The following is a 144179-nucleotide window of genomic DNA, read 5'->3' on the forward strand; positions in this document are numbered from 1 at the left end:
CAAAAGCTATATTAAAACACCTAAACCTGATGAACAAATTAAAGTTGAACCTAGTATTTCTATGGTTAAAGATCTCTTGGAAGAAGATACAGATGGGCATGTTATTTACTTCTGTGAAGAAGCTGCTAGAATTGCCAAACCTGATAAAAAGGATAAACATAGACATGTTGTTGGCATGCCCGTCATCTCAGTTAAAATAGGAGATCACTGTTATCATGGTTTATGTGACATAGGTGCTAGTGTGAGTGCTATTTCTTACACTTTATATCAAGAAATTATGAAAGACATAGCACCCGCAGAGATAGAAGACATAGATGTTACTGTTAAACCTGCTAATAGAGACACTATATCACCGATTGGGATTATTAGAGATGTTGAAGTCTTGTCTGGGAAAATAAAATACCCTACTGATTTTCTTGTTCTTGGTTCCCCATAAGATGACTTTTGTCCCATTATCTTTTGGTAGACCTTTCTTGAACACCGTTAATGCTAAGATAGATTGCAAGAAACAAACTATCGGTGTTAGTTTTGGTGATGAGTCTCATGAGTTTAATTTTTCCAAGTTCAGTAGAAAGCTTCATGAAAAATAATTGCCTAGTAAGGATGAATTAATTGGTCTTGCTTCTATTACAGTACCACCTATTGATCCTTTAGAACAATATTTGCTAGACCATGAAAATGATTTTCATATGCATGAAAGAAATGAAATAGATAAGATTTTCTTTGAACAACGTCCTCTACTTAAACACAATTTGCCTATTGAAACTCTAGGAGGTCCTCCTCCACCTAATGGTGATCCTGTGTTAGAATTAAAACAATTGCCAGACACTTTGAAATATGCTTATCGTGATGAAAAGAAGATATATCCTGTTACTATTAGTGCTAACCTTTCAGAACATGAAGAAGAAAGATTATTGAAAGTTCTGAGGAAGCACCGAGCTGGTATTGGATATACTCTTGATGATTTAAAGGGCATTAGTCCGACTCCATGTCAGCATAAAATTAATATGGAACCTGATGCTAAACCCGTTGTTGATCACCAACGTCGGTTAAATTCGAAGATGAAGGAAGTGGTAAGACCGGAAATATTAAAACTTATGGAAGCAGGTACAACCTATCCTATAGCTGATAGTAGATGGGTAAGTCATGTTCATTGTGTCCCTAAGAAAGGAGGTATAATTGTTGTTCCTAATGATAAGATTGAACTTATTCCACAAAGAATTTTTACAGGCTATAGGATGGTAATTGATTTTAGAAAATTAAATAAAGCAACTAGAAAAGATCATTACCCTCTGCCTTTTATTGATCAAATGCTTGAAAGATTATCTAAGCACACACACTTTTTCTTCCTTGATGGATATTCTGGCTTTTCACAAATACCTGTTTCTCAACTTGATCAAGAAAGGACCACTTTTACTTGTCCCTTTGGAACCTGTGCTTAAAGACGTATGCCTTTTGGTTTATGTAATGCACCTGCTACCTTTCAAAGATGTATGACTGCTATATTCTCTGACTTTTGTGAAAAGATTGTTGAGGTTTTCATGGATTTCTTTTCTGTTTATGGGAAGTCTTTCGATGATTGTTCAAGCAATCTTGATCGAGTTTTACAAAGATGTGAACAAACAAATCTTGTCTTGAATTGGGAGAAGTGCCACTTTATGGTCAATGAAGGCATTGTCTTGGGTCATAAAATTTCTGAAAGAGGTATTGAAGTGGACCAAGCTAAGGTTGATGCAATTGAGAAAATGCCATATCCTAAAGATATAAAAGGTATTCGTAGTTTCTTAGGTCATGCTGGTTTCTATAGGAGGTTTTATTAAAGACTTCTCTAAAATTTCTAGGCCTCTTACGAACTTTTGCAAAAGGATATCCCTTTTGTTTTTTATGATGATTGTTCAGAAGCTTTTGAAACACTGAAGAAAGCCTTAATTTCTGCACCTATTGTTCAACCACCTGATTGGAACTTGACTTTTGAAATTATGTGTGATGCTAGTGATTATGCTGTTGGTGTTGTTCTAGGACAAAGAGTTGATACGAAATTGAATGTTATTCATTATGCTAGTAAAACTCTAGACAGTGCTCAAATAAATTATGCTACTACTGAAAAGAGTTCTTAGCAATGGTGTTTGCTTGTGATAAATTTAGACCTTATATTGTTGATTCAAAAGTAACTGTTCACACAGACCATGCTGCTATTAAATATCTTATGGAAAAGAAAGATGCTAAACCTAGACTTATTCAATGGGTTCTCTTGTTACAAGAGTTTGATTTACATATCATTGATAGAAAAGGAGCTGAGAACCCAGTAGCTGATAATTTGTCTAGGCTTGAAAATTTGCCTGATGACCCACTACCTATTGATGATAGTTTTTCTGATGAGCAGTTAGCTGCAATAAATGTTGCTCATAATACTCTTTGTTATGCTGATTATGCTAATTACATTGTTGCTAAGTATTTACCACCTAGTTTCACATACCAACAAAAGAAAAAAAATTCTTCTATGATTTAATACATTACTTTTGGGATGACCCACATCTTTATAAAGAAGGAGTAGATGGCATTATTGGACGTTGTGTACCTGAGCATGAACAGGGACAAATCCTATGGAAATGTCACTCCGAAGCTTATGGGGGACATCATGCTGGAGATAGAACTGCTCACAAGGTATTGCTGGATTTTATTAGCCTACTCTCTTCAAGGATTCTCGTAAGTTCGTCTTATCTTGTGATGAATGCCAAAGAATAGGTAATATCGGTAAGCGTCAAGAAATGCCTATGAATTATTCACTTGCTGTTGAACCATTTGATGTTTGGGGACTTGATTGCATGGGACCTTTTCCTTCCTCTAATGGGTATACACATATTTTGGTTGCTGTTGATTATGTTACTAAATGGGTAGAAGCTATTCCAACCAGTAGTGCTGATCACAACACCTCTATTAAAATGCTTAAGGAAGTTATTTCCCAAGGTTTGGAGTCCCTAGATATTTAATGACTGATGGTGGTTCACACTTTATTCACGGTGCTTTCCGTAAAATGCTTGCCAAGTATGATGTTAAACATAGAATTGCATCACCTTATCATCCTCAGTCTAGTGGTCAAGTTGAACTTAGCAATAGATAAATAAAATTAATTTTGCAAATGACTGTTAATAGGTCCAGGAAGAATTGGTCTAAAAAATTAGATGATGCACTTTAGGCTTATAGAACATCATATAAAAATCCTATGGGTATGTCTCCATATAAAATGTTTTATAGAAATGCTTGTCATTTGCCTCTTGAGTTAGAACATAAAGCATATTGGGCCGTCAAAGAGCTCAATTATGATTTCAAACTTGCTGGTGAAAAGAGGTTATTTGATATTAGTTCATTAGATGAGTGGAGAACCCAAGCTTATGAAAATGCAAAATTATTCAAAGAAAAAGTAAAAAGATGGCATGACAAAAGAATCCAAAAGAGTGAGTTTAGAGTCGGAGAATATGTTCTTTTGTACAACTCTTGTTTCAGATTCTTTGCAGGAAATCTCCTCTCAAATGGGAAGACCCCTATGTTATCGAGGAAGTTTACCGGTCTAGAGCCATCAAAATAAATAATTCTGAAGGTATTAACCCGAAGGTTGTCAATGGGCAACGAATAAAGCATTATATCTCAGGTACACCCATTAATATTGAAAGTAATGTTATCCAAACTTTGACACCGGAAGAACATATAAAAGAGTCCTTCCGGAACACTCCAGAATTGTGAAAATAAGGAGGTACGTGATACGGTAAGTAAACGAACTCCGAAAAATCTGCAAAAATATTTTTTATCAGGTTTGGAATATTAAAAAAATCAAAATAAAGAAACTTCCAGGAAGCGTCCCCTGGTGGGCACAAGACACCAGGGCGCGCCAGGCGTCTTGTGCCCACCTGGGACACCTTCCGGACCCCGTTTTTCTACCTTATGCTTGTTCCCCAAAATAAAAAATCTATATATACTTCCCGAACTTGTTGATCACCGTATCACGTAGAAAGCCTCTGTTCTCTTTTCTTGCTATTTTCTGCGCAGTTCTGAAAATATGTCATCCCAAGACTCCGACGGAGAGAGCTATGTCTCACATCTAATTGCTGACCCAAAGACCTATGGGGACCTATCCCTTATGGTCGAACTACAGATGACGAAGAGGATGCTCACTTGATGAAGATCGATGATTCAAGCTCGGAGGAGGAGGATGTCCCTCTACCTCAACCTGGGGATATGCACGTGGAATTAAAGAAGTCAAGTCTTCCTAAGAGAGCTAACCGGTCTAAAAACCAATCCATTCCTTTTCGATTTAGGCAGAAAAGCAAAGGGGATCTATGTGACAAGATCTTGAAGCTGGAGTTGGAGGTCGATGATTTAAAGGAGGAAATTGATCTCCTCAAATATAATATGAAAAAGTTGAAGGCACAATTGTCATCATCACCATCATCTTCTTCACCACCAAAAGAAAACTGGGTATCAGGTATGAGCACTCCCATTGGCTTCCGCCAAGCTTGGGGGAGGTGCCCTGGTATCGTATCATCTCACTATCTTTTTGCCTTTACTTATTTTAGTTCAATCCTTTGCTTTAGATGAATAAGAGTTTAGTTTGATCCTTTCTTTTTTGAGAGTTTTCTTAGTGACCCGTCCTTGTAATCGTGTGCAAGTTAAATAATAAAGTTTAGTTTGAGTTTTTGCTTTCTTTACTTTCATATTGCAAATAAAAGAAACGAAATAAATGAAAGAAAGGAAATAAATAAAGAAAAGATCATATACTAATCCTATGGTAGGTGATGACACCACATAAGGAAAAGTATAAGTAGAAAATTTTATTAGAGATTGACAAACATAGCATTAGTCAATGATGCAACTCATGAAAGAATTAATAAGGGATGAGAAGATTCACATATAAATATACTATCCTAGAAATCTTTGGTGATTGTGAGCCCTCATCAAAATATTATATGCCAAAATTATTGACGTTGGACAAGGAAGACAACTTAATGATTTATGTTTGTTTATATTCACATAGAAGTCATATTGTCATAGATCCTTCAACATGTGGTGCTTGCCCCCTATCTTTGCTAGCCAAAAATTCTGCACTAAGTAGAGATACTACTTGTGCATCCAAAAACCCTTAAACCCAAATCTTATTTTCAAGTGTCCACCATACCCACCTAGGGATTGACCAAGATCCCTCAAGTAAGTTGTCATTGGTGCAAAAAGGTAATAAAAATTGCTTCTAAAAGTGTGAGATCATTTAGTGTAAGAGAAAATTGAGCGTTGCACGAACTTGTGATGGTGAAGAATAAAAGCGACAGACTACATAATAAAGGTCGGTATCACAAGGGGAAATGCAACGTGACGTTCTTTCGCACTAAGGGGTTGAGCATACAAACAAATAAGCGCATGGCAACCTCTGCTTCCCTCTACGAAGTGCCTATCTTTTACATTTACGTATTTACTTTTATGCAAAGAGTCAAAGTTTTCCTTCTATTCCTTTTTATTTTTCTCCTTTGGCAAGCATCATGTGGTGAGGAAAGATCTAGGCACATATGTCCAGTTGAATATAGATAGCATGAGTTATTATTGTTGACATCACCCTTGAGGTGAATACGTTGGGAGGCGAAACTATAAGCCCCTATCTTTCTATGTGTTCGGTTGAAACGTTTTGCTCATGTGTACGCGGTGAGTGTTAGCAATCATAGAAGACTATATGATGGTTGAGTATGTGGACTTGCCTAAAGGCTCCGATACGTGACCCTTCCTGAAAAGAAGATGAATTGTAGTTGCAAAGTTGACTGAGAACATAGTTTGTTGGTTTTTAATGGAGTTTTTGCTTTATACTTCGATTGTGTGATGAATTGTTAATTATTCATGAGAAGTATATGATAGAAGTTCTATGATAAAAGTCTTATGTTTAATTTTGTTGCTGTTATAATAATCAACATGATGCTTCTATGTCTGTATTTTTTTTATCGACACCTCTCTCTCAAAGCATGTGGACATGTTTTTCGATTTTGGTTTTTGCTTGAGGACAAGCGAGGTCTAAGCTTGGGGGAGTTGATACGTCCATTTTGCATCATGTTTTCTTACTGTTATTTATAATGTTTTTATCCATAATAATGCTTTTTGGAGTAATTCTAATGCCATTTCTCTCATAATATGCAAGGTATACACAAAGAGGGAGAATTCCGGCAGCTGGAATCTGGACCTGAAAAAGCTACGTCAGGCTACCTATTCTGCACAACTCCAAATGAGATGAAACTTCACAAGGATTTTTTATGGAATATATAAGAATTACTGGAGCAAATAAATACCAGAGGGGGCCCACCAGGTGGGCACAACCCACCTGGGCGTGCCAAGGAGCCCAGGCGCGCCCTGGTGGGTTGTGCTCACCCAGGCCCACCTCCGGTGCCCATCTTCTGGTATATAGGTCATTTTGACCTAGAAACATAAGGGAAGGACTTTCGGGACGGAGCGCCGCCGCCTCGAAGCGGAACTTGGGCAAGAGCACTTGTGCCCTCCGGTGGAGCGATTCCGCCGGGGGAACTTCCCTCCCGGAGGGGGAAATCATCGTCATCATCATCACCAACAAATCTCCCATCTTGGGGCGGGGGGCAATCTCCATCAACATCGTCAACAATACCATCTCATCTCAAACCCTAGTTCATCTCTTATGTTCAATCTTGTTACCAGAACTATAGATTGGTGCTTGTGGGTGAGTAGTAGTGTTGATTACTATATGGTTTATTTGGTGGAAGATTATATGTTCAGATCCAATGTGCTATTTAATATCCCTCTGATCTTGAGCATGATTATCATTTGTGAGTAGTTACTTTTGTTCTTGAAGTCACGGGAGAAATCATGTTGCAAGTAATCATGTGAACTTGATATGTGTTCGATATTTTGATAGTGTCTATGTTGTGATTCCCTTAGTGGTGTCATGTGAACGTCGACTACATGACACTTCATCATATTTGGGCCTAAGGGAATGCATTGTGGAGTAGCAATTAGATGATGGGTTGCGAGAGTGACAGATGCTTAAACCCCAGTTTATGCGCTATTCCGTAAAGGAATGATGTCGCTTGAAGCTACGTCGGTATTTCCCCAAAGAGGAAGGGATGATGCAGCACAACGGCGGTAGGTATTTCCCTCAGATATGAAACCAAAGTTATCGAACCAGTAGGAGAACCAAGCAACACAATGTAAACAGACCTGCACACAAATAACAACCACTAGCAACCCGACGTGTTAAAGGGGTTGTCAATCCCTTTCGGGGTACGACGCCTCAAACGGTGCGTGGACGGGAGAAAATTGTAATAGATTAAATAAATAGATAGCAAATAAATAAAAGTGCAACAAGGTATTTTTGTATTTTGGGTTTAATAGATCTGAAAATAAATGCAAGGAAAAATTAGATCGCAAGCAAGTATATGAGAAAGAAGATCCGGGGACCGTAGGTTTCACTAGTGGCTTCTCTCGAGAAAGATAGCAAACGGTGGGTAAACCAATTACTCTTGGGCAATTGATTGAACCTGAAATAATTATGACGATATCCAGGAAATGATCAATACATAGGCATCACGTCCAAGATTAGTAGACCGACTCCTGCCTGCATCTACTACTATTACTCCACACATCGACCGCTATCCAGCATGCATCTAGTGTATTAAGTTCATGGAAAAATGGAGTAATGCAATAAGAACAATGACATGATGTAGACAAGATCCGTTTATCTATATGGCAGTAGATATAGATCTCGTCTTTTTATTCTTAGTAGCAATGATACATACGTGTCGGTTCCCTTTTTGTCACTGGGATCGAGCACCGTAAGTTCGAAACCACTACCGGGCACCTCTTCCCATTGCAAGATAAATAGATCAAGTTGGCCAAACAAAACCCAAATATCGGAGAAGAAATATGAGGCTATAAGAGATCATGCATATAAGAGATCAAAGAAACTCAAATAAATTTCATGGATATAAAAAGATATGACTGATCATAAACTAAAAGTTCATCAGAACCCAACAAACACACCGCAAAAAGAGTTACATCATATGGATCTCCAAGAGACTATTGTATTGAGAATTCAGCGAGAGAGAGAAAGCCATCTAGCTACTAACTACGGACCCGAAGGTCTACAAAGAACTACTCACGCATCATTGGAGAAGCACCAATGGAGGTGGTGAACCCCATCCGAGATGGTGTCTAGATTGGATCTGGTGGTTCTGGACTCTGCAGCGACTGGATGAATATTTCGTTGACTCCCCGAGGGTTTCTGGAATATTGGGGTATTTATAGAGCAAAGAGGCGGTCCGGGGGGGCACCCGAGGTGGGCACAACCAACCAGGGTGCGCATGGGTCTCCTGGCGCGCCCTGGTGGGTTCTACCCTCCTCTGGACTCCACCCCAGGTGCTACCAGGGCCCAACTTCTTTCTTCTGGTCCATAAAAAATCTCCGTAAAGTTTCGTGGCATTTGGACTCCGTTTGATAAGGATTTTCGATGTAAAAAACATGGAAAAAACAGCAACTGGCACTTGGAACTATGTCAATAGGTTAGTACCAAAAAATAATATAGAATGATTCCAAAACATCCAAGATTGATAATAAAACAACATGGAACAATCAAAAATTATAGATACGTTGGAGACATATCACGGACCGATTGGATCCAAAAGTTTAATGCTATGGTTAAAATTTATTGTTAATACTTTTCTCATAGTTGCGGATGCTTGCGGGAGGGTTAATCATAAGTAGGAGGTTTGTTCAAGTAAGAACAACACCTAAGCACCGGTCCACCCAAATATCAAATTATCAAAGTAGCGAACGCAAACCGAGCCAACATGATGAAAGTGACGAGATGAAATTCCCGTGTACCCTCAAGAACACTTTGCTTATCATAAGAGACCGTTTTGGCCTGTCCTTTGCCTCAAAAGGATTGGGCTACCTTGCTGCACTTTTGTTAATACTATCGTTACTAGCTCGTTACAAATTACCTTTCTATCAAACTACTCCGCTACTTACAATTTCAGCACTTGCAGACATTACCTTACTGAAAACTACTTGTCATTTCCTTTTGCTCCTCGTTGGGTTCGACACTCTTACTTATCGAAAAGAGCTACAATTGATCCCCTATACTTGTGGGTCATCAGTCGCCTCTCCCCAGTTCCACCCGACCTGCAGCCACAAGTAGAGCGGAGGCTTCCTTGTCTTGCTGATCAGGAAAGAGCTGCCAAGGACATTGCTTAGGATCCCATCTCAGCCTTTGCCATTGACACCGAAGCGCGATTCCAAAGTCTTTCAGACTCAAAAGACCGTGAGCCCCCATTCTTTTGGTCTGCAAACCCGGGCCCAGGGTATCAGGCAGTGGCCTCTGTTGATTTCCTCCTTGCCTTTCCACACAAAGGCTCTACATCTTCTGTCGATAATCTTCAGAGCCCATGCCGACAATTGGATAATAGAAAGAAAGTGATTCGGTAGAGCCAACAAAATCGATCTCGTCAGGGTCACTCTGCCTACTGGCGCCAACAGCTTGGGTTTCCGCCCTTTCATCTTACTAGAGTACTTGTCAATCAGAGGCAGAATGTCTTGTCTCCTCAATTTGAAGATCGAGAGCGGCAGCCCCAAGTGTTTTAGTGGGAATTGTATTGCCGACAGTTGAAAAAAGCCGCAACCTCCATGGCCTGATCCTCCCCACAACGGATGCACGTGACGAAGCTTTTCTCAAAATTGATTCGTAGCCCTGAGGCCTCACCAAACAGCTCAAGAATTACTGAGACGACCTGTAGATCAGACGCAACTAGAGCGAAAAAATAACCGCATCATCCGCAAAGATAGAGGCCCTTGGAGTTTTGCCGTCCACACCAAGATTCACCAGCAGATTTTGACTCACAACCCAACTTAGCATTGCTTGCAACGCGTCGATGGCCAAGATAAAAAGAGCCGGCGATATGGGGTCGCCCTGCCTTACTCCCTTCCCCAGGTGCGAACGGCGTGCTGGTTTCCCCATTGATGAGAACCTAGGAGGAGGCTGAGATCAGAAGACTACATATCCAGGAGCACCATTTGTTTCCAAAACCTCTGACCTGCAAGATCTCCAAGAGAAATTCCCAGGTCAAAGAATCAAAAGCCTTTGATATATCTATTTTCATAAGCACAGATGGGTGCTTCCTCTGGTGCAGGGCTCTGGCCGCATTCCGAACAAACTTGAAATTCTCATGTATAGATCTCCTTGTGACAAAAGCACTCTGGGATCTGGATACAATTCCTGGAAGCAACGGGGTCAAGCAATTTGCCAAAACCTTTGAGAAGATCTTGGCCACTCCATGAATTAGATTGATAGGCCTAAAATCAGTTAGCTGCATCGATCCCTCCTTTTTTGGCAAAAGCGTGAGAATGGAAGTGTTCAGACCACTGAAGGAGGAGAAATGGCCCTGGTGAACGGCGTCCATAGCTGCCATAAAGTCATCCACGATGATCTCCCAAATATCTTGTAGAAAAGCCCAGAGAAACCATCAGGACCAGGGGCCCGGTCAGATGGCATTTCATCCAGTACCTTCTTTATCTCTTCTCTAGAGATAGGGGTGAGGGAGTCCTGGACTAAGGGGTCCTCGGGCTTCCGGCCTGTTATCCATGAGCCGGACTGATGGGCTGTGAAGACATGAAGGCCGAAGACTGTACCTGTGTCCGGATTGGACTCTCCTTGGCGTGGAAGGCAAGCTTGGCGACCAAACTATGAAGATTCCTTCTTATGTAACCGACTCTATGTAACCCTAGATCTCCCCGGTGTCTATATAAACCGGAGGGGTTAGTCCAGAAAAGATAGACTCATTACCATAGTCATACATGCTAGGCTTCTAGGGTTTAGCCATTACGATCTCGTGGTAGATCAACTCTTGTAATACTCATATTCATCAAGATCAATCAAGCAGGAAGTAGGGTATTACCTCCATAGAGAGGGCCCGAACCTGGGTAAACATCGTGTTGCCCGTCTCCTGTTACCATTGACCTTAGACGCACAGTTCGGGACCCCCTACCCGAGATCCGCCGGTTTTGACACCGACATTGGTGCTTTCATTGAGAGTTCCACTGTATCGTCGATGAAAGGTTCGATGGCCCCTTCAATCGTCGATAGTGACACTGTCCAAGGAGAAACCTTCCTCCCCGAACAGATTTTCATATTTGGCGGCTTTGTACTGCGGGCCAACTCGCTTGGCCATCTGGAGTAGATCGATAGCTACGCCCTTGGCCACCAGGTCAGATTCGGAAGCTTCAACTACGTCGCGGATATCCATGGAGACTTGATCTTTAACAGATTCGAGACTGCGGCGATCGCTCCCCCTCGATTCGACGGACATGACTTAAATCTGTCATCGGACCATATGCAGGAGATGGTTCCTATAACTGCTACGGCCTTAGATCCGGAGCAGATCACGCCATCTGAAACCGCAGAATCCACGGCGTTGGAGCCACACACGGACTTAGCACCGTACAGTGTCCGCGTCAACGGAACTCCGGACTCACCTCCGGATATAAGTTCCGAACTACGCATGCCCGCGGGCGCAGAGCTGGATCGGTTATCGATCTTCGAGTTTAGCGCCGCAGATATCTTCCAATACTCGCCCTTAGGCGAGGTTCTAAATTCACTAAAAAGCCTGTCCCCGGCGGGGGACTCACAGCCGAACTATGTCCGGTTGGAGCTAGAAGCTGGCAATGGAGAATTTCGCTTCCCACCCGCCACCCACTTCATAGCCACTGTCGAGGACTCAACCGACATGCTTGATTATGGCTCCGAAGACATCGACGGTATAGACGACGATGCCGACAAGGTGCAAGGCCAAGACCCGCCATTCACGGGACGAGAGACGGCCACCTCTTCGTACGACGTGTACATGGTTGATACACCCAAAAAAGCCAGCGATGATGACAAAGAAGATCCAATGGAGAATAAACCTCCTGAGACACAGTCTAGGTACCGGCGCCCAGAACGCCGCTCTAAGTCACATTGCAGCAACGTTGGCACCGGAGAAAACAGTACTCCAGACGACGCCGAAAACAATGAAGACCCTGTTGGAGCAAGATCCGAACAGGAGGAACAAGAAAACGGGCAAGCCAACCCCGACGAACAGGCCCTACCCAGTGACAATTCGGAGGACGACAACTACCTTACGCTCTCCGAAGATGAGGTAAGCCTCGGCGACGAAGACTTCATCGTACCCGAAGAACCCCTCGAGCAGGAGTGCTTCAAGCGCAGGCTAATAGCCACTGCAAGGAGCCTGAAAAAGAAGCAGTAGCAGCTTCAAGCTGACCAATACCTACTCAATGATAGATGGACCGAAGTCCTGGCCGCCGAAGAATACGGCCTTAGTGGCCTATGCAAGAGCTACCCGAAGCACAGATTGCTACCTCAGTTCGATGACGAGGCATTGGAGCCCGTACCATCATCACACAATGCGGCAGATCGTCGACAACTCTGTCCGAATAAAGAGGCAACTCAAGCCGAACACCAGACCGCCTCACCTCGCCGTAAAGTCAAGAATAACATAGCTCATGGTTGTACAGATGACCTTCGGCGGGACTTGGACAGTAGAGTAGGACACGCAAGATCGATCTATGGATCGCGAGGGCATGCCTCGGCACGCAACGATGGCCACCTTTTCGGACGTGACAAACCTAGCCACGCCCGAGCCGAAAACCGCAAAGGGACTCCTTCGGAGCTACGTCGCAGTGTGACCCTACGCAGAGGCGCTGCACACCCTCTATGCTTCACTGATGAAGTAATGGATCATGAATTCCCCGAAGGATTCAAACCCGTCAATATTGAATCATACGACGGAACAACCGATCCCGCGGTATGGATAGAAGATTTTATCCTCCACATCCATATGGCCCGTGGAGACGACCTCCACGCCATTAAATACCTCCCACTAAAGCTAAAAGGACCAGCTCGGCACTGGTTAGACAGCCTGCCAGAAAATTCCATAGCCAGCTGGGAAGATTTGGAAGAAGCCTTCCTTGACAACTTCCAAGGAACATATGTCCGGCCACCAGATGCCGATGACCTAAGTCACATTGTCCAGCAGCCCGGAGAGTCAGCCAGGAAGCTCTGGACTCGGTTCTTAGTAAAAAAGAACCAAATCGTCGACTGTCCGGACGCGGAAGCCCTTGCAGCCTTCAGACATAGCGTCCGGGATGAATGGCTTGCACGCCACCTCGTTCAAGAAGGACCTAAATCCATGACAGCCCTTACCGCTCTAATGACCCGCTTTTGCGCGGGAGAAGATAGCTGGCTTGCTCGTAGAAGCAACAGCGCCAGCGACCCGGGCACTTCCGAAATCCGAGACGGCAATGGCAAGCCACGACGAAGCAAACACAACAGTCGCAATGATAATGAAGGATCACGCGACACAGCGGTCAACGCCGGATTCAGCAATCCCAAGCCCGGTCAAGGAAGAAGCCATTCAAGGCGAACCGAGATGAACCATCCAACCTAGACAGGATATTGGACTGACCCTGCCAGATCCATGGACACCCCGATGAACCAGCTAATCATACTAACAGAAACTGCTGGGTCTTTAAGTAGGCCGGCAAGCTCAGCGCCGAACACAAGGGGAGGAGGCCGACAAGCGACAGGGACGACGGAGAGGTTCACCAACGACATACCGGGGGTCAGAAGCAATTTCCACCCGAGGATCGACTACTCCCGGAGCAAAAATAGCAGTCCGGCTTCCGCCTCCCACCGCACACACCTGCAAAATTTGTACCGCGCATACATCACTACGCACTCAAGATACCATGGGCATTGGTGGAAGCACACTGCGGACAAGCCTGCAAGCATTCCCGCAACACTTTTCATCTATTTTATTTTTATTTTCCTTCACTATCTCTTGAAAACAGGTGACGAACAGGGCAAACACCTAAAACTGACTCTATCGGAGTTCGGATCCGTACACTCACCTAAGGGGCTACTTCCATCAAGGATTCCCCTCGCCGAGGACAAGCGACGCAGACGTGCGACAGGAGGTCCAAAATAACTTTTTGTAGACCGCACTCTTTATTTCGAGCCTGTACTATGCGTCTTCCTCCGCCTCCAACCCCGAGCATGTCAAATGCCGGGGTTGCGGTCTTTATATATATATAAAGTATATATTGGCATATCGCTCAGGTCCTAGTAAAACATTGTCTGAATTAATCATCCATGTTGTTTCGCCAATGAATATGGCTCCCATGGTTGTTTCACAGATATACCCTGGCATAACCTGCCAGGGGCTCGGTATGAGAACAAATGAGTTGCCAACAAAAGCCCGAACAGCTCTATAGCGTACTTCGGCATCGCAAGTTTGGCCTTATATGCATCAGCTCCGAATCATTGTCTTGGGTCAATAGTTGGGTTTCCCGGCTCCTGTGCTTGCTACCCTACGTTCCGCTCCATTGGTTAGGGTAGTAAAGGGAGAACTACTATGTCGTGGTTTTGTCACGGGAGATGTCCTAGTGAAAGGACTTAGTCGTGGAGCCATCGCGACGGGTTAGCTTAAAGGGGTTAAAGCAGACAAAGGACGCAGGGAGTTTTATATTGGTTCGGCCCCTTGCGATGAAGGTAAAGGCCTAATCCAGTTGTTGTGGACTTGCTAGGTTTTCGATGACCAGGGAGCGAATCCGCAATGCCTGGCTCTCGAGTTGTTGTTTGTTGTCCCTAAACCGCCGCCGGGTCGTCCCTTTATATACACAGGTTGACGCCCGGTGGTTTACAGAATATCTAGGCCGGCTCATCAACGTGTCCGGCTCGGTTTCTACCTTCGCTTATCTTACAATACAAGTTACATATCATATGGCGGTTCATGTCTACAGGCCTTAATCCGCCTTTGGGCCTTGGGCTTCCGTGTTAGCTTTCCTCCATAAAGCGCCACACTCCTTGTCTTCATGGGCTTCAAATATGAATAACTCCTTATGGGGATAACCCGGCCTCGCCTGGCCGGTTTATACCTTGTAGTAATATCCCCAACATTAGGCCCCAGATTGATTTGAACCTGTTCATGTCAATCTTCAACACTTAGGAAAATTCATCCTTCAGCATCTTCACGTGAATCTTGTAAACCTCCATGACGTCATCTTCCAGGATTATAATAAACCGCCATGACGTCATCTGTTATTAAAAATTGTACATATCTCATGTTCATTAATGAGCCTCCGATAATCGAGGCGACAGCTCTGTCACATATCTAACTTTTGGGCTCCTCGATTTTCGCACCTGTCCCTTATCTCTTCTCCTTATAAATAAGACCGGGGGTCCTTTTCATTTTCCCCCCTTTGCCTCTTCGTCTTTCTTCTTCTTCCCTGCGCCGTCCTGACCCTCACGCGCGGCCGCCGTCGTCAAGCTCCGCCCTCGACCTCAACTCCGGCCACTGCATCAACCTGAACGGATCAGAGAAACGCGGCGCTCCTCTGCCGTTCCATCAGCATCAGTAAGTTTCCCTTCTCCTTGCTCTAGATCCACCATTAGGGTTTCGGTGTTCATAAAAAATGCAAGCTGTTCTTCCCTATTCATCGCTGTGCCATGGCTTTTAGATTCAGACCTTAACCTTTTTCCTCCGCCTAGTGGTATCCGTAGACTTTTTCCATTAGTGCATCACCTTACAACAGAAAACCCTATCTGAATCCTTCGACTGCTTAAGTACTAGAAATTTAACCCTGAATTTATCTTGATCTACTGATACGCTGCAGATCTGAAATTATCATATCAATCTGTGAAACTTGTTTTTCCCTCACTTTGGTATTTTAGATCTGTACCTTCCATACCAAAGTAGGCGGTTTTACTTTTTAGAAAATGATAATCCGGCAGGTACCATTAGTCCCCTCTTAAACTGCCGATTCATTTATCTTTGTAATTCCTCCAATGTCAAACTCCGGTTTAACAATGTCAGACTCCGGTTTAACAACGTGTATATACCTCTGTCTTCTGCTTCTGATCTTCCGTCGCTTTATGCTTGTCCGTCATAAATCTTAAACCGGCATTGACCTTTTTCCAGCTGTTCGTGGAAATGGCCAAACAATTTTATGCTTGTAACTGGGTCCCCTCCCGGGTTACGGAAGAAAAACTGAATGGGTGCGTTGCAACTGGCGCCTTAGCAAAAAAAGGACGTCATACACTGGACAGCTCCCGGTCCAGAATATCCTCCTGAGCCCAGGGATGGAGAAGTGATTGTCTTTGTTGACCACCTGGGTCGAGGGTTTAGTCCTCCCGGATCAAAAAATTTCCGCGATGTACTTGCTAGCTTCCAATTCCACCCTCAAGATATTGGTCCCAACTCGGTGTCCAATATTTGTAACTTTCAAGTATTCTGCGAAGCTTACTTGCAAGAAGAGCCCACGGTTGAACTATTCAGAGATTTCTTCTATCTGAACCGCCGTACTGAATTCACAAATGGGCCCAATACTAAACTTGGCGGGGTTTCAATTCAAAAGAGGAAAGATGTCAGCTTTCCTCACGCCAAACATCATACTCACCCTAAGGATTGGAACCAGACTTGGTTCTATTGCCGAGATACGTCTCCTATTGAAGAAAATCCTCTGCCGGGTTATCGTGCTCACCGGCTTACCAACACACATCCATTCCCTCAGAGGCTGACTGCAAAATAACGGTCCAATTATGCACCTCAACTCTCCAAGCTCAGAGCCTTTGTTGCAAACATTTTAACAGGCGTTGACTTCGTCCACTGCTGGATATCTTGGAGCATTCTGCCTTTAAGCCGTCGCCCCGGTTTAATGTGCGAATATACAGCGAACTTACAAGATCCTCAACGGCATATCAACATTCAGCTAACTGATGCTGAAATTACTGAAGCTGTTAAAAAGATATTGGATGAACCGGTGGCTGTCTGTAGCAAAACAGAGCTTAGTCCCTTCTGTGTTTTCAATAAACCGCCAGCTGTAAGAATCACATAACTCTTATTTTTAATCCGACCTTTATAATCTTCCCTTATATATTTCATCAATCTTTGACAGGACGATGACCCATTCTGGAAAATTAAGTCACATGATAAACCAGCGAAGACACCTCGTGTCAAGACTAAGGCCACCAAGAGGCCTGCCAAAAATAAAAATGCTGAACCATCTGAACCAAACGTTGATGATGATCCGGAAAATCCGGATTCAGAGGTAGATCTTGACTCTCTTGGCTCGTTTTTCATACACCTCATTGACAATGACTATTATCAGGATGATGCTGAAGGCAGCCAAGCTGACGATGTAGAGGTAATTATTCTTTCCTCCGGTTCAGATCCTCTACCAACACAGAAAATCCGTCAAGCAAACCGGAAAGTAAGATTTTCTCACCCTCTAGCCACTTGGACCCAAACTTTCTTTTGAAGAAGCAGCAACACGAAGCTCGTCACACAACCCGGCACAGCGGTCAGGTAGTTACCTCCACCGGTTTACCGAACACTCCAGTCCGGAAACGTCGATCAGAGGTCTCTTATATTCCTGACACTTCTGGCCCCAAGGCGGGTTGTTTCCGACAGCCTCTTAATCCGTCTGATTCGAATTATCAGGGAACACCTCAATCATCCTCTGGCGAGTCAACGGCCATACAACTTCCACCCCTCAAGATTGTTCCTGGGTGAGTTATGCTTTAAATTTACCTTTAATACCTTATGTTCACCTAATGTATTGACTTTTATATTTGTTCTTCTTCAGTGCCAAGCCTAGACCCAGCAAGAAGGCTCGGTTAAATAAACCGTCTGATGACAATGTGGCTACTGAACCGGAGAGAACTCCAGAGCCAGAAGGAACAAATGCTGACGCCATGCTTAATGATCCGCCACCTCAAGACCATGACTTTTTTGTTGAACTAGTAGAAGTTGATACCACAGGCCATGCTGATAAACTGACAAGCCCGGCCCAAACTGATGATAAACCGGCAAGTCGAGCTAAGGCTGCTGATAAACCGCGAACTCCAGCGAAGGCTGTTGATGATAAAGAGGATGGCATTATGATTACTGGCTTCAGTCACACCACTCCTGGCAATCATGTCGCTTTATCCAAGCATAGCGCCAAGGATGAGCTTTCTGCTATGGGCAAAGGCAAGTGGAATGCAGATTTGTCAAGCTACGCCCATCTCAACGCTCAAGACATTCACTCTGGCTTCTTGAACCATCTGTACACAAGCCGCGACTATGAAGCTGGCTTAGTAAACTTGATGAAAGAGCGATATGAGCTAACTACTGCTTAATTCTGCATAACTGTTTCTTTATGTCCAAATACCAACTCCAGTAGCCCCCAAGGGTCGGTTTACGATATCAATCGAAACCGGGACTTTGTAATATCTCAACTCTGCATGCTTAGCCTCGAAGGGCCGGTTTATCTTTTTAAGATGAACCAGTACTTTAGAATTGTAATATTGTAACTTTCGCCGGTGTAGTCCCCAAGGGCCGGTTTAACTTATGAAGATGAACCGGGACTTTAGAATAATAACCTTGTCACTTTCGCCTGTGTATTCCCCAAGGGCCGGTTTATCTTTTCAAGCTGAACCGGGACTTTAGAAGAAACACCCATAATGTTACTTTGAGCAAATATACATTAGCCCCCAAGTGCCAAGAGTAATACTTGTATTGAGCTTGGGACTTGTAAAAATTTCTAATAAAAAGCAAATAGGCATTAGCCCCCAAGTATCAAGTGTATAACTTGTTATGTGCTTGGTACTTCAAATATGTGCTGCCAACTCATGATATGTTTTTCTGTTAGGCTGAGCTGAACAAAAAGGAAGCCCAAATTGCTGACCTTCAAGAGAACATCAAATCCCAACAAGCAGAAACCTCCGAAGCCAAAGATGAACTGACCAGTACCTTAGCAGCCATGGAGAAGCTGAAGGAAAATTGCAAGAAGGAGCGGGCGGCTTGGGACATAGAAAAAACCACTTTGCAAAAGAGAGCTGAGGACGCAGAAGCGGCCCTTAAACCGGTGGCAGAAGATCTAACCGGTTTAAAGCGGCAGATAAATGCTATGACCACGGCTGTGTTTGGTAAATATCCTCGCTTTAAGTTTTCCACATATGTTATCCCATTAATTGCCGGTTTACTGATGTTCGTAATGATACAGGAACTCGCATTACCCATCTGGGCTCTGACATGCAGAAGAAATTGAAGGCTGCCTATACTCTTATAGAGCAATTATATACCGGCACACAACGGATCATCTGCACTACTTCTCATAACAAGCTGCCTCCAACCTTAATCAAGGAAACTTTAGAGAGTTGTCAATGCTGCCTGCCCGGTTTGAAGAGTTGAAAAGATCGGCTGCAAGGGCAGGAGCTCTGACCGCGCTGACCCGGGCTAAAGCATGGGTGCCTGATCTTGATCCGGTGGATGTGAGTAAAGGTTATCCAAGCTTAAGGGAGGACGGATTAGAGTTTGACAATGATGACCTCCGAGCCATAACCAGGGAAATGCGTCCATTGGCTTGCCAATTGGCTGAAGAAACTGACCTTTCATACTATCAGGCGATTTATGACGCCAACAACAAACGGGTGGCTGCACCAATTCCTGATGCTCAAAATCTTATCCCGCCAATCCCTAAGCACACTTATGCCCCTGACGTTGAACCGTCCACACTTATAAGTGATGAAGCTGTATTCCAAGCCCTAACTGGGATCGATTGGACAACCGTTGACTTCCAGCCACTGGGTAGAGAGGAGGAGGATGAACCGGTGTAGGATGATCCACAGCCTTCAAGTCGGCCTGGTGATGACGCATGAACCGGAGGCCGGGTTAGCCTTCTGCGTACTACAGTACTTGCTGAAAACAATTATTCTTTTGGGCATTAAAGCACCTTGTAATAGGCTAGTTCAAACACTTGGTCTGCTATGCCATCGTGCATATTTATTTTGCCTGACACTGTTAATCCGCCATGATAAGGATATATTATCTCTGCTTATAATCTGTAGCGGTTTATTTAAGCTGTTCCTGCATACAAGAAGCTGAGAAGTGTCCTGGCGGTTTACCGCCGGATGGGTCATGATGCCCAAAGATATAGCCAGGGTTTATAACAAAGGCTGTATTTGAAAGTAATCAACTATAAAATAGATGATACGTGTGACACCGAATCACATCGTTGGTTTACCAACTTTTGGTAGTAAGGGTGGTAACCCCAATCTTGAGTACTGATAACTCCTTCCATATTTTGCCGGTTTATGATAAAACCGTACCGGGTTGTAATAAACACCGATTATCCATATATAACACTGGCGACTTGTAGTCGAAACCAGACCGGGTCAATAAGCGCTGGATTATAACTGATTATATACTGACAACTCATAGTTGAAAGCCAAGCCGGGTCAATGAACGCCGGTTTATCATAAGATATTATAAACCTCAAACAAAGAAGAAAAAACTTGAGAAATGACAGCATAAAAAGAACATTCGAGGCTTTTCATGGGCTGCCAGGCCACTGAGTTAAACGATTTTACAAAGCCTTTTAAGATGGACCTCAATCATTAACCAATCGTCGTTTTAACTTTGACAAGTTCAGGGTCTATGAGATTGACTTGTCAAACGTTCGGCGGGTCATACCAGGTTTACCTGGACGGAGTGGCTTACTTAAAAAAGGCAGGATAACCCGGGGTTTTAGGTGAATACACCTGGCTTCCAAGCCTGGCTTGATAGCCAATCACAAGTGTAGACTCTTTGTTCTTTGAGAAGCAAAGAGCCCCCAAGCAATATTTTGAGCTGTGCTTAGTGGGTGCCTATATTTGAGTTGTGCTTTTGCAACACTCTCTTTGGCCCCTAAGTAATTTCCCTGGTGGCCTTGCGCCGATCAAGAGGTGTAGCTATGGTTCGAATACGACCAAGCCCCCAAGTGATGTCCCTGGTGGCCTTTCGCCAATCAAGAGGTGTAGCTATGGTTCGAACACGACCAAGCCCCCAAGTGATTATATATATGGCTTTATAAGCAGGATCCATGGGTAAACAGGACTCCGCTTTATAAACAGCAGCCCCCATGTAACCACACATGATGTAAGAAAAACAACAGATACCCCGCTTTAGCTGAGGCTCCGGTTTATTATATTGACCATAATATATACATTGTCATAACTATGTACATAAGCAGAGCCTGTGGCTCAAGTATTGTAAGGCCGAAGATGAGCGATATTCCATGGTCGATGGGTCTCCTCCTCTGATTTACGTGAGTCTTCATGCTCTCGAACATCTATAAGTATTTATGACCCGTTATGCAGATTCTTGCTTACAACAAAGGGTCCTTCCCAAGGCGGGGATAACTTGTGCATATCATTCTGATCCTAGATGAGTCGGAGCACCAGATCGCCTTCTTGAAAAGTTATGGTTCTAACCCAGCGGCTATGATAACGACGCAGATCTTGCTGATAAATCGCCAGACGGGCTGCTGCAATGTCATGCTCCTCATCTAACAAGTCAAGTGCTTCCTGTCGTGCCTTCTCATTGTCAGCTCGACATAAGCCGCCACACGAGGCGAGTCATGACGGATGTCACTAGGGAGAACCGCCTCTGCTCCGTAAACCATGAAAAAAGGCGTGTAACCCGTAGATCTGTTGGGTGTGGTATTGATGCTCCATAACACAGAAGGTAACTCCTCCACCCAACAACCCGGCGTCCGTTGCAAAGGAACCATGAGCAAGGGCTTGATGCCTCTCAAGATCTCTTGATTGGCTCTCTCCGCTTGACCATTAGATTGGGGGTGAGCCACTGACGATACGTCAAGCCGGATATACTCACGTTGACAAAATTCTTTCATAGCACCCTTAGACAGATTAGTGCCATTATCAGTTATGATGCTGTGTGGAAAACCAAACCGAAAAATCACCTTTTTGATGAATTGAACCGCCGTGGCTGCGTCACACATACTAACTGGCTCTTCTTCCACCCACTTAGTGAACTTATCAACCGCCACCAAAAGGTGGGTCTTCTTGTCCTTGGATCTCTTAAAGGGCCCAACCATATCCAGCCCCCAAGTTGCAAACGGCCAAGCGATTGGAATCATTCTCAATTCCTGGGCCGGAACATGAGCTCGGCGTGAAAATTTCTGACAACCATCGCACATTTTCACCAAGTCCTCCGCATCAGCATGAGCCGTCAGCCAATAGAAGCCATGACGAAAAGCCTTAGCTACCAGGGACTTTGAACCGGCGTGGTGACCACAATCCCCGTCGTGGATCTCACACAGAATCTCACGGCCTTCTTCAGGAGATACACAACGTTGAAACGCCCCTGTTACACTGCAGTGATGTAACTCTCCATTGACAATGGTCATTGACTTGGATCGCCGGATTATCTGTCTGGCCAAAGTTTCATCCTCTGGTAACTCGCCCCGGTTCATGTACGCCAAATATGGGACGGTCCAATCTGGGATAATATGAAGCGCTGCCACCAATTGAGCCTCCGGATCAGGAACAGCCAGGTCTCCTTTGTGGGGATCTTGACCGACGGATTATGCAACACATCCAGAAAGACGTTGGGTGGGACCGGTTTACGCTGGGAACCCAAACGGCTTAAAGCGTCCGCCGCTTCATTCTTCCGCCGGTCCACATGATCAACGTGATAACCTTTGAAGTGACCTGCAACAATATCCACCTCTCGACAATATGTTGCCATGAGCGGATCCTTGGAATCCCAAGTGCCAGACACTTGTTGAGCCACCAGGTCTGAGTCGCCGAAGCACTTAACCCGGCTTAAATTCATCTCCTTAGCCATTCGAAGACCATGGAGTAGAGCTTCATACTCAGTTGCATTGTTAGTACAAGGGAACATTAAACGGAGAACATAACAAAACTTATCACCTCGTGGGGAAGTTAATACGACTCCAGCCCCCGAGCCCTCCAATTGCCTGGACCCATCAAATGAATAGTCCAATAAGTATGATCCGGCTTCTCTTCTGGCGCCTGTAACTCTGTCCAGTCATTGATGAAGTCCACCAACGCTTGGGACTTGATTGCCGTCCGAGGCATATATTTAACCCATGAGGTCCAAGCTCAATGGCCCACTTGGCAACCCGGCCAGTCGCTTCCCTGTTCTGGATTATATCCCCCAAAGGAGCAGAGCTGACCATAGTTATGGGATGTCCCTGGAAATATTGCTTAAGCTTCCGGCTTGCCATAAAAACTCCATACACCAGCTTCTGCCAATGTGGGTACCTTTGCTTGGACTCAATAAGTACCTCGCTGATATAATAAACCGGCGTTGAACCGGATACTCCTTTCCGGCCTCCTTGCGCTCCACCACAATAGCCATGCTAACGGCCCGGGCATTAGCAGCCACATATAACAACAAGGGCTCTTTATCAACAGGAGCAGCAAGGACAGGCGGATCAGCTAGCTGCCGCTTTAGATCCTCAAACGCTTCATTGGCGGCCTCACTCCAAACGAAGGCATCTGTCTTTTTCAGCATCTGATATAAAGGGATGGCCTTCTCCCCAAGGCGACTGATAAACCGGCTTAAGGCTGCAATCCGGCCTGCCAAGCGTTGAACATCATTGATACACTTCGGTTTAGCCAAGGAAGTAATAGCCTTGATTTTCTCCGAATTAGCTTCAATGCCCCTGTTAGACACCAGAAAGCCCAAGAGCTTGCCTGCCGGTACAACAAAGACACACCTGGCCGGATTAAGCATCATCTTATAAACCCGGAGGTTATCAAAGGTCTCTTTCAAGTCATCTATCAATGTCTCCTCCTTTCTGGACTTTACCACGATATCATCCACATAAGCATGAACATTGCACCCGATCTGATTATGAAGATAATTCGGCACACAATGCTGATAAGTCGCCTGGGCACTCTTGAGCCCAAAGGGCATAGATACATAGCAGAAGGCTCCAAATTGGGTTATAAAAGTTGTCTTCTCCTGGTCCTTAACTGCCATTTTGATCTGATGATAACCAGAATAAGCATCCAGAAAACTCAAACGCTCACAACCCGCCGTAGCATCAATGATTTGATCAATACGAGGGAGGGCAAAAGGATCCGCTGGACAAGCTTTGTTCAAATCTGTGTAGTCCACACACATACGCCAAGTGCCGTTCTTCTTAAGTACCAGCACCAGATTAGCCAACCACTCAGGATGAAATACTTCAATGATAAACCCAGCCGCCAAGAGCCTGGCTACCTCCTCACCAATGGCCTTGCGTCTTTCTTCATTGAACCGGCAGAAAAACTGCTTGACCGGTTGAAACTTGGGATCGATATTAAGAGTGTGCTCAGCGAGTTCCCTCGGTACACCTGGCATGTCAGAAGGCTTCCACGCAAAGATGTCCCGGTTCTCACGGATGAACCCGATGAGCGCGCTTTCCTATTTCGGATCCAAGTTAGCGCTGATACTAAACTGCTTGGATGAATCGCCAGGAACAAAATCAACCAGCTTAGTCTCATCAGCCGATTTAAACTTGAAAGCCAGATCATGCTCTGTAGTTGGCTTTTTCAAAGAAGTCATATCCGCCGGATCAACATTGTCCTTGTAGAACTTCAACTCCTCTGTTGCACAGACCGACTCAGCGTAAGCCGCATTACCTTCTTCACATTCCAAAGCGATCTTATGGCTTCCATGTACTATGATGGTCCCCTTATGACCTGGCATCTTGAGCTACAGATAAACATAACAGGGCCTCGCCATGAACTTAGCATAAGCCGGCCGCCCAAACAGGGCATGATATGGGCTCTTGATTTTCACTACTTCAAAAGTCAATGTCTCTGACCTTGAATCATGCTCATCTCCAAAAGCAACCTCCAGAGCTATCTTACCAACTGGATACGCCGATTTACCAGGCACCACACCATGAAAAACGGTGTTCGCCGATTTAAGATTTTTATCTGTTAACCCCATGCGACGGAAGGTTTCATAATAAAGGATATTGATACTACTCCCCCCATCCATGAGTACCTTGGTGAACTTATATCCTCCAACCTGAGGAGCCACCACCAATGCTAGATGACCCGGATTATCAACCCGGGGTGGATGATCCTCTCGACTCCACACAATGGGCTGTTCATACTAGCGCAAGTAACGAGGCACCACCGGTTCAACGGAGTTCACTGCCCTTTTATGAAGCTTCTGATCGCGCTTGCATAGGCTAGTGGTGAAGACATGATACTGCCCACTATTCAACTGCTTTGGGTTGCTCTGGTAACCCGACTGCTGCTGCTGCTGACTCCCCTGATGATTATAACCACCTTGGTTGCCCTGACTGCCTTGATTGCCATGTCCGCTTTGGTTACCTTGAAATCCTGAACCGGAACTGCCTCCACCATAACCCGGCCCATGAGAAACGCGCCCTGAACCGCCGGACGGTCCTGGATCATATCGGAAAGAATCTGAATTTTTGAACTCCCGCATAATGAAGCAATCCTTCCAAAGGTGCGTGGCCGGCTTCTCTCGCGACCCACGCTTTGGGCAAGGCTGGTTTAACACGTAAGACAGGCGCTCAAGATTGGGACCTGATCCTCCACCACACGGGGGCGGTTTACCCTTACGACACTGACCATTATCCTGCGTGTTGGTGTTAGCAACAAAATCTAAACTATTATCCGCTTTACGCTTACCATTGTTTCCATGACCCGCTGGGTTATGCTGCTGCCCTTTGGTGCTGCTGCTCTTCTTTCCCTTCCCTGTCTTGTCATCGTCAGACTCGGGGTCCTTGGTACTATCAGAGTCGGCATACTTCACCAGAGCTGCCATAAGTGTCCCCATGTCATTGCAATGACGTTTGAGCCGTCCCAACTTCAACTTCAGAGGTGCAAACCGGCAATTGCCTTCCAACGTTAAAACTGCTGTATCAGCATTGATGCGGTCTGATGAATGTAAAATTTCTGAAACCCGGCGCACCCAATGGGTTGTTGATTCTACTTCCTCTTGGACATAGGCAGCTAAGTCCACAATTGACATGGGCTGCTTGCAAGTGTCTTTGAAATTCTGAATGAACCGGGCCCTTAACTCAGCCCATGACCCAATGGAGTTAGCTGGCAAGTTTTTTAACCAAGTGCGAGCTCTTCCCTCCAACATCATGGTGAAGTATTTAGCACATGCCGCATCATCCACATCTAGCATCTCCATCGCCATCTCATAGGTTTCAATCCATGGCTCAGGGGATAAATCGGTGGTGTAATTGGGCACCTTACGTGGACCCTTGAAATCCTTGGGTAGCCTTACATTACGTAAAGCTGGGGTGAGGCACAACACCCCCAAAGAACTGGAGGTAACTCCTGGCTCGACCGAAGTTGTTGGATGAACTGGAGTAAGCTGACGGGCCGCGTACTACGCTGCTAACTCGGCTTCTCGACGTGCTCTTCCTTGGTCCACCACGTTCTGAGCATTAGCACCATCACCTGCCAGGTTATGGCCACGAGGCGGATTACGGTTCCGCGCACTACTTGACACAGTCGGTTCATCAAGGCGCCTGTTGTAACTCCGGCTTGGGCGGGGAGTGGAATGAATCCTCTCGCGGCTGTATGAATAAGCCTGTTGCTAAGTCAAGGCTGTCTGAAGGAGCTCCTAGCCCGCCGTGTCTCAACTGCTACTGGGGACTCGCCTTCGATCGGGTGAGCTGCCAATCGTGAAGCGGTGGCAACAATGTTATCCAACGGGTTAGAGTAATGACCCGGTGGTGTTGGGACGTGCTGTGACGGGACATTGTTTTGACGAGGCGGATCCGTCGGGCGCGGTTGACCCGGCACTCCCGCTCCAGGTGTCTCCATCCGGTTTACCACTGGTTGGTTACTGGTTCCTGCTCCTGGTGTGTTAAAGAGAGTCCTCGCCTCATAAACCGGAGGCAGGTGAGACTGGTACCTTCTCCTCATGACATCATTGGACGCGCTCTGATCCAACATAAGCCGGTAAGCCTGTGCCTCCAACTCGGCCCGTTCTGCGGCCATCCTAGTTTCTTCGCCTGCCAAGTCTGCCTTGGCCTGAGTTATCTGATCCTTAAATTTCGCAATTTCCGCGTTATGCTCATCCTGATTCGTCGGATTAACCTTTGATAGCAAAGTTGCTAAAGCATCAAACAAGTCGGACAAGACCTGAGCCGGCGGTCGCACAGGGCCTCCTGCCCCGGCTGCTGTCGCCGCTACTGATCCGGAAATCATTGCCGCTGCAGTCGAAGAGTGCTGCGTATGCTGTGTACCGGACATGAAGATCGCAACCCGGCTCGGCGGATCAAAGGGGTCCGAAATACTGTCACCATCGAAATAGCGCCCAATCCGGCCATCTTGCAACTGGTACAATTATTCGGTCTCTCCAGTCGATGACTCGTCATCAGAATAAATGACGGTATCACCACCAGATGCCGATCTAGCCTCAGATTCCGCTCCATGGATGACTCCCACGAAGGCACGCTTCATGGCAGGCTGAAACCGGGCGGGTCTCACACGCTGAGCCGTTTCGACGATGTCGGTGCAGATGTCTGGCTCAGGGCCCGGTTCGCCGATCTTGCCAATAAAAACGTGAATGTCGCCGAAGGGGACCCGGTACCCATACTCGATTGAGTCGGCCTCGGGGCCCCAGCCTGCATCGTCGATGTAGAGCTTGCCGCGACGACTCTTAGTCATCCGGCCCACAGCGTATCCCTTGAGCCCTTCGAAGCTGCCCTCTAAGAACTCGAAACCATCATGCGATAGCCCCACGGTGGGCGCCAACTGTCGTGGTTTTGTCACGGCAGATGTCCTAGTGAAAGGACTTAGTCGTGGAGCCATCGCGACGGGTTAGCTTAAAGGGGTTAAAGCGGACAAAGGACGCAAGGAGTTTTATATTGGGTCGGCCCCTTGCGGTGAAGGTAAAGGGCTAATCCAATTGTTGTGGAATTGCTAGGGTTTCGATGACCAGGGAGCGAATCCGCTATGCCTGGCTCTCAAGTTTTTGTTTGTTGTCCCTAAACCGCCGCCGGGTCGTCCCTTTATATACACAGGTTGACGCCTGGCGGTTTACAGAATACCGAGGCCGGCTCATCAACGTGTCCGGCTCGGTTTCTACCTTCTCTTATCTTACAATACAAGTTACATATCATATGGTGGTTCATGTCTACAGGCCTTAATCCGCCTTTGGGCATTAGGCCTCCGTGTTAGCTTTCCTCCATAAAGCGCCACACTCCTTGTCTTCATGGGCTTCAAATATGAATAACTCCTTATGGGGATAACCCGGCCTCTCCTCGCTGGTTTATACCCAGTAGTAATATCCCCAACATACTGCGATTGTGCTTCCGGTTCATCTGGTCAAGTACCTCAGTAGAGAAAGCCGAAAACTGACTGTCATGATGCGGCGAGAGTTGGTCAACCACTTGACGGTTTCTTGGAATCTTTAGCGATTCTCCGTGTCACACGAGGGATCTTTTTCAGATCAAATATGTAAGGCCCCATATTACAATATGCCGCATACATACCAGGGGCTATGTCGTAGCCCCAGCATAAAACTCCTACGGCTAAGTGAAAGTGTTAACGCCCTATAGTCTGATTGCGTGGTTCGCCGCATTATCACCTCCTTCATGGACCAAGACATTGGATAAAGAGTGATTAAATGCTTTTCCGAACACCCTCGTACTTCCTACAAGGGGGCCGAAGCCGACGACTGGAAAACTTTCAGTTTATATTAAAACGGCCGCACAGGAGGAATACAAGCTTTCGAGCAAAACATAAAAATATATTAACTATAAAATTGTCTTTTACAATCCTCATACACCTCACTCGAACATTATGTCTTTCGAGCACTGACCCTCTATCAAGCGGGCGGCCTCTAGGACGTCTTCAAAATAATGACCCAGTTTAGGACGGTCATTGCCCTTGGGTGGACTCTTCGTCGCAACATCGATGGCCTTCATCTTCCCCCAGAATGTCTTGACTCGGGCAAAAGCCATCCGTGCACCCTCAATGCACGACGACCGCTTCACAGCATCGATACGCGGCACCGCGTCAACAAGCCTTTGCACCAAACCAAAGTAGCTATTCGAAACAGGCTCGGTTGGCCACAACCGGACTATGACGTTCTTCATGGCAGCACCGGATATCCTATGAAGCTCGGCCCATTGGGACATCTGCTCATTCAGCAACAGAGGGCGCCTTGATGCGCCAAACTGTGACCAGAAAAGCTTCTCCGTTGTGTACCCTTCTCGCGCTTGATAGTACTGCGCCGCATCGGACGAACTCTTCGGCAAGTCTAAAAACTCGTCCAGAAAGCTCCACACTCGGTCAATTTGAGCATAGTTCGGATCACCGAACTTAGTCTGTAGCAGAAAGGGCTTACCAGCCGCAATCTCCCCCGCTTGCCGGATCTCCTCATGGGCTGCTCTGGATTCCGATCGCGCTTCTCTCGCCTCTTGTAAGGCCTTGTTCAGTTCAGCCGTTTTGGCTTCATTCTCCTTCTCCAGAAATTCACAGCGGCCAGTAGCATTTTTCAGTTCAAGCGCCATCGTGGATATCTTCTCCTCGTCTTGGCGCCGTGCAGCTTGTTCGGCCTTTAACTCAGCCGATGCCTTTTCGGCAGCCGCATTGCTACAACGGGCCTGCTCCGCTCGAAGAGCTTCAACGGCGGTAGCACCATCTGCAGCCACGCATATTCCAACATATAAATCCTAGCATCATGCTTATACCACAAAAATGTATGGGAATTGCCCCGAATACATACCTTGTGACTCGTCAAGACGCATATTGATTAACGGAAGGTCATCCCCTGCTACGTCAAGCTTCCGCTGAAGTTCGGCAATATCCATAGTCCGGGAAGTAGCCAAGGGGGAAGCAGCCTGTGTTCAAGTTCATCAGATTAAGTCCTTGAGTAATTCTTTTCGATCCTCCGTTCGCTTCCCAATGGAAGCCAACCCGAGTCTCAGGGGCTACTACCTATACACAGGTGCATCGTCGCAAATAAAACATAGCTGAAAACATTATATCACAAACCTCGAAGCCTTTTAGCAGGCTCATGAAGGCTTCATTCAATCCGCTCTTCGCGGACAGAACCTTCTCAACCATTGTACCCATCAAGGTACGTTGGTCCCCCGAGACAGATGTTTTCGCAACATGTCTCGCAATATATCCAGAGCCTCCGGGTCTCCGGAAGCCGCTCCAGGAGCACAACCATCCTTTGAAGGAATCCGTTCACCCGTCTCCAGAATCACCATCGGCTGCGAGCCAGATAGTCCGGGGCCTTTGTTATCCGCCCGAGAATCTCGAACGGTCGGAGATCCACCTTCGGTTACTGCCTCTTTTACCCCCGGCGTAGCTTGTTGATCAAGAATGACCCTCTGCGACGACACCTCAGAGTCGCCCGCCTTATTAGGTGAGGAGGCTGGGGGAGGCGTCTCGCTCTCCATCATCTCTGGGAGGAGACCTCCCGAAGAAGAGGATTGCTCGGAAAAACTCTATGCCGACCTGTCAAAATGCATGGACACGTTACGTATACCTTCGACAACAGCAAAGGAGCGGGACGCTGTCAAAGTACCCCGGATTCACTTACGGTTTGGTCAAGGGCTTGTCCCCGCTTTGGAGCTATTCTACGGCGTCGCTTTCCAAGCCCAAGCCGCTCGACGGTGGCATCTTACCCCTCTTGGGAGACCGCCCCTCCCAACCTTCAGAGGCGGCCCTTTTCCTCCTGCTCGGAGAAGGGATACTGGGTCCCCTTTCGCCTCTGTCTCCAGGTGAGGAAAGGTCGATTTCTCCGGACTCAGTATCCGACTTACCTCCGGAACAGAAGTCATCTCGGGTCTTCTCACTCTCCTCTTTACCCTCCCTTGCTGGTGCCTGGTATGGTGCCGAGGCCAGCATCCTTGTTAACACAGGATTGGCTGAGTCTTCGGGAAGGAGAGCCGGGCACCTAATCTGTTCCACTTTCTTTATCCAGCCCTGAAAAAGGATGATTCGGTCAGTGTCTTACCGCTGGGTATCTGATTATGAGGTGTTCGGCGAACGGGTACTTACCGGGGTGTCCGGATGGTTACAGTCTAGGCCGATATCTTCGGTGGTGTCCGACCATTGCTTTCGTTTCCCAAAGAATAATCTCCACGTTCCTTCGTGCGTAGTACCGAAGAAGTGTTGAAGAGTCTGCGACCCTTCTGGATTGAACTCCCACGTGCGAAGAGGCTGTCGCTGGCATGGCAGGGTCCGGCGGACTAGCATTACTTGAACAACGTTGACGATATTGATGTCCCTCTCAATGAGGCTTCGGATGCGACTTTGTAAAGCCCGCACCTCGTCCGTTGATCCCCAGTCCAAACCCTTATTAATCCACGATACAAGCTGAATCGAAGGGCTGGATCGGAATGCGGGCGCAGCTGCCCACTTGGAGCCACGGGGCTCGGTGATATAAAACCACCCCTGCTGCCATAAATCAGAAGATTTGGCAAAGGATCCTTTCAACCAAACAGCGCTAGCAAGCTTGCTCACTATGGCACCACCGCACTCTCCCTGCTCCCCCTCTATCACTTGCGGCCTCACATAGAAGGTCTTGAGCCACAAGCCAAAGTGCGGAGAGGTTCGAAGGAAGGCTTCACACGTGACGATAAACGCCGAGATAAGAAGAATAGAGTCCGGGGCCAGATCGTGGAAATCTAGCCCATAATAGAACATGAGCCCTCGGACGAAGGGGTTAAGTGCAAACCCTAACCCGCGGAGGAAGTGGGACACGAACACGACCCTCTCGCCAAATCTGGGGGTGGGAATAACCCGCCCCTCGGCAGGAAGCCGATGAAGGATTTCTGCGGTCAGATACCTCGCCGCCCGAAGCTGGGCAATATCTCCCTCCATGACAGAAGAAGCCATCCACCGGCCTTGACGGGCGGATCCGGACATGATTAGAGCTTGTGGCGATTGAAACCCGAGTGTTGGAACTTGTGGGAGTGGGGGTTGAGGAAGAAGCAAGCGTGAAAGAAAAATACGGGTCTGTACCCCTATATAAAGGCCACGAATATCGAACGTCTCCTCCTGGGCCTCAAAACCTGCCTGTTTCGAAGGAGTTGTACCCAAGCGACGGTTGGGTTACCCACGTCCGGGTTGATAAGAATCCCTTAAAAAAGGGAGACACGATCTCCGCTTGGATAAGACATGCCAATAAAACCACGGCTCGAGACGTGGGATGACGGGCCAGCTAACGGTTCAAAAATAATGGCCGAGCAGGCATGATATTGTATTACCAAAAAGTTGTCAGCGGATTGGACTCGTGAAATATTATCCTCTGAAGTTCTATATACAAGTCCGGATACAATCATTACATCTGAAGACTGTCTTGGAGTTCGGAAAAGGGAGCCCGCCTTGCAATGCCGAAGACAATCTGCGCGCCGGACTCCTCGTCATTGAAGCCAGGTTCAGGGGCTACTGAGGGAGTCCTGGACTAAGGGGTCCTCCGGCGTCCGGCCTGTTATCCATGGGCCGGACTGATGGGCTGTGAAGACATGAATTCCGAAGACTGTACCCGTGTCCGGATTGGACTCTCCTTGGCGTGGAAGGCAAGCTTGGTGACCAAACTATGAAGATTCCTTCTTATGTAACCGACTCTATGTAACCCTAGATCCCCCGGTGTCTATATAAACCAAAGGGGTTAGTCTGGAAAAGATAGACTCATTACCATAGTCATACAGGCTAGGCTTCTAGGGTTTAGCTATTACGATCTCGTGGTAGATCAACTCTTGTAATACTCATATTCATCAAGATCAATCAAGCAGGAAGTAGGGTATTACCTCCATAGAGAGGGCCCGAACCTGGGTAAACATCGTGTCCCCCGTCTCCTGTTACCATCGACCTTAGACGCACAGTTCGGGACCCCCTACTCGAGATCCGCCGGTTTTGACACCGTCAAGGGGCCTCCAGGTTCCGGGAAGAGGTCGTATATATCTTGCCAAGGCCCAAACTCTCCAGGTTAATAACCTTGTGCCTAGCCGTTGGGACCCCGATCGATTCCTTGAAGAAATCGTGAGCCAAGTTTAGCTTCTCTTCCATGGAGGTAGCCATGCCCTTCCCAGACTGCAAGCAAGGAATTAGACGCTTCCTTCTGCGCCCGTTGGCTTTGAGATGAAAGTATTTCGAGTTAGCATCTCCTTCCCTCAGATCTCTGATTTTTGCTCTTTGTCTCGGCCTAACTCTCTCCAAGGATGCCAGCGCCAGGCATTTACCTTTTAAAAAGCCCTTGAGTTTTCTCTCCTTGGGAGATAGGACTCTTGTCTCTTGTGCTGTGTCCAGACGAAGAATGATCTCGTTAGCTATCTGAAACTACAAATTCATGGCACTATGCTTCCTCTATCCCCAGCTTCGAAGTGCCTTAGCAGTGCGTTGGAGCTTAGTACGTAAAACATGCATCGGATTCGTACTGGAAACCTCCTCCTCCCAAGCCTCCTTTACTACCTCATGGAATCTAGGTAGCTTGCACCAAAAGTTTTCGAATTTGAACTTGAATGCCCTAGGTATGTCTGAGGAACATGATAGAAGCATTGGACAATGGTTTAACATTAGAACTCAAGAGTAGTAGATCGCTGATTGGATACGGGTCTTCCCAGTCATTGTTAAACAGAACTCTATCGAGTCTGGCCATAATGGACCTCTCCTGCCCATTACACCATGTGAACTTCCTTCCTACCAGAGGCATGTCATGCAGACCCAGCTTGTTGATTGTGTGTCTGAACTTGTTCATCGGTCTTCTGTTTGCTCGCCCTGTGCTGCGCTCATCCTCATGCGTGACTATGTTGAAATCTCCATTAAGAATCCATGGAAGCTGCACCTGCTCCCCGTGCTGCTCAATCCCCTCCAAAAACTGCACCTTGTCACCATCCTCTTGCGGGCCATAGACCGACGTGACCAGCCAGGTTTTGCCATCAGCCAGAGAAGTTATGGTCGCCGAAATAGAGAACTCCAGCTTCTGAACATTTGTGATCTTCAGACGGTCTGATCTCCAAGCTAACAGAATTCCCCCTCTGGTGCCTTCCACTGGCAAAGACTCAAACCCATCAAACTCTGGACCAAGCGTCTGATTCATCACCATTGGATCAACTACATTCAGCTTAGATTCTTGGAAGCAAACCAACGACACATCACAGGACTACATAAATAGACAGATTGAGTTGCGCCTGGCCGGGTTATTCAGCCCCCTAACGTTCCACATAAGTACTCGAAATGACATGAGTAACAGCAGACAACACAACCACAGTGAGTACACGGCTCTACACTCTCCGGCAAGTTGAAGACCGCAAAGCCATCATGCGCCGGTTCGTCGAAGGCGGCGCCGTTAGGATCAAAGAGATCATCCACCACCTTGATGTGATGCGAAGCCAATGGCGCTTCAAAGAGCTTCAGGTAGGCGGCCATGGCTTCTGAGGACATGTGTTTCGGCCTTGATCACTCCGAGGCCATGAAGCATGACATTTTGTGCCCTCTCGACCGGCCCCATGTGAGCCCCTCCATTCATCTTGTAGAGTCGCTCGCTCTTGCGTGGAGTGAAGTCGGGCGGCAGAGTCTTCTTGCGCCAGGCTGGAGCCGATGCCGCCGGCCGTTGTCCCAGGACTGAGAGCCTGGGAGAAGCCCCGATCCTCACCAGCAATGTAACCGGCGCTGACAGGGGGCCAGCCATCCATGTGCCTCCCGTAGACGAGGTTAACAGCGGAAGGAGCTAGTGTGGTTGCAGGGGAACCGCAAATGGCATGATCACCGTGCTCCCCTGCTCTCCGGACTGCGCCCCCCGCGCATCAGGCATCTTGAGCGGCAGTAGCCTAGCACTCGAGCCAGACGAGATGACTTGTTGTGATCTCTCATCGTCGCCTGGCCCATTATCCCCTCCACCCGCTGCCGGACTGAACGAAAGGCGCCGAGGGGATGGGCCGCACCTGCCGAAGCCATACCCAAGGTCCGACGTTCGCCCCAGCGCCCCTGTTCCCACCGCCGTGGACGCGACCGAAGAGCGGCCGTAAGGGGTGTCCACCCAAGCCGCCGAGCTGACCGCGGTAGTGGCCGTAGACGTGGCCCCAGTCTTGCGCACGCCGACCGGCTCAGCCGGAGACCCCAGGGGCCTGACCGGGCCCGGCGCCATGATGGAGCCTGCCCACACCAGGCACATGAGCTCCAATCCTCACTGGTGCGCGTCGGTCCTAAACAAACGATTTTTAACCCCTTTCCGCGACGGCATTTGGAACCGTCGCCAAGTGAGTGTGGGTGATAGGGGGTCCTTCCCGCACGACCCAGGAACCGTCGGGGATATGCCCTCCTCGCACACACGCTCGGCAAAATGAGGTCGTGTGCGACCGGCGAGCGCTCAAATACGAAAATACGTACAGTAGAGCTAAAAAAATACAATTATACGGCGAAATTGTTTCCGGTCGCAAGTACATCCCACATAGTCAGTCCCCGCTAAACGTTTCCATTCGTATGTACATCCCACACAGTCGCTCCAAGGAAAACGTTTCCGTTCACAGGTACATCACACACAATTTTTCCCGTTAAATCATTTGTGATAGCGTTGCCATTGCACACGATATTAATAATTTTATCGTTTGCGTTATTGAATGCATCACACACGGTGCGTAGAAGAAACTGTGTGGCAAAGGCTGTCCATCACACACACTTTTTATGTGGTAAACGTTTGCGCATGGTGGCCTAACGCAAACAATTTTCAAGAGAAAGTCGTGTGTGCAGTGGAGATTGATCGCACACGTAGTGGATCCTAGAAACGTTTCTGATCACCACGTATATCGCAGACGTTTCGCTTTCGCAGACCGTGTGCAGTGTAATCCCTAAGTAATCCATAATTAATCCAATTAATCCCTAATTTAAAAATCACATGTTTTGAATTTGAAAGTAGGCAATCAGTTATTTCATATCCAACCATGTTTATTACAAATATAGGTTCAACCACCAATGCATAATTCGATGCACAGGTACATATACTGAAGAACTACAGAAGCACCAAGTAAAGAATGATGAACCACAGTTGTACTGAAGACTGTAAAGAGAGAGGTGAAAGACATTCTGGTTGCTGGATAAGGTGAAGTGGAATGCCCATATTGTGCCCTCCTCCATGCGTAATGCGCGCACGATTCTATGCCAACCCCTTGTGATGGATGCCCGTCCATCCTTCACTGTCTTCATTACGACTTCTTGATGCTCATTGTAGTCTGGATGAAATACTTTAAACTTCATTGCGTGTCCACCAATCATGTATTTTGCGAGGTAATCTTGAGTGAACTGCTTCGGGAACCACTACGAACGAAAAAGATTCAGACATTTTTGTCTAACAACTCATTATGGGAAGTAAAAAGAGAAGGCTGCAGAGTTTGTAGTTACCATCCTACAGCTCACTGTTGTGTTGGATAGAGCATAAACAAATAATTTTCTTACCACCATTTGTATCTTTTTGCTAATAATCCTTATCAGTTTCCTTGCTTGATGCTTGTTCGTGAATATCTCATTGCCCCATACGTAAAAAGGGTCGATGCATGGATCATTGCCAAGGGCATATGTACCTACAAGCAACAAGTCAATATTAGAAGCTAACAAGTGTCCACGTATAGATCTATATGCACTGCATTATGGAACAATAGGGGGAGTACAAGCCGAGGGATGAAGCTACCCTCGGCGGAAAATGGTGGCCACTCCCGTTGTTGTACAACAACCTTAACATCAAACAAATATAGCAAAGGTAAAAAACAACATCTCCAAATGATAGCTTGAATGTGTTGGTTTCAGCATGCTGTTAAAGCAGATATAAAATGGAAGGCAATGTTACCGACAGCAGGCTTAACAACCATCAAATATTGCAATTCAAACCGATATTGTTGAAAATGAATAGAACGCAGGTAATGCTTAAACATCACACTGGATAAATGTGTAAAACTGAAATGAAGGGCATGTGTTAACTACACTAGGAATAACTGGAACAAAATATAGCGATTCAAACTGGTATTGATGTAGTCGAGTGGCACAGTTCCGACTTGCGCATAATGAACAACACATTGTGAATGACTGAAATAAGCAAGGCATAAATGACCAGTATAACAACCAAATATAGCCATTGAAAACTGGAAAGAGTCTCACCGCAACCAACCTAACAAGCAAATACAGATAAACAGGGCATATGCTTGAAAACTGGACAAATGCTCACTACAACCAACCTAACAAGCAGATAAAGATAAACAAGGCATCTGCTTGATAACTGGACAAATGCTAAAAAAACCAACCTAACAACCAAATATAGATTAACAAGGCATCTGCTTGGTAACTGGACAAATGCTAAAAAAAGCAACCTAACAACCAAATACAGATAAACAAAGCATCTGCTTGATAACTGGACAAATACTCACTGCAACCAAACTAAGAACCAAATACAGATAAACAAGGCATATGCTCGATAACTGAAAAAATGCTCACTCCAACCAACCTAACAACCAAATACAAATAAACAAGGCATCTACTCACTATAAACTACCAAATATAGCCATTTGTGAAACTAAAGTGGACAATTCGTACTTAAACATCACATAGACCTATTGGACAATACATTTTTGCATAACTGAAATATTGAAATGGCACAGTTAAAGCACCGCACGGTAAATGCTACTACAACAAAGGGTACGGGTTGGCAAGATAGAAAAGGTAAGATTTGCTGATAGAATGTTGCCTCACATTTCATGGACGGGATCCTTCCAGTTGGAAGAGCATAGACCCATGGTGCGCTCTCTGATGTCACAGATGGGCTATTTCACCTTGGAAGAACCTTCGTGGGTGCCCTCCTCGTGGTCATGGTCGTGGTCGATGAGATCTAACTTGGCAATTGAGGATCCCAAGCCGCCACCGTAGAATGTGTCCTTCAGAAGTGACAAAATGGGCTCGATGGCGTATAAAGCTCGCAAATCCTTGACCTCTTGGCGAAGGAGATTAGCGGCAGGGCCGTCGAAGAGATCGATGGCGGTTGAACCAGAGGGGTTGGGGATGGACCACTTAACCCGTGACATGGCCCGCGTGAATCCGTCGGTGTGGAAGAGCTTATGTCGTAGCCAGCTTTCCCGAGATACAGTAATAAGCTAGCCCGCTGACATGAAGCCTTCGGCATGGCAACGTAGTCAATGTCTTCGTCGGCTTCCGCGGCGACGTGTTGCTCCGGGATCGACAGGTCGGGGCAAACGGCGGCCATCTCGCCAACGTCCGCCGGAGAGGCCATGATAAACCTCTTCTTGGCCGAACGCTCATCGGGCTCCCCGGGATACGTGGTCGAGCTTAGGCTGCGACATTCTGGAGCAGGGGATGTGGATCTGGCGGGGAGGGACACCACAGGCCTCATGTAAAAACTCAGGGGAGTGGGGCGATGGTATGGGAATCGCTGGATAACCTGAACTTTATTATCTAAGCTAGGAGGAACGGGCAGACTGACAGGGTTGGCGACGGCGGCGGCCGCGAGCTAGGGTTCGAAGGTGGGAGGGGGCGGGTGGGGGACTGTGGAGGGGGGTGTTTGAGGATACGCCGCGGCTACTGAAAATTTTAGTAATGGTGGGTGGAGATGGTGGTGGACGAGGGAGGGCGACGGTTCAACTGCCTCGGCTACTGCAATTTTACTATGAGGTCGGTGCTCGAGGAGTGTGGGCGATGGTTGAAGTACGACGGCTACTAAAATTTGGGTAAAGGAATTGATACGGGGAGGTGATACGTCTCCAACGTATCTATAATTTTTTATTGTTCCATGCTATTATATTATATGTTTTGGATGTTTAATGGGCTTTAATATGCTCTTTAAAATTATTTTTGGGACTAAGCTATTAACCGAAGGCCCAGTGCAAATTGCTGTTTTTTTTTGCCGATTTCAGTGTTTCGCAGAAAAGGAATATCAAACGGAATCCAAATGGAACGAAACCTTCGCGAGGACCTTTCTTGGAACAAACGCAATCCAGGAGACTTGGAGTGGAAGTCAGAGATGCAACAAGGCGGCCACGAGGCAGGAGAGCGTGCCCAGGGGGTAGGCTCGCCCCCCACCCTCATGGGCCCCTCGTAGCTCCACAGACCTACTTCTTTCACCTATATATACTCTTATACCCTGAAAACATCCAGGGGAGCCGCAAAACCACTTTTCCACCGTCGCAACCTTCTGTACCCGTGAGATCCCATCTTGGGGCCTTTTCCGGCGATCTGCCGGAGGGGGATTCGATCACGGAGGGCTTCTACATCAACACCATAGCCTCTCCGATGATGTGTGAGTAGTTTACCACAGACCTTCGGGTCCATAGTTATTAGCTAGATGGCTTCTTCTCTCTCTTTGGTTCTCAATACAAAGTTCTCCTCGATGTTCTTGGAGATCTATTCAATGTAATACCCTTTTGCGGTGCGTTTGCCGAGATCCGATGAATTGTGGGTTTATGAACTTGATTATCTAAAATATTATTTGGTTCTTCTATGAATTCTTATATGCATGATTTGATATCTTTGCAAGTCTCTTCGAATTATCGGTTTAGTTTGGCCTACTATATTGATCTTTCTTGCAATGGGAGAAGTGCTTAGCTTTGGGTTCAATCTTGCGGTGCTCGATCCCAGTGACAGAAAGGGAACCGACACGTATTGTATTGTTGCCATCGAGGATAAAAAGATGGGGTTTATATCATATTGCTTGAGTTTATCCCTCTACATCATGTCATCTTGTCTAATGCGTTACTCCGTTCTTATGAACTTAATACTCTAGATGCATGTTGGATAGCGGTCGATGTGTGGAGTAATAGTAGTAGATGCAGAATCGTTTCGGTCTACTTGACACGGACGTGATGCCTATATTCATGATCATTGCCTTAGATATAATCATAACTATGCGCTTTTCTATCAATTGCTCGGCAGTAATTTGTTCACCCACCATAATATATGCTATCATGAGAGAAGCCACTAGTGAAACCTATGGCCCCCGGGTCTACTTTACATCATATAAGTTTCCGATCTATAATTCTAGTTTACTATATATTTTGCGATCTTTATTTTCCAATCTATACAACAAAAATACCAAAAATATTTATTTTATTCTCTTTATCAGATCTCACTTTTGCAAGTGGCCGTGAAGGGATTGAAAACCCCTTTATCGCGTTGGTTGCAAGGTTCTTGATTGTTTGTGCAGGTACTAGGCGATTTATGTGTAGTCTCCTACTGGATTGATACCTTGGTTCTCAAAAACTGAGGGAAATACTTATGCTACTTTGCTGCATCACCCTTTCCTCTTTAAGGGAAAACCAACGCATGCTCAAGAGGTAGCAAGAAGGATTTCTGGCGCCGTTGCCAGGGAGATCTACGCTCAAGTCAAGACATACCAAGTACCCATCACAAACTCTTCTCCCTCGCATTACATTATTTGCCATTTGCCTCTCGTTTTCCTCTCCGCCACTTCACCTTTGCCATTTTATTCGCCCTTTTTCGTTCGCCTCTTTTCGCTTGCCTCTTGTTTGCTTGTGTGTTGGATTGATTGTTTGTCATGATGGCTCAAGATAATACTAAATTGTGTGACTTTTCCAATACCAACAATAATGATTTTATTAGCACTCCGATTGCTCCTACTACCGATGCTGAATCTTGTGAAATCGATACCGCTTTGTTGAATCTTGTTATGAAAGATCAGTTTTCTGGCCTTCCTAGTGAAGATGCCGCTACCCATCTAAACAACTTCGTTGATTTGTGTGATATGCAAAAGAAGAAAGATGTGGATAATGATATTGTTAAATTGAAGCTATTTCCGTTTTCGCTTAGAGAGCGTGCTAAATCTTGGTTCTCTTCTTTGCCTAAAAATAGTATTGATTCATGGAATAAGTGCAAAGATGTTTTTATCTCTAAGTATTTTCCTCCCGCTAAGATCATCTCTCTTAGAAACGATATTATGAATTTTAAGCAACTTGATCATGAGCATGTTGCACAAGCTTGGGAGAGGATGGAATTAATGATACGTAATTGCCCTACACATGGTTTGAATTGATGGATGATTATACAAAAAAAATTATGCTGGATTGAATTTTGCTTCTAGAAATCTGTTAGATTCGGCCACGGGAGGCACTTTTATGGAAATAACTTTAGGAGAAGCTACTAAACTCCTAGATAATATCATGCTTAATTATTCTCAATGGCACACCGAAAGATCCACTAGTAAAAAAGTTCATGCTATTGAAGAGATTAATGTTTTGAGTGGAAAGATGGATGAATTTATCAAATTGTTTGCTAATAAGAGTGTTTCTTCTGATCCTAATGATATGCCTTTATCCACTTTGATTGAGAATAATAATGAATCTATGGATGTCAATTTTGTTGGTAGGAACAATTTTGGTAACAACGCGTATAGAGGAAATTTTAATTCTAGGCCGTTTCCTAGTAATTCCTCTAATAATTATGGTAATCCCTACAACAATTCTTATGGAAATTTTAATAAGATGTCCTCTGATTTTGAGACTAGTGTTAAATAATTTATGAATTCACAAAAGAATTTCAATGCTTTGCTTGAAGAAAAATTGCCTAAGATTGATGAGTTGGCTAGGAACGTGGATAGAATTTCTCTTGATGTTGATTCTTTGAAACTTAGATCTATTCCACCTAAGCATGATATCAATGAGTCTCTCAAAGCCATGAGAATTTCCATTGATGAGTGCAAAGAAAGAACCGCTAGGATGCGTGCTAAAAAAGATTGCTTTGTGATAGCGTGTTCTTCTAGTTTTCATGATAATAATGATGAAGATCTAAAAGTGATTGATGTGTCTCCTATTAAATATTTGTTTTCCAATATGAATTTTGATAAATATGGGACTGGATATGAGCCAACTTTAGTTAAAAGGCGTCCCAATGCTTCGGAGTTTTTAGATCTTGATGCAAAAATTAATAAAAGTGGGATTGAAGAGGTCAAAACTTTACATAGCAATGAACCCACTATTTTGGATTTCAAGGAATTTAATTATGATAATTTTCTTTGATAGATTGTATTTCCTTGTTGCAATCCGTGTTAAATTCTCCTCATGCTTATGATCAAAATAAAGCTTTTACTAAACATATCGTTGATGCTTTAATGCAATCCTATGAAGAAAAGCTTAAATTAGAAGTTTCTATCCCTAGAAAACTTTATGATGAGTGGGAACCTACTATTAAAATTAATATTACAGATCATGAATGCTATGCTTTATGTGATTTGGGTGCTAGTGTTTCCACGATTCCAAAAACTTTGTGTGATGTGTTAGGTTTCCGTGAATTTGATGATTGTTCTTTAAATTTGCACCTTGGATTCCACCATTAAGAAACCTATGGGAAGGATTAATGATGTTATTATTGTTGCAAATAGGAATTATGTGCCCGTAGATTTCATTGTTCTTGATATAAATTGCAATCCTACATGTCCTATTATTCTTGGTAGACCTTTCCTTAGAACGATTGGTGCAATTATTGATATGAAAGAAGGAAATATTATATTCCAATTTACATTAAGGAAAGGCATGGAACAATTTCCTAGGAAGAAAGTTAAATTACCTTATGAATCTATTATGAGAACCACTTATGGATTGCATACCAAAGATGACAATACCTAGATCTATTCTTGTTTTTATGCCTAGCTAGGGGCGTTAAACGATAGCGCTTGTTGGGAGGCAACCCAATTTTATTTTTGTTCCTGTTTAGTAATAAATAATTCATCTAGCCTCTGTTTAGATGTGGTTTTATTTTTTAATTAGTGTTTGTGCCAAGTAGAACCTTTGGGAAGACTTGGGTGAAGTCTTTGCGTCCTGCTGTAAAAAACAGAAACTTTAGCGCTCAAGAGATTAGATGTCATTTTTTACTGGAGGGTGCTTTTAGGTTGATTCTTGTTGAAGATGATTAATAGACAAATTCCTCACATCCACAAATTTATTTCAGAATTTGTGGAGTTACAGAAGTATACGTTTAATACAGATTGCTACAGACTGTTCTGTTTTTGACAGATTCTGTTTTTCGTGTGTTGTTTTCTTATTTTGATGAATCTCTGGCTAGTATCGGGGGGTATGAACCATAGATAAGTTGGAATACAGTAGGTTTAACACCAATAAAAATAAATAATTATTTCATTACAGTACCTTAAAGTGGTGATTTGTTTTCTTATACTAACGGAGCTCATGAGATTTTCTGTTTAAGTTTTGTGTTGTGAAGTTTTCAAGTTTTTGGGTAAAGATTTGATGGATTTTGGAATAAGGAGTGGCAATAGACTAAGCTTGGGGATACCCAAGGCACCCCAAGATAAAATTCAAGGACAACAAAAAGCCTAAGCTTGGGGATGCCCCGGAAGGCATCCCCTCTTTCGTCTTCGTCTATCGGTAACTTTACTTGAGGCTATATTTTTATTCACCACATGATATGTGTTTTGCTTGGAGAGTCTTGTATGATTTGAGTCTTTGCTTTTTAGTTTACCATAATCATCCTTGATGTACACACCTTTTGGGAGAGACACACATGAATCGAAATTTATTAGAATACTCTATGTGCTTCACTTATATCTTTTAAGCTAGATAATTTTGCTCTAGTGCTTCACTTATATCTTTTAGAGCACGGTGGTGCTTTTATTTTATAGAAATCATTTGATCTCTTATGCTTCACTTATATTAGTTTGAGAGTCTTTTAGAACATCATGGTAATTTGCTTTGGCTATAAAATTAGTCCTAATATGATAGGCATCCAAGATGGGTATAATAAAAACTTCCATATAGAGTGCATTGAATACTATGAGAAGTTTGATACTTGATTATTGTTTTGAGATATGAAGATGGTGATATTACAGTCGTGCTAGTTGAGTAATTGTGAATTTTAGAAATACTTGTGTTGAGGTTTGCAAGTCCCGTAGCATGCACGTATGGTAACCGTTGTGTAACAAATTTGAAGCATGAGGTGTTTCTTTGATTGTCCTCCTTATGAGTGGCGGTGGGGACGAGCGGTGGTCTTTTCCTACCAATCTATCCCCCTAGGAGCATGCGCGTAGTGCTTGATTTTGATGACTTGTAGATTTTTGCAATAAGTATGTGAGTCCTTTATGACTAATGTTGAGTCCTTGGATTATACGCACTCTCACCCTTCCATCATTGCTAGCCTCTTCGGTACCGTGCATTGCCCTTTCTCACCTTGAGAGTTGGTGCAAACTTCGGCGGTGCATCCAAACCCCGTGATATGATATGCTCTATCACACATAAGCCTCCTTATATCTTCCTCAAAACAGCCACCATACCTACCTATTATGGCATTTCCATAGCCATAATGAGATATATTGCCATGCAACTTTCCACCATTCCGTTATTTATGACATGCTTCATCATTGTCATATTGCCTTGCATGATCATGTAGTTGACATCATATTTGTGGCAAGGCCACCATGCATAAATTTTCATACATGTCACTCTTGATTCATTGCCCATCCCGGTACACCGCCGGAGGCACTCATATAGAGTCATATTTTGTTTTAGTATCGAGTTGTAATCCTTGAGTTTTAAATAAATAGAAGTGTGATGATCATCATTATTAGAGCATTGTCCCGTGTGAGGAAAAAATGCCAAATAAAAATAAAAAAATTAAAAAGGCCAAATAAAAAAAGATAGAATGCCCAAGAAAATGAGAGAAAAAGAGAGAAGCGGCAATGTTACTATCCTTTTTCCACACTTGTGCTTCAAAGTAGTACCATGATCTTCATGATAGAGAGTCTCTTATTTTGTCACTTTCATATACTAGTGGGAATTTTCATTATAGAACTTGGCTTGTATATTCCAACAATGTGCCTCCTCAAATGCCCTAGGTCTTCGTGAGCAAGCAAGTTGGATGCACACCCACTTAGTTTCTTTTGTTGAGCTTTCATACATTTATAGCTCTAGTGCATCCGTTGCATGGCAATCCCTACTCCTCACATTGACATCAATTGATGGGCATCTCCATAGGCCGTTGATTAGCCGCGTCAATGTGAGACTTTCTCCTTTTTTTGTCTTCTCCACACAACCTACATCATCATATTCTATTCCACCCATAGTGCTATGTCCATGGCTCGCGCTCATGTATAGTGTGAAAGTTGAAAAAGTTTGAGAATACTAAAGTATGAAACAATTGCTTGGCTTGTCATCGGGGTTGTGCATGATGAGAGCATTTTGTGTGATGAAAATGAAGCATGGCCAAACTATATGATTTTGTAGGGATGAGCTTTCTTTGGCTATATTATTTTGAGAAGACTGAATTGCTTGGTTAGTATGCTTGAAGTATTATTATTTTTATGTCAATGTTAAACTTTTGTCTTGAATCTTTTGGATCTGAACATTCATGCCACAATAAAGGAAATTAGATTGAAAATTATGTTAGGTAGCATTCCACATCAAAAATTCTGTTTTTATTATTTACCTACTCGAGGACGAGCAGGAATTAAGCTTGGGGATGCTTGATACGTCTCCAACGTATCTATAATTTTTGATTGTTCCATGCTATTATATTATCAGTTTTGGATGTTTAATGGGCTTTAATATGCTTTTTAAAATTATTTTTGGGACTAACCTATTAACCAAAGGCCCAGTGCAAATTGCTGTTTTTTTCCTATTTCAGTGTTTCGCAGACAAGGAATATCAAACGAAATCCAAACGGAACGAAACCTCCGCGAGGATCATTCTTGGAACTAATGCAATCCAGGAGACTTGGAGTGGAAGTCAAAGACGCAACGAGGCGGCCACGAGGCAGGAGGGCACGCCGGGGGGGTAGGCGCACCCCCACCCTCGTGGGCCCCTCATAGCTCCACCCACCTACTTCTTTCGCCTATATATACTCTTTTACCCTGAAAACATCCAGGGGAGCCACGAAACAACTTTTCCACCGCCGCAACCTTCTGTACCCATGAGATCCCATCTTGGGGCCTTTTCTGGCGATATGCCGGAGGGGGATTCGATCACGAAGGGCTTCTACATCAACACCATAGCCTCTCTGATGATGTGTGAGTAGTTTATCACAGATCTTTGGGTCCATAGTTATTAGCTAGATGGCTTCTTCTCTCTCTTTGGTTCTCAATACAAAGTTCTCCTCGATGTTCTTGGAGATCTATTCGATGTAATACTCTTTTGCGGTGTGTTTGCCGAGATCCAATGAATTATGGGTTTATGAACTTGATTATCTATGAATATTATTTGGTTCTTCTCTGAATTCTCATATGCATGATTTGATATATTTGCAAGTCTCTTCGAATTATCAGTTTAGTTTGGCCTACTAGATTGATCTTTCTTGCAATGGGAGAAGTGCTTAGCTTTGGGTTCAATCTTGCGGTGCTCGATCCCAGTGACAGAAAGGGAACCGACACGTATTGTATTGTTGCCATCGAGGATAAAAAGATGGGGTTTATATCATATTGCTTGAGTTTATACCTCTACATCATGTCATCTTGCCTAATGCGTTACTCCGTTCTTATGAACTTAATACTCTAGACGCATGCTGGATAGCGGTCGATGTGTGGAGTAATAGTAGTAGATGCAGAATCGTTTCGGTCTACTTGACATGGACGTGATGCCTATACTCATGATCATTGCCTTAGATATCATCATAACTATGCGCTTTTCTATCAATTGCTTGGCAGTAATTTGTTCACCCACCGTAATATATGTTATCATGAGAGAAGCCACTAGTGAAACCTATGGCCCCCGGGTCTACTTTACATCATATAAGTTTCTGATCTATAATTCTAGTTTACTATTTATTTTCCAATCTATACAACAAAAATACCAAAAATATTTATCTTATTCTCTTTATCAGATCTCACTTTTGCAAGTGGCCGTGAAGGGATTGACAACCCCTTTATCGTGTTGGTTGCAAGGTTCTTGATTGTTTGTGCAGGTACTAGGCGATTTGCGTGTAGTCTCCTACTGGATTGATACCTTGGTTCTCAAAAACTGAGGGAAATACTTACGCTACTTTGTTGCATCGCCCTTTCCTCTTCAAGGGAAAACCAACACATGCTCAAGAGGTAGCAGGCAGGAGTGCCCAAGATCACGCACGTTCCAATAACAGTATGCGTGTATGATAATAAGGAAAAGTGGCGCGGATCTGCCGATTTTTGCAACGCTCAAGGCGGGTAGTTTGTTTTTTATATTTCTAGCTAGTTGGTCTATCGCACAGGGTTCGTCCTAATTTCCAAATCAACTTACCCGCCTTTAGCTTGCACAGGTGGTGGTTTTACAACGCACTTGCATCGCACACGGTTAAGCCAGTACCTCCACCCTTTGCTCGCGCTTGTGCGGTCGTGGTGATTTCAGCGCACTTGCATCGCACACGATTGAGCCAGTACCTCCACCCTTTGCTCGCGCGTGTGCGATCGTGGTGATTTCAGCGCACTTGCATCGCACACGGTTGAGCCAGTACCTCCACCTTAATTTGCTCGCGCTTGCGCGGTCGTGGTGATTTCAGTGCACTTGCATCACACACGGTTGAGCCAGTACCTCCACCTTAATTTGCTCGCGCTAGCGCGGTCGTGGTGATTCACATCGCACTTGTATCGCACACGGTTAAGATATTATACCCCATGTCCGTTGAGGGTCATCAGAGTCTTTGCAGCAAAAAATAACGTTAGAGAGGGTCAAAAGACATCCACACCAGCATGTGGCCCAAATATATATGAGTGAAAAAGGGTGGTATGTGATGTTCAAAATTCCAATGCACAACTTTGACCCCACGGGCCCATGGTTAGGCATGTCATTGAAGATCGATGAGAGGGGCCAGAAGTCAAGAACCACCTGGAAGTGGCCAAATATATGTACGAATAATGGGGGTGTTTAAAACTTTAAATACACAATGCATAACTTTGGTGGCACCTGCCTCGCAAACGCGTAAGCACCCTAACAACCACCTAGCTAGGATATATATAATGACATAATGTCGTACCTAGCTAGGATGCTTGGCCCACCACCTCCCACTTCGTGTCAGTGAGGCGGATGCACGTAATGATCGATACTTTGGTCATACATGCATGTCGCCATGACCTACCATAAGACGGACCAATGAATCTATTGTTTGGTCAAATGACAGTTGTTGTTGTCGATAAACCGCTTGGGCCAATAGATTGAACCATCATAAAAATCGCACGAGAGGGACCACAAAACCAGCACCTATTGCATGCGGCCCAAAATGATGTATGTTGGGAAGGGGTGATGTGTGTTTTCAATATAGAATAATGTACTATTTAGATGTGGTGCCTACCTCTCGATACAGACAACAACCTTGAAGGCAAGGTAGTTAAGGACGAGATACATACGCAGGGTTTGATGTAGGTCGAACCCAGCAATCCGAGCATCCGGGAGGGAATGCTGACAATGCATGAGCTCGAGCTTTGGTTGATCGACATTTGACGGTGACCGGCCCTAACACGAACTAGGAGTAATCCATTCATGGCCAACACATACCCCTCATTATCGGTCAAAGGGATGATATATATACACTCGGGGAGCCCACAGATATCTGTGTCCTCACAAAAAACCGCACAAGGGAGACGTGGTCAATCATAAGACCCCGTATACACTGCATGCGGCCCGAAAATATGTATGGGTATGATGGTGTATGATGTGTTTAAATCCCAAATGCACAACTTCGATGGGCCACGCCAACTACATTACAAACCCAACACCGTACCCGACTCCAAGCTTGGTTCAATACCTATGATGTCAGTTTCCCAACTTCGAGGCGGCAGCGCGGGGGGGAGGGGGTCATCCCACGCATGCGCTCAAACTTTATTTTGTCTTGCATGAGACACATCTATATATATCTATACATCTATACATCTATATCTATACACCTATATAGTGTGCGAATAACTATGAAAGTTGCTTGTTGGATGAAGCCAATCCGACGGTATAGAGATGGCAAATCCGAGCACTACTAGCCGTTGGATATTATCTACATTCCACCATATTCTGCCACATGTACAATCTAGAAGACTCCATGGTTGAACTTAAGCATAATGCACAGACCTCAAAACACAAGCACTTCTCCTTTATTCTCTAGAATCTTCCATATCTTAATTGCCCAAACCTTTTTTTCTAAATGAATTGTCACTTTTTGTTTCTACCTTTATAATGCACAATTCCATGAATCTTAAAATAGTTTTTTTATAAAACTAATTGATTTTGGATCAGATGAACTATAAGAATTAAATGAACATCTACATCATGCATATCTGGGAGAAGAGGCGGGAAACCGATGAGAGGAGTGGCGAGAAACGATAGCTTGTTTTGAATGAAAACCTAGTAGAGAAGGAAGCATGAGCTACACGACGCATGCGCACAGTGCTTACCCATGTACTGCATGTGCTGTCGAAAGGGCTTATGGTTGCCGTTCGATCTGGGAGCATCCAATGGTGTACACGTACGATCCTTCGTGTTTGGGTTCTGGCCAGTCAGAACGCAGGAATCAGATCGCGCGCGCAGCGGGGGGGGGGGATATCATACGGAAACCATCATTCGGTGCAAACCGGTGAAAACCATGAGAAAAAGATGTTTTGAAGTTTCAAAAAAAATTCAAAAAATGGGGAATATTAAGAGGATGATGTTTTATTGCCACACAAAATTTCAAGTTGAAACACATTACGAGATGTGAGCTATGAAAAAGACAAAATCAGTGTTGAATAGTGCTGAATAGTAATGTCACTATTCAGGGCGGAATTTGTCTTTTTCATAGCTCACATCTCGTAATGTTTTTCAACTTGAAATTTTGTGTCGCAATAAAACATCACCTTCTTAACATCCCACATTTTTCAGATTTTTATGAAACTTTAAAATATGGTTTCCACGAAGTTTTCATTGAATATCGGCTTTTGTGAGTGAACCGTGTGCTATTTGAAAACATTTCGTGAGACGAATCTCGGTTTTTAAATCCCCGTAAATCCAAAACTAAGCTGGAAATCGTGAAACCTGCCATGGTGTCACGACATTCACTTATATGTCGAGGAATTTTTTTCGTCCATTGTGGCGCAAGTTTTATTACAAGCCTCTTACAAGCCGGAGCTTCTCTCAAAGAAGCCTCGTGGTTCCGATAGGGAAACGTGTCCCCCTTGTGGGCAAAACATAATCACTGCCTCTTTTCACCTTGTATTTTCTTCTATGGGCAACATGGAACGACATGATATCCGTGTTGAAATTTAAACTTATTCAGGGTTCGTTTGGCCTTTTTATACACTAATTGAGTTTCCTAGGCATTTAATGTCCATAATTCAAATCTGAACTACAAATACATGCTCCAGTTCACCAAAATGGCTAGAAAACTTATACATGTGTCCTTGGGTGCATGTTTAGGTCCCATGCCAGGAATGGGAACGAATTACAACCGTACTGGTGTCATGGCTCGTCCTCAAACATTTCGAAGCTCGGTTTTTAAGTCCCCATAAATCCTAAACTCACCAGAGAGTCATCAAAGGTGGCATGGCGTCACGTCATGGCACATATATGTCGTGGTAAAAACATTGTCCAACTTGGGCCAAGCTTTATTACAAACCTCTTACAAAAACTGGAGCTTCTCTCAAAGAAGCCTCGTGGTTCTGATAATGAAACGTGTTCCCCTTGTGGGCGAAACGTAATCATTGCCTCTTTTCGCCTTGTATTTTCTTCCACGGGCAAGATGGAACGACAGGATATCCATGCTGAAATTTAAACTTATTCAGGGTTCGTTTGGCCTTTTTATACACTAATTGAGTTTCTTAGGCATTTAATGTCCATAATTCAAATCTGAACTACAAATACATGCTCCAGTTCACCAAAATGGCTAGAAAAATTATACATGTGTCCTTGGGTGCATGTTTAGGTCTCATGCCAGGAATGGGAACGAATTACAACCGTACCGGTGTCCTGGCTCGTCCTCAAACATTTTGAATCTCGGTTTTTAAGTCCCCATAAATCCTAAACTCACCAGAAAGTCATCAAAGCTGGCATGGTGTCACGTCATGGCACATATATGTCGTGATAAAAACATTGCCAATTTGGGACAAGCTTTATTACAAACCGGAGCCTGTCGCAAGAACCCTCTTGTTTTCGATAGGGAAACGTGTCCCCTTGTGGGCCAAACGATAATCACTCCCTCTTCTAGCCTCGTATTTTCTTCTACACGCGACACGGAGCAACTGGAGATTCGCGCTGAACTTTGAAATTATTTAGGGTTCGTTTGACCTTTTTTATTCATTAATTGAGTTTTCTAGGCATTTAATGTCCATCATTCAAATCCGAACTACAAATACATGCTCTAGTGCACCAAAATGGCTAGAAAAAACGTACATGTTTCCTTGGGGTGCATGTTTAGGTCCCATGGAACGAATGGGAACGAATTCAACCGTCTCGCCGTCCTGGCTTGGCCACAAACATTGCGAATCTTGGTTTTAAAATGTTTGTAAATCCAAACTCACCAGGAAATCATGAAACTTGGCATGGTGTCACTACATGGTACATATAATTGTCCAATTTGGGCGAAGCTATATTACAAGCCTTTTACAAACCGGAGCCTGTTGCAACCCTTGTGGTTCCGGTTGGGAAACATGCCCCTCTTGTGGGCGAAACGATAATCGATGCCTCTTCTCGCCTTGAACATTGTTTTCTACATGCAACATAGAATAATAGGAGTGTCGGGCTGAAATTTAAAACTGTTCAGGGTTCATTTGGCCATTGTATATATATTACTAATTATTAAGTTTTCTATGCATTTAATGTAGTCCATAATTCAAATTTGAACTACAACCACATGCTCCAGTGAAGCAAAATGGGTGGAAAATCATACATGTGTCATTGGGTGCATGTTTAGGTCTCGTTTAAGGAATGAGAATGAATTACAAACTTGTCGTCGTCCTGAAACAATGAGAATCTCGGTTTTTAAATCCCAGTAAATCAAAAAGTCACCCAAAAAACATGAAACTTGGCATGGTTTCATGACATGGCACATATATGCCGTGGTAAAAAAAATCGTCCAGTTTGAGAAGAGGCGCACACATTAGTAGCCAGCGAAGTCCTTTTTGAAACAAAAAGCTGACACGTTAATATCGCAAACGGTTGTATTATATTTACCGTGTCAAAATTTAACCATACTTGATGGCGTGCATGCAGCTGTTTGATTAGAGGGGACGAGCGCGAGAAGTCCGTTGTGCAGGTTCGACGGGACGCGTGTGAGCGGTCCGCCGCGCAGGCTCGACAGGACGCGTGCATCCTGCCCACCTCGCAGGCTCGATGGGACACGTGCGAGCAGCAAGGCCGCCCATGCTCACCGGGAAGCGAGCTCTTTGACCTCCATGCACCAGCCGCCGCCCGCCTCGCTCACAACTTCTCCATTAATGGGTTAATTAAAGCACCTGGACGGAGGGTGTTTGCTTGTGATCCCATGGCACCATTTGCTTTGTTCGTGTTTTCAACTCGTATTCCACCCTAATTTAAATTGCCACATAGGGCAACGGATAATACGACCACAAATAAAATGGCAATGGATAATACGATGACAAATTTACAATGGCGCAGATAATAATTGTCTTACATATTCCAGATAATTTAAAATGCCACATGCGGCAAAGCCCGGAAGACACGGGGGCAAGAGAAGAAGGAAATTGCAGACAACGATCTGGGTCGCTACTGTCTCTACTCGTAGATGGATCGCCGGGCGGCGAAATCCTCCAGCTCCTTCTTCAATTCCTCACGACTTTGCTTGATAGCAGCCACGGATTCCTCCACCTCCTGCTCGTGCTCGATCCGGAGCTTCCTCAAGCCACCCATCAGTTCCTCGACGACCGCTTTCAGCGTCATCTCCGAGGCACTGCTCTGCTCATGCAGCATCTTCCAGCCGGCGGCCTCCTCCTCCTTCTCAGCAACCAACTTGAGGAGCTTCGCATTGTCATCGATGAGTTGCTCGACGAGGCCGGTCGCCTTGTCAACCGAGGCATCACTAATCTTGAGCAGCTTCATCAAGCCGTTGACTAGCTCCTGCTGCGTAGTGACGCCAACGAGAATGTCGTCGTCGCCGGCGAAGGACTTCAGGAACGCCGGCTCGTCGCAATGGCCGACGCCGTGAATGCGCTTGTGACAGCCCTCACGTGCCCGTGAGAGCTCATTCGAGGGCTCCGCGGCATGCCGGGACATCTCTGCTGCGGCTGCGGCTTCACGGCGGGACCTCTCTAGTGCTTCCTCGGCCTTGGTCTTTGCTGCCTGGTTATATGTCCACCCTAAAATCCTCCTACCGGTCATGGCGGAACGACTTGACAGAAAAAACCAGTTTTGTGGGTGATGAGGAGAGGAACTATGAAGTAATTTTTGAGTGGGTAGTTTTTATATCCCGGTGCTAAGTGTGAACACATATTAGTTTGATAGGTGTGAACAAATTTGCAATTACTTATTGTGTTGTAATCAGCAATGTGACGAGAAACAAGGTCAAAATTTATTGATGGCAGAAGGTTGACCACGTGGTTGCTCGCTGTTGAGGCGGCCGCGGCGCGCTCCGCTCTGGCGTCCATGCGCGCGCTCTGCTCGCCATTGAGGCAAAGTTACAATGGCAACGGTTAATAATTCTTAATAATTGTCTTACATATTCAGGATAATTTAAAATTCCAAATGCGGCAAGGCCCAGAACACTCACGACCTACATATGCACACAATTATAATAAAATATAAGCTAAAAGGCTGAGCTGGCGGCCTTCTGATGATGGTATTCTCGGACTCCATGATCAGCATAGCACCCTTGCGGCCGTTCACTCCGAGTGTCCCGACCCGCCTCCGCCTACAGAGCTGCTGGGGCTGGGAGGCTCTTGGGGCTGCTGGGCCTCTTCTAGAAGAGCTTGACAGCATGCAATCGCGCGCATGACAACTCCGCGGAACCGCTCCATTTCCATGTCTCTGGCCTGGTAGAAAATTCCGTCGATCACCAGCATCCTCAAGATATCACGTTGGCGATGTTCTACTTCGTCGGGGACGTCAACTCTACCAAGGATGCGCTCGAGCTTGGCCACCACATCATCGGGATCGAGGTTGACACAGCCGCCATGGGCAATGATGAAGCCGCATGCTGCCTTTGTCTTGACTGAATCGCAGAGGTCCTCTGCCCATTCCTTGCGGGGCATCAAGCTCTCGATGAGCACTGGTGACGGCGGTTCTTCGGGTGGATCATGCCGCCGAGCAGCTCTGGATCTTTTGCACGGTGGATGGCAAACTGCTCATCACACCTCCTCTGCAATATGTTGATTGTGCTCCCAAGGACTGTGATGCTGATATCACTGCTGATGGGCCATTGTGCCTGCACCGGCCGATGTAGCTATTGCTCCCCGACCTGCTCCACCTCGTTCTCCTCACCGAAGATGTAACACAGGTAGGCGTCGACGTCGAAGCTTTGGTCGTTGCCTGGCATGCTTGGAATAACTAATGGTAGATGGGTGAGGACTAGATCTTCGCAGAGTGTCGCGGCGGTGCGTTGCCGCCTGGGTTATACGCAGCAAGCCGTTAGCTGGTGGCGGGAAACCGGTGAGGGAATAGGCATGGAATTTACAATTCACCCATGTGGAGCGCGGGAAGACTAAGTGGAGCACACACACAACCCGAATACCGTATCCGGTGCCACGTGTTATTTATCACACAAGTGTTAACATAAGGAAATGCATGTGTAACTTACTAATCATCGCACACGAGTACTCGCGGATGCATCGTGTGTGATACTCCTAGCCACCGCAAGCAACTAGTTTGCATTTTTCAAAGTTTTTTGTACACACAGAATCACACACAAACTAACTGTATTAATTGTCTGTGTTGTAAATTCTCATTGCAAACAGTTCATCCGAGTCGGCTGTTTGCCACGTATCACACACATCTTGTTAAGTTGAATCGTTTCTGTTGCGTTCACTAATCGAAAACAGTTCGTTCGAGTGAACCGTATGCCCTATATCACACGCTAACCGTTTATGTTGCACTCCCTAATAGCAAGCGGTTCATCAGATCGAACTGTATGCCGTATGATGTCTACTATGCAACCTTCTTCTTGTAGACGTTGTTGGGCCTCCAAGTGCAGAGGTTTGTAGGACAGTAGCAAATTTCCCTCAAGTGGATGACCTAAGGTTTATCAATCCGTGGGAGGCGTAGGTTGAAGATGGTCTCTCTCAAACAACCCTGCAACCAAATAACAAAGAGTCTCTTGTGTCCCCAACACACCCAATACAATGGTAAGTTGTATAGGTGCACTAGTTCGGCGAAGAGATGGTGATACAAGTGCAATATGGATGGTAGATATAGGTTTTTGTAATCTGAAAATATGAAAACAGCAAGGTAACTAATAATAAAAGTGAGCGTAAACGGTATTGCAATGCTAGGAAACAAGGCCTAGGGTTAATACTTTCACTAGTGCAAGTTCTCTCAACAATAATAACATAATTGGATCATATAACTATCCCTCAACATGCAACAAAGAGTCACTCCAAAGTCACTAATAGCGGAGAGCAAACGAAGAGATTATTGTAGGGTACGAAACCGCCTCAAAGTTATTCTTTCGGATCGATCTATTCAAGAGTTCATACTAGAATAACACCTTAAGACACATATCAACCAAAACCCTAATGTCACCTAGATACTCCAATGTCACCTCAAGTATCCGTGGGTATGATTATACGATATGCATCACACAATCTCAGATTCATCTATTCAACCAACACAAAGAACTTCAAAGAGTGCCCCAAAGTTTCTACCGGAGAGTCAAGACGAAAACGTGTGCCAACCCCTATGCATAGGTTCATGGGCAGAACCCGCAAGTTGATCACCAAAACATACATCAAGTGGATCACATGATATCCCATTGTCACCACAAATAAGCACATGCAAGACATACATAAAGTGTTCTCAAATCCTTAAAGACTCAATCCGATAAGATCACTTCAAAGGGAAAACTCAATCCATTACAAGAGAGTAGAGGGGGAGATACATCATAAGATCCAACTACAATAGCAAAGCTCGCGATACATCAAGATCGTATCACCTCAAGAACACGAGAGAGAGAGAGAGGGAGATCAAACACATAGCTACTGGTACATACCCTCAGCCCCGAGGGTGAACTACTCCCTCCTCGTCATGGAGAGCCCCGGGATGATGAAGATGGCCACCGGTGAGGGATCCCCCCTCCGGCAGGGTGCCGGAACAGGGTCTCGATTGGTTTTTGGTGGCTACAGAGGCTTGCGGTGGCAGAACTCCCGATCTATTCTGTTCCCCGATGGTTTTAGGGTATATGGATATATATAGGCGAAAGAAGTCGGTCAGGGGAGCCACGAGGGGCCCACGAGGGTGGAGTGCGCGCCCAGGGGGTGGGCGCGCCCCTTGCCTCGTGCCTTCCTCGTTGCTTCCCTTACGTACACTCCAAGTCTTCTGGATTGCTTCCGTTCCAAAAATAACTCTCCCGAAGGTTTCATTCCGTTTGGACTCCGTTTGATATTCCTTTTCTGCGAAACACTGAAACAAGGAGGAAAACAGAAACTAGCACTGGGCTCTGGGTTAATAAGTTAGTCCCAAAAATAATATAAAATTGCATAGTAAAGCCCATTAAACATCCAAGATGGATAATATAATAGCATGAATACTTCATAAATTATAGATACGTTGGAGACGTATCACCGTATATCGCACACATATTGATATGGCTGCCCGTTTCTGTTGTTCTGGCTCATCGCAAACAGTTCGAACGGGTTAACCGTGTGCCCCACATCGCACACGCAACTAAAATCAGAACCGTGTTTGATGCGTCCTCCGTCGCAAACGTTTTGCACCTTTTTTGACAGTTTTTTTACATCCCCGTATGTGATTAATGCATCGCACAGAGTTTCTTGAAAGGGTCTCTGATCATAGTGCCGCGTTAGCAGCATCCTGCAGTAGTGCCTCCTGCCGGTGCGAGGAGGCCATTAACCCAGCGGCCGCCCCAGTCACCAGCGATGCCCAGGCCACCCGGTCCACCAAAGGGGTGGCCTCCAGAGTGAATACGTTACCCGGGCCCTCGCTGTTGATCCATCCCCTGAAGCAGCTTCGAGAGTAGTCATGCCTCCTCGTCAGGTCTTCATCATCTTCTGGCTCATAGTTTGGGCGAAGCTCCATGAATGGCACCATACGATCCACCACATCCAACACATGGATGGTGAGGGGGTGGATCAGAGTGTAGCTTTCGGTGGGCAGCGCCAGTGGTGGGGGCGCGAACGGCCAGTACTCGTCCACCATGTTGGGCAGACCCACCGGCTCTGGGATCTTCAGGTCATACACCTTGGGGATGCCGGAGGGGTTGCGCATCCAAGCAGTGACATCGACCTGCTAGCGATCTTCTTGCGGAAGCACCTCCGCCAGTTGGCCTTGAAGGTTGTTGACGAGCTGGCTGGTAAACCCTCGATTCCCAGATTGCACAAGAACTCGAGCTTGCCACTTGATGTTTGAGCGCATCGATGCCAGCGCTGGAACGCAATGGGCGTGTCCACACACCGGATCTGACCGGTTTGGCTGAAAACCCGGTCGCAATCTTCCATAGATGCAAACGAGATGAAGAAATCCACCGGGTGCGTCACTTCCACCCGGACATGCCTCCTCTCCACCCTGCACACATGCCCTAGGGCCTGTACCAGCGCCTCCGGCGACACCGCAGGCCACCGACCTTGCACCAAAGCAAGCAGCGTGCAGCTGCAGAAATCCGTGATACGTCTCCAACGTATCTATAATTTTTATTGTTTCATGCTATTATATTATCTATTTTGGATGTTTTATATGCATTAATATGCCATTTTATATGATTTTTGGGACTAACCTATTAACCTAGAGCCCAGTGTCAGTTCCTATTTTTTCCTTGTTTTAGAGTTTGGCAAAAAAGGAATACCAAACGGTGTCCAAACGGAATGAAACTTTCGCGATGATTTTTCTTGGACCAGAAGACATCCAGAGGGCTCGGAGTGCACGTCAGGAAAGCCATGACGCGGCCACAAGGTCGGGAGGCGCGCCCAGGGGGTAGGGTGCGCCCCCACCCTTGTGGGCCCCTCGTGACTCCACCGACCTATTTCTTCCACCTATATATTCTCAAATATCCCAAAACCTTCCAGGGGAGCCATGAAACCAGTTTTCCACCGCCGCAACCTTCTGTACCCGTGAGATCCCATCTAGGGGCCTTTTCCGGCGTCCTGCCGGGAGGGGATTCGATCACGGAGGGCTTCTACATCATCAACATTGCCTCTCTGATGAAGCGTGAGTAGTTTACCACAGACCTACGGGTCCATAGCTAGTATCTAGATGGATTCTTCTCTCTCTCTTTGTTTCTCAATACAAAGTTATCCTCGATGTTCTTGGAGATCTATTCGATGTAATACTCTTTTGCGTGTGTTTGCCGAGATCCGATGAATTTTGGATTTATGATTACCTTATCTATGAATATTATTTGAGTCTCCTCTTAATTCTTTTATGCATGATTTGATATCTTTGCAAGTCTCTTCAAACTATCGATTTGGTTTGGCCAACTAGATTGGGTTTTCTTGCAATGGGAGTGTTGGGGAACGTGGTAATTTCAAAAAAATTCCTACGCACACGCAAGATCATGGTAATGCATAGCAACGAGAGGGGAGAGTGTGTCCACGTACCCTCGTAGACTGAAAGCGGAAGCGTTGGCACAACGCGGTTGATGTAGTCGTACGTCTTCACGATCCGACCGATCAAGTACCGAACGCACGGCACCTCCGAGTTCTGCACACGTTCAACTCGATGACGTCCCTCGAACTCCGATCCAGCCAAGCTTTGAGGGAGAGTTCCATCAGCACGACGGCGTGGTGACGATGATGATGTTCTACCGACGCAGGGCTTCGCCTAAGCACCGCTACGATATTATCGAGGTGGATTATGGTGGAGGGGGCACCGCACACGGCTAAGAGATCAAGAGATCAATTGTTGTGTCTATGGGGTGCCCCCCTGCCCCCGTATATAAAGGAGCAAGGGGGAGGCGGCCAGCCAAGGAGGAGGGCGCGCCAAGGGGGAGTCCTACTCCGGGAGTAGGACTCCTCCTTTCCTTGTTGGAGTAGGAGAGAAGGAAAGAGGGGGAGAGGGAGAAGGAAAAGGGGGCTGCACCCCTTGTCCAATTCGGACCAGAGGGGGGTGCACGCCTCCTTCCTTTTGGCCTCTCTCCCCTATTCCCGTATGGCCCAATAAGGCCCAATACTTCTCCCCGGCGAATTCCCGTAACTCTGCGGTACTCCGATAAATACCCGAATCACTCGGAACCTTTCCGAAGTCCGAATATAGTCGTCCAATATATCAATCTTTACGTCTCAGCCATTTCGAGACTCCTCGTCATGTCCCTGATCTCATCCGGGACTCCGAACTACCTTCGGTACATCAAAACACATAAACTCATAATATAACCGTCATCGAACTTTAAGCGTGCGGGCCCTACGGGTTCGAGAACTATGTAGACATGACCAAGACACGTCTCCGGTCAATAACCAATAGCGGAACCTGGATGCTCATATTGGCTCCCACATATTCTACGAAGATCTTTATCGGTCAGACCGCATAACAACATACGTTGTTCCCTTTGTCATCGGTATGTTACTTGCCCGAGATTCGATCGTAGGTATCTCAATACCTAGTTCAATCTCGTTACCGGCAAGTCTCTTTACTCGTTCCGTAATACATCATCCTGCAACAAACTCATTAGTTGCAATGCTTGCAAGGCTTAAGTGATGTGCATTACCGAGAGGGCCTGTAGCGACCAGACCTCAAATGGTCTGTGCTGCTGTGCACCAGTGTCATCCCTGGATCAGTAATGCTGACACGCACAGTACAAATGGAGGATTTATAACAGAGTAGCAATCACACACTTATTACATCGAATAACTCCGAAGAGTTTAAGTATGATAAACATGGCTTAAGGCCATCTAACAACGATAACAGCGGAAGACTTGGAAGATAAGTGAGTCCATCAACTCCAGCGGCATCACTGAGTATAAGACCACGACCTAAGGCACCTTACTCGTCGTCTGAAAAGTCTGCAACATGAAACGTTGCAGCCCGAAAACGGGTCAGCACATAGAATATGCTGGCAAAGTAATACATAGAGAGTAATGAACAACAATAATGCTATACTACATGCATATATGGCTGGTGGAAAGCTCTATGGTTACAGTTTTGCGAAAAGCCAATTTTATCCTACTTCAAAGGAATAAATTTTATTTAACTATCATGGTGGTTGAAACATTGAGAAGGCACCTCCAACTCAATCCCAATTAAGTGTCATCATTAACCCAACAAAATTAATTATAAGTATCACGGTGATGAGATTCAAATGATAATCCAGGTACTAGATACTCAAGTGTCCATAACCGGGGACACGGCTAATCATGATTAGTTTGTACACTCTGCAGAGGTTTGCGCACTTTTCCCCACAAGACTCGATCGCCTCCGCTTGATTCTCGCACTGCATGATGTTTGAGAAACGGATGACCGAGACACAGTCTTTCAGAAACAATCACTCTTTACTCTGGATGGACCGGTACACCTACTTTCCCCTACATCTGCTAGTCCACCTCTTCAAGAGATCCTGTAACCTACTCAGCTATGCTAGAGCCCATAATAGCTTGTGGCTGCACACGGAAGTTTCTAGCATGAATAATCTTATGATCCCTTTGAGCCTGGGTGGCGGACCTTATACATACAGGCAACACTGGGTTCTCCAGGTGCCTCAATCCACCCAGATGTGAGTTTTAGTTGCCACCTTAAGTTGAACCATTAATAAACATCTCACGTCTGTCATGAATATCACTCAAACCCAATCCACGTCTACGAGCATAGCATGGCAATAATAAAAGCAACGTAGGAGTAACTCCCAAGGGTTTGAATAGAAAACAGGTAATAGGTACTACCTCAACTACTTCCCAATACCCACAGTTTAATTAGATCCTAATCATGCAATGTGTTTGAGGAAATAGATCTAATGCAATAAAAACTGGGTATGAACGGGGTATGATCAAAGTGTTACTTGCCTTGCTGATGATCCGCAAAACCTAGCGAGTCGAAGTAACAAGCGGCACACTCCGGGTACTCTATCGCAAACAAACCAGCATACAATCAGTACTCATCTAATGCACAGGTAAAACTCGAATAAAGGATCCAACCAGAAAGTTCAACTTAAGAACTCCGGTTTGCAAAAAGAATCAACTCGAAAGAAGCAACGAAAGTCAAACGGCGAAAGAAAGGAACTTCGTTTGCTAATCTGGATCTAGGTCAAATTTTACTGTAGCAAAAACTTGTTTGAGTAGGTTAAACGGAAAGAGAATTTCGAGAGGAAACTCTAGGCGCTTGAATCGCCTGATTCCGATAAACGAGCGAGAAGTTAAACAGAATCGAAGATTTGATGAGAGATCGAATCTGAGAAAATAACGAGAAAATCCGACGAAAAGAAAAACGGACGAACGGTTAAATAACGGACGTTCGTTAACAGAGAAAAACTGACGAACGTGTTCGTTAAAACGAACGATTCGGTGAACGCTCGCAAAATAATAAAACCGAAAAAAACCGATCTAGGGTTTTTTTAAAAACGAAGGTTTTTTTTTTAAAACGAAAACCGGCAAGGTCACTGGGCATCGGGCAGTACCTCGTCGGGCTACTCCGGCGAGGGCTCCGGCGGGGCTCCGGGCTCGGGCGCGGGGCTCGGGGGTGCGGCGAGGCGAGGGGCGGCGGCTCCGGCGACGAACGGGCGGCGGCGGCTACGGCGGCGGCGGCGCGGCGAGATGCGGGCAGCGGCGGCGGCGGTGAGTGCGGCGGCGGCGGCTCGGGTTGTGGGAGAGAGAGAGGGGGGCTATTTAAGGAGGGGGGTCCGAAGCTTGGGGAAGGGGGCGGCCGGGGCGGCGTGGCCGGGGCGGACTCCGGCGGCGGCTCGGCATCGTGCGGGAAGAGGAGAGGCGCGAGGCGGGCCGGTGCTCGGCTGGGCTTCGGCCCGGTCGGGCGTCGCGCAGTTTTTTTTTAATAAGTTCCGCGGAAAATAATACGTAGAAAAATAAATAAAAATCAGAAAAATATGAAATAAATTTTCCCCGTCTAGTTAGAAAATCTAGAATAGGGTGAACATTGTTTTTTAAATCAAAAAAAATATTTTGAAAACATGCGATATTTTTAATGCAATAAAAATTGCAAATAAAATCCAAACAAATTCCAAATAATGATTTTAACATTTTTCCTCCAGTATTTCAATTGTTTTGGAGAAGTCATGTTTTCTCCTCTCGTTTTATTTTAAAGTGAAATATTTTTCCGCAGAGAAAAATAATTAAAACCAAAATCCTCGTCTTATTATTGATGAAAATCAAATATGAAAATTTGAGATAATCCCCAACTCTCTCCGAGGGTCCTTGAGTTGCTTAGGATTTATCGAGGATTTGTCAAAATGCAATAAAACATGATATGCAATGATGATCTATGTATAACATACCAAATTGAAAATTTGGGATGTTACAGGGCCCAGAGATACCTCTCCGACAATGGGAGTGACAAATCCTAATCTCAAAATACGCCAACCGAACAAGTACCTTTGGAGACACCTGTAGAGCACCTTTATAATCACCCAGTTACGTTGTGACGTTTGGTAGCACACAAAGTGTTCCTCCGGTAAACGGGAGTTGCATAATCTCATAGTCATAGGAACATGTATAAGTCATGAAGAAAGCAATAGCAACATACTAAACAATCGAGTACTAAGCTAACGGAATGGGTCAAGTCAATCATATCATTCTCCTAATGATGTGATCCCGTTAATCAAATGACAACTCATGTCTATGGCTAGGAAACTCAACCATCTTTGATTAACGAGCTAGTCAAGTAGAGGCATACTAGTGACACTATGTTTGTCTATGTATTCACACATGTATCAACTTTCCGGTTAATACAATTCTAGCATGAATAATAAACATTTATCATGAAATAAGGAAATAAATAATAACTTTATTATTGCCTCTAGGGCATATTTCCTTCAGTCTCCCACTTGCACTAGAGTCAATAATCTAGTTCACATCGCTATGTGATTAACACCCAAAGAGTACTAAGGTGTGATCATGTTTTGCTTGTGAGATAATTTTAGTCAACGGGTCTGTGACATTCAGATCCGTAAGTATTTTGCAAATTTCTATGTCTACAATGCTCTGCACGGAGCTACTCTAGCTAATTGCTCCCACTTTCAATATGTATCTAGATCGAGACTTAGAGTCATCCAGATCTATGTCAAAACTTGCATGGACGTAACTCTTTACGACGAACCTTTTGTCACCTCCATAACCGAGAAATATTTCCTTATTCCACTAAGGATAATTTTGACCGCTGTCCAGTGATCTACTCCTAGATCACTATTGTACCCTCTTGCCAAAATCATGGTGAGGTACACAATAGGTCCGGTACACAGCATAGCATACTTTATAGAACCTATGACTGAGACATAGGAAATGACTTTCATTCTCTTTTCTATTTTCTGCTATGGTCCGGTTTTGAGTCTTTACTCAACTTTATACTTTGCAATACAGGAAAGAACTCTTTCTTTGACTGTTCCATTTTGAACTACTTCAAAATCTTGTCAAGGTATGTACTCATTGAAAAAACTTATCAAGCGTCTTGATTTATCTCTATAAATCTTGATGCTCAATATGTAAGCAACTTCACCGAGGTCTTTCTTTGAAAAACTCCTTTCAAACACTCCTTTATGCTTTGCAGAATAATTCTACATTATTTCCGATCAACAATATGTCATTCACATATACTTATCAGAAATGCTGTAGTGCTCCCACTCACTTTCTTGTAAATACAGGCTTCACCGCAAGTCTGTATAAAACTATATGCTTTGATCAACTTATCAAAGCGTATATTCCAACTCCGAGATGCTTGCACCAGTCCATAGATGGATCGCTGGAGCTTGCATATTTTGTTAGCACTTTTAGGATTGACAAAACCTTCTGGTTGCATCATATACAACTCTTCTTTAATAAAGCCATTAAAGAATGCAGTTTTGTTTATCCATTTGCCAGATTTCATAAAATGCGGCAATTGCTAACATGATTCGGACAGACTTAAGCATAGATACGAGTGAGAAACTCTCATCATAGTCAACACCTTGAACTTGTCGAAAACCTTTTGCGACAATTCTAGCTTTGTAGATAGTAACACTACTATCAACGTCCGTCTTCCTCTTGAAGATCCATTTAATCTCAATGGCTCGCCGATCATTGGGCAAGTCAATCAAAGTCCACACTTTGTTCTCATACATGGATCCCATCTCAGATTTCATGGCCTCAAGCCATTTTGCGGAATCTGGGCTCACCATCGCTTCTTCATAGTTCGTAGGTTCGTCATGGTCTAGTAACATAACCTCCAGAACCGTACCACTCTGGTGCGGATCTTACTCTGGTTGACCTACGAGGTTCAGTAACAACTTGACCTGAAGTTCCATGATCATCATCATTAACTTCCTCACTAATTGGTGTAGGCATTGCAGAAACCGGTTTCTGCGATGAACTACTTTCCAATAAGAGAGCAGGTACAATTACCTCATCAAGTTCTACTTTCCTCCCACTCACTTCTTTCGACAGAAACTCCTTCTCCGGAAAGATTCCGAATTTAGCAACAAAAGTCTTGCCTTCGGATATGTGATAGAAGGTGTACCCAACAGTCTGCTTTGGGTATCCTATGAAGACACATTTCTCCGATTTGGGTTCGAGCTTATCAGGTTGAAGCTTTTTCACATAAGCATCGCAGCCCCAAACTTTAAGAAACGACAACTTTGGTTTCTTGCCAAACCACAGTTCATAAGGTGTCGTCTCAACGGATTTTGATGGTGCCCTATTTAACGTGAATGCGACCGTCTCTAAAGCATAAACCCAAAACGATAGCGGTAAATCAGTAAGAGACATCATAGATTGCACCATATCTAGTAGAGTACGATTACGACGTTCGGACACACCATTACGATGTGGTGTTCCGGGTGGCATGAGTTGCGAAACTATTCCGCATTGTTTCAAATGAAGACCAAACTCATAACTCAAATATTCTCCTCCACGATCAGATCGTAGAAACTTTATTTTCCTGTTATGATGGTTCTCAACTTCACTCTAAATTCTTTGAACTTTTCAAATGTTTTATACCCATATCTGCTTAAATCATCTGTGAAGGTGAGAAAATAACGATATCCGCCACGAGCCTCAACATTCATCGGACCACATACATCTGTATGTATGATTTCCAACAAATCTGTTGCTTGCTCCATTGTTCCGGAGAACGGTGTTTTAGTCATCTTGCCCAAGAGGCATGGTTCGCAAGCATCAAGTGATTCATAATCAAGTGATTTCGAAATCCCATCAGCATGGAGTTTCTTCATGCGCTTTACACCAATATGACCTAAACGGCAGTGCCACAAATAAGTTGCACTATCATTATTAACTTTGCATCTTTTGGCTTCAATGTTATGAATATGTGTATCACTACGATCGTGATCCAACAAACCATTTTCATTGGGTGTATGACCATAGAAGGTTTTATTCATGTAAATAGAACAACAATTATTCTCTAACTTAAATGAATAACCATATTGCAATAAACATGATCAAATCATATTCATGCTCAACGCAAACACCAAATAACACTTATTTAGGTTCAACACTAATCCCGAAAGTGGAGGGAGCGTGCGATGATGATTATATCAATCTTGGAACCACTTCCAACACACATCGTCACTTCACACTTAACTAGTCTTTGTTCATTCCGCAACTCCTGTTTCGAGTTACTACTCTTAGCAACTGAACCAGTATCAAATGCCGAGAGGTTGCTATAAACACTAGTAAAGTACACATCAATAACATGTATATCCAATATACCTTTGTTCACTTTGCCATCCTTCTTATCCACCAAATACTTGGGGTAGTTCCGCTTCCAGTGACCAGTCCCTTTTGCAGTAGAAGCACTTAGTCTCAGGCTTAGGACCAGATTTGGGCTTCTTCACTTGAGCATCAACTTGCTTGTCGTTCTTCTTGAAGTTCCCCTTCTTCCCTTTGCCCCTTTTTCTTGAATCTAGTGGTCTCGTCAACCATCAACACTTGATGTTTTTCTTGATTTCTACCTTTGTCGATTTCAGCATCACGAACAGCTCGGGAATTACTTTCGTCATCCCTTGCATACTATAGTTCATCACGAAGTTCTACTAACTTGGTGATGGTGACTAGAGAATTCTGTCAATCACTATTTTATCTGGAAGATTAACTCCCACTTGATTCAAGCGATTGTAGTACCCAGACAATCTGAGCACATGCTCACTGCTTGAGCTATTCTCCTCCATCTTTTAGCTATAGAACTTGTTAGAGACTTCATATGTCTCAACTCGGGTATTTGCTTGAAATATTAACTTCAACTCCTGGAACATCTCATATGGTCCATGACGTTCAAAACATCTTTGAAGTCCCGATTCTAAGCCGTTAAGCATGGTGCACTAAACTATCAAGTAGTCATCATATTGAGCTAGCCAAACGTTCATAACGTCTGCATCTGCTCCTGCAATAGGTCTGTCACCTAGCGGTGCATCAAGGACATAATTCTTCTGTGCAGCAATGAGTATAAACCTCAGATCACGGATCCAATCCGCATCTTTGCTACTAACATCTTTCAACATAATTTTTCTCTAGGAACATATCAAAAATAAACACAGGGAAGCAACAACGCGAGCTATTGATCTACAACATAATTTGCAAAATACTATCAGGACTAAGTTCATGATAAATTTAAGTTCAATTAATCATATTACTTAAGAACTCCCACTTAGATAGACATCCCTCTAATCCTCTAAGTGATCACGTGATCCATATCAACTAAACCATGTCTAATCATCACGTGAGATGCAGTAGTTTCAACGATGAACATCACTATGTTGATCAGATCTACTATATGATTCACGCTCGACCTTTCGGTCTCCGTGTTCCGAGGCCATATCTGTTATATGCTAGGCTCGTCAAGCTTAACCTAAGTATTCCGCGTGTGCAACTGTTTTGCACCCGTTGTATTTGAACGTAGAGCCTATCACACCCGATCATCACGTGGTGTCTCAGCACGAAGAACTTTCGCAACGGTGCATACTTAGGGAGAACACTTATACTTTGATAATTTAGTGAGGGATCATCTTATAATGCTACCGTCAATCAAAGCAAGATAAGATGCATAAAAGATAAACATCACATACAATCAATATAAGTGATATGATATGGCCATCATCATCTTGTGCTTGTGATCTCCATCTCCGAAGCACTGTCATGATCACCATCGTCACCGGCGCGACACCTTGATCTCCATCGTAGTATCGTTGTCGTCTCGCCAACTATTGCTTCTACGACTATCGCTACCGCTTAGTGATAAAGTAAAGCAATTATAGGGCGATTGCATTGCATACAATAAAGCGACAACCATATGGCTCCTGCCAGTTGCCGATAACTCGGTTACAAAACATGATCATCTCATACAATAAAATTTAGCATCATGTCTAGACCATATCACATCACAACATGCCCTGCAAAAACAAGTTAGACGTCCTCTACTTTGTTGTTGCAAGTTTTACGTGACTGCTATGGGCTGAGCAAGAACCGTTCTTACCTACGCATCAAAACCACAACGATAGTTTGTCAAGTTGGTGCTGTTTTAACCTTCGCAAGGACCGGGCGTAGCCACACTCGGTTTAACTAAAGTTGGAGAAACTGACACCCGCCAGCCACCTGTGTGCAAAGCACGTCGGTAGAACCAGTCTCGCATAAGCGTACGCGTAATGTCGGTCCGGGCCGCTTCATCCAACAATACCGCCGAACCAAAGTATGACATGCTGGTAAGCAGTATGACTTATATCGCCGACAACTCACTTGTGTTCTACTCGTGCATATAACATCAACGCATAAAACCAGGCTCGGATGCCACTGTTGGGGAACGTAGTAATTTCAAAAAAATTCCCACGCACACGCAAGATCATGGTGATGCATAGCAACGAGAGGGGAGAGTGTGTCCACGTACCCTCGTAGACCGAAAGCGGAAGCGTTAGCACAACGCGGTTGATGTAGTCGTACGTCTTCACGATCTGACCGATCAAGTACCGAACGCACGACACCTCCGAGTTCTGCACACGTTCAACTCGATGACGTCCCTCGAACTCCAATCCAGCCAAGCTTTGAGGGAGAGTTCCGTCAGCACGACGGCGTGCTGACGATGATGATGTTCTACCGACGCAGGGCTTCGCCTAAGCACCGCTACGATATTATCGAGGTGGATTATGGTGGAGGGGAGCACCGCAGACGGCTAAGAGATCAAGAGATCAATTGTTGTGTCTATGGGGTGCCCCCTGCCCCCGTATATAAAGGAGCAAGGGGGAAGCGGCCAGCCAAGGAGGAGGGCGCGCCAAGGGGGGAGTCCTACTCCCACCGGGAGTAGGACTCCTCCTTTCCTTGTTGGAGTAGGAGAGAAGGAAAGAGGGGGAGAGGGAGAAGGAAAAGGGGGCTGCACCCCTTGTCCAATTCGGACCAGAGGGGGGGTGCGTGCCTCCTTCCTTTTGGCCTCTCTCCTCTATTCCCGTATGGCCCAATAAGGCCCAATACTTCTCCCCGGCGAATTCCCGTAACTCTCCGGTACTCCGATAAATACCCGAATCACTCGGAACCTTTCCGAAGTCCGAATATAGTCGTCCAATATATTCATCTTTACGTCTCGGCCATTTAGAGACTCCTCGTCATGTCCCCGATCTCATCCGGGACTCCGAACTACCTTCGGTACATCAAAACACATAAACTCATAATATAACCGTCATCGAACTTTAAGCGTGCGGACCCTACGGGTTCGAGAACTATGTAGACATGACCGAGACACGTCTCCGGTCAATAACCAATAGCGAAACCTGGATGCTCATATTGGCTCCCACATCTTCTATGAAGATCTTTATCGGTCAAACCGCATAACAACATACGTTGTTCCCTTTGTCATCGATATGTTACTTGCCCGAGATTCGATCGTCGTTATCTCAATACCTAGTTCAATCTCGTTACCGGCAAGTCTCTTTACTCGTTCCGTAATACATCACCCCGCAACAAACTCATTAGTTGCAATGCTTGCAAGGCTTAAGTGATGTGCATTACCGAGAGGGCCCAGAGATACCTCTCCGACAATCGGAGTGACAAATCCTAATCTCGAAATACGCCAACCCAACAAGTACCTTTGGAGACACCTGTAGAGCACCTTAATAATCACCCAGTTACATTGTGACGTTTGGTAGCACACAAAGTGTTCCTCCGGTAAATGGGAGTTGCATAATCTCATAGTCATAGGAACATGTATAAGTCATGAAGAAAGCAATCGCAACATACTAAAGAATCGAGTGCTAAGCTAACGGAATGGGTCATGTCAATCATATCATTCTCCTAAGCTAACGGAATGGGTCAAGTCAATCATATCATTCTCCTAATGATATGACCCCGTTAATCAAATGACAACTCATGTCTATGGCTAGGAAACTCAACCATCTTTGATTAACGAGCTAGTCAAGTAGAGGCATACTAGTGACACTATGTTTGTCTACGTATTCACACATGTATCAAGTTTCCGGTCAATACAATTCTAGCATGAATAATAAACATTTATCATGAAATAAGGAAATAAATAATAACTTTATTATTGCCTCTAGGGCATATTTCCTTCAGGGAGAAGTGCTTAGCTTTGGGTTCAATCTTGCGGTGGTCGGTCCTAGTGACAGAAGGGGAACCGACACGTATTGTATTGTTGCCATCGAGGATAACAAGATGGGGTTTTCATCATATTGCTTGAGTTTATCCCGCTACATCATGTCATCTTACTTAATGCGTTACTCTGTTCTATGAACTTAATAGTCTAGATGCAGGCAGGAGTCGGTCGAAGTTTGGAGTAATAATAGTAGATGCAGGCAGGAGTCGGTCTTTTTGATTCGGACGTGATGCCTATATTCATGATCATTGCCTTAGATATCGTCATAACTTTGCGCTTTTTCTATCAATTGCTCGGCAGTAATTTGTTCACCCACCATAATATTTTCTATCTTGAGAGAAGCCTCTAGTGAAACCTATGGCCCCCGGGTCTATTTTCCATCATATAAGTTTCTGATCTACAATTTTAGTTTCCTATTTACTTTCTTTGGAATCTTTTACTTTCCGTTCCATAAAACATAAATACCAAAAATATTAGTTTATTGTTTATCCATCTATATCAGATCTCACTTTGCAAATAACCGTGAGGGGATTGACAACCCCTTTATCACGTTGGGTGCAAGTTGGTGTTTGTTTGTACAGATATTCGGTGGCTTGTGCGTTGTCTCCTACTGGATTGATACCTTGGTTCTCAAAAGCTGAGGGAAATACTTACTCTACTTTGATGCATCACCCTTTCCTCTTCAAGGGAAAAACCAACGCAAGCTCAAGAGGTAGCAGGAAGAATTTCTGGCGCCGTTGCCGGGGAGATCTACGCCAAGCCGACACATACCAAGTACCCATCATAAACTCTCATCCCTCGAATTAAATTATTTGCCATTTCCCTCTCATTTTCTTCTCCCCCACTTCTAAAACGATTTTCAAAAAGATTCACCTTTTCTTCGCCCCTCTTCTGTTCTTATTCTTCGTTTGCTTTTTGTGTGCTCGTGTGTTGGATTGCTTACTTCGTCACGATGGCTCAAGATAATACCAAATTGTGTGACTTTTCCAATACCAACAACAATGATTTTATTAGTACTCCGATTGTTCCCGCTACTAATGCAGAATCTTGTGAAATTAATACCGCTTTGCTCAATCTTGTTATGAAAGATCAATTTTCCGACCTTCCCAATGAAGATGTCGCATCCCATCTTAATAATTTTGTTGATTTGTGTGATATGCAAAAGAAAAAAGATGTGAATAATTATATTGTTAAATTGAGGCTATTTCCGTTCTCACTTCGAGATCGTGCTAAAACTTGGTTTTTGTCTTTGTCTAGAAATAGTATTGATTCATGGAATAAGTGTAAAGATGCTTTTATTTCCAAGTATTTTCCTCCCGCTAAGATCTTCTCCCTTAGGAACGATATTATGAATTTTAAGCAATTTGATCATGAACATGTTGCACAATCTTGGGAGAGGATGAAATTGATGATACGAAATTGCCCTACTCATGGTTTGAATTTGTGGATGATTATACAAAAAAATTATCCGGATTGAATTTTTCTTCTAGAAATCTTTTAGATTCGGACGCGGGAGGTACTTTTATGGACATTACTTTAGGATAAGCTACTAAACTCCTAGATAATATTATGGTTAATTATTCTCAATGGCATACTGAAAGGTCTTCCACTAGTAAAAAAGGTGCATGCGATTGAAGAGATTAATATTTTGAGTGGAAAGATGGATGAGCTTATGAACTTATTTGCCAGCAAAAGTTCTCCTACTGATCCTAATGATATGCCTTTGTCTAATTTGATTGAGAATAATAATGAATCTATGGATGTGAACTTTGTTGGTAGGAACAATTTTGATAATAACGCGTATAGAGGTAATTTTAATCCTAGGCCGTTTCCTAGTAATTCCTCTAATAATTATGGTAATTCCTACAACAATTCTTATGGAAATTATAATAAGATGCCCTCTGATTTTGAGAATAGTGTTAAATAATTTATAAGTTAGCAAAAGAATTTCAATGCTTTGATTGAAGAAAAAATGCTTAAGATTGATGATTTGGCTAGGAACGTGGATAGAATTTCTCTTGATGTTGGTTCTTTGAAACTTAGATCTATTCCACCTAAACATGATATCAATGAGTCCCTCAAAGCCATGAGAATTTCCATTGATGAGTGCAAAAAAGAACCGCTAAGATGCGTGCTAAAAAGATTGGTTTATAAAAGCGTGTTCTTCTATTTTTCGTGAAAATAATGAAGAAGATCTTAAAGTAATAGATGTGCTCCTATTGAATCTTTGTTTTCCAATGTAAATCTTGATGGGACTAGAAATGAGTCAACTTTAGTTATAAGGCGTCCCAATGATTCAGAGTTTTTAGATCTTGATGCAAAAATTGATAAAAGTGGGATTGGAGAGGTCAAAACTTTAAGTAGCGATGAACCCACTCTTTTGGATTTCAAGGAATTTAATTATGATAATTGTTCTTTAATAGATTGTATTTCCTTGTTGCAATCCATGTTGAATTCTCCTCATGCTTATAATCAAAACAAAGCTTTTACTAAACATATCGTTGATGCTATGATGCAATCTTTTGAAGCAAAGCTGGAATTGGAAGTTTCTATCCATATAGAACTTTATGATGAGTGGGAACCTACTATTAAGATTAAGATTAAAGATTATGAATTCCATGCTTTGTGTGATTTGGGTGCTAGTGTTTCCACGATTCCAAAAATTTTATGTGATGTGTTAGGTTTCCGTGAATTTGATGATTGTTCCTTAAATTTCATCTTACGGATTCCACTATTAAGAAACCTATGGGAAGGATTAATGATGTTATTATTGTTGCAAATAGGAATTATGTGCCTGTAGATTTCATTGTTCTTGATATAGATTGCAATCCTACATGTCCTATTATTCTTGGTAGACCTTTCCTTAGAACGATTGGTGCAATTATTGATATGAAATACGGAAACATTAGATTTCAATTTCCCTTAAGAAAAGGCATGGAACACTTCCCTAGAAAGAAAATTAAATTTCCTTATGAAACTATTATGAGAGCCACTTATGGATTGCATGCCAAAGATGATAACACTTAGATCTATTCATGTTTTTATGCCTAGCTAAGGGCTTTAAACAATAGCGCTAGTTGGGAGGCAACCCAGCTTTATTTTTGTTTTTGCTTTTTAGGTCCTGTTTTTGCAATAAATATTTCATCTAGCCTCTGGTTAGATGTGGTTTTGTGTTTTAATTAGTATTTGTGCCAAGTAAGACCTTTGGGATAGCTTACAGTGATAGTTGATTTGATCTTGCTGAAAAACAGAAACTTTTGTGCTCACGAAAACAATTCTCATTTTTATAAGAAGAGTGATTTTTAGTTGATTCTTTTTGCAGAAGATTAATAGACAAATTGCTTAGGACGTCCTAATTTCTCAGGATTTTTGTAGTTACAGAAGTATTCGAAATATCCAGATTGCTACTAACTATTTTGCTTTTCGCGTGTTGTTTGCTTATTTTGATGCATCTATGGCTAATATCGGGGGGTATGAACCATGGAAAAGCTGAAATACAGTAGATATTACACCAATATAAATAAATAATAAGTTCACAACAGTACCAAAAGTGGTGATTTATTTTCTTATACTAACGGAGCTTACGAGATTTTCTTCTGAGTTTTGTGTTGTGAAGTTTTCAAGTTTTGGGTAAGGATTTGATGGACTATGGAATAAGGAGTGGCAAGAGCCTAAGCTTGGGGATGCTTAAGGCACCCCAAGGTAATATTCAAGGACAACCAAGAGCCTAAGCTTGGGGATGCCCCGGAAGGCATCCCCTCTTTCGTCTTCGTCTATCGATAACTTTACTTGAGGCTATATTTTTATTCACCACATGATATGTGTTTTGCTTGGAGCGTCTTGTATGATTTGAGTCTTTGCTTTTTAGTTTGCCACAATCATCCTTGTTGTACACACTTTTTGAGAGAGACACGCATGAATCGTGATTTATTAGAATACTTTATGTGCTTCACTTATATCTTTTGAGCTAGGCAATTTTGCTCTAGTGCTTCACTTATATCTTTTTAGAGCGGGGTGGTGATTTTATTTTATAGAAATTTTTGAACTCTCATACTTCACTTATATTATTTTGAGAGTCTTTAAAAACATCATGGTAATTTTCTTTGGTTATAAAACTAGTCCTAATATGATAGGCATCCAAGAGGGATATAATAAAAACTTTCATATAAAGTGCATTGAATACTATGAGAAGTTTGATTCCTTATGACTGTTTTGAGATATGAAGATGGTGATATTAGAGTCATGCTAGTAAGTAGTTCTGAATTTGAGAAATACATGTGTTAAGGTTTGTGAGTCCCGTAGCATGCACGTATGGTGAACCGTTATGTAACAAAGTTGGAGCATGAGATATTTTTGATTGTCTTCCTTATGAGTGGCGGTCGGGGACGAGCGATGGTCTTTTCCTACCAATCTATCCCCCTAGGAGCATGCGTGTAGTACTTTGTTTCGATGATTAATAGATTTTTGCAATAATTATGTGAGTTCTTTATGACTAATGTTGAGTCCATGGATTATACGCACTCTCACCTTTCCGCCATTGCAAGCATCTCTTGTACCGCGCAACTTTCGCCGGTACCATACACCCACCTTATATCTTCCTCAAGACAGCCACCATACCTACCTATTATGGCATTTCCAACGATGGCTTGTATATTAGTGGGAATTTTTCATTATGGAACTTGGCTTGTATATTCCAACGATGGGCTTCCTCAAAATGCCCTAGGTCTTCATGAGCAAGCAAGTTGGATGCACATCCACTTAGTTTTATTTTTGAGCTTTCATAAACTTATAGCTCTAGTGCATCCATTGCATGGCAATCCCTACTGACTCACATTGATATCTATAGATGGGCATCTCCATATCCCGTTGATACGCCTAGTTGCTGTGAGACTATCTCCTTCTTCTTGTCTTCTCCACAACCACCGTCTATTCCACCTATAGTGTTATGTCCATGGCTCACACTCATCGGGGTTGTGCATGATTTCAATATTTTGTGTGATGAAGATGGAGCATAGTAAGACTATATGATTTATTAGGGATAAGTTTCCTTTGGCCATGTTATTTTGACTCATAATTATTTTATTAGTATGCTTGAAGTATTATTGTTTTTATGTCAATATTAAACTTTTGTTTTGAATCATATGGATCTGAACATTCATGCCACAATACAGAGAATTACATGGATAAATATGTTAGGTAGCATTCCACATCAAAAATTCTGTTTTTATAATTTACCTACTCGAGGACGAGCAGGAATTAAGCTTGAGGATGCTTGATACGTCTCCAACGTATCTATAATTTTTGATTGTTCCATGCTATTATATTATCTGTTTTGGATGTATTATATGCAATTATATGCTATTTTATATTATTTTCGGACCAACCTAGAGCCCAGTGCAAGTTCCTGTTTTTTCCTTCTTTTAGAGTTTCGCGGAAAAGGAATACCAAACGGAGTCCAAACGGAATGAAACTTTCGCGATGATTTTTCTTGGACCAGAAGACATCCAGAGGGCTTGGAGTGCACGTCAGGAAAGCCATGAGGCGGCCAAAAGGTCGGGAGGCGCGCCCCCCATCCTTGTGGGACCCTCGTGACTCCACCGACCTATTTCTTTCGCCTATATATTCTCAAATATCCCAAAACCTTCCAGGGGAGCCACAAAACTCTTTTCCACCGCCGCAACCTTCTCTACCCATGAGATCCCATCTAGGGGCCTTTTCCGGCGTCCTGCCGCAGGGGGATTCGATAACGGAGGGCTTCTACATCATCACATTGCCTCTCCGATGAAGCGTGAGTAGTTTACCATAGACCTACGGGTCCATAGCTAGTAGCTAGGTGGCTTCTTCTCTCTCTTTGATTCTCAATACAAAGTTCTCCTCGATGTTCTTGGAGATCTATTCGATGTAAGACTCTTTTGCGGTGTGTTTGCCGAGATCCGATGGATTGTGGATTTATGATCAGCTTATCTATGAATATTATTTGAATCTCCTATGAATTCTTTTATGCATTATTTGATATCTTTGCAAGTCTCTTCGAACTATCGATTTGGTTTGGCCAACTAGATTGGTTTTTCTTACAATGAGAGAAGTGCTTAGCTTTGGGTTCGATCTTGCGGTGCTCGATCCTAGTGACAGAAGGGGAGCCGACACGTATTGTATTGTTGCCATCGAGGATAACAAGATGGGGTTTTCATCATATTGCTTGAGTTTTATCCCGCTGCATCATGTCTTCTTACTTAATGTGTTACTCTGTTCTATGAACTTAATAGTCTAGATGCAGGCAGGAGTCGGTCGATGTATGGAGTAATAGTAGTAGATGCAGGCAGGAGTCGGTTTACTTGATACGGACGTGATGCCTATATTCATGATCATTGCCTTAGATATCCTCACAACTTTCCGCTTTTCTATCAATTGCTCGGCAGTAATTTGTTCACCCACCGTAATATTTTCTATCTTGAGAGAAGCCTCTAGTGAAACCTATGGCCTCCGGGTCTCTTTTCCATTATATAAGTTTCCGATCTACAATTTTAGTTTCATATTTACTTTCTTTGCAATCTTTTACTCTCCATTCCATAAACCAAAAATACCAAAAATATTAGTTTACTGTTTATCCATCTATATCAGATCTCACTTTGCAAATAACCGTGAAGGGATTGACAACTCCTTTATCGCGTTGGGTGCAAGTTGGCGTTTGTTTGTGCAGGTATTCGGTGGCTTGTGCGTTGTCTCCTACTGGATTGATATCTTGGTTCTCAAAAGCTGAGGGAAATACTTACTCTACTTTGCTGCATCACCCTTTCCTCTTCAAGGGAAAAAAACCAACGCAAGCTCAAGAGGTAGCAATCCGCCTCGAGCGCATCCATGTCCGCACTACGCGAGACGATGCCGCCACCGCGAGCCGGCCTCAGGTCTGGATCCCCATGGGTTGGCACCTCCCCAGGGAAACGCTCACGAGCCAGCGGGGGGTAGTGCGCCATGGAGCCCGGGGGAGGTGGAGGCTGCGCGGAAGAGCCCACCGTCGGCGATCTGGGATTTGCGCCGGGATTTGACGGAGCCCAGCGAGATCTGGTAGCACGCGGCTGTTAGACTGTATATACGTAGCCTCTGTATACATATTGTAACATTGTATTTGTACCCCTTAGTACCTCTATATAATGAGATAGCCACACCCCGTTTAGGGTGTCGAGCAGTTTCCCAAACATACGTTTTACATGGTATCAGTTTAGGGTTACGATGTCTTCCGCTTTACCTGCCGCCTCGGTCGCGCCGGCTCCCGCCGCCGCCGCTCCGTCGTCGCCTTTCCTTGCCTCCCGTCCCCTAGCTGCAGCCTGGTGGCATAACCAGGCTCCCGGTGGCGTCCCCTCGGGCTCTCAGATCGGATCGGGGGGGGGGGGTGGCCACGGTGATCTTCCCCCGCCGGCCCGCCTTCCTCGACCACCGCGGTTGCGCAGCCGCCCTACCAAGGTCCGCCGCCCGCGTACGGCGCCGCCCCTGCCTCGACCTACGTCGCCTCGCACCCATACGGTGCCTCGGCATCGGCCTACGGGCCCCCGTGGTACGGCGCCCGTGCACCAACCCACGGTGCCCTACCACCGCCGCCGTTCACCTGGCCGGCGTCTTCCTATGGCGCGCTGCCCCCGCAGCCCTACGCGGCGCCGGCGCGCCCTCAACCCTACGCGGCGCCGCCGCCTTCACTGCCCTGCGGGGCTGCGCCTCCTCCGTCACCAAGGGACCTGGCATCACCATACGCTGGTCCTATGCCCAGCTATGGCACACTGTTGGCGATCGCCCCGCACCAGGAGACGGATCCATCAATGGGTCTCTATGCGCCACCGACACAGGATCGTGCTGCAGCGCCGTCGCCGTTTATTTCTCGCACCTCCTTCCGGTGAAGCTCACGCCGGACAATTACCTGTTGTGGCGGGCTCAAGTGCTTCCTATTCTCCGCAGCCGCTACCTGGAGGGGTACGTCGACGGCTCCATCCCGTGCCCGCCGCCGTATCATCCGGCTTATCACGTGTGGATGGCCCAGGATCAGGCAATCCTCTCCACCATCTAGTCGTCGCTCACTCCGAGCGTGTCATCGCTGGTCATCTTTGCTGCGACGTCTAGGGTTGCTTGGTCGGCGCTTCACAGCAGGTTTGCCTCTCAGCCTCAGGCGCGTGCTCACTCTATATGCAACAAGTTGGGGGAGACCAAGCTTGACGGCCTCAACATCATGGACTACTTCAACAAGATGACTGCTCTCGCCGACACGTTGGCCTCGACCGGTCAGCCGGTTGGTGATGAAGACTTCACCACCCACGTACTCAACGGCCTTGATGATGACTATGAGAACCTCATCGAGAATGTCCATGGTTGCGAGGCTCCACTTCCGCCCCGTGAGCTCTACGAGCGCCTTCTTGGCCGCGAACAGCGCATCAAGGCGCACCGTGCTTCCCCGAGTTTCGTCTCCGCCAACGCCGAAACTCGTGGTAAACCCCAGAAGCTGTCACCGCTTGGTGGAAAAACGGCGGCCTCGCCTCAGTCGGCTCCGCGGGGCGCGGTGCCATCCATCACCGGTGGCAGCCGGCCGGTTGCTTGTTGTCCCTGTTGCGGCGCTCAGCAGGCCTGCCAGCTATTTGGTATTGAACGCCACATTGCCTCCCGCTGTCATCGTCGCTTCAAGCAAGACTTTCTGGGCCTGGGCAACAATGGCAAAGGGAATGATAAGCAGGCTGCCGCCGCGGTGACGACTCATGAGCACGGCCGCACCCCATCCTACTCCATTGATCCTATGTGGTATATGGACACGGGAGCTACCAACCACCTCACCAGCGAGATGGACAAGCTCTCCACTTAGGAACCATATCATGGTCATGATCAGGTGCACACCGCCAATGGAGCAGGTATGCACATCTCCCATGTTGGTCGGGCCTCTCTCCTTGCACACAATTTTCGCAAACTGCATCTTTCCAACGTCCTTCGTGTTCCTTCTGCTACGCGTAGTTTGTTGTCCATTCCTCAACTTACTCGTTATAATAATGTCCTTGTTGAGTTTCATCCTTTTCGTTTCTTTATCAAGGACCGGGACACGAGGGCCGTTCTGCTTAGCGGTCGTCTTCGCCATGGCATGTATGCACTTGACGCGCCGTCCACACCTCCCATGCAGTTTTCTCTTCAGGCGTTCAGCGGTGTTCGTGTGTCGCCTACGCACTGGCATGCACGCCTTGGTCACCCTGCGGCTCCTATAGTTCGTCATGTGTTGCATCGTCATGAACTACCAGTTGTGTCCAATAAAACCGCTGAAACTATCTGTGATGGCTGTCAGCAGGGCAAGAGTCATCAACTTCCGTTTTTAGAGTCTAGTCGTGTTGTGAAACATCCTCTTGCGTTTGTGTTTTCTGATGTATGGGGTCATGCCCAAACGTCTGTTAGTGGTCACAATTATTATGTCAGTTTTATTGATGCTTATAGTCGGTTTACTTGGTTGTATCTTATTAAGCGCAAGTCTGATGTGTTCGATGTTTTCATCCAGTTTCAAGCACACGTTGAGCGTCTCCTTAAGCAGAAAATCATTCATGTTCAATCCGACCGGGGGGGGGGGGGTGAATACCACAACCTCAACTCGTTTTTTTAACAAACTTGGGATTTTGCATCGTGTGTCTTGTCCTCGTACACATCAGCAGAATGGAACCGCTGAACGTAAGCATCGTCATCTTGTAGAAACTGGCCTTACCTTGCTAGCTCATGCCTCCGTTCCATTTCGGTTCTGGAGTGATGCTTTCTCCACAGCCTGTTTTTTGATAAATAGGCTTCCATCATGACTTCTGAAAATGCAAACCCCGCTTGAACTCTTGCTCAATGAAATTTCAGACTACACATTCCTCAAAGTGTTCGGGTGTGTGTGTTGGCCTCACCTACGTCCGTATAACAAGCGTAAGCTAGAGTTTCGGTCTAAGAAGTGTGTTTTTCTCGGGTATAGTTCCCTTCACAAAGGGTACAAGTGCCTACATGTTCGCACAAATCGCGTCTACATATCTCGTGACGTTGTGTTTGATGAAAATGCGTTCCCCTTTCGCGCACTTCCGACAAACTCCCACTACTCCTACGCCACTTGTGCACACGCCCATACCTGCCTGATCAATTTGTGGATGTTGCATATGCTCCTGCGTTGCTTCCTAATCATGCTGCAGGTATTGGACGCGGCGCTCGCCTCGAGCTCGTTGACGAATAAGCGACGGATGCAGCTCGTGATCGGGACGTCGCACCCGTGCATGGGCCATGCATGCCGGGTGGCGCCCATCAACCCGCCACTGTTCCGCACGTGGAGGCTGCCTCACGTGCACCGGCCTCGCCTGGCCCGCTGATGGCCTCGCCTGGGCCGGCTGCTGTCTCGCCGGCCTCGCTCGACCTGGTGGCTGCCTCGCCTGGGCCGGCTGCCGTCTCGCCCGGCCCGATGCCGGCCTCGCCTGACCTGGTGGTCTCTCCGCCTGGGCCGGCTGCCGCTTCGCCCGGCCCCGAGGCTCAGTCACCTGCACCGGCAGGCCCCGTCTCGGCCTCCAGTGGGCTGGCTTCACCCGGAGCGACGCCGCCTGCCTCCCTGGTGCCAGGGAGTTCTGGTGCCAGCGAGTTCTGGTGCGAGCTCGTCGGGTGGCTCGGTCTCGCCGCTGTCACCAGTGCCGAGATCGGTGTTGCCAGCACAGCCTGATGCGGTTGCCCTTCGTCCTCGCACACGGAGTCAATCCGGCATTTTTCGTCTGAAGGAACGCAAAGATGGGACTGTTGCATGGCTCGCTGCTTGCATGGCTCATACAGTTGTTGATCACACTGCAGAGCCTCGTCATTTTCAGGTTGCACTGGGCATTCCTCACTGGTGAGCTGCAATGGAACAGGAGTTTCAGGCCTTACTCAAAAATGACACTTGGCAACTTGTTTCTCCAGTTTCTGGCGTCAACGTCATTGATTCCAAGTGGGTTTTTAAAGTCAAGAGACATGCTAACGGTTCTATAGAATGCTACAAGGCACGGCTAGTCGCCAAGGCTTCAAACAGAGGTATGGTCTTGATTATGAAGACACGTTCAGTCCAGTTATCAAGCCTACTATCATTCGTTTGCTGTTGTCTCTTGCTGTTACTCGAGGATGGTTTCTTCGTCAGCTCGATGTGTAGAACGCTTTCCTACATGGAATTCTGGAGGAGGAGGTTTATATGCGTCAGCCACCTGGTTTTGTTGATCCTGCACGTCCTCATCATCTATGTCGTCTGGTTAAGGCACTGTATGGACTCAAACAGGCTCCTCGTGCGTGGCATGCCCGCCTCGGTTATGTTCTTCGGGCTCTTGGGTTTACTCCCTCCACTGCTGACACGTCCCTGTTTCTCCTTCAACGTCCTGAGGTTACGATGTACCTCCTGGTTTATGTTGATGATATCATCCTCATCAGTTCCTCCGATACTGCTGCTGATCGTCTTGTGATTGCATTGAGTGGTGATTTTGCTGTCAAGGATTTAGGTGCTCTGCATTTTTTCCTTGGTCTGGAGGTTTCACGGTCTTCTGCTGGATTGACTCTTACTCAGAAGAAGTACTCCTTGGACTTGTTGCGTCGTGCTGGAATGCTGAAATGCAAACATGCTATCACTCCGATGTCTGCCATTGATCGGTTGTCTGCTCTTGATGGAGACTCTCTTTCACCTGATGATGCTACTGAGTATTGCAGTCTCGTTGGTGGTCTGCAATACCTTACTATTACTAGGCCAGATATCTCTTATGCAGTCAATCGTGTGTGTCAGTAACTTCATGCACCCAGGGCATCTCACTGGTCAGCTGTGAAGCGTATTTTGCGTTATATTTGTCTTACTGCCTCCTATGGTTTGCTTCTTCAGCCTGCACCGTCTTGTGAGCTCTCAACTTTTTCAGATGCAGATTGGGCTGGTAGTCCTGGCGACAGGCGATCCACGGGGGCTTATGCAGTATTCCTGGGTTCTAACTTGATCGCCTGGAATGCTCGTAAGCAAGCAATAGTGTCTCGCAATAGTATTGAAGCTGAGTACAAAGCGGTTGCTGATGCAACTGCTGAGATCATATGGGTACAGTCTCTATTGAGGGAGTTGAGAGTCTCTCCAGCTTGCCCCCCAGTTCTTTGGTGTGACAACATCGGTGCTACATATCTTTCATCTAATCCGGTGTTCCATGCTCGGACGAAGCACATTGAGGTTGACTATCATTTTGTTCGAGAACGTGTTGCACAAGAGCTACTTTGTATCAAGTTCATCTCGTCAAAGGATCAACTTGCTGACATCTTTACGAAGGCTCTTCCACAACTACAGTTTGTAGGCTTTAGGCACAATCTTAACTTGCTTTGTACTTCAGGCCATAGTTAAAATTGAGGGGGGGGGGGTGTTAGACTGTATATATGTAGCCTCTGTATACATATTGTAACATTGTATTTGTACCCCTTGGTACCTCTATATAACGAGATAGCCACACCTCGTTTAGGGTGTCGAGCAGTTTCCCAAACATACGTTTTATAGCGGCGCCGCCCGGCTATGCGAAGGGAGGGAGGAACAAGAGCGAGCAATGTGGCCCGAGACCCATCAGCGGTGGCAGCGAATTTCACCGGAGCACTTCGCCTTAAGGTGCCCTGCCTGCATTTAAAGCAGAGGCCCTCCAGCCACTGGGGAATCCGAGGCTTGGATGCTTCCGGGAGCTTGACGGCAGGAGCATCTTCATAATGGTGCCGATGACGATGATTCCGCACTTCGACCCATCTGTCGCCATCTGGCTCCACATCCTCTATGGCAGGACGAGAGCGACCTGGGGGCGGCGTCACGAACGATGCAGACGAATGGGAGGCCGCGGCCGGCCAAAGGGCGTTATCTGGCCGTTGGGATCCGGAGAGAAAACTTATCTATAAGTACGTACGAGTACTATGTACTCTCTTCGTCTGAAAAACCTTGTTCCAACCTTGTTCTTCAAATGGATGTATCTAATACTAATTTGGTGCTAGATACATCAATTTGAGGGACAAACTTTTTTAAACGGAGGGAGTATGCGATATTGGGGCCAAAACAATACTCACTCGGTAAACAAATAAAGACGTTTTAGATCATTATAAAGGCTGGTGATGCTCTTACGATCCCAACGACACCCGTTTCAGCACCATGACAGGTCAGCGAAAAAAACATGACACGTGGATTAGTGGTGAAACAGAACTTGGACATACGCACGTCGACACGAAGGCAGGGAAGGGAAACGATGCACCACAGCAGGCGTTGGACGGATGCTGGACAAGACGCACGCACCCTCCTGCGATCCTGTCCCCGTCGGCTCGGCATCACCACCCTCTACCCACCTCACCCGCCACGGCGTCGCCATGGCCACACACATGCGGATGGAGCGGTATCCGAAGCCCGGCGCTCGCCGTTCGGTGGCATGGCACGGTCCCACAAGACAAGAGATCGTCACGAAATGCACATGTCTTCGGTTCGGGTACCTGGTCACTCGCAGGCACATTCGTGGCCGGGGTGGTCCGGTCTGCACAGCAGCTGTGCCCGTCATGGCGCAATCGATCTCTATCTATCCCGGCCGCTGTGTGCTCGTTTTGGACGCTTCTGCGTCGGTCCGCTGCTGCTCCCCCAGGATCATATATGCCGCGCCTTCTCCTGCCCATCTTGATCGTTGGATGATTGGAGCAGCGGTCCCGATTCTTTCCGAGTGCTCTCACGGGACTGTTACACGGACAGCGGTAGCGAGTTCACACACTGTTCTTCTTTTTCTCGGCTCTGATCGGATATGATATTTTCTCCGTAACAACATATGCTCACACCGTATCGAAATATAAGATGTTCTTATAGACTAGTTTTTCTTTTCTATGGCTAATGGTGCCTAGAAAAGTCTGAAATTCACGAGTTTTTCAAAGAAGATAAAGAAATAGAAAACCTCCTGTGAAACTCGCGAGTTACTATTCACAGCAGATCTTTTATAACATGCGTTTAGAAAATATTTGGAATTTTGTAATAACATGTTACTACTAAATGTAACTCGTGTCAAAACACATACTGCGTCAATAGGTAAATCCCTTTAATTTTCTACAAGGTTGTCTTCAGATAGTGACTGCCGTTTTTCTAGGGCTGTACGCTTCATCCGTCAGCACGGTAGGAGTAGCCTCTCTGTCTAGCTAACGCAATTTTCCCTCTGCTACCGTAGGACTAGCAGTTAATCAGCAGACTAGCTCTCACTCTTGTCAAGACAAACACATCACGCCTACACTACAGTAGTACAGTAGAAGGCTAGATACTAGTAATGGAAAAAACGATCTTTCTCTCATCTATCTGTAGGTACGAACCCCAGGCCATTAATCTAACCGACGTCTTAACAATCGCACCGTTCTCGTTCGTCAAACTCCGCCTTTTACGCGGTCCTTTCACGGTTTCAACACAAGGTGGTTACTACGGATTGGACTGGTGACCGAACCCGCATGAAAAGCGGCAGCCGTGCAACAAGAGGGTTGATCGCCCGCCAAGCCGGCCAAGGTGCAGTCGCGCAACAAGAGAAAATGTACACATCGCGTTAATGGAGGATGCACGGTGCACGCTGATGAAAATGCATGTTTACGGGCGCGACTTAGCTGTAGCCGTGACTGCAATAAAATGCTGCATTCGCAGTGAGGTGGCCTGGGTGCCTTAATTCTTCTGTCCTTAGAAAAAGTGCCCTCTGCGTGCATAACTGCAGCGAGGGACTGCACGTGTCCCGGGCCGGCAGATCGCGCAGCCGGCAGCAGTTCGGATTAACGCGACGCACTGTGGTGATTGATTGTGGCCTTTGTGGGGGCTGCCGTGCTTGTGCAGAATTATGGGTGGGACGGGGTATGTGGGGGCGAGCTGGATCTATCTAATCTTGGTATAGTATCCGAGAATCCAAGAACAGAATGAAATAATATGGTTGCCCTACCTGTCCACTCTCATGATGCACACACTTATCTAGCATTTTCGAGCTACACATTAGACGCTCTCTCATGAATAAATTCAACTTGAACAAAACGTCCTCGACATCGCTTAATCTCCTGTAAGATAGAACTACAGTGGCAACGGCTTCCATGATTAATACTTATCTCTGATCTCAGCGGCAACACATAATGAAAACGCGGAGCCTTCTCGTATTATGATGTGTATATCCACTAGCAATGCCAAAAGCTTCACGACATGTCATTGATTTATACGATGCATGATGACACGTAAAAAAAACTTGCATGACCAACAACGTCCTTAAGCATCTCCATCTTCGAGGTTGGTGCATCACGCCCAGAGCAACTACTCTTTTCTTGAGCCTTCTTTCGGGCACACTCATTTCTTTCACCTACGTGTCAACCATAGAAGAAGAAAGAACTTCATTTATCGTCTCAAGCACAACAACGATTGGATTATCGACCACGATCACGAAAAGGCCATCATTCAAGACCACTTCGCCGAGGTCATCAAACGTCAGTGCCAGCTTGTGATCTTTTAGACCTTGGGCCGACCTTTACGGAGGAGGAGGTGAGGAAGGCAATTTTTTATCTTTCTTGTGGCAAAGCGCCAGGCCCCAATGGCTTCTTCGGAGCCTTCTTCAAGGATGTTGGGAAATTATCAAGGAGGACATTATTCTTACGGCGAATGACTTCTCAAACTTGCAGACGTCCAACCTCCGCGGAGGCAGGGTGGTGGCGGAGTCCAAGCCGAAGACTGCTAGCGTGCGATGACGTGCAGATGAGCGTGTCAGCACCGGCACCCGCGCAGCGAAACCTGAGCGGGCAATGCAGCGGCGGCGCCCGAGCGGCGAAGGCAACGCCATGCGAAGGCGGCAGTACATACGAGGCGGAGGCGGGAGGTGATGGAGGAGTCCCGTTAGGAGCAGGGCGGCGACGGCCGGCGCAGAGCGACGAACGAGCAGGCGCGCAGGCGACGGTCTTCACGGGCCGCCACATCGCGCGGGGCTGCCTGATCGGAGAAGAGGCCGGATGGTCACGTCGGTGTCGGAATAGAGGCGCAAATGGGTCAACGGCCGCGGCAGGCGACGTAAATCGATCTTAGATCAGAAAACAAGAAAAACGGCGATCAATGCGACCGGCATGAGAAAGAAATTCCGAGGCAAAGGATCGGGGAATAGACTCTCTAGGGCAGCTAATCAATTGTATTGGCGGACAAACCCTAGGTACGGACGACACGGCCCCCGGTGACGATCATGGAGAACGACTGCCCGGGACGGCGGGATGCGGAAGCGGCGGCGGCGGCTAGAGGTTGGATCGAGATTAGGTTGATACCATATAGAATGATAAAGAGGAGATCTCTACTCCTAATGTCTCAGTTGGTAGTCCGCGTTCCGGGTTTTATTTTCGTCCCACCTAATATGGTCTTTTTTGGTACTTCTTTGGTACTTGCTCCCACCTCCCGCTCAGCCGCGAAAAACCAATGAAAACCCCGGGATCGAGTCCCGCACACGCCCAACCTCCCGTCGTAATTAACTGAGACGATCGAAAATAAACCACCGAGCACAAATCGGCGAAAATTAACCAGCGAAAAAAAAACGCCCGACTGTGCGTCCTCGAGCGAGGTCTCGTGTTCCTCTTGCGAGGAACAGTCGCCCGACACTGCCCACCGCTGCCCTTCGGTTCTTCACCGCCACCGATCCATCCATGCACCGCCGCCCTGGCACATCAAAACCACCGGCGCGTAACTCGCACATCAAAACCGCTGGACTCCATTTGATCCGGCGCTGGTCCCGTGCAGGACCCTCCGCTGAGCGCTTCCAGGATCTGGCGCCGATCCCTTTCAGGACCCGTCGCCGGAGACGTCCAGGACGTGGCGCCGGCTATCCCTTTCACGAGCCACCGCCGAAGGCGTCCAGGATCCGCCGCCAGATACACTCACTCCAGGTATCACAGATCCGCCGCCGGCTATCCCTTTCTTCCAGGTATCATAGAATTTAGGTCGAATCTGAAATTTACATCCATCGCATTTCATACACACACCCCATGAAATCTACAGCCATCACAGGCACCACAGATAAGAATGTACAGCCATCACATACATTACAGGCATCACAGGCACCACAGGACGATGCATTAATGAACAACGATTTGTGGCTGACAAGTATATGAGAAAGCACCCTACACATGAGATGGTGCATAAGCAACTTAAATGGAGCAATTGATTTGTCTAGCATGATTAATTACAAGGGAGCAATTCATTACCAGCCATCAAGGATACATGATTAGAGATCTGTAGATCTTGCAATCTACCAGCCATCCAAAAGATAACTCTGACAAAACTGCAAATTAAAATAGCAGCAAGTAAGGTTCAGTGCAGGTCACAAATCGTTATGCATTTTTCATCCACAACCGTACAGAGAGAATAGCTATAGTGTCAACTAGAAATTTCAAGGGAGCTATTCATTACCAGAATTATATTGTTACAATGAACAACGATTTGTGGCTGACAAGATTATGAGAAAGCACCCTACAGATGAGATGGTGCATAAGCAATTATGCTTAAAGTTTATGATAAAACAGTGTAAAGGAACTGTATGATAATCTGTGATAAAACTTAAATGTAGCAATTGATTACCAGAATTATATTGCTTTCAATGAACAACGATTGTGGCTGGCAAGAATATGATAAAACACCCTGCATATGAGAATGTGCATAAGCAATTGTGCTTAAAGTTCAAGATAAAACCGTGTCTAGGAACTGAATGATAAACTGTGAATGCCTTCAAGTAAATTACCATTTGCATGCCTTCAAGTAATTACCATCATCTGCGCCATCTCTCTTGCTTTCATCTTGCATCTACTATCTCCATCCGATTCAGGTTTCTTTTATGTATGTTCCAGGCCTCAAGAACACCACAGCCAGACACAAGTCGGAGGTACCGGTCATTCCATTTGCGAATGGGTAATGCAAAAAGCAAAGCCGGTGAACATCAACAAGAAGAGGACGTAGCTACAGGTATTAAGCACTGCACCAGGAATACTTGCATTTCTGACAGTAACAATCTTTTTGCATAATGTGTTGCAGGTCAGGCGAGCGGTAAAAATGTTGAAGAATACAGTGCAACCTTGATACCCGTTGATGAAAAAGATGAAGCTATTTGCGCGACAGAACCCGGTATATAACTGTGTGAAAATTACTATGAGGTATTGCCTAACGTGCATATCTGACAATGACATGGACCATGCTTAATGTGTTGCAGCCCCTACGAGCGAGACAAATCTGAAAGAATATAATCCAAGCATCGTAACCGTAGCTGCAAATGTTGACCCAATTTACACGACGGAAACAGGTACATGATTGATTGAAGATGTATTTGTTGTTTGCCTGCATACCAGGCAAACATTGGTTTTGTATTCATGCTGACTAGAACTCTATAGATGGATCAGAATGGGTAAGGCCTGGATACCATGCTGATGGTCAAACATTTGCGGCTACGGCTAATCTAACACTCGATCATGCTATTCATAAGATGCAGCTACGAGATGATACTGAAGGTATCGATAGGCATGATATCCACCTTCCCAGCCGGCATATTCGGTTGTGGTTCAGTGTGTTTTATTTGTTTTTTGATTTGTACTTATAACATGATGCAGACGACACAGCTTCCGAACAGCTTGAAACTGTTTCTCTAAATAATGAATGCAAAAAATACGCTGAGGAAGCAAGGGAGCAGTACAATGCAAGGAAGCGTGCAGCTTATCGGAAGAAAAAAAATGAGGATATTGTCAGCTTACAAGATGAGAATCAGCCGGTACTTGCAAAATCTGGTGAGGTTGATGGCTGCTCTTAGTTTGATGTGCATACGTATAGTATGCAGATGATTCGTTGTATTAACCTATATCCCTGATTAGAGATGATATGATGCTCATACTATGTTGCTTATTAGATCATAGGGATCTTATCAACGCTCATAGGCGGGCGGCTTATCGCAATAACAAGTCAGATGGTTTGGATAACCAACAAGTCAATGGGAAGTCATCCCGTCGCCAGTCTCTATGTGATATCACAAATGTTCTCGAAGATAGGGAGATAAATAAACCCACACGATATTATCATGGTTGGTAAATTGATCCACGTCTCGTATGTGCTGTGTTTGCACGAAGGTAGTCACTTATTACGCACTTTAAATAAGTACTGACCAAGCTTGTTGAATCATATAATTCAGCTAGCTCGGACTATATATCAGTCTCGTCTAATGATGCAACATACCCTCATGAAGCTACGGTCACATCGGGTGTCCTTTGTGTGAGAGATAAAGAAGGTAATATTATCTCACCATCCACATGGTCATTAGATGTCAAGTTGTGTTTTCTCATTTGGCTTTAGAGATAATGACATGAATGTCATGATTATGTGACGTTAATGATACCAAAGAAAATACGAATGACAGAATATTTTTGCAAAATGGACCAAAGAAACGCCCTGGAAAGGGCTTCCTGTCGGCGGAAAAAACAACCTAATGTCCGAAATGAAAATGCACATGCCCTTCATTCATCAGGCAAGCTTAAAGTGTTTTAACCATGATAGTCGGTACCGTCAAAACCATTAAGCTGACATATGTTTGGACAACTTTGGTTCACCAGACAACCCAACTAGCTCTAACTATACAGCATTCTCGCATGATGCGTCAACATTTCCTGCTACAACTACGGTCACATCTGGTCTCATTAATGAAAATGAAATACAAGGTAATCATATTTTGCCTACTCATTCAACAATGGCTGGCATGTTTCTGTTAGATTCTCTAATTTTAGGGTTTGCCCTGAATGACACCAGATGCAAATGTAATCCTGTATGACACCCAAGAAACAGAGCATAAAACGGAAGAAGAACGCAAGAGAGGCCATAGAAACACACTGAGGAGGGCTTCATATCGGCGGAAAAAACAACCTAATGTCCGAGACGAAAATGCACGGACCTTTCTTTTATCAGGTAGGGTTTAAAATGTTTTAAACATTATAGTCGGTACCGTCTTAACCAATAAGCATTAATATGTTTGGTCAACTCTGGTTCACCAGACAACCCAACCAGCTCTAAAATATTTCCTGGTTCAAATACGGTCTCATCTGGACTCATCTATGACAACGAGCTTCAAGGTAATCATATTGTGCCTACTCATACAGCAATTGCTTGCATGTATCTGTTTTATTCTCTAATATTCAGGAATGTTCTGAATGACCAAAGATTTGAATGTAATCTTGAATGACACCCCAGAAACAGAGCAAAAAACGGAAGAAGAATGCAAGAGAGACCATAGAAACGCCCTGAGGAGGGCTTCCTATCAGCGGAAGAAACAATATAATGTCCAAGTTGAACATGCACAGACCCTTCATTTATCAGGTAAGCTTATAATGATTTAACCATTATGGTCAGAACCGTCTTAATAATTAAGCATTAATATGTCTGGACAACTTTGGTTCACCAGGCAACCCCACTAGCTCTAACTATACATCATTCTCGCATGATGCGTCAACATTTCCTGATACAACTACGGTCTCATCTGGGATTGTTAATGACAACGAGCTACAAGGTAATCAAAAAATTTCCTACTAAAACAGCAATTGCTTGCATCTTAGTGGTATGATCTCTAATTTTCGGGAATGTGTGTAATGGATCCAGATGTGATTTTGAATGACACACAAGAAACAGAGGAAAAAACAGAAGAAGAACGCAAGAGAGACCATAGAAACACCCTGCGGCGGGCTGCTTATTGGAGGAACAAGGATAAGTGTATCAAAGATCAAAATAAACGTCCATCTGGTACTTCAGGTATACGCTTACGTTCAATATCCGTTTTGTCATCAGGCCCTACTATTCTAGATGGCACTCCTCCAGCGCCGATAAATCAAACTGTCCTAACTATGTTTTGAAAATATTATTGATCCAGACAACCTGAATAGCCCTAGCGTTACAGAATTAATGAAAGAGGGAGCAACATGTCCCCCTTCAACTTTACACGCGTCTGTCATTCAGGACACTGTTCTAGCTAGGAGGCAAAGCGACAATGAGCGGAAACGTAATTTAACAAACGAGCAAAGGGAGGCAAAAAACGCAAGTAGCAGAGCATGCCATCAGAAGAAAAGTGACGAATTAACGGTGGAGGTCAGAGAAACAAAGAATGAAAAAATACGCGAGAAGCGCGTGCAGCGCCGCAAAAGAATGTCGGTGATTAAGAAGGGGGAGTCAAGTGCAGAGAGGAAGGCCAATTATGAAAGAAGGAAAAAAAACACCGTGCAAAGAATGCATCGCAATCCCCCTTATAGACCTAGCAAACTCAACCTCTGAATGTCCCATTTCCCCAAGCCGCGCATCACCCGTCTCTCGGGCCACAAAAGATGATTCATCTGATGGCGATCCGGGGACGAACATGCCGAGATACTCTGCCGGTGCTGATGGTATGAAATTGTGATTGTCAGATTCTTATGCTCATTCTCAGCATGTCGTTCTAACATGATCTTGTCTGTTGTCGCATTCTGTACGACGACAATGCAGAAGACATCGATGTATTCCAACACGGCACCATGGGCGATGAGTAGGAAGCACACGACTTGATTGATGAGGAGTACTACATGTTTTGCAACGAAGGTATTGCCAACTCTACACTATGACACTGTTGAGCTTTATTGTTGTGTCATTTATTTTTTGTTACTGTTTTGTACGTGATTTTCAACAAATGCCCGTAGGATCCGATAATGACATATTGGATGATGACGAGGAAGCGAGCATGTCTAGCGCTAAACCTAGCGAGATTGATCCATTTGACACTGTCTACTCAAACATTCCAGACAGCACTCACATCCTGAAACTCGACGAAAATTGCAAACACTGCAAGGCCAGAAAGTTTGAGTCTGAGACTGACGGCTTCTGCTGTCGCAATGGCCAGATCCAGCTTAAGCAGCCGGAACCAATCCCAGAGCTTATGAGGCTATGGTCCAGCATGGATGCAGATTCTAGACATTTTCGGGAGAACATACGGTTCTTCAACGGGCATTTCGCCTTCACAACCCTTGGTGTCAGCCTTGATGAAAACTACACGAACATGAAGTCTGGGGTGTATACATTCCGAGCACATGGCACCATCTACCACAATGTCCATTCGTTCGGGCCTAGCTCCCGTCCAGAACATCTGCAGTTGTACTTCTTGACGACGACCCTAACCTAAATCATCGTAAGGCGGCCACCAAGCAATTAGACCAGGATGTCGTGAAGAGGTTAGTAGACATACTCAAAGAAAACCCATACTCCCAGCAATTTAGGAGTTTGGGTGCACACAAGGACAACCTCGATGATTATAGGATAGACCTAAACACCGATAAGAGGCTTGACCAAAGAAGATATAATAGACCGGTGTCATCTGAGGTCGCTGCAATTTGGGTTGAGGGCACTGACCTAGCAAAAAGGTTTGACCGCAGGATAACACTTTGTGGTAACAACAACGAAAGGCATAGTATACGTGTGACCTCAGGGGCATATGACCCATTGTCTTATCCATTATTCTATCCAATGGGGGAGCTAGGTTGGCATCCGAAGCTACCCAAACGTAATGTTTCTTGGGAGGTTGTACAAAATCCTCGTTTGTGTCATGATGATGAGGATGATGCAGGTATGTCGTTTGTGTCCCATTTTGTTACAAATAATTTCTTGTTTTTAAAAATAATGCTCACGCGATGGTACTCAAACATGTGCAGAGGGGAATAGCAGATTATGCATCTCCATTAGAGACTACTATTGTTACATGCTGCAAACACGGCCTGCGATCTTCAATCCAATAATCTGTGGAGCACGCCTACTGCAGCAATGGGTGGTTGACATGTACATCAAGATTGAGAGCTGTCGGTTGAAGTGGTACAGGAAGAACCAGACGCAGATCCGTGCCGATTTGTATGAAGGAGTTGTTGATGCGATCACATCGGGGGAGACGCGAGCAAGCGCTGTTGGGGTAAGAATAGTGCTCCCTGGAACTTACCCTGGTGGCGACCGCGACATGAAGAAGAGACATATGGATGCCATGGCAATTGTCCATACATACGGGAAGCCTGGGAAGAGATAACAAATGAGTTGCTTCCTGGACAGACGGCGCAAGACCGACCTGATATTGTGGCTAGCGTGTTCTATGGAAAACTAGAGGCTATGAAAGATATGTTGCTCAAGAAGATGGTCCTGGGTGTTTTTGTTGCTTATGTTTACGTAGTCGAGTTCCAGAAGAGAGGCCTCCCCCACGCACATTTTTTGTTGATCATGGATTCAACGTATAAGCTTCTTGTCCCAGAGCAGTACGACCGACTCATTTCCGCAGAGCTCCCAGACAAGCAGAAGTATCCGGAATTGTATGCAATGGTGGTAAAACATATGATGCACGGACCATGCGGTGCTCTCAACCCGAAGAATGTTTCCATGCAAGATAATGAATGCAAGTGCGGATACCCGCGGCTGTTCAATAAGAACACGATACAAGGCAAGGACTCATACCCAGTTTATCGGCGTAGAGACGATGGTAGACGCGCTAAGGTTTGAGGGAAAATGTTGGACAACCGATGGGTTGTGCCATATAACCCTTACCTTCTGCGGATGTTTAATTGCCACATCAACGTCGAGGTCTGCTCTAGCATAAAGGCTGTAAAATACATTTATAAGGGCCATGATAAGGCTTCTTTCAGCATCGACCAGCCAGACGCTGATGGTAACATTGATGAGATCAAGAGATACGTTGACGCAAGATGGGTCACCCCTCCGGAGGCTATGTGGAGGATATTTGGCTTCCCACTGTGTGCCAATTACCCGCCTGTCTTGCAGTTGCCTCTTCATCTCCCGAATATGCACAGGGTTGCATTCAATGCACAGGCTGACTTGAAGAATGTTGTATCCTCCGAGAATGCTTCAAAATCCATGTTAACGGAGTATTTCAAGGCAAACAAAAAACACCCTTGGGCAAGGCATATATTGTACAAGGATTTCCCCGGAAGCTTCACGTGGGAGAAGAAAAAGAAGTTCTGGAAGAGGTGGGTGGGCATTTTCAAATAGGTCGTATCGTGTCTGCCAATCCTGCCGAGGGGGAGCGATACTACCTTCGTGTGTTGTTGAACCATGTTCCGGGGAAAACATCATTTGAGGACTTGCTCACCGTCGACGGCGTGGTATGTGGGAGCTTTAGAGAGGCCGGTGAAAGGTTGGGACTCATCGAGGCAGACAACACGCTCAACGACTGTCTTACTGAGGCAGAGCAGTGGGCTATGCCATGTTCTCTTAGGAGGCTCTTTGCAACAATCTTGGTGCACTGCGAGCCAGGCGACGTGCGTGGTTTATGGGATAGACACCTCGAGCCTATGTCCGATGACTACCGTCGGACACGCACGTCCCCGAACGAGGTGGAGCAGATGGTGTTGCTTGACATTAGGGGTATGTTGCAGTCTATGGGTAAATACATTATTGATTTTGCTCTTCCAACGATCGATGATGCATTTGACCCAACCGAGGGCGAGGCCAGAGAGATCATCGAGGAATCAACTGTTGAGTTTGACGAAAGTGACACTAAATTGTCATCTTCCCTCAATTTTGAGCAAAGGGCTGCATACGACGAGATACTAGCGGCTGTTGAACACGGTGATGGGGGTATATTCTTTGTTGATGGCCCTGGACGTACGGGGAAGACCTTCCTCTACAGGGCGATGCTCGCCAAGGTGAGGCGCGAGGGCAAGATTGCTATCGCTACCGCGACGTCGGGCGTCGCTGCTTCTATCATGCCTGGCGGCAGGACTGCCCACTCGAGGTTCAAAATCCCACTGAGTTGCGATGATGGAGCCTCGTGCAGCTTCACCAAGCAGAGTGGGACCGCTAAGCTGCTAAGGATGGCCTCATTGATACTATGGGACGAGGCCAGCATGACTAAGCGACAAGCGGTTGAGGCATTAGACAATAGCATGCGCGACATCATGGGAATACGCGACCGACCCTTTGGAGGAAAGACTGTTGTTTTTGGCGGGGACTTTAGGCAGGTGCTTCCGGTCGTCAGAAGGGGGTCACGGGGCCAGATAATTGATGCAAGCCTCCGAAGTTCTCATCTATGGAAGAGTATGCGGCAGCTTCGGCTCATCACCAACATGAGGGCTCATAATGACACGTGGTTTGCAGATTACTTGCTCAGGGTCGGTAATGGCACAGAGGAAGCCGACGATCAAGGCAACATACTACTCCCTGATGATATTTGTCTGCCATCTACAGGCGAGGTTGACGACCTAGAGAAGCTGATTGACCACGTGTTTCCGAGTCTAGATGACAACATGGCAGATTCGAGTTACATGACATCTCGCGCAATCCTTTCCACGACAAATGACAATGTCGACAAGATAAACATCCGCATGATAGAGCATTTCCACAGAGATGAAGTAATCTACCATAGCTTTGACAGTGCGGAGGACGACCCATATGGCTACTACGCTCCTGAGTTTCTGAACGGATTGACTCCCAATGGTCTTCCTCCGCATGCACTCAAACTAAAGCTGGACTGCCCGGTGATACTTCTAAGGAACATTGATCCAGCTAATGGGCTATGTAACGGGACTAGGCTTGTTGTTAGAGGTTTTGAGAGGAACACCATTGATGCAGAAATCGTGATTGGGCAACACGCTGGTAGGAGGGTCTTCCTTCCTCGAATACCTCTGTGCCCATCTGACAACGACATGTTTCCATTCAAGTTTAAGAGGAAGCAATTTCCTATAAGGCTTAGCTTTGCTATGACGATTAACAAGGCTCAAGGGCAGACCATCCCCATTGTTGGTGTGTATCTACCTAATCCGGTGTTCTCTCATGGTCAACTCTATGTTGCTTTGTCTCGAGCCACCGCGAAGAGAAACATAAAAATACTCATTCAGAAGGAGAAGCCAAAGGAGAAGTCCAACAAGCAACATAACAATCCGAAGAAGCGTAAAAGACCGACCGTGTCCTTGCTGACCTCAATGAAGAACATCGTCTACAAGGAAGTACTTACAGGCTGAAGTCTGGTCTTAATAGACCTGCTGGATTTATATATGCAATTTACTCTTCCGATGGTCAAGAATTGCTGTAATTCGGTTCTATGACATATCTTTTCATTTGGTATCTTGGTTGTTGGAGGTATACACCAATCAGTTCAAGTAATAACTGCATTTCAATAAATTTATACTGTGTTATGTGTAATCTGACAATGTACATGTCACACAGCGTACTGTGTTATGTGTAATATGAGAATCAGAAATAATGATTGGCTTCATGAAGATCTGGATCATGTTAAATTTATTTTGTACCTTCATCACTGTTATTTGTTTTCCACTATCGCAATGTTTCTGGCAATGTACATGTCACACAGCGTACTGTGTTATGTGTAATCTAAGATTCAGAAATAATGTTTGGCTTCATATAGACCCGCAACATGTTAAATTTACTTTGTACAGTTTGATTAAAACCTGGAGCATGCATGTCATGTCATCATTTAGCATGCAGGTTACATTTGATACATTGAATTTCAGTGCGTGTGATGCATTTGTTTACATGCTCATGAAAAGGCTAAAATCATACATGTTGTTTTACTGCCTTGAGCTTTATGAGTGTGTATGAGTGTGTAATATTTGTTTTATTGCACCCAGTTTTAAATGTTGTTCAGTTTTCATGTACATTTATAGCTATCAAGGCTTGTTGTTAGTATATATAGTTATGTATTTGTAATTCTTTTACTCCCTTGAGCTTTATGAGTGTCTAAGTTTTGGTTTGCTCCAATCAGTGTTAAACGCTGTTCAGTTTTCATGAGCAGATGAAGCATACGTGGTCATGAAAATGCTGAAAGCATACATGTATTTCACACTATTTTTACTGCCATCAGCTGTATGAGTGTCTAATATTTGTCCCGCATGTTCATAGTTATTATATTCGTGCTCAAATTAATGTGCTTGATGATACTTATTGCAAAAAATGATGTTCATAAAAAAATGTTCAAAGAAAAATATTGATTATAAATGGAAAATAACTTAATAAAACCGTAAAAGGAAATAACTTAATTTTAATTTCGGCAGACTTAGTAAATATCCTTATAAAAACGGTTTGATGACGGCAAGTTAGTTTATTTAATGACGAAAATCCCCCATATAATATCCGGAAAAAATTGTATATTACGGCAAGTGATCATCAAATCACAACGTGTATCATCAGTCTTAAATGTGTTTCCTTTATCTCTCCAAATGGGTTGGTGACATTAAAATTGGTAGTGTTAGTTTATTTAATGGCATGTTCATTGTTTTTCATAGTAAACTACTGCTGGGTTGATCACGCCGAATCATAAATCTGATTCTAAAATATTGTATTTTATGATTGTGATCATTTTGGTTGCTTCATAGAAGGATTTTCTAATCTGCGTTTCCTTATAAACATCTATAAATTGCTAGACCCTTGCACCACCCAAACCAGAATGCTCCACCCTTGCACCACCCAAACCTATACGCTCCACCCTTGCCACTCCATTCTCTTTGACATGTCGTCATCCAATAGTTCTGAGGATAACCATCAAGATCAAGAAGACACGACTCAGCTTCACCCTGATGATCTAGGTCAACTTGAAGATGAAGAACTGCACCGAGATCGTGGTCTTGGTGAGGGATCATCACGAAAGTGTAAGAAACTAAAGATGCATGATCATAATCTGCCTATTCAGTTCCCAACCACTCTCTCCACAAACCACTTTGATAACCTAATCCGACGTCGTGAGGTGCATCACATCCCTCGTGCACATGTCCCCTCAGGCTGGGATATCCAGCGTGACACGGGGTCAAATGCACAGAGGAAAGATGGTTGGGGTACCAGCAACTATGATATTCTGCAGGCACAACAGCATACTAGCATGTTGGTGTAGACTTTGATTAACCAAATGAATCAGTTGACGGAGCTGGTCGTGAAGCATATCCAAGCATGCGACAAGAAGCCACCACCACCTTCAAATGACCAAGCATGAGGGGGTCTACATTTTTATTTATATTTCTTAGCATGTTAGTTGTTGCATTGCTCCTTATGAGCATTTATCAATGTAATCGGTTGGATTCAAATAATAAAGGGTTTTTAATTTGCTTGTTTTCTCTTACTTATGCTTGATGACAATGTGATTTTTAGTTATCTTTTATTTATCCCAGCAAACATGCTAATTCCAAGTTGCATGTTTGCTCTCAGCCCCATGACATCTTTTAATAATGGCAGCAGCGATACACGTGCTTACTCGCAAACATGATCTACACTAACTATAAAAGACAAAAGGTTCCCTCTCCTATCTTACGTCAAAATAATTTTGGGATGCTCTTGCTACCTCCAATAGTCACCTCATTACCAATGTGTTCTCCTTGGCGTGGGCTTGCTGGCTTCTGCTGCTCCGTATGGGAGAGAGAGCGTGCGTGTGTGAGAAAGGCCCAACGTCCAGAGCAGTTTTACCCAGGCGCAAAATTGTGATGCCGAAGAGCAGCAGCAACCAGAGTACTTATTTTTTCGTGTTTCGCAAGATGAACCAGCCCTCAGGCGTTGAGAGAGAGAGAGAGAGATGGAGCGATTATTTTTTCGTGACCGAGAGATGTTGCTGATGTGCTGCTTCTGCTAATGCATACACAGAGAGGGGCATGTGTCTAATACCGTTGCTGCTAATGCATACGCATAGATAGACAAAATTATGTTGTGTGCTATCTATGGGAGCGCGTACTTCTGCTACTATTATCTTTATTTGTTGTACTATTGTTTCTCATTTGTACACAGAGAGGAGCGCACAACATAATTTTATTATTAGGCTACTCTAATGGAACCACATCTTTTCCTAACATATAAGATAATTCATAATATCTTGTGTACGCAGCTGAAAATAATTTATACTAGGAAATAAATAATGGAAACATGCACGTATGGAAGGATATAGTTGAGAATATCCTGTCAGACTTTAATGTGGGTTGGAAATCAGGTGGAATCAAAACTTTGCTTATTATTTGGGGTTAAAAAATGGAACTTGTCTTATTATTTGGAAGGCACTTAAGTCTCGAAGATGCAGCTGTCAATCAGGCCGTGATCCCTTCATATATCCTTCGATGAGCTCCTGATTCAACACCCACCCGAAATCACTCTCATCAATGGAGGCTGTGCATGAAGCAATGGAGGTTCAGGTCGCACCACAAGAGGCTTTGCCCGCCCCTCAGGAGGTTGCGGCCAACGTGAATGCCCTAGCAGATGCCATTGAATTCATTTTTCAATCTATCACTGATGTCCAAGACGATGAGGCACTAAAGTAAGTTGTATTTCTATGCCTATTACTTGGTTTCAATATGCATCGTTTCTGATTGCGTAGTAATAATTTTATATCCAAGTGTGAAGTCATATAAAGGTAAAACATATTTATTTCCTCATTAGCTATTCATCTAGACTTGTGTAGTAGTGACCATTACGAAAAATTTGATCAATGCTACAATTTGGTTTGTTGCTTTTCCTTAATTGTTTACTTATAATAAGAAGCTCACCTGCCAATGATGAATCCCGCAGTTCGAATGTTCAAGTGTATGAAGAATAATATATCCAAACTGATATGTTGGGTTATAATATGCATGTAATTAATTATATTTGATTAATTACTTTACACTTCATTTTTTTATTGCCCTGTAGCAACCCAAAGGCATTTGCCTATGTAATGAATATGTTGTTTGGTTATCATGGCCCTACATTGTTAAATAACTATTATTGATAAGTGTTAGTTGTCTGCTACTATTTATTACATATGGTACATATGGCCATGTTAATTTGGTACAGAAAAGATCGGTCATGAGCATTGTTCTAGCTACCAGATTATCACACAGGAGTTAGGATGTTTTTAATTAAATAATGATTTTCACTGATCTTTACTATACAAAAGAGTTAGACTATATGTGATGTTTTTTGGTAAAGATTGGTCTGCATTTTTTGGGCAGCACAATTTGGATTAGAAGCGAACGACCGTATCGGATTGAAATTAGCCTACGGATGCTCCAGCAAACAATTTTGCTTTTTGGACAAATTCATCCCGAATGTTTCAATCTTGCAGTCCGTAAGCTTGCGAGTGCTGAAGTAGAGAGCACTGTAGGTACAAGAATGCTTGGAAACAAACATTTTTTCGACTTGCAGTTTCATTCTCAGGCACGGGCTCTCAAACACTCTTGGATGGATCAAGAAACACGCACCACAGTGCTAATCGACAGTGTCGTTGTCCGGCCATTTCCTAAATATAATGTGTTCAACTCTAACATTGTAAGAGACTCTTTCTTGTCATTTATTTTGCTTATTATATTACGAGCTAACATGTGTCTATTTACCATAGTACCTACTACCATTTGTTTCGGTTGATTCTTCATACAGACTACTTGTAGTCAACATGGAAAGTAGGATGGTTCTCCCAATTGATCCATGTGTCGACACCTATGATGGACCATACAACTTTCATAGCACTGAAACGAGGAAGGAAATCACAATATTGAAGCAAGAGTTCAACGATGTGTTGCAGATGAGAATCCCTGGTTGGGATACCAATCTCATGGACTGGTCACCGTACGGCATATCTTCTAACGGCAGGCGGTAATATACTAAATTGATCACATACATTATAAGCACAAAATTGTAGTATTAATATAGTTAATTTTTTTGTTACAGCAAAGACGCCGCTTTCCTTGTACTACAGGAGATGGCCCACCAGAATGGTACTACTCATTCTGGCAGGATGACCACTCACGTAAGTACACAATAACAAGGTTTGTCGTGCAATTTTTTTTCCAGCAAATTATTAAATTATTTTTTTCATCTTTTATAGGATTCAATACAGCTAAGAAAGAACCTGATGGTCCAGATGCTGATGATCAAAAACAACGAAGCAGCTGGAAACATACCGGCTGAAATTAGAGCGGCCTTGAGGGTTTTAAACGACTGAATATGGTCCGATGCATATTCATATGTCGCAAATAAATGGCTACTACAGCTTTGTTAGGGATCGAATTGATAATTATCTATTTGGCAATACGAACAACTATATAATGCATTGGATTATATATACCCGAAAGGTTTAAATACTTTTTTTGGTATGGTTATGTTAAACGTAGGTTTTGCGACGCACCCTTTACTTCCTCGTATCGTATAACTCCATCCAATATATGTCAACTATAACTCGAAATATCTCATCAATCAGTACAGTAAAGTCATGCATTGTTTTTAAGGCGGTGAGGCGAGGCAAGGCGCTGGGGCGCCTCACCGCCTAAGCGGTAAGGCATAAGGCAAGGCGGACATCTTAGATAGTTCTAAGCAGTAGGGTGAAGTAGAATTTGGCAGGCAACTAGGCATACACACTACACATCTTGCACTTGCTGCTGGTTGTAGAGACCAAATAGGATCCATCCTCTTTGTACTTTCTCTAATCCCCAAGATTAATATTCTATCCATCCAGGCATCCACTAACCACTATAAGAGAGGCAGTGAGCAACTTGCCAAGCAGCTAGCACAAAGCAGTGAGCAACCAGCAAAGCACGAAGCAATGAACAACTGAAAACAACAAGCAATGAAAAACTTAACATGGAAGAAAGAAGGCAGAGCATGGTGGGGGAGAAGGGGGAGGGAGAGGTATTGGCTCCTTGTTGTTGCCTGTTGTTGGTTCCTGCTGTACTGAAGAGGAGGAGGATGAGCTACTGGAGAGGAAGCGGATGAGGAGCTGCTGGAGAGGAGGTGAGGAGGATCTGCTGCAGAGGAGGTAGCAGATCTGCTGGAGGAGAGGAGCCAGATAAGAGGAGTAGGTGTGTGTGTACTGGGGGTTGTTTCTCTCCCTCTCTTTGACAACTCGAAACTATTGGCGCCAACAGCATCTCTGTTTCCCACCAGAAGACTGTTTCCCGCCTAAAACTGTGTTATACAGATTGTTGTGATGAAAAATAATAAACAATATTATCTTCTGCAAAGCTGTGTTCGAATGAATGATTTGTATTCCAATTATATTGTTTGATATATATTAGGATCGTAAAATTATGTGTTAGACATGATTTATACTAAAATAAAGAAATTGTCTATTGTCCCATAGCAATTATCTATAAAATAATTAAAGACATTATTTACGCAATGGCAATTACCTATAACATAATTAAAGATATCATCAAGGTAATGGAAAATAACAGAATATAAAAGGGAAAAATAAATAATTTAATGTGAAAAATAGAAAGGTTAAGAAATATCCATAAATAAGAAAGTCAACCTTTCATAGGCAACAAATTGTGATTCTATACGCATGTGATAAATCAGATACGCTTTCATAGGCAAGTTATCATAAATCACAAATTTGCATGTATTAAATATGATGTGAATCAATTCGGTTGATCATGGACCGATTTGGAGATGTCTGTTTCCTTGATTAATAAACAATTATTAATAGGTTGTCGAATATTAAAGATCTGACAGATATTTCACCCACGGGGACCTAGCCTGCCAAAAACAAATTTTCAAATATATTCCGTTTTCCCGCCGCCCACTATGCTTATATAAACAAGCCCGGCTGCACCATATTTGCCTCCATCTTTCTATAGAAGAAAAGTCATCTCCTACACGAAGACCATGGTAATCTCATACGGATCGATCACCTCTAAGAGGGTGATGGCGTCGCCGCCGGCTCCTGTCATCAGTCAATCCATCACCCCTCCGATGAACAGGCAAGATATAATAATCTTTTTGTACGTCTATTTGCCATCACTAGATAATGTTTTATTTTATTGAAATAATCGCCATCGTTTTGTCACTTGGTCTTTATCTTAAAAGATGTAGCACGTGGCATACACTAGAACATAGTAATAGGCTTGGCGATTAAAACATCTTTTGTCGGCTTGTTCATCTTGTATATTAGTTAAAACCAGATGGACAGTGAGTCTGAAATACATAATACCTTTTTTTCCATCGTTGCAAAATATTACATTGCTATAATCAAACCCCGTAGGATATACAATTTTTTTCTATGGCTCCGAAACACCCCGTCCAAATATAACACAATCAATATACGCATTATATTGCGAGATGCAACCCCCAAAAAAATCGCCAGATGTGCAATTGAGGGTGGTGAAAATCTTGTACTAGGAAGGAGGAGATAATTTGATGAAGTAGAAAAAGGAGAAAAATAAGAAGAAAATAAATAAGAAAAACAAGAATAGTATGTATAAATTTGACATGATTAGTGTTGGGCCACTAGAATGTTATGCTCCTTGTCTGTTTAATTTTATGCTTCCCTTGCAAAATAATTTTACCTCATCCTTTTGTTTTATTCTACGCACAGGAACTTGAATTTTCATCGAGTCCAAATGGAGCACATATATCAGAACTGCTGGATTATTGAAGCTAAGGTCATGTGGAAGGCTCACATCAAAGAGAATGGCATGGGAAACTTGTACCTTCAGTGCATACTACTCGATCGGCATGTAAGGCAATAATCATCTACTTTATAGCCCGCATTTTCAAAATATAATTTTGATAAACATGTTTTTTTGCTCATTGTTTGTATGATTCATAAAAATATATTAGGGAACAAAGATGGAAGCGATTGCGTACAACAGCCAGGCAATCCGTTTCAACAGCATGCTACAAATCGGTAGGACCTATGATTTCAGTCGCGTCGGGTTCAGCCCCACAGAAATGCCAGATGGACATTTCTGGTACCTAGCCATGGACTTTGTCACCACACTAAGTTCTACGACCGAGGTTTGGATGTCGGCACAACAGATACCGTCGACAATTTGCCCACCGTGCTTCCCACAGTTTGGAGAAATATTTGAGCTACGGGACAAAACCATCACTGGTGCATCATCTTTAAATTTGTTATTGCATATTACTCTGTAAAACTCAGAGTCTCATTGTGATTTCAAATTTGCAGATGTGGTTGCTATCCTTGCATACGTTGGTCAGATAGAATAAGTGGGATTCAATATATAAACGCCGCGTCCCTTCCCTCGAGATTGGCCTCATGAACTTTCAGTAAGCGCCATTTTATAATTTGAGATTTTCATATGCTTATTTTTGTAATTTTATTGTTGCGATGATAGACTCACAATTGTATTTGTTTGTAGACGGCAGATAATTTTCTTACGTGTACGTGAAGAGCAAGTTGGGCCTCACTTCTGCCATTTGCAATACACTGACAATCTGTTCGAGAAGCTTGTTGTTACTTACATACAGGTAAATCAGAGGCAGCGATGCTTGCAAACTATGAGGGAGAGCACATTCATCTTCTCTCCTAACATTAATGATGGTCATCATTATCTACAAGGTAGGGGCTGCGTTCTATTTTAAATTTGTTTTGAATGTATTTTTTCTTTAATACTATGTCACTACTATATAACACTGATTTTTATCGTAGATATCCATGAAGCCAGCCTCATGACACTTGATGAAACACGTGCGTACGTCAATGGTGTTGTTCAATCTAGGAACAATGGACGCTAGAAGCATCCCAGATGAAATTAGTGTTGGGAATCGTAGCATAATTTTAAAAATTTCCTACGTTCACCAAGATGCATCTATGGAGTATACTAGCAACGAGGGGAAGGGAGTGCATCTACATACCCTTGTAGATCGCGAGCGGAAGCGTTCCAATGAACGTGGATGACGGAGTCGTACTCGCCGTGATCCAAATCACCGATGACCGAGTGCCGAACGGACGGCACCTCCGCGTTCAACACACGTACGGTGCAGCGACGTCTCCTCCTTCTTGATACAGCAAGGGGGAAGGAGAGGTTGATGGAGATCCAACATCACGACGGCGTGGTGGTGGATGTAGCGGGTCTCGGCAGGGCTTTGCTAAGCTTCTGCGAGAGAGAGAGGTGTTGCAGGGGAGGAGGGAGGCGCCCAAGGCTGTTGTGTGCTGCCCTCCCTCCCCCCCCCTTTATATAGGCCCCCTGGGGGGCGCCGGCCCCAAGAGATGGGATCTCAAGGGGGGCGGCGGCCACAAGGGGGGAAGGGGTTGCCTTGCCCCCCAAGGCAAGGGGGAACTCCCCCCTAGGGTTCCCAACCATAGGCGCATGGGGAGAGGCCCAAGGGGGGCGCCCCAGCCTACTAAGGGCTGGTTCCCTTCCACTTTCAGCCCACGGGGCCCTCCGGGATAGGTGGCCCCACCCGGTGGACCCCCGGGACCCTTCCGGTGGTCCCGGTACAATACCGGTAACCCCCGAAACTTTCCCGGTGGCCGAAACTGGACTTCCTATATATAATTCTTCACCTCCGGACCATTCCGGAACCTCTCGTGACGTCCGGGATCTCATCCGGGACTCCGAACAACTTTCGGATTTCCGCATACATATATCTCTACAACCCTAGCGTCACCGGACCTTAAGTGTGTAGACCCTACGGGTTCGGGAGACATGCAGACATGACCGAGACGCCTCTCCGGTCAATAACCAACAGCGGGATCTGGATACCCATGTTGGCTCCCACATGTTCCATGATGATCTCATCGGATGAACCACGGTGTCGAGGATTCAATCAATCCCGTATACAATTCCCTTTGTCAATCGGTATGTTACTTGCCCGAGATTCGATCGTCGGTATCCCAATACCTTGTTCAATCTCGTTACGGGCAAGTCTCTTTACTCGTACCGCAATGCATGATCCCGTGACTAACGTCTTAGTCACATTGAGCTCATTATGATGATGCATTACCGAGTGGGCCCAGAGATACCTCTCCGTCACACGGAGTGACAAATCCCAGTCTCGATCCGTGCCAACCCAACAGACACTTTCGGAGATACCCGTAGTGCACCTTTATAGTCACCCAGTTACGTTGTGACGTTTGGCACACCCAAAGCACTCCTACGGTATCCGGGAGTTGCACGATCTCATGGTCTAAGGAAAAGATACTTGACATTGGAAAAGCTCTAGCAAACGAAACTACACGATCTTTTATGCTATGCTTAGGATTGGGTCTTGTCCATCACATCATTCTCCTAATGATGTGATCCCGTTATCAATGACATCCAATGTCCATAGTCAGGAAACCATGACTATCTGTTGATCAACGAGCTAGTCAACTAGAGGCTTACTAGGGACACGTTGTGGTCTATGTATTCACACATGTATTACGATTTCCGGACAATACAATTATAGCATGAATAATAGACAATTATCATGAACAAAAAATATAATAATAACCATTTATTATTGCCTCTAGGGCATATTTCCAACAGTCTCCCACTTGCACTAGAGTCAATAATCTAGTTACATTGTGATGAATCGAACACCCATTGCGTCCTGGTGTTGATCATGTTTTGCCCTAGGGAGAGGTTTAGTCAACGGATCTGCTACATTCAGGTCCGTATGTACTTTACAAATATCTATGTCTCCATTTTGAACACTTTCACGAATGGAGTTGAAGCGACGCTTGATATGCCTGGTCTTCCTGTGAAACCTGGGCTCCTTCGCAAGGGCAATAGCTCCAGTGTTGTCACAGAAGAGAGTCATTGGGCCCGACGCATTGGGAATCACCCCTAGGTCGGTAATGAACTCCTTCATCCAGACTGCTTCCTGTGCTGCCTCCGAGGCTGCCATGTACTCCGCTTCACATGTAGATCCCGCCACGACGCTTTGCTTGCAACTGCACCAGCTTACTGCTCCTCCATTCAAAATATACACGTATCCGGTTTGTGACTTCGAGTCATCCAGATCTGTGTCGAAGCTAGCGTCGACATAACCCTTTACGACGAGCTCTTCGTCACCTCCATAAACGAGAAACATATCCTTAGTCCTCTTCAGGTACTTCAGGATATTCTTGACCGCTGTCCAGTGTTCCTTGCCGGGATTACTTTGGTACCTTCCTACCAAACTTACGGCAAGGTTTACATCAGGTCTGGTACACAGCATGGCATACATAATAGACCCAATGGCCGAGGCATAGGGGATGACACTCATCTCTTCTATATCTTCTGCCGTGGTCGGGCATTGAGCCGTGCTCAACTGCACACCTTGCAATACAGGCAAGAACCCCTTCTTGGACTGATCCATATTGAACTTCTTCAATATCTTGTCAAGGTATGTACTCTGTGAAAGACCAATGAGGCGTCTTGATCTATCTCTATAGATCTTGATGCCTAATATATAAGCAGCTTCTCCAAGGTCCTTCATTGAAAAACACTTATTCAAATAGGCCTTTATACTTTCCAAGAATTCTATATCATTTCCCATCAACAATATGTCATCCACATATAATATGAGAAATGCTACAGACCTCCCACTCACTTTCTTGTAAACACAGGCTTCTCCATAAGTCTGTGTGAACCCAAACGCTTTGATCATCTCATCAAAGCGAATGTTCCAACTCCGAGATGCTTGCACCAGCCCATAGATTGAGCGTTGGAGCTTGCATACTTTGTTAGCATTCTTAGGATCGACAAAACCTTCCGGCTGCATCATATACAACTCTTCCTTAAGGAATGCCGTTTTGACGTCCATCTGCCATATCTCATAATCATAGTATGCGGCAATTGCTAACATGATTCGGACGGACTTCAGCTTTGCTACGGGTGAGAAAGTCTCATTGTAGTCAACCCCTTGAACTTGTCGATAACCCTTAGCGACAAGTCGAGCTTTGTAGATGGTCACATTACCATCTGCGTCCGTCTTCTTCTTAAAGATCCATTTATTTTCTATGGCTCGCCGCTCATCGGGCAAGTCAGTCAAAGTCCATACTTTGTTTTCATACATGGATTCTATCTCGGATTTCATGGCTTCTAGCCATTTGTCGGAATCCGGGCCCGCCATCGCTTCTTCATAGTTCGAAGGTTCACCGTTGTCTAACAACATGATTTCCAGGACAGGGTTGCCGTACCACTCTGGTGCGGAACGTGTCCTTGTGGACCTACGAAGTTCAGTAACTTGATCTGAAGTTTCATGATCATCATCATTAACTTCCTCCCCAGTCGGTGTAGGCACCACAGGAACATTTTTCCGTGCTGCGCTACTTTCCGGTTCGGAAGGGGTGACTATCACCTCATCAAGTTCCACTTTCCTCCCACTCAATTCTTTCGAGAGAAACTCCTTCTCTAGAAAGGACCCGTTCTTGGCAACGAAGATCTTGCCTTCGGATCTGAGGTAGAAGGTATACCCAATAGTTTCCTTAGGGTATCCTATGAAGACGCATTTTTCCGATTTGGGTTCGAGCTTTTCAGGTTGAAGTTTCTTGACATAAGCATCGCATCCCCAAACTTTTAGAAACGACAGCTTAGGTTTCTTCCCAAACCATAATTCATACGGTGTCGTCTCAACGGATTTAGACGGTGCCCTATTTAAAGTGAATGCGGCAGTCTCTAAAGCATAACTCCAAAATGAGAGCGGTAAATCGGTAAGAGACATCATAGATCGCACCATATCCAATAGAGTGCGATTACGACGTTCGGACACACCATTTCTCTGAGGTGTTCCAGGCGGCGTGAGTTGTGAAACTATTCCACATTTCCTTAAGTGTGTACCAATTCGTGACTTAAATATTCTCCACCACGATCTGATCGTAAGAATTTTATTTTCCTGTCACGTTGATTCTCGACTTCACTCTGAAATTCCTTGAACTTTTCAAAGGTTTCAGACTTGTGTTTCATTAGGTAGACATACCCATATCTACTTAAATCATCAGTGAGAGTGAGAACATAACGATATCCTCCGCGAGCCTCAACACTCATTGGACCGCACACATCGATATGTATGATTTCCAATAAGTTGGTTGCTCGCTCCATTGTTCCGGAGAACGGAGTCTTGGTCATCTTACCCATGAGGCATGGTTCGCACGTGTCAAATGATTCGTAATCAAGAGACTCCAAAAGTCCATCTGCATGGAGCTTCTTCATGCGCTTGACACCAATGTGACCAAGGCGGCAGTGCCACAAGTATGTGGGACTATCGTTATCAACTTTACATCTTTTGGTATTCACACTATGAACATGTGTAACATCACGTTCGAGATTCATCAAAAATAAACTATTGACCAGCGGGGCATGACCATAAAACATATCTCTCAAATAAATAGAACAACCATTATTCTCAGATTTAAATGAGTAGCCATCTCGAATTAAACGAGATCCAGATACAATGTTCATGCTCAAAGCTGGCACTAAATAACAATTATTGAGGTTTAAAACTAATCCCGTGGGTAGATGCAGAGGTAGCGTGCCAACGGCGATCACATTGACCTTGGAACCATGCCCGACGCGCATCGTCACCTCGTCCTTTGCCAGTCTCCGTTTATTCTGTAGTTCCTGCTTTGAGTTACAAATATGAGCAACCGCACCGGTATCAAATACCCAGGAGCTACTACGAGTACTGGTAAGGTACACATCAATTACTTGTATATCACATATACCTTGGGTGTTGCCGGCCTTCTTCTTGTCCGCTAAATATTTGGGGCAGTTCCGCTTCCAGTGACCACTTCCCTTGCAATAAAAGCACTCAGTCTCGGGCTTGGGTCCATTCTTTGACTTCTTCCCGGTAACTGGTTTACCGGGCGCGGCAACTCCCTTGCCGTCCTTCTTGAAGTTCTTCTTACCCTTGCCCTTCTTGAACTTAGTGGTTTTATTTACCATCAACACTTGATGTTCTTTTCTGATCTCCCCTTCCGCTGATTTCAGCATTGAATATACCTCGGGAATGGTCTTTTCCATCCCCTGCATATTGTAGTTCATCACAAAGCTCTTGTAGCTTGGTGGAAGCGACTGGAGGATTCTGTCAATGACCGCGTCATCCGGAAGATTAACTCCCAGCTGAGACAAGCGGTTGTGCAACCCAGACATTCTGAGTATGTGCTCACTAACAGAACTGTTCTCCTCCATTTTACAGCTGAAGAACTTGTCGGAGACTTCATATCTCTCGACCCGGGCGTGAGCTTGAAAAACCAGTTTCAGCTCCTCGAACATCTCATATGCTCCATGTTTCTCAAAACGCTTTTGGAGACCCGGTTCTAAGCTGTAAAGCATGCCGCACTGAACGAGGGAGTAATCATCAGCACGCTGCTGCCAAGCGTTCATAACGTCTTGGTTCTCTGGGATTGGTGCTTCACCTAGCGGTGCTTCTAATACATAATCTTTCTTGGCTACTATGAGTATGAGCCTCAGGTTCCGGACCCAGTCCGTATAGTTGCTGCCATCATCTTTCAGCTTGGTTTTCTCTAGGAACGCGTTAAAATTGAGGACAACGTTGGCCATTTGATCTACAAGACATAGTGTAAAGATTTTTAGACTAAGTTCATGATAATTGAGTTCATCTAATCAAATTATTTAATGAACTCCCACTCAGATAGACATCCCTCTAGTCATCTAAGTGAAACATGATCCGAGTCAACTAGGCCGTGTCCGATCATCACGTGAGACGGACTAGTCAAGATCGGTGAACATCTCCATGTTGATCGTATCTTCTATACGACTCATGCTCGACCTTTCGGTCCTCCGTGTTCCGAGGCCATGTCTGTACATGCTAGGCTCGTCAAGTCAACCTAAGTGTATTGCGTGTGTTCCGAGGCCATGTCTGTACATGCTAGGCTCGTCAACACCCGTTGTATTCGAACGTTAGAATCTATCACACCCGATCATCACGTGGTGCTTCGAAACAACGAACCTTCGCAACGGTGCACAGTTAGGGTGAACACTTTCTTGAAATTATTATAAGGGATCATCTTACTTACTACCGTCGTTCTAAGCAAATAAGATGCAAAATATGATAAACATCACATGCAATCAAATAGTGACATGATATGGCCAATATCATCATGCTCCTTTGATCTCCATCTTCGGGGCACCATGATTATCTTCGTCACCGGCATGACACCATGATCTCCATCATCATGATCTCCATCATTGTGTCTTCATGAAGTTGTCACGCCAACGATTACTTCTACTTGTATGGCTAACGCGTTTAGCAACAAAGTAAAGCAAATTACATGGCGTTATTCAATGACACGCAGGTCATGCAAAATAATAAAGACAACTCCTATGGCTCCTGCCGGTTGTCATACTCATCGACATGCAAGTCGTGATTCCTATTACAAGAATATGATCAATCTCATACATCACATATATCATTCATCACATCTTCTGGCCATATCACATCACATAGCACTTGCTGCAAAAACAAGTTAGACGTCCTCTAATTGTTGTTGCAAGTTTTTACGTGGTTTGTAGGTTTCTAGCAAGAACGTTTTCTTACCTACGTATGACCACAACGTGATTTGCCAATTTCTATTTACCCTTCATAAGGACCCTTTTCATCGAATCCGTTCCGACTAAAGTAGGAGAGACAAACACCCGCTAGCCACCTTATGCAACTAGTGCATGTCAGTCGGTGGAACCAGTCTCACGTAAGCGTACGTGTAAGGTCGGTCCGGGCCGCTTCATCCTACAATGCCGCCGAAATAAGAAACGACTAGTAGCGGCAAGAAGAATTGGCAAACTCAACGCCCACAACTGCTTTGTGTTCTACTCGTGCATAGTAACTACGCATAGACCTGGCTCATGATGCCACTGTTGGGAATCGTAGCATAATTTTAAAAAATTTCTACGTTCACCAAGATGCATCTATGGAGTATACTAGCAACGAGGGGAAGGGAGTGCATCTACATACCCTTGTAGATCGCGAGCGGAAGCGTTCCAATGAACGTGGATGACGGAGTCGTACTCGCCGTGATCCAAATCACCGATGACCGAGTGCCGAACGGACGGCACCTCCGCGTTCAACACACGTACGATGCAGCGACGTCTCCTCCTTCTTGATCCAGCAAGGGGAAAGGAGAGGTTGATGGAGATCCAATAGCACGACGGCGTGGTGGTGGATGTAGCGGGTCTCGACAGGGCTTTGCTAAGCTTCTGCGCGAGAGAGAGAGAGGTGTTGCAGGGGAGGAGGGAGGCGCCCAAGGCTGTTGTGTGCTGCCCTCCCTCCCCCCTTTATATAGGCCCCCTGGGGGGGCGCCGGCCCCAAGAGATGGGATCTCAAGGGGGGCGGCGACCACAAATCCCAGTCTTGATCCGTGCCAACCCAACAGACACTTTCGGAGATACCCGTAGTGCACCTTTATAGTCACCCAGTTACGTTGTGATGTTTGGCACACCCAAAGCACTCCTACGGTATCCGGGAGTTGCACGATCTCATGGTCTAAGGAAAAGATACTTGACATTGGAAAAGCTCTAGCAAACGAAACTACACGATCTTTTATGCTATGCTTAGGATTGGGTCTTGTCCATCACATCATTCTCCTAATGATGTGATCCCGTTATCAATGACATCCAATGTCCATAGTCAGGAAACCATGACTATCTGTTGATCAACGAGCTAGTCAACTAGAGGCTTACTAAGGACACGTTGTGGTCTATGTATTCACACATGTATTACGATTTCCGGACAATAAAATTATAGCATGAATAATAGACAATTATCATGAACAAAGAAATATAATAATAACCATTTATTATTGCCTCTAGGGCATATTTCCAACAATTAGAGCGGCCTTGAGGGTTTTGGACGGCTGACTATGTACTGATGCATATTGAAATATCGCAAATAAATGGCTACTACAGTTTTGTTAGGGATCGAATCGAGAATTATCCTTTTGGCAATATGAATAATGTATTCTACATCTACATCTACATTACCCTCTGGCATGTAATAATGTCACAGACGCTCTAGCGCTATTCGGGTCCAATATGGGGCAGGTACCCCATACCTATGGCCGGGTGCTGTCCCTACCTTTGCCCAGGGTTTTGTTGCCACCGATCTTGCTCGGCAACTTGAGGAAGTTAATATTAGTTTTCCAGTTCAAAAAATTAAGGTTTATAATGGCCACGGAGCCCGACGCTTGAATCCAAAGGGGGAAAGATTTATTAGAGGAAAGCCACCGGGCCACACCGTTTGAAAACTAATATTAATATTTATTAGGGAAAGACATCAGGGCCCACCGGTTAAATTATGGGGGTGCAGCGATCGCTTTCCGTGTGGGCATCGAGCGTTGCAGCTTTCGCTCGCGAAAGAGTAAATCTTGTTTCTTTCTATTTTTCGATTGGGAAAGTTATGGGGAAAGGGAGGCATATATTAGGAAACATTTAATATGTCTCTGCTTTATCTGCATAGTGCAATCAAAATAAAGATCTTGCCTTAATTTATGATAGTTTTTTCTTACGGAAACATGCAAATAAGGAACGTTAAGGGGCACCTTCCCTACGGCCATCATCTCTACTCAATATAAAATCCTACGGGTCCTGACTTCACCGTCGTTCACTGATCCCTCCTCGCTTTTCCAGTGCTACGACAGACGTTTTGCCCCAGTAATGGAAGCAATGCCGATTTTTGGGGGAGTGCGACACGTAGTCGACTTCGTGTACGATTTCATCACGCTTTCCTCAGACGAAGAACAACTAGAGTAAGTTCTCACAGCCCTAAATATCTAATCTTGTTTGCACTTCATCGTCCAGGTCCACGGCCCTTTACATGTATAATTTTTATACAAGATACCGTATAAGTCCACCCCAGTCACTCCCAACAATATTGAACAAGTGATAAACTACTATGAAAACACTGCAATCTATTTAAGTTTTTGCTCGTGCATAATATAAAAATACTAAACTTACATAGAGATTGCAAACTTTTTTAGGTCATTTGATGTGATATGTACTATCGTTAAATTAGTCATATGTTATAGACACCAACACAGTTGGATTGTTTGAGTTTACGTTTATTTAAACTTATGACTGTTATGAACCTTGTTCTTCCTTTTTACAGCACAATCTGGATTAATAGCCCCCCCATTCCCTATCGAGATTAGCCTACGGATCATCCGAGACACCATCAGAGGAGATGGAGTTGTCCATCCGTTGTGCTTCAATCTTGCCATGCGTAAGATTACTACCGACGCAGCGGAGAGGAGCGCAGGCACCAGCTCTGTTGGAAAGACACATTTTTTCAATTTGGGATTCCATGAGCAAGCACGGGCGCTAAGGCAGACTTGGTTAAGCCAAGAACAGCGCACCAATGCGCTGATTAACAATGTCGTGCTTGAACCTTTTCCAAGATACGACGTGTGTCACACCCCTACAATTGTAAGTTTTCTCATTGTTAGAAATTAGTTTGGTTATTTTGTTGCCATTTACCTTTGTCTACCAAATGCAGTATATTCTCCCACTGGCACACGTGGATTCGTCATACGGTCTTTTAGCAGTGAAAATGGAAATGGAGAGGACTATCGTTATTGATTATTCAAACCAGGCTTTATTTCAGTTTGAGGAGAACTTCCATGACACTGAACTTCATAGGGAAGCCCTTTTAGCGAAGCAAGAATTGAGCTTTGTCTTGCAACAGGAGGCCCCTAATAGGAACAGCCAACTTCTGGAATGGCCTGAACAAGAGAATATTCATGTTTCACCTCGGCGGTACTGTTTTAAATTTGTCTTAGGTATTAGTGTGTGTTCTAATATAGCTATTACAATATTGTGTTTTTTTGTGACAGCATGGACTCCAGATTCAAAGTTTTACAAGAGATGGCCCATCTGTATGAAACTATCGGGAATGACATGGTTCATAACATGCCTAGGACTGATGTAAGTGCATTTGTAATGAGGTTACAGCTTTCATATATTTGCTAAATATATCTTCTGACTTTTTTTATGCTTAATTTGAAGGATCCACAAAGTCTCAGGAAGCGACTAATGGTCCAGATGCTGATGGTCAGGGAGAATGAAGCAAAGGATAACATTCCAGATCAAGTTAGAGCAGCGTTGAGATTTATTGGTGGCTAAGGAGGACTGCTGCATCGATAAATACCTAAAAATATTATTATGTTTAGTTGCTTGCTAGGTAATAATTTGTTTGAATGCCCGTGTTGATCAGATGATCAGATGACATTTTCTGAAATATTTTTAAAGATTAAAGAGTGATTGATGGTGGCATCCACTGGCTATGTTGGTTGTTTATTTATCTTTAATTCTATCTAAATTTTACAGTTGTAGATCAGACCAGTTTGGACCAGGTTTGGTGCTCCAGGTGAACCGGAGTACTTTTGTGTTGTACCATGGCAGGTTCACAACATACTCAAAGTAGACCAGGTGATGTTTTCAGACATTCCGTGCCTCGCATCATATACTACCTCGTATAGTATAACTCCATCCATACACGCACTGTTATACTATACGAGGTTTTCTTCGTCGGTAATAATCACATTCCAGCTAGAGAATAGCCAATAAACATATGACGAACATACGACACGTACCTTACATATATTCTTTAATTTTGAAGTTGTCCTTGATCTTCCTCTCTCGCCGTTGCCTTCAATTCCAGCTAGCGAATAAGCGCTGATTATACTTTGTGTGTTCCTGAATATAGTAACAAAAATGAGAGAGGAATGGTTTTTTTATTGATCAGTACGTACAGTAAAAAACCAAAACCACTTTAATAGTAGATATGTTAGTGTGCACGTCGTGAATTTTCTATTGCGATACAGCAAAGTAGCTAGCAGAGCAACCAGCAAAGCAGGAAGCATTGAACAACTGATAACAGCAAGCAATGAACAACTTAACATCAACATCATCAAGAGCAGAGGATGGTGGGGTAGAAGGGGGATTGTTTCCCGCCTAAAACTACTTCCCTGCCTGTCTGGCAAGCTCAAGGCGTCCAATCTGGATCAAGGCGCCAACCTGGACGCCTTAGCAGCGCTTCTGACGCCTTAAAGATTAAGTCGGACGCCTTACTCAGGTACCTAAGGCAAGCTGGACGCCTTGAGCTTGCAGGTCCTTACGGACGCCTTAAAAACAATGAAGTCACGAACTATATATTTGCCAATAAGAACTATATATAACTATCACGTCAATGCCTACTTATCAACAACAGCAATAAAAGAAAAGCAGTTGTCGTAAATCATAGTGTGATGGAACGTATGTACCTCATGTTCAAGTATTACTGAAATCCAACGATCATTTCCTGCATGCTTTGCCTGCAAATTAAAGTGTAACTTGATCCTATTAGAATGATGTAATGGACTCACTTATCAAAATTGAGTTGAATATACTCTTACATGAGAAGGCTTCAAGGCTCCCCCAGATTGTACTTTCACCAAGTTTAGTTGATCAAGGAACACATTTGCACTGAAAACAGACATTTGTACAAGGAAATCAAAGAGCCACCACAACACCAAAGTATATTCATAATAATTTTGATTAAAAAAAGAGACCGATATTCAATAGCCAAATACATTTGAACTTATAAATTTGCTTAACGCCATTGGTTTTTTTAAACAATGCGATCATACCATGATTGAGCTTAGCAATATTAATATTTCAAATGAGGAAACCATCAAGCAATTTAGGTTTTACTTCTAATTTAATTAAATTCATAGTGTTTGTTATAAATTATTTGGAAAACCATAATATCTATGGCTCTTATTAGTAAACAGACTATCCTGGTAATGTTTTATATATGAAATTTTGTTTGGCTAATTTGATCCTAGCCAACCAAGACGACGATGCATTTTGCTTCGCGCGTCAAAGAGAAATTAATAAATCAAACAGTCTGTTTGTCTTACACAGTTTGTGCAAATATCATCAAGCTTAACATATGTCAGACCACTCACAATATCACACACCCCCACACATATATAATCCCAGGCTTGCATATCCGGTGCAGTGATTGTTCGACATAAATAAGAGTACAGTAACCTACTACTACTAAGCTACTATACTAATCAAGTCAAATTTTGTTCAAGTTGCTACCGTTTAGTCGTGTAGAGGATGTACCTGGCTGGTCAAATTCACTGGAGTCTACTATGCCTGAGATGGGCTGCAGCAGTTCCACGCCCCCTTGTGACCTACGGCCGCTCGTACCCAGTCGATGTTGACCTTGCAAAAGATCGATGATGCATAAGGTGCATCTATGTTTTGATTGTGCATACAACAAAATCACAAGGCTGTTAATTGCCAACTTTCAAAAACAAAACATTTAAGATTATTTGTTTGTTAATTCAACTTTTATAGTACTTGTTGAACTGATTAAATACACATAAATTATATAGAAAGTTCATGTTTACCTTTTCAAACTGAACAATAATAAAAATAGAAACAATATTTAAATATACAAATAAGACATTTCATTGTTATATGGCATGCAATCAGTAACTTCTCTGCCATGATCAGTTGTTTATTTAATTAATACAACAATTTAGTATTTTAGTAAGTTCTGATTTCTGACATCTTTTCTAATTTATTATGAGGTGTGTGTCTGAAGAAAAAAGAAAAGATATCTGCACCATACATAAATATATATGTGTTGGGGAACGTAGCAGCAATTCAAAATTTTCCTACGTGTCACCAAGATCAATCTAGGAGATGCTAGCAATGAGAGGGGAGGAGTGCATCTACATACCCTTGTAGATCGCGAGCGGCAGCGTTCAAGAGAACGGGGTTGATGGAGTCGTACTCGTCGTGATCCAGATCACCGATGATCCTAGCGCCGAACGGACGGCACCTCCGCGTTGAACACACGTACGGAGCGGGGACGTCTCCTCCTTCTTGATCCAGCAAGGCGGGAGGAGAAGTTGATGGAGATCCAGCAGCACGACGGCGTGGTGGTGGAAGTAGCGGGATCCCGGCAGGGCTTCGCCAAGCGCAAGCGGGGAGGAAGAGGTGTCACGGGAGGGAGGGAGGCGCCAGGGCTTGGGTGCTTCTCCCATGCGCCTCCCCACTATATATAGGGGTGGAGGGGGCTGGTTTATTGCCCTCCAAGTCCATTGGGGTGTTGGCAAAGGTGGGAGAAAGAAATCCCATCATTTCCCTTCCCCACCGATTGTTATCCCCTTTTTTAGGGATCTCGATCTTATCCCTTCGGGATATGATCTTATTCCTTCTAAGGTGGGATCTTGGTGCCCCTTGACCAGGGGTGTGGGGCCTTGCCCCCACTACCCACGTTCATGTGGGTCCCCCATGCAGGTGGGCCCCACTTCGGAACCTTCTAGAACCTTCCCGGTACAATACCGAAAAATCCCGAACATTTTCCGGTGGCCAAAATAGGACTTCCCATATATAAATCTTTACCTCCGGACCATTCCGGAACTCCTCGTGACGTCCGGGATCTCATCCGGGACTCCGAACAACTTTCGGTTAACCGCATACTAATATCTCTACAACTCTAGCTTCACCGAACCTTAAGTGACCCTACGGGTTCGGGAGACATGCAGACATGACCGAGATGACTCTCCGGTCAATAACCAACAGCGGGATCTGGATACCCATGTTGGCTCCCACATGTTCCACGATGATCTCATCGGATGAACCACGATGTCGAGGATTCAATCAATCCCGTATACAATTCCCTTTGTCAATCGGTACGTTACTTGCCCGAGATTCGATCGTCGGTATCCCAATACCTTGTTCAATCTCGTTACCGGCAAGTCACTTTACTCGTACCGTAACGCATGATCCCGTGGCTAACTCCTTAGTCACATTGAGCTCATTATGATGATGCATTACCGAGTGGGCCCAGAGATACCTCTCCGTCATACGGAGTGACAAATCCCAGTCTCGATTCGTGCCAACCCAACAGACACTTTCGGAGATACCTGTAGTGCACCTTTATAGCCACCCAGTTACGTTGTGACGTTTGGTACACCCAAAGCATTCCTACGGTATCCGGGAGTTGCACAATCTCATGGTCTAAGGAAATGATACTTGACATTAGAAAAGCTCTAGCAAACGAACTACACGATCTTGTGCTATGCTTAGGATTGGGTCTTGTCCATCACATCATTCTCCTAATGATGTGATCCCGTTATCAATGACATCCAATGTCCATGGTCAGGAAACCATAACCATCTATTGATCAACGAGCTAGTCAACTAGAGGCTTACTAGGGACATGTTGTGGTCTATGTATTCACACATGTATTATGGTTTCCAGTTAATACAATTATAGCATGAACAACAGACAATTATCATGAACAAGGAAATACAATAATAACCATTTTATTATTGCCTCTAGGGCATATTTCCAACAATATGGTAGAACTCGAAAGATATCTGCTACCCAGCCTTCCCCTGAATGGCCTACCTATATATGTTAACCTCCTCTGCCATCCCTCATCCCCCTCCTTACTCTCCCTTCGCCCATCACATATACCAAAGGATCAAAATACCCAGACTTGGAGGACAAATTCCGGAGGAGTACCTTCTGTAAGCAAGGAGCACCAAGCAGGCGAGGTCCTCTAGGTATGAAAATTTCTGGATCTTTCTATTATGTAAAAGGGTAACAGTTATTAGATTAGGATCATGCTTGGTCAGGCATACCATCAAATTCCAAAAGAAGAACACCATTGGAGATAGTGCCAGCCAATGCAATTGATTTTAGATCTAATCAAGAAGTCCTATTAGGTGGGCTGCAACTGAATACAAACAGTTCTTTCAGATATTATAGGCTAACAGTCTATTCTGGACATTGCAAGTGTGGCATACACCTAACTTTTTAAGTTATGACCATAGTTGACTGCCTAACTTTTTAATGAAATCTCATTAATATACTTGAGCCAGAAAAACAAACAATTAACTTCTTAAGTGTTTCAACATGCCAGAAAACAAACAAATATAATCATCTTCTGAAGATATATATCATCAGAGTCATAATATTAAGTCATTACATTTAATAGAAATTGCATGATGACAAAATGCTTCGATGGAATAGTCTAAAACTATTCACAATGGATATGTAATACTTCAATACCAACTACATTCTCAAGATAGAGCAAGTAATACAATGAATATAACTAAAATATTCTAAACCACCTTCTGGCCTTCCAAATGTAACAACTATTTAAACTTTCTATCGGCTCATAAATCATAGCTTGCAGACCATCACGAATTAGAAACATGTCGCCAAGTTTTGCTTGAATTATAAACATGTTCTAAGACACTACTGCTCCTAAGGTAAACAACATAGCTATAAGTCCATGTATAAAATAATAATAAACCGTTAAATTATATGAACGATATAGTAAAGAAAATCAAAAACTCACTTGCACATGATCTCTTGAACTGGCACCCTTCATAATCCTCCATCAAATCAAACAAGATAGGTATGATCGGCTCTCTAGAAGGCAGGAGCTTGTACTGTTCTGTGAGACAATATTGTATGCCACTATTTTTAAGTTTCTGAAAACAAGAAACTGATATTGCATAAGTATAAACTCGAGATCCAACAATATGGGAGATAGCCTTCGTGTATGGCATGTCATTATTCATTCGCTTCTCTGAATGATGAGGAGAAGCACCAGATAGGATGTCAACGAAATGCAAGCTAGCTACAGGATACAAGTCTAAAGTTCAAACCAAGCTAGCTAATTAATGTTCTTTAAAATACTAACAGTCTTCCACAAAACAAGCTAGAAAATAAGCACCTACACAGGCAAAATAATTCGCTACAGGACGAGCTCGCGGGCGTGCTCCGCCACGTTCCTATTAGGCGTCACATGTGTTATTTTATAAGCACATACACAGGCAAAACAAGATGGTAATAAAGTTAGACAGCAACGAGTCACACTATATCTTCTGAGAATATTTAGAATAAACAATCAGACTCAAATAATAAATACTTTGTTCTAGCACGCAGTCTGCTGTAAGGTGGCATGTCAGAAAGGTTATGTGGAGATAAGGTCATTTCACAATACCTAACACATGACAGTGTAGTGATTGACCCAGTCAGATGCCACAGAAATATGGAGTGCTGCAAACATTGCATTTTTCTATTTCTGGTAGGTACTTTTCTTCATGGCGCATCAAATACAATCATTGGAGTTAACCAATAAGCAAAAAAATTGTATTGATTAAATATGATCGCATACTCTACAAAAAATCCAGATAGTTCAAACTATCTAGGAAACAATGTTGTGTCAATCTGGTTTACAAATAATAACACTAATGACTAATATTAGAAATAGCACAGAGTGGGTTATAACACGAGGGTATTTTAGTTAGCATAGAACATTTAATATATTTAATATATTCAGAGAAGAGGTGAAGCTCCGCTACAGTTTGCAACCAACAAAAGAAACAAACATGCAAATTCAAATTATAGCCATTGCATGTGAAGGCAAGCCCGCATGATACAACAAAAGAAACAAACATGCAACTACAACTATTGCATGGAAAATACAGGAGAAAAATAATCAGACATGTCCATATATATTATATTAGCGAGATATTTGATAATATCAAGTTTACAACAATATGTAAATTAGCACTCTTGCAATTTATATCAGACACAGAAAATCACACAGACCTTGCTTATCCTTGTTCTCCTATACATATTTAACCATCGTGTGTGTATCGTCCAAAGTTTGTCCTGTGTATAGCACTTATCCTAAAGCTAATAGTAGCAGTACACGCTCACAATAGCTATCACAAAACTTTGTCTATCTCCCTCTTCCTCTCTCTTCTCCTAAAGCTAACAGTAGCAGTACACGCTCACGTAGCTAGCCACAAATTACAGCAAAACACGGATCGTAGTCCATTCGCGGGGACGGGGGAGGGGGGAGGGGCCGTTTGTCTCACCTTGACGTGGAAGTGGTGGGGGATGCGGAAGACGGCGGAGTGGTAGACGATGAAGACCACAGGCTGCACCACCGTGACCCGACCTCGTGGTGGTGCTTCTTGCCGGCGATATGGACCACAGGCTGCACCACCGTGGCCGTGTCTTGGCCGTCGGGGAGCCGTCTTCGCCCTGGCCCTGCCTGTGAGGCCGGGTCATGGCGCCTCGATAGATCAGCGAGGAGGAGATCAGGTCAGGGAATCAACAAATGGAAAAAGTAGAGGAGGAAAGGGTTCGGATCGGCGTACCGGACCTTCTGGCGTTGCAGAAGCACCCCGCTTCGGATCTGAGCAAGAAACTTGCCGGAGACCAGCACCACCACGGATCCGAACGGCGACCAGATCCAGCACCCGCGCCTGGTCGATGTTGCGGGATGTGTGCGTCACCATCGGTCGCACACGGGTCTCCGGAGACTGGTGCGGTGGTCGGCTGGAGGAGTCGTGGTGGTTGCGGGCTCGGCAGGGCCAGGGCGACGATGCGGCGGGGGGAGGTGAGCGGGTTAGATGTGGCGACTGGCGAGTGAGTGGAGAGGAGCGGGGAGGGGACTGATGCGGCAAGGGCGGGCGGAGGAGCGCGGTCGCCAGCTCGTGGATGCGCGCGGCGATGCGGCGGCGGAGGGGAAAGGGGGAGTTGAAGTGAGTGAGTGAGGAGTGAATGGGATAAGGTTTGCGGCGGGGTAGGTGGCCACGAGTTATGTGGGAGGCGGGGGAGGTGGGCCGTCGCGCGGGGGAGGTGTGCCGTCGCGTGCGGAGGTGGGTCGTCGCCTGTGATGCACTTGTGCTGGGCCTGGCCCAGCCTTATCTGGCCATGTGTAATACTGTGGATCAAAAAAAACTGTGCATATAGATAAAAAAACTATACATACCTCACAAAATCAATAAAAGTGTATAATAATATACATGCTTCATAAAAATATAAATTTTTTATGCTTATTAAATAAACCAAGGGTATCATAACAAAAATAAGTGGGGGTAAATAATAGAAAACACAAATATACTTGGTTGAAGAAGGTTTATTTGCATGTTTTATTTTCTTTTGTTGGACAGATTTCCATAGCCTACATAAATAATTTAAATAATTTTCAGATAGTTAGTTATGTAAGAACATTATAGTTAGTTGTTTTTCCCGAATTTTTATGGGGTAGGACATTTATTTAAACAACATATATTTCTAATAATATCAATTAGGTTTCTTTTTTGCATAAAAAAAGTCGTGTTATTTTCACTTTTATTTTTATTATATATTATATATAATTATATGATGCAGTAGGAAATATCATTTATATTTCATCATATATATTTCATCATGGTATATAGTTGTTATTAGTGCTGCGATGAATTTTTTTCATTATTTTTATACCTCACAAAATAACATATATATTTACAGTATACATACCTCGCAAAATATACAAATATGTATATATATATATGTATATATATATGTGTATATATATATATATATATATATATATTAAGCATGGTTTATAAAAATAAATATTAAAACAATAGTAGAAAAAACAAATATACTTGGTTAATGTTGGTTTGTTTTGTTTTTTTGTTTGACAATTTTCCATAGCCTATACAATTAATTTAAAATAATTTAAGCAATTTCAGACCCTACTTACTTATATATGAACATTATAGTTTGTTGTTTTCCCCCAAATGTTATGTTAGTAAAATGATTTAAGCAGCATATTTTTCTAATAAAACCAAATGCTTTTTTTAGCGGAGAAAACATTTGTGTTAGTTTCACATTCAGTTTTATTATATCTTTTATATAATTTTATGATGCAGTAAAAACTATTAATTATATTTCACCATAGATATAAATTGATGGGTTCCGACATACGCACTGATGCAACGATGACAGACCACGCTGAAACATCACGAGAAGAGGTGCGTATAGCTAACCTTCCTCTGTATGTATCTTATAGATGATAATACATAAGGTCTATTTTTATATTTTTTTTATTTTAGAATACAGGAGACATGGATATGGACTTTGGAGATGCACGGAAAGAATACATTGAGGGTTCAGATGCAATGTCGCTGAAAGTGGACGAAAATTCACAACATAAAAATGTCGAAGAGGTTATATCTCATAACAAACCAAAAAAGGATGCCAATTTACATGTTCTCCCACAAGGTATTTTTTTAATATCATTATCAATCTTTTTTTGTGATATTGCCTTTTGTATTCAACTAATTTTTGCTCATTTTGATTGCTAAGTTGGCTCAATTTTTTATGAATTCGACAGACTATGTTTGTACCCCTAGAGATATTACAGTCATTGAATCAATCAAGTTTGCCCCCAAAAATACCCAGTTCGTGGACATTGGAGATGCCTTGTTATCAACCGAAGATTTGGAATGCCTTATTAAAGATGATATGTTCTTACATGATGGTGTAAGACCAAATGCACAAACTTTGTAATTAATAATTTGAACAAAATATAATATCATAAATTGTAAATATAATGTAAATCTTGATTACATGTGATAAATGCTTACATATATTGCATGCTTGCTCACGACCATCTAAAAGTCAAGGCGGGTGAAAAGGTAGAAATTGTTAGCACGTTTGTATCTGGCCAGATAAAGGAAGACGGGGAAAGAGACATAGACCCTTCAAAATATCACCGCATCGTGCATCATGTTAATACTTATCTACAGCAAGATATGGTTAGTTTTTGTCTCGTTATCCATGCATATAATTATGGATTGTTTTTATTTAATTCATATTATTAATAATTTATTAATATTTATATCTAATTGCGATCATGACTTGTATGATGTTACACCAGTTATTCATTCCGATTAACATGCCGGGCTACCATTGGTATCTAGTAGTCGCCAATGCCAAAAAACGTGAGATTCAAGTATTGGACTCACTTGGTTCTCGGGTCAAACGCAATGACCTTGCTACTACGGTAACTATATTTTTTTACTCATCTTAACATATGTTTTGTTTGCCTTGATCCCTAATATTTCTCATATATAAAATAGTTACTAGGACTCGAGAAGCGTCTAAAACTTGTAGAGCATAGTCCGGATTTTATCAGAGGTCATAAGTGGCCCGATCTGAATGTTACAAAATGGACGGTTGTAGAGCAGTTTCATGAGGCAATACAAACCGATGGGTAAGCACTTGTTACAATGGTTTATTTATTTGATTTATCTATGTGGTGTTGTAACGGATCATTTTATAATATTATGGCGTATCATGTGGACTGTTTATGCTAAATTATATGGAATACTGGACATCACATGGACTGTCAGACACGTTCACCCGGGTATTTCATTTTATACATTATCTTGTTATTTTATCTCAAAATATTATATAAAATGTTTTTATATATATTTTGTAGGCGGATATGAAAATTAGCTGTCATTTTGCTCGATTCAGAGCTGAATAAGCTAAAAGGAGATCCCATATACCATCAACCTGACGACGAAGAAACTTTAGCTAATTTTGATCTCGAGATCCTGGAGAATCCATCTGACGTAGTCAAAGACAAACGTCCTGCCCCAATCACTATCATACCCACGGACCAACGTGAATTACTTGCCGGCCTCTGCAACTATATCATGTCTATCGATGATGCCGGATGTTTGGAGTAAGTATCATGTATCAATATTTAATGTGCGGATTTATAGTATTGTTCTTCATATCATCCAATTTATAGGAAGGTACGGGTCCGGAGCTCGACACCCGATCCAATGGGCTTAAGTCTTAAGAAACTTCAGTGCATACTTAACATGGAGCAGACCATGGACAATGACTGCTTCAACACAGCCGTGCGTATGCTGGCATGTGACGAGGGAGTATTGTTCACAGACCCTCCTGTGCAATACATGGATCTATGATTTTGTGTAAGTTATCTTAACTCTTCATTCTATGTGTCATTAGTATCAACATGTTGAAACAATATTTCTTTTTTTACTTAGTCCATGCTGCTAGAGTCAACACGAGGTTAGAAGTTTTGCGAGAAGGAAACTATCCAGACGTTGGCAACATTATTTGATAGCTGGCCTGAAATGGACAACGACATCTCATCGTGCAACAAGGTAAGTAAAGTATTTTGTCGATTGTTATCATGGTTTATTGTTGTTTCTAATAGCTCCACTTGTAGATTTATCTTCCCTATGCATCCATCGGCCGATACATCTTGTACGTCATCGACAAAGAGTCACGTCGTCTATATATTATGGATCCTATTCAAACATCACAATCGTTAGAGGAGAAAAGTTTGAGGCATGCACTAAAATTAAAAAGTTTTGCAAGGGATTTCAAAGAAGCACTCGAAATAAAGCTGCCTGGTTGGAATTATGATCTATCTAAATGGCAACATTTATTTCCGTCCGGTGTTCCAACGAGTATAGATGGGTAATGATTTCATAAAAAAACATTTACTTTTGTTATCACTATATTATGTACATTGTTAATTTAAAGTTTTGCATGAATTTGTCTGGCTATTTTGTTTTTCATTTTATGCTCTGGTTGAACGGTGAAGATTTGGTCAAGCCGATTTGCGCGGTGAGTATTGTCCGTTACATGTTTTAAGACCTTCGGCTTCTCCTTCATACTAACTACATGTATGCGTTTGTGCAGGATGGGTATGAATTGAGGAAGCAGTTTTTATTATACTTGCTAAACCATCGTGGGAATGAAGCTAAAGGAAACTTACTGGATATTGTGAAAGAATTTTTTAAGCGCATCATCTAGATATGAATAGTTTTGTAATAGATGTTTAGTTAGAACATCGCTCAGTTTGTTATATGGACATGTCGTTAATTTTTCTTTATGTTATCAACTTACATTAAAAAATGGACTTCAGTTATTAAATAATTATGTTTCTGTTATATTGTTTGTACGTGTGGAATTTAACATGTAACTCTTGCAAACTTTTTCAAGAGCCCGTGGCAACGCACGGGCACTCTACTAGTTGTCGTAATGTGTTGGATTGTTGTATTGAGCCCCTCGATCAATTTATATAGAGTATAAGGCTTGGAGGGTAAGAAGCCTCTCCTAAAAATAAGGCAGGAAATAATTATAAAATCATAGTCTACCAAAGACATATATATATATATATATATACACACACTCTCTCTAACATGCTGGAAGCCACGTTGACGCACGGCGAGAGCCCCCGCCCTGGTGTGCGCACGTACAAACCCATTTCTCTTCTCCAGTGGCGGTTATGCGTTTCCCAACTCCGGCAGTTCCGGACAGCGCCTCTCGATTTGACGACAATTGATTTTGGTGAAAATGGAATGCGTCTACGAGAGAGACAAAGGTGGATTTCCAACTGAATCAACAAGAGATAACATGGTGGATGAACGTGTATATGGTGGAGCTCAGCACCGCTGTTTCTTCGCGAGGTTTGTTTTGCGCGATGGTTCGGTCCGACCAGGAACACTTGAAGACGTGTGATTAAGATCCAACGGCCATCGCAGGTGTGTCCTCGAGACGTCTAAAAAGTGCAGTAGTGACGTTACACTTTTTAGAATTTAGTTTTTTAAATATATATACTTAAAATAGTTGGAAGATTAAAATGAAAAACGAAAACAGAAATGTGAAGAAATAGAAAAAGACAAGACAGTGGACTCCCCGCCCGCTGGACAGCCCATTTAGGCAGGCGCCTGGTTGCGCTGGCTTGTTGGACCGGCCAATTCACGAGCTCCTTTAGACCAGAGCTGAGTAGCTGAATATGTTCACCTAAAAAAAGAGTAGCTGAATATGTCTTGCTTCCCATAGTCACTCCCTTTAACACCAGGCAATTTCTATTTGACGCTTCAGGTGCCCATTACTGTGTATGTTGTAAACGGGTGCCTGAAGCGCCCCGTGCTGGACCGACCCATGTTTTTTTTTCTGTGTTATTAATTCGACAAAAAAAGCGTGCTAGTTGTGAATCAAACAACCAACCTACCTGATCGAGGTAGGTTGGTGTAACCAACCCGCCACCCAGTAGGATCTGGTAAGTTACAACCTTTTACTTCTTTTATTCTTCCCTTTTTCATTTTTCATTTTTTTCTTTTTCCTTTTTTGTTCTTCCTGGTTCGATGAATTGTTTGCAAATGTGTGAACTTTTTCTTCAAATCAATTATCTTGTTTTGAAATCTGATGAACTTTTTCAAATTTGATTAGCTTTTTTCGATTTTGGTTAACTTTTTTTAAAGTTGATGATTTTTTTTTCAAATTTGATGAATGTTTTCTAAAACTCAATGATATTTTTTTCTAAAGTTTATGAACTTTTTCTCATTTTTTATGAACTTTTTTCAAATTGATGATCTTTTTCAAAACCCATGAACATGTTCGAATTGATTATTTTTCATTTTTTATGAATATTTCATTTTATTTTTTCAAATGCGATCGAGTGAACCCAGAGGAAATAAAATGACGAACCAACGTAGTTGAATGCATCCTCATAATAGTAACGAAACCGGAACTATCAAGAAGAAGCACAACCGGAAAGTAAAAAAATCGTCAAAATACACTGCGCCAGCAAGAGATCGAACACATGACGTCCCGCTCGGGAAGTCTAGAACTTAACCAGTCGAGCCGATAAGTTCTACTGGTTTGCAAGTACCACGAGAGTTTAAAGTACGGGACAACTTTTGAAATTTTTTTGAACAATTCAAGAAAATCAAGAACAAAAAATAGAAAATTCTGAACAAAATTTGACAAACATGAAACCCTTTCTAAAACCATAAACAATTTTTGAAATTCAAACAAACTTTTCAAATATGAACAATTACTGAAAAGTTGAACAAAAATTTCGAAATTCCAAAAATATGAATAATTTTTAAAATATACATTGAACATTTTTGTAATATAAACAATTTTTAAATACATATTAAACAGTTCTGTGATATATGCCAAATAAATTTAGAATAAATTGAACATATTTCCAATATACGCTAAATAATTTTTAAATACATACGGAACAATTTTGTGCCATACACCGAACAAATTTAAAATATACATTGAACATTTCTGTATTGTACGTTGAACTAATTTTGAATTAGGAACAAAATTTTAAAACTATGAATATTTAATGAAATCATGAAGAAATATGGAATTTGAAACTTTAACAATTACATGTACATTGATTTAGACCTAAAATCCAAGAAAATACGAAGTGACTATTATAACTAAGAATTATAATGAAATTTCTTGGAAGCACGTCTTCACTACGTCAATCTCTACTCGAAGAAATACTCTAAAGACTTCGGTAAAGAGGCTGCAATTTGACTGGAGCAACGATGTTGTCACTTTTTCACCCGCACAAACATTATCTATAATGGTTTTTGAAAGTGCCTTGAGTCGCCCATCCAAAGAGATGGGAAGCCTTGGTCGATGAACGTACTTGGGCCGGGGATGATCTTGTAGAAGTGCAGGCCGTCGAATCACTATATCTTCACCTCGATAAAAAGATTTCATCTTCACAAAAAATCAGACCAACAAAAAAGATTTTGACACAACAACATAAACTCATCTGAGAGAACAAAAAACTCTCTAACCTCATGGCACTGTCAAAAGAACGAGAGAAAATTTATTCTTACAAAACTATCATGATCACTAGACAATGACGAAGATCATAGAGCTCTTCCGAGGTCCCCACCTCTCAGCGTCAAGAGAACAGTCAAAGGCGGACGGACCTAAATTTCTTAGACGATGATGACGGCCGCGCAAGAAACCCTAGTTGACGACGGCGCGCGTCAAATAAGATCCGCCCCTTAACACCACGCGAAGCGATGAAGGGTCCCTGTTTCACGGGCCAAGACCAAGCAGGCCACATTAACAGTCACCCGAGAAATAGTCCACAGCCCAGGGTAACGGAAAGCCTGCTCCACAGCCCCAAATGGCTGAGATCGTTTCGAGTGAAGATCTGGCGGCTGAAATTGCCTGGAACGGGGGAGCCCTGATTGCTCGTCATTTCTTTTTTTTCGGAACAAGGTGCTCGCCATTTTAGCGCCGCATAAACTTGGAAGGAGATAACAGGGACATATAACTCTGGACCGAACTCCTGAAACAATCAAGAGACACACACAGGTCTAGCAGATCCAGAGCCGAAGATGAGCGGGGTGAAGAAGGTGACGGACGTTGCGGCCAAGGCCGGGAAGGCGATCGACTGGGACGGCCTGGCCAAGATGCTCGTCTCCGACGAGGCCCGGAAGGAGTTCGCCAACCTCCGCCGCACCTTCGAGGACGTCAACCACCAGCTCCAGACCAAGTTCTCCCAGGTATCCTCCCAATCGCCGCCGGTCTCATCCCTGTCTCGCGCTCGGCTGGTCGATCTGGCAAATGTGCCTAGGGTTTGGTCCTCGGTCAGATCAGATCAGGGGAATCTTTACGTTTCGCTAGTCAACCGCGGTTGCGCCTGGGATCTGCTCCTGGGGCAAGAGGGATTTGCAGATCCATGAACACGGGACAATCAAATCTCGGTTTCGCCTTTAGGATTTACTTGCCCAGTTGGTTTAGTTATTGAACTATTGAACGATTTAGGGATTTGATGTTAGGATTTGAGAGGAGGTCGAGACATGAGCAAGAACATTTGGGGGAATTTCTGGATGGATCGTTCATCCGGCGTCTCTCCCTATTGTTCCTCTAATCTTTGGTACATCTTACATTTACTCCCTGTAGAACTACGTATTCCTAAATCGCTATACACCCTAACATTACTGACAGGAAAAGGCGTGGCTTATTTTATCTCTCTTGTAATCCAAGCATTGATTTTGAACATGAAATTGCAAACTCTTGTGAGGTTCTGTCTCAATAGAGGCATATGCATGGATGAACCAAGTAGCCTTCTTTGGCATGTTATATGCTTGTAAAGTTTAACCCTGTTTGTTTGTAATCTTTGAATTCAACTTGTGTATGGTAGTCTTATGGCTACATATGAAACATGGATCGCCATTTCTGGCATATCGACTGGTATGAGAGATCTATATCTATTGCTACTGCAGGAACCAAAGCCAATTGACTGGGAATACTACAAAAAGGGAATCGGATCGAAAGTTGTGGATATGTACAAGGAGGCTTATGATAGTATGTGTATTTCGTACACTCCATCTACTTGCATTTCTAGGAAACCAGTGTGCTATAAATTTGTAAACAAGATGGTTTTGATTTAATATTGGAATTTTAACTAGTGGATGATATGTCTTCCAAAGATTAAGAATTAGGATACCAACTGTAACTTGCTTATAGTTCAAAATGCTCCCTTCACAATATTATAGTAGTGTTGTATACTTCATGTATGCATTCTAATACATCATGTTTTAGGTTTCATCTCCCTTCTTGAGGGTGTCCCTAGCAATATGTTGTATGATAGTGTTAGGAATTTCAATCCTGCTATGTATTTTGATTTATTCACACCAAATGATTTAGCATTTAGTTTTTGCTACTTTCCAGTATGGCTGTTAGTCTCGCTAGTCTATGCTCATTCAATCTGTTTAACCTCTCATTGATACACCAATCAACGGAACTAATGCAGGCATTGAGATCCCAAAGTATGTTGACACTGTCACTCCTGAGTACAAGCCAAAGTTTGATGCTCTGGTGAGGATTCACCATTATAAATATGCTTCACTTTCCTGTTATTCCCATAGACACCTTCTTTGGTACAAATTGGATATCCACTGATGGCTCTTCCATTCAGATCCTTATGAACTTCCTTTTGAAAATGCATAGTTAATTGAAATGAAGGAAGCAGAGAAGACATCTCTGAAGGAATCAGAGAGGATAGAGAAGGAGATTGCTGAATTGAAAGAGATGAAGGTGAGGTGGATCTTTGACAAATTTGGTACCAGTTGCTTTTACATTCATCCTAACATCTTGTTTACGCATGCAGAAAAAGATCAGCACAATGACAGCAGACGAGTACTTTGCGAAGCACCCTGAACTCAAGAAGAAGTTTGATGATGAGATCCGTAACGATTACTGGGGATACTAGATAACGGCGAAAGTCCAAGTTCTTTTACTAGAACATTCAATAATACTTATTTGTCCCTCTGGAATCTCATCATCCATACTTGGGTGAATTCCATAACATGTGGACTGGGCTTGTTGAAATTCCAACATAACTCTTATCTTTGTGCTTTCTGTTGGACCTCATCATTTTAAGGGTTGCCAGCTTATTTCAATGAAATTTTGTCTCTTTAACTTCTGCTCCTTTGTACAAGAGGATTTCTGCTATGGCTCGATTCCTCCATGTACCTTGTTGTTTGTCAATGTGCTCATCCTTGATAGACACCGATCTTTAGGCTGGGAGAGGAGTTAACCTAACATGTGACATGTCTGTAACAACATTGTGCATTTCTGATGACTGAAACGTTCTTAAATTCGCGAACTGCAATGACCCCCTGTTGGCTGGCTTCCCAAGAAAATGGCATCCAGTAATTGAGTGCAATGATGCATACTACTTCCTCCGTTTCTAATATAAGTCTTTTTAGAGATTTCAATAAGGACCACATATGGATGTATATATATATTTTAGTGTAGATTCACTCATTTTGTGCTTTTGTATGTAGTCCACATTGGAATCACTAAAAGGACTTATGTTTAGGAACGGAGGCAGTAGAATGGAGCGCTGACATGAACTGGTGCTGTAAGAATTCCATCAGTGATTACAAATTTCAATGTGACTGGTGCCGTTCCAGAATCAATGTTCAGTGAGACGGTGGTTCCAATACATCCACCCATATTCTGAGCTCAACAGAACAATTTCCGCTTGTTTGGGTCCCCTAATTTCATTTCATTTGGTAGGGATATTGGCTGAATCCAGATCCCAAATCCAAATTTCATGTTTGGCTGGCACTACTGTTTAGAGGTGAAATCCTTGCCAACACCAAAATGAGGAACAATATAACATTGAACCTCTACTGTTCACACATACAACAATGTTTTGCTTTAAACTGAAACTTGCCAGTACATACTCCCTCCGTTCGGAAATAACTCCTTGCGTCAGTTATTTCCAAACGGAGGTCGTAGAAAATAAAGCAAAAGGAGAACTTTAACATGAGACTTTGTAAAAAGTTCAATATTTGCAATGCAACAAAGGTTCACAGCAACATCAAATGATGACAATTTAGCCAAGGTTACATTGAATCTGAATATTTCCATTCCTAATACCACGGAGGAAGATTTTCATTGCTTGAGAATCTTTTTGTCTTCATTCTTTCCTTCATTGCCGTACTTTGCCCAATATTTGATGACCTATTGCCTGTAGCAAGGGTTTCTTTGTTTTCCTGCAAAATGTGATTGGAAAATGTTCTCACAGTGTACATGCAAACAGGCCATGAAGACAATGGTATTGATGGGAACTGTAGCTTGTAAGTAATAATGGTGACTCTAGCGACTCAGTACATTTCTAATATATACACATGATTGTCATATATTCCTGGGTAGCATTATTCAATATGCCTAGCCATGTAGCTTACACAAAGGTGTAAGAAGAAGATCACACGAAAGAAGATAAATGTTAGAGTATGTAATGGGCCTAGTGGCCTGGGCTGGCGGTATAGCCTGTTAGTCTTAGGGTTAATTAGAGATAATGGTCGCTTGCTTAGGGGTCAAGTAAACCTCTCTATATAAAGAGAGGAGATGTATCAATCTAATCAAGCAAGAATTAAGAAGGAAATCCCTTCCCTCTTGCCCGGCCGTGGGCAAAAAGGCCCCTGGCCGGCTCTCTCGCGCCCTCCTTCTAGCAGCGCCATAACAAATATTTTGGTTAGTAACTCTGTATTCAACATGTTGTTTTCCTTTCAAGTATCTGCGCTCAATACTAACCTTCTTTTGATTTATTTCCATCTCAATATCATCTCACGGGCCAAACACGGCTACACAAGCTGTTATTGTTAGCAATGACCCTTTTATTGAAGGGGTGATGAAACATCCTTGTTGCTTTTTCTGCATTATTACTTTGAGAGGTTTTATGTTTCTACCGGCACCGTCATTCTTTGCCTTTGTAACTAACCTACTATCTATTGTTAATATACATTATGACCTATATATGAGAGTCTTGCATCTCATTCATCAGATTAGTAATGTTTCATAAGCTCATTTCTTACCACACTCTATTTTATTCGCAGCTGTATGCACCTCATCTATACACATTAGCCCTTGGATGGGTTCATCTTGCGCCTGGACTCCTTCTCTTCTTTGTTTTCAGCTTGTTTTTTCCAAAAATTCTTGCAGTCCCTGAACCACTATCAAATCTTTGTTTTCAGCTCGTTTTTTTTCTTCCAAAATGACATGTAATTCTTGGGTTTATTTCTAATATTATGCGTAGCCTTTTTTGGTTTGTTCTTGAGTATAGGGATCCCACATTATTAAGAGGGGATCAATGGGGTTCGAAGAGATAAGCCCAAGCTCACGCTTTCTAACATATTTCACGTTCACTCCTTACCCTATACTCCACTCCTATCCAGTGCAAATGCTACACCCATACTCCAGCCAAGAAACCCTACTTCTATACTTCACGGAAAATTTGTATAGGAGTTCCTAAACTATAGTGCACCACCTGTGCTCCACTGCCATCACTGTCATAACGGATGTCCGGTCTATGGTCCTGGCACCGGATGTCCGGTACCCACCGAAAATCCGGTCCCCAGGCACCAGTGGCTATGTGATTTGGGGTGGACTTATGGTTGGCACCGGTTGTTCCGTGGCTCAATGTTCCACCAGATGTTCGGTACTCCACCTGATGTTCGGTACTCCACCTGATGTTCGGTACCTTCTGCATCTTCATGTGCATGACTTTCAAACATTGGATGTTCGGTACACATCGGATGTCCGGTGCATACAAGAAATCCGGCCAGAACCCAACAGAAGCTATGTTATCCGAGCAGGATGTCCAGTATGAACCAGATGTCCGGTAGCTGAATGCACCACTGCATGTCCAGTACTTTACCGGATGTCCGGTCCCCCACTGTGTTCTTTGCCTACGATGTTCATATCGCTGTGCACGTCTTCCAGCCACCAGATGTCCAGTGATACAACGGATGTTTGGTACTTAACAACCACTTTACACTCAAACGGCTCTTTTTGGAGCTACACTATATATACCCCTCTCCCACTCCGGGAGTGGGTTGACCACTTCATTCAAAGCAACCCTAGAACACCCAAGTGCTCCCTCTCACTCCCTCCTTCACCAAATCTTAGATCCCGGAGAGATTGCTGAGAGTTCTTGAGAGATTTTCCACCAAGTGATAGATACATCCCTCCCCCTCTCTTGACCAAAGGAAATCTTGATTTGAGCAAGTCTTGAGCTTTTTCCCATTGCTCTTGTTATTGTTTGAGCTTGGAGACTCTTAGGCGGTAGGAGTTCTTCAGAAAGGAATAGGTTGTTGTGATTACCCCCGAAAAGTTTATGATGGTTCGGAGGCCGCCTCAAGGTCTACCACTAGTGGTTGAGAATCGCCTTCGTGGTGATATCTCAAGGAGAATAGGGTGAGCCGTCGAGATGTATGTGTGCCTTCATGGTAACACCCGCCCCTTCAATGGTGACTAGCTTCCCTCCAAGGTAGTGAACATCGGGATACGTGCTGATCTCCGGAGTTTCGGTTAACCATAACCCTAACTCCTTACTTATGGTTACTTGTGCTTTGGTTTACTTGTTATATCTTATTGTGGTTGCTTGCCTTTCTACTTGTTGTTGAGTATATTGCTAGCACTAGTATCACTTTTGCAATTGTTAGGCTCACTTTCATATTCCTCATAATTGCCTAAAATTCCCAAGTAATAATTAAAAATTCTAATAATACCTATTCACCCCCCACCCCATAAGGATGTGAAAATATCTCACAGGCAATGACCATGATTAATCAATAATAAAAGCCCTAGGATTGTCAAAAAAAATACTCCCACTACAAGCCTGATGTAAAATGCGTCTTTAATGGATTTTATTACCAGAAGAAGATTTCTTTAATGTGAACATATGGTCACGTTATTGACCTTGAATGATATGCATCATATAGGCTGATTCATCGTGCTCAACATCTAGTATTTGTATCAAGCTTGTTTCTGGCTCTCTGCTAGTTGATTTCTATGTACAGCCAGCTGCACTTCTTTTGTGTTTGCCTCTCTAGGAACATAGCAGATATATTCCAGAAGTTAATTAAGCTTGCCTTTTGGCTCTCTGATAGTTGATTGCTAGTCATTGCCAAGTGCTACTCTGCTAGCTTATTCCTTCTAAGACCTACCCACTAGCTTTTTCTAAAATTCCATTTGTTCCTACAATGATTGTTATCTGCGCTTAATATCCCAAGTAAAGTTCTGCTCGTTTTCTATTATAACATTTTTTGCGAATAAAGTACTAATATGTAAAAATCAGCTCTACATGGTAGTACTAACATTAATTAAGGCATGGCTTAGTGACTTTGGAATGACACTTATTTATTTATTTAGCATGGTCTCTCTTACTGCTTCTCCTAGCTACCAACCATCTTACAATGCACTATCCAAAACTAGATGCATGTATACTAATCGAGTGAGTATTTATTTATTTAACGAACAGTCCCTGCAGTTTCTCCCCTTCTAACTGCGTGTGGATTATACCAGCTTTTTCATGCTATGTGCTTTGTTGGGTGTTCATTTTATGTCCTCTTCATTTAATCTGGTACAATATAGTGATGATACACCTTTCTTGTTATCTTACTCAATATCTTGATTGTTTATTGTTATGGCGCTGCTAGAAGAAGGGCGCGAGAGAGCTGGCCGGGGTCCTTTTTGCCCACGGCCGGGTAAGAGGGAAGGGATTTCCTTCTTAATTCTTGCTTGATTAGATTGATACATCTTCTTTCTTTATATAGAGAGGTTTACCTGACTCCCAACCAAGGCTTACTTGATCCCTAAGCAAGCGACCCTTATCTCTAATTAATACTAAGACTAACGGGCTATACCGCCAGCCCAGGCCATTAGGCCCATTACATACTCTAACACTACACCCCACCTAGACATGCAGCTTGTCCTCGAGCTGCAGCCTAACCAACTTATAACCATGACTCGACGTAACACAAAGCTAACACCTAAAAACAAGCCTTTTACATCTCGGCTTGTTTTATTACTCTCAACCTGAAATGGACTGGGACGATTTATTTTGGACCCCTTAACAAAGTGGACATCCTCCGCACGTCGGACGTGCACGTGTACAACCACCTGGATCCCATGGACACCATGTGGACAAAAGGAGTGTATGTGTATGGCCACCTGGAAGTGGTCGCAAGAGCGACCAGCAGAGGCGCCCTCGTGGTGGCCGGCGGCGGAATACAGTGGTGCTACGCGGTGCGCTCCTGTCGGTGACACCATGCCTTCTCTCCGCCGGACGCCTGTTGGTTTGCACCGCACAGAGAAGAATGGAGGGCTTTCGATTGAGAATGGCGAGGAGGGTTGCGCCCCCCAACCGCCGATGTCGCAGACATTGAGGTCGCCGTCCGTGGGGAAAACAGCACGCCCAAGATCCCCGACGCAGCGGATGAGATCGAGGTCCTTTGCGCAGCGAAGCGCAGCTGGGAGGAGCGGCAGCTGCAGACCACGCATCTCCCGCACACGCCGACGTGCTAGGAGGCCGCGCGCAGTAGCCTGCAGCTTCACCACCGCCGACACGTGGTGGGTAGTGATCCAAGCCGGAAGCGGTGACGGCGACGGCGGGAACTTGATCTGCTGGATGGGGACGCCCTGGGGAAGCGGTAATGGCGACGGCGGGAACTTGATCTGGTGGATCGGGACTCCCGCCGGCGCGGTCGATGCGGGGCCGGAGCTGACCGGCGGTGGCTGCTGCAGCGGAGCGCCGGGCGTGGCGGAGGCCGCCAGGAGCGGCGGCTGCCACTGTAGCCAGGGCGGGGCGGTGGTGGCGGTGGATGGCAGCTGCAGCGGCCCGGCGAGCGCGGCGAGGACGCCCTGGGGCAGCGACAGCGGCTGCTGCGGCGGAGCGCCGGGCCCGGCGGAGGCCGCCAGGAGTGGAGGCTGCCACTGCAGCCAAGTCGGGGCGGTGGATGGCAGCTGCAGCGGCCCGGCGAGCGCGGCGAAGGCCGCCTGGTGCAGCGGCTGCCACGGCAGCCACGGCGGCGCGGTGGCGGCGTTAGGCGCAGCCGGGTGCGGACCGTAGGACCCGGCCAAGAACAGGCGGATCTCCTGGACCGGCTGGGTTAGGTCCCGCAGTGCCTCGGACACCTCCTCCGGGGTGAGGACGGCGGGGGCGGGCGCGACAGAGGATCCCGGCGCGGGCAGGAGCGGGGCGACGGTCGTGGTGGTCGACGGAGGCGACGAGGTGACCGGCAGCGGCAGCGGAAGAGACGGGTTGGCTGCGGTGAAGACATGATCGAACCGAAGCTAGCTGATACCAAATTGTTATGGCGCTGCTAGAAGGAGGGCGCTAGAGAGCCGACCGGGAGCCCTTTTGCCCACGGCCGGGCAAGAGGGAAGGGATTTCTTTTTTAATTCTTGCTTGATTAGATTGATACATCTCCTCTCTTTATATAGAAAGGTTTACCCGACTCCCAAGCAAGGCTTACTTGACCCCTAAGCAAGCGACCCTTATCTCTAATTAACCCTAAGACTAACGGGCTATACTGCCAGCCCAGGCCATTAGGCCCATTACATACTCTAACAATATCACTCATCAATGCTAAAATTTGATTATAAAATAGGTAACGACAATATAAAAAAACACAATGTGTCTTGGGAGAACCCAAGAAGGAAGTCTCAACATATCAACTCCTAGAACAAGCTAACACATGTCATTTTTGCCACTTCAAAGATTTGATAGTGGTACAGGGACTGCAAGAATTACATTCTATCAACAAAGTAGATACCCAATTTTCGGTGATCTAACCTTGACAATATTGTACGAATACTTTAGCAGTTATGTGCCTTTGGCAAACAAAATATAAATCCAAATGACAGCAGAAAATATAGTCAAATGTAAGAAACCACTTGAAATTCAGAAACAAACACGATTAGTAAAGCCAATTTTTAAAGCACCACAAAGGAAACATTTCTCTGTCGATTATTGTTAACAACACGCGGCAGGACTAGGTATCAAATAGGAAATCCATCTTCAACATAAATATAACGGTAGTCATGATGAAGAACAGACGAGGCCGAAGGTTAACCAATTAATAAACCCCTTGATAATTGAAAAAGCATGTTCCTAAGACCAGATGGGGAATATGAAATTTATTCAAAACCAATTCCACACTAGGAATTCGTGATGGAGAACAGTTGTTGTCAATGTTTCAACTATTAAATCTATTCACATGTGCTGTCACCCAGAGAATCGAAGACAGGAGCAACTAATCAAGCAAGCATGTACCAAGGGAAAGAAAATAGTGGTTAGTTGTCCGGGACAGTTGCCCACATGAATTATTCCGGATAACAAGCACTGCCATTAAGTCAAGGATGTAAACTGAATATTCAGAGGGAAACTAAAGCTAGATGTATTCTTATGTGCAGACATCATAGCTTTGGCTAGACTAGTGAGGTAATAAGCATTCTGATGCAGAGCTAACCACATTGGACACCATAAACTGTAGGTCACCAGATCCACAAATCAGTAGCTGTGCAGAGATAAAAAAACAAGAAGACTGCTAACAATCAATCGAGAATGGCATATCTAACATTCTATTAGTGTGCATCGACTTGGAATTTGAGGCGTGTCCTTTAAGCAAATTGTTAATTGTACAACTGCACGTCATGCCTAAATCACTGAGAGCCATACATGCAGAGATCTCCTCTGTATGCAGTCCAGCAACCTGGGTGATGCAGGCCCCGAGCACGGTGTCAGTCTTCTTGTAGCGAGGCGCTACAGGCCACGATGGTGCGCGCGGCGCCTACAAGCACGCGCTCTACGCTTGCGCATGCCTCCAGCTCATCCGCGGAGGATACACCGTCGAGGAAGTGGTCCTATGCGGTTCTGGATCCGCGCGACCGACGACCGGCAGACGCTCTACCAAGTCAAGACCATGTGGCCTTGGTGGAACTTGCTGCACGGAGGAAGAGGGCACGATAGGCGCAGCTCTGTTCGCATCCTCGTCGTCATCTCGCGGGAGCCGAGTCGCCGCCAAAGAAGGGCCCAGCCATGGCTTACCCCCAGATTCGAACGGAGGAGGGGCTCCGAGCACAAACGGACAAACCAGAGACCAACCGCAGTGAAGAACACCGCCTAGGCCACCCAGCGTGCCGCACGCCGCAAAAAGTCACAGCTCCGCCTCCGCCTGCTACCGCCGAAAACAGCAGCAGTTTTGCCGCCGAAACCGCTCATCTCACGACCCCCGGTCTGTAAAAGAAAAAGAGAACCCTCCGGTGGGATGCAGCCTTCAGATTTGGTGGCCTAGGAGGATCATCTACAGCCGGCACCATCATCTACAGCCGGCACCCTAAACTCACGGACGACGGCGGGCCTGATCAGTAACCGGTCAAAAGAAACCGATCCATATAAACACCTTAAACTGTAATGACCGATACCCCTTATATTCAGTCCAAATATATAATAAATATGAGAAAATCTGATCATGGCCGGACGCATCATATTGGACCCGATAGACCCACCTCATCATAAATTACACCAAATCTATCAACCCTTCCCCCTCCCGCCTCCCTCCACCATTTCTCGCGTCCAAGCCCTCATCGTCCGCCACCCTTGTTCCCCATCCTCGCCGCAGGTCCCGATCCGTCGCCTTAGATGTCATCTAGCCCATCCCTGACCACCGTGACCGAGGTTGCGTCCGCCTCATCCATTGGTGTCCCGTCCTCGACGACGTCGTGCAAGCTAGGGAACATCGCCCGGAGGAACCGGCGACAGAGGCAACAAGAGAGGGAAGTGGCGGCGTCGCAGGGAGCAGATGGGGACATCGACGAGCAGTTGTCTCCCTCCCCCCCCCCCCCCCCCCGGTACGCCTGGGACCCCGCACACCATCTATCCAGCCACCGACAAGGATCGCACCGTCGGACCAGGTTGGTACAGAGGAGGATCCCGACGGACGGTTGGGGCATTCCGGAGAGCTTTCCGCCCACACAGATGCCGCCGGTGGATGGCTGTCACTAGCTACAGCTCGTTCGAGCACAGACAAGCACGGGCACCAGCTGCGCCCAGGTTGCCCACGACCTGTTCGACGGGATGACACAACAAGACTTGGTATGTTTTTGTTGCTCCTATCCGATCAACTTTGCATATGTCATGCTCAATATTTTGCATAGATCGTTAGTTCATTTCAGACATGATCAATGCTTGAAAACCATGACCATTTAGGAGTTTATCATGTTGAACATGATCAATGGTAATGAAGATCCGACCCAAATGCACTACGAGTTGGGGATCCAACTTGCCCTTCACTTGAAGTTGGGACAATATCAAATCACAATCCAAGCGAGAAGAAAAAGAAGTTGTTCGCACACGAACACGTCATCGTGTACCTCCAACGCCAAGGGTGATGCACCGCAGCTCACGTCGAAGGAGACCTGTCCGGAAGCGCGGTACGCAAGTAATCCGGCGGGCGCTTTTGTAGACCCGAAACCCCACACGCCCGGGAGGGACCCCATCAGGGCGCGCGTCGGCTATGGGCTGCCCTAGGTCGATCTGATCGCCCCCAAGGCCTCGAGGTTCGCTGTCCTGCAACAACAAGAACGAACGAAGAACGAGGAAGAAGAAGAACAAGGGAGAGGATAAAAGTCAAGGTAAAAAGTGATAGATGATTTTGTCGATTGTGTGTTGTTCAATCGGCTGTCACCTCTTGTCAATATAAGAGGAGGATGGACTTCCGTACAAAAAAAGGACTCCAAATCACGCCCAAATCTTTCCAATATTAATCGAACTCGGATTTAGGTAAGTCTGGGACATTAGTTTGGTTTTGACTCTCATAGGCCACAAAGGACCTCGGATGAAGATGTGCCCAAAAGAAAATTTAACCGCTTCGACAAGCCGAATAACTTTCATGTTGAACATTTTTCGATTCAAGGCCGTCTTCATGACCGAGTCGCTCGTGCAAGACAGACTATTACTCGCGCTACCCATCAGACATCATGTCTGATTGGGCGGGCGACTTTTTGCCTAGTGGCAGGGCTGCACTCGAATGGCTCTAACTTTTACATAAGACCTTGGATCGAGACGACTTTTATATCAAAATCGACCGTTTCGATGAGACGAAGACAATTCATGTAGAACGTTTTCTCATTTGAGGCCATCCTTGAGGCATAATCGGCCGAACAGTGCTTTGGATACAAAATCTCAGTATTTCAAATACAACTTCGGCCTTCGAGATGAGATCGTATGGCGATGACCTAAACTTCAAAGATGTTCATATCGACAAAACAGAACTTTTTCATGTAGATCATTTCTCCATTTGAGGCCATCTTAGTTAAGTTCTTGACCGTGCCAAAATTTGATGTCAACACATGCCCCCCCTGTTTTTCGGCAAAACTTCTGTGCCAAAAAATAACTTGCACAGAGTTTGTTCTAAGGACGATGTCAACACTCCATCAGCTATCTATATGTGCTTAGGGTGGTAAGTATATATCGGCCATCTATATGCTTAGCGCATAATTATACATCAACCATTTCTCATTGCTTACTTGAACTTTGTTGATGCGAACTTGGGGCCAATCTCCTCAACTCATTGCTTAATTTTCAAACACTGAAAAAGAATACCATCAATAGTTGGCAATAAAATTTCATATACCAATGTGCATCACAAAGTCTTTCGCCGAACCATCTTGTCCACCCCGTCGCTAGGATCTTACAGATAATCAATAATGAGCTTTCTTTCGCCTGTATAAAAATTGCATTACTGGCCGAAGCGATGAGCTCCAATTCGGCCTTATCTACGTTGGCGAGAATAATCATCGGCTATTGATAGATATATGCAATACACCATGATCAACATAGTAGCCGGATGCTTGCTGTGCCAACTCGTTCAATTGTCATGTCCAGATATATGAGCAGTATTAAAGTAACCCAAGGTAAATTTTACATCTAGACATACCTCAAAATAAATTATAAGTGATTCGTCAAAACATTGATAACCCTTGGATATTTGTTGCACTTCTCATAACGAATCACCGAACGCCTCAATATGTGTAGCACCTATGGCATCCAAAGGCTTGTCTCGCTTTCCAATGGAACTAAAGACGATGCTCGGATACTACACCGGCCATGCTTTGACATATTTTTAGGACGATAGATAAATATCGTCCATTAACATAAGGTCCATGTAAAATTCATCCACCAAAGCAAGTATAGCCGAAATAAACAAATGAAATGACAAATCAAATATTTCGGCCCTTTGGATCAGCAGTAAACTTGTAGGTAATCAAATATATAGTGATTTGGTTGTATCCTTTCATGATATAAGAAATTATATTGCATCCATGGATCTAGATAAGCCCATGGAGGGTGACCAATCATACCTGGGGATGAATTCCATGGCAAAGACATAAATGGCATGTTTGACGAATATGGATGATGTGCTAATCGAAGATTTTGATGGGGTGATGCAAAACTTCGGCTTAATTGTTTTTGGCTTCCATCCTTCTCTTTCTTCACTTTTGTAACACTTGTTGCAATAGAAGGTTGCACATCATTTTTATTTTGACTGCTCCTCTTGGGAACCCATGCCATGTTCTTCTTTTTCAGCTCTTGTGCACTAAGCTTTTGTAATTCCTTCTTTTTCCAATATGATAAGCTGAGTGGGCACCTCGGCTGTGATTCTGTTTCAACCAATGGAAACTCTTTTTTCGCCTTATGCATCCTCAACTTCATATCTTCAGATTTGCCACTTTGACTCTCAACTATTGATTGCTTCATCTCATTGCCTTTAGTAGCCAATGTCAACACTTTCATCGGCTCTTTTTCACTTGAGATCAAATCTGAAGTAGCACTCCTACGACCATCTCTTTTACCACGGTAAACTTATTTGATCACCTCTTTCTTCTTCCATGAGCTCCGGACCGGTTCCTTATGATTGAAACGGTCTTTAACATGTGATTGTTTATTGAATGTGGGCCTTTTTGGAGCTGCATGATCTTTGTGAGATGGTCTAAAATATGATGGAAAATGTGCACTCGAATCATACTTGTCCCATGGTGAATATGAATAAAATTAGCATAGGGAGGTATCCATGGCACTGGCATTGGCGGCCCAAAATAAGGATATGAATATGCTGCATTGCCATTTTCCCTTTGCCAATACCGTCCATCAGATTTGCACCTAGGGGGTGATCTTGACGCTTTTAAATTACTTGGCCGATAAGAAATTTTCTCCTCACTTATCTTCTGATAATTTTCCAATAGTTGCGCGAAAGTGACTTTCGGCTTTTTACCTTTGTGCTTACCTCGGCCTTTGCTTGCATCGATCTTTGGTTTTTCTTGTTGCCCCCCAGTACTTGGCGTCTTCATTGCAACTTTGATGGAATTTTTGCCCTCAAGAATATTATCATTGTGCTCTTGAACAACTTCCTTACTTGAAGGCTTGATCCCAATATCTGTAGTTTTTACCTTCTCATGTTTAAATGGGTCAGCTTCAAGCAGCCGTTACAAAAACCGTTTGCCATCGGGACCAATCGGAATAGACTGGTCATCTCTTGGTGTCTCCACACATTTCAATCATCCTTTATCAATGGCCGATTTAACTATTTGACGAAACATGTTGCAATCCTTAAAATTATTCTTGAACGAATTATGCAACTTACAATGCATTCGTCCTTGGATAGATGGCTCAACATGGTGATCAGAATTCTAATATAATTATTTCTCAACAACAAATCAAAGATTTGATCACATATGTTTGAATTGAAGGAATTTTTTTATTTTCTAGCCGATCTTGCTGTGAGAACGGCTTTGGAGTTAAGCAAACGAAAGGTTCAGATTTTGTATCACCCCATTCGGCTATGAATTTTATTTTGCATTCTTTTACCGATGTCTCTGGATAAGATATTATACTAGCA

At 44.3% G+C, this 144179-nt stretch overlaps 1 protein-coding gene across 1 annotated transcript; it reads left to right on the forward strand.

Moving 5' to 3' along the window:
• Positions 1 to 129179: 129179 nt before the first annotated feature.
• On the forward strand, positions 129180 to 131410 carry LOC123053231 (ATP synthase subunit d, mitochondrial). The gene is made up of 5 exons (XM_044476678.1): positions 129180 to 129485; positions 130209 to 130290; positions 130739 to 130803; positions 130936 to 131022; positions 131096 to 131410. Exons 1-5 carry the CDS (start codon positions 129318 to 129320, stop codon positions 131195 to 131197), a joined length of 504 nt encoding a protein of 167 aa, XP_044332613.1. The 5' UTR covers positions 129180 to 129317; the 3' UTR covers positions 131198 to 131410.
• The last annotated feature ends 12769 nt before the right edge of the window (positions 131411 to 144179 follow it).

The sequence above is a fragment of the Triticum aestivum genome, chromosome 2D (assembly GCF_018294505.1).
Source record: "Triticum aestivum cultivar Chinese Spring chromosome 2D, IWGSC CS RefSeq v2.1, whole genome shotgun sequence".
Lineage (NCBI taxonomy): Eukaryota > Viridiplantae > Streptophyta > Magnoliopsida > Poales > Poaceae > Triticum > Triticum aestivum.

What these genes read in the sequence shown, in the direction of transcription:
- LOC123053231 (XM_044476678.1), top strand. Translation starts at nt 129,318, where the DNA reads ATGAGCGGGGTGAAGAAGGTGACGGACGTTGCGGCCAAGGCCGGGAAG. An exon ending in TCCAGACCAAGTTCTCCCAG is followed by an intron (nt 129,486 to 130,208) that starts GTATCCTCCCAA and finishes TTGCTACTGCAG; the next exon opens with GAACCAAAGCCAATTGACTG. An exon ending in CTGAATTGAAAGAGATGAAG is followed by an intron (nt 131,023 to 131,095) that starts GTGAGGTGGATC and finishes TTACGCATGCAG; the next exon opens with AAAAAGATCAGCACAATGAC.